Source organism: Phoxinus phoxinus (genome assembly GCF_949152265.1).
Source record: "Phoxinus phoxinus genome assembly, chromosome: 20".
Classification (NCBI taxonomy): Eukaryota; Metazoa; Chordata; class Actinopteri; order Cypriniformes; family Leuciscidae; genus Phoxinus; species Phoxinus phoxinus.
The window spans coordinates 12,502,760-12,623,188 of NC_136895.1; the positions used below are offsets into that span (position 1 = coordinate 12,502,760).

At 38.1% G+C, this 120,429-nt stretch overlaps 7 protein-coding genes and 1 long non-coding RNA gene across 13 annotated transcripts; 1 reads left to right on the forward strand and 7 right to left on the reverse strand.

The window, feature by feature from the left end:
* Positions 1-2,273: 2,273 nt before the first annotated feature.
* vasna (vasorin a) lies at positions 2,274-22,996 on the reverse strand. 2 transcript variants are annotated; one of them, XM_079593099.1, is made up of 2 exons: positions 22,780-22,996; positions 2,274-5,724 (listed from the first exon to the last, which is right to left on the reverse strand). In XM_079593099.1, exon 2 carries the CDS (start codon positions 5,689-5,691, stop codon positions 3,634-3,636), a length of 2,058 nt encoding a protein of 685 aa, XP_079449225.1. In that variant the 5' UTR covers positions 5,692-5,724; positions 22,780-22,996; the 3' UTR covers positions 2,274-3,633. The 2 variants fall into 2 exon arrangements, with proteins under 2 accessions (XP_079449225.1, XP_079449226.1); XM_079593100.1 differs by having other exon boundaries at positions 22,921-22,948.
* A 10,519-nt stretch (positions 22,997-33,515) lies between these two features.
* LOC306987822 (uncharacterized protein) lies at positions 33,516-39,141 on the reverse strand. Of its 3 annotated transcripts, XM_079592409.1 has the most exons (4): positions 35,723-35,774; positions 35,381-35,610; positions 35,237-35,299; positions 33,521-34,775 (listed from the first exon to the last, which is right to left on the reverse strand). In XM_079592409.1, the coding sequence occupies exons 2-4, from the start codon at positions 35,442-35,444 to the stop codon at positions 34,507-34,509; spliced, it is 396 nt and encodes a 131-aa protein (XP_079448535.1). In that variant the 5' UTR covers positions 35,445-35,610; positions 35,723-35,774; the 3' UTR covers positions 33,521-34,506. The 3 variants fall into 3 exon arrangements, 2 of the variants coding, with proteins under 2 accessions (XP_079448535.1, XP_079448534.1); XR_013795250.1 differs by lacking the exons at positions 35,237-35,299; positions 35,381-35,610; positions 35,723-35,774 and adding exons at positions 36,640-36,961; positions 38,944-39,141 and having other exon boundaries at positions 33,516-34,775; XM_079592408.1 differs by having other exon boundaries at positions 35,381-35,775.
* A 2,165-nt stretch (positions 39,142-41,306) lies between these two features.
* On the reverse strand, positions 41,307-49,916 carry LOC306987810 (beta-1,3-galactosyltransferase 2-like). 2 transcript variants are annotated; one of them, XM_079592390.1, is made up of 2 exons: positions 49,776-49,916; positions 41,307-46,265 (listed from the first exon to the last, which is right to left on the reverse strand). In XM_079592390.1, the coding sequence occupies exons 1-2, from the start codon at positions 49,799-49,801 to the stop codon at positions 45,179-45,181; spliced, it is 1,113 nt and encodes a 370-aa protein (XP_079448516.1). In that variant the 5' UTR covers positions 49,802-49,916; the 3' UTR covers positions 41,307-45,178. The 2 variants fall into 2 exon arrangements, with proteins under 2 accessions (XP_079448516.1, XP_079448517.1); XM_079592391.1 differs by lacking the exon at positions 49,776-49,916 and adding an exon at positions 49,152-49,299 and having other exon boundaries at positions 44,304-46,265.
* On the forward strand, positions 49,161-84,247 carry LOC306987829. Of its 2 annotated transcripts, XR_013795258.1 has the most exons (4): positions 49,161-49,291; positions 51,459-51,581; positions 74,537-74,596; positions 83,217-84,247. It is a non-coding gene; the product is annotated as an uncharacterized lncRNA (long non-coding RNA). The 2 variants fall into 2 exon arrangements; XR_013795259.1 differs by lacking the exons at positions 74,537-74,596; positions 83,217-84,247 and adding an exon at positions 66,350-66,841 and having other exon boundaries at positions 49,172-49,291; positions 51,459-51,560.
* On the reverse strand, positions 63,802-69,923 carry LOC306987808 (beta-1,3-galactosyltransferase 1-like). The gene is made up of 2 exons (XM_079592388.1): positions 69,707-69,923; positions 63,802-66,839 (listed from the first exon to the last, which is right to left on the reverse strand). The coding sequence occupies exons 1-2, from the start codon at positions 69,790-69,792 to the stop codon at positions 65,759-65,761; spliced, it is 1,167 nt and encodes a 388-aa protein (XP_079448514.1). The 5' UTR covers positions 69,793-69,923; the 3' UTR covers positions 63,802-65,758.
* On the reverse strand, positions 82,482-85,832 carry LOC306987809 (beta-1,3-galactosyltransferase 5-like). The gene is made up of 2 exons (XM_079592389.1): positions 85,764-85,832; positions 82,482-83,721 (listed from the first exon to the last, which is right to left on the reverse strand). The coding sequence occupies exons 1-2, from the start codon at positions 85,811-85,813 to the stop codon at positions 82,608-82,610; spliced, it is 1,164 nt and encodes a 387-aa protein (XP_079448515.1). The 5' UTR covers positions 85,814-85,832; the 3' UTR covers positions 82,482-82,607.
* Positions 85,833-89,823: 3,991 nt separating this feature from the next.
* Positions 89,824-102,146, reverse strand: aars2 (alanyl-tRNA synthetase 2, mitochondrial (putative)). Its single transcript, XM_079592323.1, has 22 exons — positions 101,849-102,146; positions 101,339-101,527; positions 100,740-100,885; positions 100,468-100,659; positions 99,629-99,773; positions 99,393-99,538; positions 99,211-99,319; positions 99,090-99,128; positions 97,699-97,813; positions 97,370-97,497; positions 97,125-97,269; positions 95,903-96,072; positions 95,702-95,815; positions 95,475-95,615; positions 95,259-95,396; positions 92,559-92,662; positions 91,949-92,057; positions 91,753-91,878; positions 91,553-91,663; positions 91,386-91,469; positions 90,399-90,512; positions 89,824-90,317 (listed from the first exon to the last, which is right to left on the reverse strand). The coding sequence occupies exons 1-22, from the start codon at positions 102,104-102,106 to the stop codon at positions 90,135-90,137; spliced, it is 3,006 nt and encodes a 1,001-aa protein (XP_079448449.1). The 5' UTR covers positions 102,107-102,146; the 3' UTR covers positions 89,824-90,134.
* An 846-nt stretch (positions 102,147-102,992) lies between these two features.
* On the reverse strand, positions 102,993-116,994 carry rrbp1b (ribosome binding protein 1b). Its single transcript, XM_079593668.1, has 28 exons — positions 116,895-116,994; positions 114,113-114,818; positions 113,862-114,010; positions 113,645-113,767; positions 113,131-113,283; positions 112,914-113,032; positions 111,983-112,136; positions 111,266-111,404; positions 110,934-111,085; positions 110,746-110,783; positions 110,320-110,427; positions 110,136-110,198; positions 109,992-110,052; positions 109,877-109,911; positions 109,689-109,776; positions 108,429-108,521; positions 108,157-108,249; positions 107,920-108,024; positions 107,746-107,835; positions 106,696-106,788; positions 106,552-106,614; positions 106,289-106,381; positions 105,718-105,801; positions 105,580-105,645; positions 105,190-105,273; positions 104,060-104,140; positions 103,855-103,965; positions 102,993-103,412 (listed from the first exon to the last, which is right to left on the reverse strand). The coding sequence occupies exons 2-28, from the start codon at positions 114,789-114,791 to the stop codon at positions 103,377-103,379; spliced, it is 3,153 nt and encodes a 1,050-aa protein (XP_079449794.1). The 5' UTR covers positions 114,792-114,818; positions 116,895-116,994; the 3' UTR covers positions 102,993-103,376.
* Between the last annotated feature and the right edge of the window lie 3,435 nt (positions 116,995-120,429).

The window sequence follows — 120,429 nt, forward strand, 5'->3', positions numbered from 1 at the left end:
GTACTGCATTTGGTTTCAAACCAACATGGCTGCAACATCATTATCATGTGACCTACGTTGCGTCGCTTCACCTCCATTCGTAAATCCCCGTCCCGTGGCCTCATGGGATAGTAAAGTATCCATTGAATGCACACTTCAGAATCTCACCAGAAGTAGTTGGTCATTCTGAACTTTTCGCCTACTGTTCGGAAATACTACTCTGTTGGCGTATGTATTGTATTTTTTCTAGTAGGAAGTATTTCATTTCGAACGTAGTGACTACTCACAGAAATCTCCAGTTTATTGCTGGGGTGTTCTGTAAAGTTTGTTAGCAACAGTAACCAAGGTAGGCAGGGCTTAGCAAAGGATCAATTCCAAACTTTTACTTTCTTACATATTTAAACTTCAGCATTGCTGGTCTTTGGAAAAGCTTTGCTAAAGCTGTTCTTCATCTGCTGTTGTTGTGTCTGTAATAGTTGCTGGCAATTTAGCAATTAAGTCCACTTTATCTTATCTGTGTTTACAGTTAACGGTCCACGTAACCTGATTCATTCTCTTTTTATTTGCCGTTTTCATCTTCCTCACCGTTTCCCCCTCCAACCTCAGATCTGTTCTGAGAAGTGAGGAGTTTGATGTGGTGCTGTATATCTGCCAGCGCTGACCTGTGTATGAGTGCAGGAGGGGGCCGCTGACCGAGGGGCCCGTTTGAGCCATTATCAGACCCAACCATCAGTCTCAACTCAAGTTTCAGCCATCCCCCACCTCCCAATACCTCTTTACACTCCTTTTTTCTACCTTCCCTGCACGTTGTGAACCCCTGCAACCCTGACCCTGTATTATCAACGCCAGCTTTTTTTTTTTTAAATAAATAAAATTCCTCTTCGTCTTTTCCCGTTTCCCCCACTGAGCGCTCTATAATGGGAACCACATTAGACGTGCTGCTGCGTTTAGTTCTTAAGTGATTTAAGGCTCGCGTCCATTGGGACAGTTTCTGTGTTCTGTGACAGACATTCACACAAATGTGCTACGAATGAACTGCATGTTCAGCTCCAGAAACATTATTATCTTTGTCTTCATTTCATCTCAAACTCTTGCTTTTGGATTCGAGTAATTCTCTGGTGTTAGAGCTCTCGCTAAAGTCCTCATGTAAGCCTAGTCTAATGTCCTTCTGACACAAAATACAAATACTGCATTTCTGAAAGGAGCTCTAATCTGAAGGAGTGTCTATACAATTTCTCCATTCCTTCATTTTCAGGAATGAAGAAAACTATTTGCTTTTTGTCTCCTCTTGTTATGTAATCAGATCACTGTTTTCAAGTAACTAATGTAACGCATTACTTTTAAATTTACAACAAAATATCTTAGTTACTTTTTTAGATAAGTAATGCAAGTTACTTTGTTTTCCCATTTATTGACTGACATCTCTCCTGTCCACATGTTGAGAGAAATTGTGAGTAAAGGGCCTTTTACACTTTAGCGATTAAGCGTCGTGAATGTACGTCTCTGCGATTCTCTTGAATCGAACTAATAGATCCCTATGGATCAATCGCAGCACGACAAAGCAACGTTTTTACATACAGTACATGATAAAAATGTATTCTCGGTCAGGGACACCTATCGTGCAGGCTTGAATTATTCGCAATTAATCGTTTTTCCATTTAGTGTGAAAGCCCAGCGGGGAATAAGTCACAGAAGAGTGTTTTTTTGTTTCATTTTATTTTCTCAACAGACGTCACATTTTTCTTCCAAAGAGTACACATTTTAACATCCAAAAAAAAACAAAAAACAGAAGACTTGGCTTTGCACACAACAAAAGATAGCAACAACAAGCATCCCAAAGTAAGCATGGGACTTGAAAGCGGTTTTGAAAATGTTTCAAATATTTGAAGCCCCTCATGCTGTGTAAAGCTGTTCCTCTTTCCAGTTCAAATGTTTGGATGGGCTAGACGCTGACATCTTCAGCGCACATACTGCATACGTTCACAAATATCTGAGGCGCAGGGCTAAAAAGAGGCTGCTGAGAGTGGGGAGAATTTGACAATTGACCTTTCCTCACTTTGGATTAGAGTACTGGCTCCAAATTCCCTTAACACAACTTTACTGCGCTGATAATGCTCATAAATATGCAATTCCACAATGACACATTTGGCTTGAACACTTTCATGCTTTCACAGAAAAAAAACAATCAATCTCCTAGCACATAGTTTTTTTAAAAAATATTTATTTCTAAATTAAAAGGTTATTGAAGATTCAGGTAAAAGCTGAAGCAACTCATTTTGCACAACAAATCAAAGTTTTTTGTTTTTGTTGTTTTTTTATTCAGTACCCTAGTATTCATCAAAGTACCATCGTATTACCACATGATACCATCACTGTAATATAGTACACTTTTGTAAGTTTTCATAGTCTGGAATAAACTGTGTTCAGCTCAGCAACATGTACAAAAAAACACCTGGCTTTGAAGCCTTGCCCTAGTTTGTCTGTGTTTGGGGCCCATGCAGTCTGAATTATGACTAGAGGACATTTTTAGAAAGCTGGCGCGTCAAAAAACAGCTTTGTTAAAAGCGTTTGTTATCCATCTCCTTATATAGTACTAGTCTATTTGTTAATGTGTGGAATTTGTTTGAGGTCAAAAATGGCTACGGGTGTTTATAGTCTTGCAAAGTGTTTCTTTGTCAAACGATTGCAGGACTGAGACTTCACGCATGTAAAGTGAATTTGTTTGAATTCAGATTTTAACTTGTTGCACTTAAGTGAGAGTAGAAATAAGGCTTGCTACAGTTTCATGTTTAAAAGTCAATACAAACACAACAACTAAACACAAAAAGGGACAGAAATGGCACTTAAAGGAAAAGGAAAATTCTGTCATTTACGAACCCTAATGTCTTTCAAAGCCTGTGTAACATTCTTTCTGCAAACGGTACTTTTGTCTTCCATGGAAGAAAATCACACAGGTTTGGAACGGCATATGGGTGAGTAAATAGCATAAAAGAATTTACAATTTTGGTGAAATATTCCTTTAAAAATACAAAAATATAATAACATAACTTTAACAATACAGCGTAAACTAGACAAAGTAAGAAAATGTCTCTTCATTATGTTTTTTTTCACAGCAAATCTCCTGTACAGGACAGATGGGGTAGAGGGACAGAGGGATGCTTTGATGCATCTTTTAAGAGGCTGATCACTTTCAGCTTCTTTAGGCACCTCACCTTTCTGATCAGTGCAATTTTTTTTCTGGACAAAAAAAAAAGTCCAGGCGTCCAGGCAAGATCTTTTGACTCCTGTCTACCACTTCCAGAGCCAGCGACACAATTATTGAGCTACCTCTAAGGCGACCTGTTTTCCAGCCTCGCAATACTGTGCTCATGCATGTCTGCCAGAGTGAAATTCTCATTAGAGGCTGATATTTATGGTTATAAAAGGCACTTAAATTGTATCTGTAAAAAAATGTAAATTGCATCTGTAAAAAAAATGTAAATTGCAAATGCACCTGGTTTAAATAATGGCAGTCAGTTTAAGTGTTTGGCTGGGATGCGCTAAAATGTTCACCAACCCACCAGAATCTATCTAGTGTCTGCATCGCACCTGCCTGCAGGAGTCATGGAGCACATTGCCCTCTGTGGGCTGGAGGTCTGAATCCTAATATGGCTTTTACACATACAAAGGTTTTGTACAAGCTACATTGTTGTTGGCTGGACACTGTCCTTGTATTAAAGGTGCCTCATATTCCAGGCTGTTTTGTATTAAAGATGGGCAAGGGGTGATGTCGGGTTGTTTTGGATGCGTCAGCCCATTCTCTGGACTGGTTTTCACTCCCTCCAACTCCAGAGGAGATGTCTCATGTAAGTCCATATCTACTGGAGCCTTGGATTTCCTCCTGCGGCGGGTGACCACAACAGTAGCTACGATGGCAGCAATCATCACCACTGCTACAGCTACTACAATGGGTATGAGAGAGGAAGAAGGTTCGGTCCTGTCAACGCTGGGCTCATGGGAAGAGGGCGGGATTCCTGCTGTGCGAGCCTCCAAGCAGGCACTAACTGAGACATGGACTTGCTCTCCCAGGGGGCTAGCACATACAGAATAGGTGCTATTTGGCTGTAGCCCTCTAAGCGTGTACTCTGGGTATGATGGAGGCACATTCAGCTGTAGTGGCCGCTGGTCAGGTCCTGACAAGTTTCGGTAAGTCAGACGAATTCCACGGATGTGTGGTCTTGTGTGGATGTAACGGTGAAGGTCTAATGAAATGGAAGTGCTGGTTATGTGAAGAGAGCTGATTGTATTGGGCTGGACTGTAGCAATGGTCTCAATAGAAACTCTAGGTGAAGACGGGGGAAGCAGAACTTCATTTTTAATCTCACAGTAGAGACCTGACATTGAAGGCGGACACAGGCAAACCACCCCATTTGAGTCAAATATGCATGTTCCCCCATTTAGACAGATAGTGGGGGGGCACATAATGTCCTCTTCTTCAGAATCTTCTATTATTCTTCTGGGCAAGGCAGTGGTCTGGGAAAGAGGAAAGCTGTCTATGTCTACTGACGGCATCTCACTTGGTGGTGCCGGGGGAATGGCATGTGTTGTGCCTAACGGTGTTGTGGAGTTTGTGGGCTTGCTCGTAGTACTACTTGTCCCTGCGCTTGTTAACTCAATAGTTGTTGTTGGACAGCCAAAATCTTTATGTTCCAACTTTGCCAAAACCTTTCCTGAGTTTATTAGTGGAAAGTGGCAACGCGTCTCCTCCATCCTCAACAGCTCTACATTTGAATCCTTTAGCCATACTGGGAACCAGGCCAGTGGGCAGAGGCAGTTGAAGGGGTTTTCAGCTGCGGTGAGCTTCTCAAGTTTGGGGAAAAAGTTGAAGAAGCCTTCGGGGAAGCCTTGCAAATAAAGGTTGCTCAAGTCAAGCTCTAGCAAGTTAACCATATTTTGGAAGTCTTCTTGTTTAAGGGATCCCAAGGGATTCCCAGTTAAATTGAGATTTCTTAGACCTCCCATTGCCTTCAGTGTAGGTTGTATCTCTACAAGCAGGTTCTGTGAAACATCCAGAACATGTAGGTTTGTCAGGCTCCTTAGCAGCTCCTCATCCAGACTGGTCAGCTTCAATCCAGCTATTTTAAGAGACTCAAGGTGTGGTGTCTGTAAATCTTCAGGTCCAAGGGGTGGGATACTATTATAACTAAGGTCCAAGTGGAGCAGCCCTGGCAGTCGCAGAGCTGGCAACACACTAATCTTATTGCCCTGAAGCTTCAGCTCCAGTAGGTTCTCCAGTCCCTCAAAAGCAGCTGGGTGAATGCTTTGGATGAGGTTGCTGTAGAGATACAGCCTTTCCAGGTTGACCAGTCCAGTGAAACTATCTTTGGAAATTTGAGTAATGCGGTTTGAGGAGAGATCCAGGTTGAGTAGAGAGGAGAGTGGGCTGAACACCCTATCAGGGATTTCACTGAGGGCATTCTGACTCAAGTCCAGCATTACAAGCTCGCTAAGCTCTACAAAGTCCTGCTGTTGTAATGTGTTGATGTTGTTCTGAAAGACATAAAGGTTCTTTGTGGAGGACGGGAGGCCACGAGGCATGTAGATCAAGTACTGCTGGACACAGAAGATGGCGCTAACGGAGATGCAAGAGCAGTTTTGAGGACAACTGCTGCTCAGAGATCCACACAGTAAGTTAAACAAAATGAGATGAGACAGGGGAGATAATGGCCGCATTTTCGGTCAGCGTCTGGCCTTTGTGATTGAAACCTGCAATAGAAAAAACAGAATGTCAAAACTATAGTCTTTGTACTGTATATACTGTGTGAGTTTGTACATTGTTGGGCCTTTCACAGGGGTGTCCGATCCTGCTCCTTGAGGGTCACTGTCCTGCAAAGTTTAGCTCCAACCCAAATAAACACATCTGAAACAGCAAAGTTTTCGCGACCTCTAAGGCAAACTTTCAGTCTGGTGTGTTGGAGCAGTCTGAAGCTAAACACTGCAAGACGTGGAGCAGGATTGGACATCCCATGGCCGGCATATGCAGTTTATTGTAATATTAATACATTTCATTGTTTGATGTTCAGTCTTTTAAATACATTTTTGTTCGCTTCTGTCTGCTATACCATGTTGGTTCTTTTGTTGGGGTTGTATAAAATTACAAATTTTGGTCCTCAAGCAAAACCAGTTTTTAACAATTGCTTTGCATGACTTATACAAACAGAAACAGGCATGTTTTAAGCTTTTGTCAAAGTCTTTGAAACTTCATCCCGACACAAAGAAAACAAGAACCACAGTAGGGCACAGTAATGTTGACTTAACTAATTGTTGTGATGACCAGAATTGATCCAATCCAATTTTGATAATTACATTGCACAATTATTGTAGGTAATAGAAAACAAGTTGGGTCTGAAATGCTGTGGCAGAAATCACCTATTTACTACATTATTGTATTGCTCATTAATAACTAGAAATATTCAGTAAACGTGTTCTGAATGAGTCAGAATGGACAGTCACTAGTGCCTTCTCAGTAAAAAATGAATAAAAGGGTACATGACTTTGTGCACTATACTGGAACCTTGTTTCGTGGTCTGGCTGATTAACTTTTATCATTATTTTCATGCATTTTCTGAGATCATCCTACAATGGCTGTGGTATATGGCCCAGATGACCGAATGTCTGTTGACCTGCCTTGCATTTAGTTTCACTCTTTCCACTGTTTGCTTAATGAGTTCATCCCAGAGAGTTTAGACCTCATCCCCGAATGTGTCCTTAGAGGAGCCCACCCAATTTCTCAAATCTTCACTGACACAACTAAGCATGTCTTAATATAAGTAGCTATTTAATAGTGAAAAAAATAAATAATTACTTGCTTAAGTGGCAGAAGGCCTTGTAGAGATTTTAAGCCTCTTAATTTTCAATAAAAGTCCTTGTGTAATTTTTTGTCTAATTGTTCAATAATCTCTCAGATGTCTTTGATTTGGTGAACAAAGGGATAACCAAGCCTCCCACCTTCTCCTCCGCTGAGGTAACAATGTGTATGTTTGTGAGTACAAAGAATAGTTTACTGTTCCAACAAGAGTCCTGATCACTAAAAGGGCCAGTCTATTGAGGGAGATGAACAACCATTCGTTTGCTAGGTACACTCACTCTTTTCATTCTTTTTTTCCCCTGTACGAGTTCCCTTTTGTGAGCCCCTTTTTCTCGCATCAACCATTTCTCTTTTTTCTCTGCCCTTTCTTTCTCTCTTCCCCTTGAAGGACAAAGTCTTCGCTATTAGAAAGGCTTGTGATTATATTTGCTCATAGTCTTGTGATTATATGCTCACTCTGTTTGTTTTAATCTAATCTGATAATGTTTCCGGTGAAGAAGACTGTTTGACTCAGTTGCGTCACTGTGGAACATGATACAGTATCTACTTATTAGCTGGTTCAAGCTATAGTCATTGGCTGGTCAGCCAGGCATCACTTTCCAAACATCAGCTTTCTGTAGCTGGTAAAATAAGTATCTACTAGTAAATTGACAACTGGGGCCAGCTAGAAACCAGCTACCATGTTTCTAAAAGTGAACACCTACTTTGCCTTGTGTTTAGCTGGCGTGGCATTCAAATTGGCTTAATTAGTTGAATCATAATTATTCAACCATTTCATCTTAGTCTGATAATCCTTTGATTTCCCTCTCCGTCTTATTTGATGTATATTTAGTTTTGATATTTTACCAACTGTGTTTTAGCTGGTGGTTTTCCACATTTATTGTATGTGTAGCTTTGTCCTTAACTTTTTTTCCTTTTTTTTTGGCTCTCCGTTCCATCTTCCCTCTTGCTAAACACCGTGTTTGGACTCTGTAGGTTGCTTGACATTTGACAGAAACTAGAGCTATTTCATTAAAGTGGGTTGATACCTTTCATTTTGCCCTCCTTCCATTCTCCCTTTTTTTCTCTGGGATATGCACAATCCCACCGGCACGGCAGGAATTTTGCAATAACCCTACAAATCCATCTTCATCACAGGGAGCTATGAGGCTTCCAGAGGGTTTGACATTTCTCTCTCTCACTCTCGCTTTATTTGTTTCAGGGTTCATGCACTTGTCTGCCAAACTTCTGTCACAACTGATTGCGTGAAAACAGGTTTGACGAGGGTGGCATGAGGAGCAGAAGGAGGTTACAGGTGAAGCCGAGCTGAATGCCACCAAAACACCTTTTGTTCCCTTCATTGCTCACACATCAAACTAAAGTGATTAAATCTTAATTATTGATTACCGGTAATAATAATTGGCTATAATTTACAGCATGCTTTTTATAAAGGGAGCGTTGGGGATGTGCACTTAAAAGAACAGTTCACCCAAAAATGAAAATTATGTCATCAGAATTTTCCCTTCACTTTTCTTCACAAAATGAAGAAATATTGAAAATAGTCAATGAAAATCGTTTTGGACCCCACTTAATTGCATTGTATAGACAAAACATTTCAAACCTTCTTGATGACATGAGGGTCAGTAAATGATAACTGGACTTTCATTTTTGGGTGAACTATCTCTTTAACAAAGTCATTCTGATTATGACACTCTTTTAATCTTACACAAAAACGGCATGCTTACACACACCCAAAAATGAACACACAGGTATGACTCCAACACACACAAACACACACTCCCTCTGGGTTTGGCTCAGCTTCATTTTATTTATAAGCCATGAATGATGAATAAATGCCAAGCCGAATGAGAAACCAAAAAAAACATCCGTTTGCATTATTATTAGATTTTTCATTACTTCTTCATTATGTATTTTTTAAATATTAGTCCGCGATGAAAGAGACTAGAGAGGGCTTGGAGAGGGGGATAAAACAAGATTTAGAAAGTGGAGAGACACAATGGGCCCTATTTTAACGATCTGAAACGCAAGTGTCAAAGTGCAAAGCGCAAGTAACTTTGTGGGCGGATCCCGGCGCTGTTGCTATTTTCCCAGCGGGATAAATGACTCTTGCGCCCGACGCAAATGTAAAAGGGGTTGGTCTGAAGTAGCTTCATTATTCATAGGTGTGGTTTGGGCGTAACGTGAAATAAACCAATCAGAGCGCCATCTCACATTCCCTTTAAGAGCAGGTGCGCTTGTTCCATGGCGGATTGCTATTATAACGGCGGATTTGCCAGCGCACGACAGGAGCAGTTCACAGCCGAGGAAACCGACGTTCTCGTCAGGGCTGTAAAACACAGAGAAGTGACATTGGGGATGATGGGAGAAACCCACCCAAATTAGGTTCGGTTAAACAGGCGTATAATTTGGGTAAATGTGTAGCCTAATCTAGATTTTTTTTTTTTTTTATCTAGATAGATCTTTTTCACATCTTCACGGACACAACAATGATTTCCCTCGTGTGTTAATATTTTTCCTTGTAATAATGTATGATTTGCAAAAATGAAAACTGCTGCATCTGTTTATATTAGAGAATCAAAGTGGATGCGCGTTAACATTATGGCCAAGCACGCGCCCTTAAAATACCATAACACTAACGCGCAACGCGCCACTGTCTTTAGACTGTTTTTTTCCTGATCAATGGCGCAATTGCTTTCTAAAACTGGAAAATAGCACCATGGAAGTTTTGCGCCGGAACACGCCTTCTCTTTGCGCTGAACCGCCCCCGCGAGCGCAAGTTCATTTCCTAATTTACCGACGTGCGTCTGTGGAGGGAAAAGTCCGCTGTGCGCGGGTGCAAAATAGGAATGATACATGCGTCGGTGTTCAAAGTCAATTGCGCTGGGTGCAAGATAGGGCCCAATATGAGACACCTTGAATGACCCCGTTTACGCAGAATTTTGTTTGGGTTTTGTTTTTCACTCATTCTTTTTTATCCTTTATCCTTCCTTTAAAAACTTCTTTTGAATGGCAAAGTACTCAATAAATACAGCCGAAACGGAAGGCTTTGCCTAAATCCTGCATAGAGACTGTTCAGCTGTTCATCAGGGTTTTTTTTTTAATTAATTGAAATTAGGTTTTGGTACTTTTATGACTTGTATTGATATATGTAGCCTCTTTGATTAAAACAGGAAAATAGTCAATATAGATAGTTATGTTTTCAAAGATATTGCCCCTTTTTAATTTTGTATGTATTTAGTAACTCATGTTCGTAGACTGTAGTGTAGACAACTAGTAATGTTAATAGATATTTATCTACACCAAAGGCTACATTTAGCAAAAGTTTTTGTTAGCTTGTAGTGTAGCTAACTATTATTGTTAGATAATTAGCTACACCACATGCTACTGATAAAAATATTTAGCTACAGCTTTTGATCTGTCTTTTAATTTTTGATAATAGCTTACAGTGTAGGTAATTATTTCAGTTATTCGATTGTAGTGTGGTTAAATAGTTGTGTTAATAGTGTAGGTAACTACTGTTAGTAGTCTGCAGTGTAATCAAATACTTAGTAGTTTGTAGTTTAGCTAACAGCTAATTTGAAGTGAAGCCAACTAATTGTTAATAGCTTAGTGTAGCTATTACTTCTTTTTAATATATTTTTGTTAACAGTGCAGCTAATTAAATTTTTCTAAATTGTAGCTTGACCGTTGCAGTTGACTTATTTTAAATGAGCTTTTCCTATGTGTGAAACACACGTAGTTTAACATTTACTAGTACAGACAGAGGTGTAAGTGTGTGTTTCTTTGAATAACAATAATACTGTCCTGAAATTACTCACAGCCACGCACACATATTGACACACACAGATAAATACACATTTCCGTCAGCAACTCCTGAGTACAGCTGGATTGTGTTACCCAGAATGCATTGGGCCGGTCTCTCCGGGTGACAGCGAGATCCCATTAAGTAACTGTTTTGCGATTAGGGTAGGGGGAGGATTTCAGAGAGGAAGCCAAAAGAGAAACAGGCATCTGCACTTAAATGTGGATTCAATGTGGAGTGTGTACATGCCCGTAAGCGACTGTTTGTGTTTACGCATGCTTGAATCAAGCTCATGAGCATGTGGCTGATTTAAAATATGAAACAGATTCATCTGGGTAACTGTGATTTACCTCATGCTTCACTTCAACCACAACAGAAGCTTTCAAAACAGAGCCAGAGCCAATTCGACTAGCACTAAAATCACAAATAAGACAGCTCCAGTATCTTCATTGTTTCTCCCTTGGACATCGGTCAGATTAAATGAGCAAATGGAGACTTTTTTGGAAAACACAATAGGAATTTCACCTCACCAAACAAACAATATCCCTGTGCTCAGATTAGTCAGGATTTCTGCAGAGATCTCAATATGAGTATTTCTATCCAGTTCTTCAGAGACTAAATTATCTGAGCGGTGCTATCCACATTCATGCTACATGCTATACTAACTGTGTGTACAATTTTCAGCATTTGCAACAAATTTTTTTTTGGTAAAGTTGCTGAAATCAGGAAATAAACTGTGACTCTTTTTTTCCTACTTCATAAATTACTCAATAAATGCTGTCATGTTATCTTGGCTCCCTGGTGTTTGTGAATGCAATCATGTGAATCGCTTCTGGAAGGGAATTAAACCAAATCATTCTGACGACAGACTTTTAAGAACAAACACACCCAACATTTGAGATGCTGTGTGATGAAATGAGTCCGCTGGTTATTCCAATTATCCAATCACATCCACTGTTGAGGCAAAAGCCACATGAGTTTTTGTTGCGCATCGAGGGATTTGTTCGGAAAATGTATTTCCATTGTAGTTTATGTGCATGTCTTCATATTGGATACAAATATATTTGCCTCAATTGAGCGCGTAGGTTTTTTAATACGCAAATTGTATGCACACTTTGGCATTCTATTTTTCTAATATCTCAGAGAAGCCATAAATCAATATGCCTAAATATGGTTTAAGAACCAACCCAAATACACTATACAGCTAGAAATGTTCCTTAAAAAGGAGAGGGTTAGAAGAGGGAAAACTTAAACTTCTGCAAAAAACAAGTAAATAAAAACAGAAAAGATCCTTCATTTTTCAAATAGTGTACTTAATCAATGCTACAATGACAAGAACCCACATTTTAGGTTCGGATTTCTTTGGATTATTATTAACCATAATTATGTCCTCCAGACAAACACACTCTCAAAAAGAACAGAAAAGACACTAAAAAGGTGGCGAATGTCTTAAACCAGACTAGGTGCAATAAAGGTATAACGTCCTCCCCCAGCTTTGCCCAGGGGCTCAGGCAGTTCAAGTTACAATCTACTCCGCGTGCGTGTGCACACCTGCTAGCCAAGCACATCGCTGGAGACACCGCATTTCTGTGTGAAACACGAGAAACTTAACAAGACAAAAGACCAAAGTAGACCAACTTACACATGCCTCTGACACACGCCAGCCTGTCATATACTGTTACAAATCTATCTATCTATCTATCTATCTATCTATCTATCTATCTATCTATCGATCTTTGGAACGAGAAGCATTTTACGATGGGTGTGTGTAAGACAGGCGTCATTTTGATGTTCTTAGCATCCTTTTGTGCAGGACATATTTTTCTGAAGGTCTGCATTTGAAACAAAAGTGTGTTTGTGACCGGATTAGCCGTAATATGCTGCTGCTATGACTAGTATGTTGCCAAGTGGCATAATCTGCAGCCATGGCATTGTGTGTGCATTATTCATTCACTTTTAAAGTGCATACGATTACAAAAAAATACAGTTGCCCAATAAAAAAATATCTAGACATCCATAAAACAAGATGAAGTGAATTCCAATACGTTAATAGATGGCATATTAGATCAGTAAATATCTGTTAAAGAGCGCAGCATTTGAGTCGCACGTAAGTGTAGAACACAAAACTGACGGTAGCAGTTCGGGTGGACAACAGTGACTGGATGTAAAACCTTCAGACGACGACACGCAGCTCTGTCGCCGTAAACGTTACATAAACTCGGTAGACGGCTCTCTCACACTGCATGACGTGACAGACAACTAATTGTGTCCGGTTACAGCGTTGGTTTTCTGAGAATGCGGTAGTGAGTCCTGAAAATTTACGGATGTGAGTTTGGTTTTAAAATACGGTTGTCAGTTACTGAACTATGTGTGAACGTAACCGTATTAAAGGGATACTTCAGGATTTAGCATTAAGCTTTGCATCAGTAGAAAACCTGTAGTATTTTCGAATTACCATGCTTTCCTCCCTCATATCCCCCTGAGACGCGCGATTAATGTATTTTTTTGTCTGGAAAAAATCCTCCATTGACGCAAAAATCGTCATTTTGAGTCATCTGAGGATTTTTTGGCCAGAGGCTAAAAACTACAGCCAGTAGAAGGCGCTAGATCCGCATATTTTCAACCCGCCAATAGAGGGTGGGATCTCACTCACAGAATGTACAAATAGTGTCAGCCATCTTATATTTGGAAGCTAAGCTAACGGGTTCTTATTCTGTGGAGAAAGCTGAATAATAGGGGTTACCATACATCTTTTTTCCGGACATGTCCGGCCGTCGAGATCGTCCAAAATGTCCGGGATTCGTCTTTTGCTTTCTGCAGTCGCCATTCATTGTTTACACGCACACCTTTTGTTTCAATCTAACTGAATTCATTCCGATTGGTGAATTTGAATGTAGTGTTTACATGAACGCTAAACAAGTGATCGGTTGATGTGCGTTTTAACATTGCTAAGAAAATTCCTGCTCCTCCGTGAGAGATACGAGACCGGTGCGTCTCACAGGTGTCGCTCATCAGTAATCACGTCACCGGCCTCGCACCGTTCTCCCGCGGCCCTCAGTCTCGTACTGCTCGCCACAGTAAACATAATGAATGGCGACTTAACGCAAAAGCCGAATCCTGGACATTTTGGGTGATCGCAAAATCCCGGGCAGACTTGTCACGGAGACTAGCTAGTAGCCTAGCCTTGTTGTTTAACTGCACTCTCTTACTGATAGGCGAGGCTTGGGAGTGGCCTCCTAGGGCAGCGAAGCAAGTGCATTCTGGGAGTTGTTGTCTTTCATCCACATAAGCCAAAAATACATTTTCTGGCTTTTCTCAGTCTAGAAGGCTCCAAACAAAAAAATATTTTCACATTTCTACTACATAAATGACCCATTTTAAATACACATTCATCTTTCCAGAGGTGAAGTATCCCTTCACTCAAATACAGAACTGACAACCGTATCCTGTTGCTATGTGAACGTTACCTTAGATTTCTCGCTAATTTTGTACCAATAAAATGTGCAATTAGTCATTTATCCGTTTACTATAAAGGGAAACTGCACTTGCATTGTTTTGTGATTAATGAAGAGAGAGGCAAAGAACTGTTTGCTCTTGTCTATACATGTCTCCCTCTCTGCAGGTTTAGTTGGTTCAGGTTCCTAGTATTTTAAGGTCTGTTTTTTTGGCTTACTTTCAGACCAAATCGGTGTGTAATAGAGTGAAACATAGCTAACAGCTTTCACGTCTATCAAAGAAAACAAACACACACACGCACACCATAACATATTCATCTGGCTATGGTGAACAGTCATACACCTGTTGAAGCAGCAAGTTATTCAAGTTAGCACGTTCTTTTGTTATTCGCTGTGCTACGTAACTCATAATGGGTGTCAAAAAATTGAAAAACGTTGTTGGCCTGATGCCATAGATCTTAATTCCATGACTCATACGCAAGTACACAGATTTTAGGCGCAAGTGTCAGTGTTTAAAACTGGTTTGCAGTCAAAAACTTCAGCAGACCTTATCACACGTTTACTCACACTTGCATATAGCAACAACCAAAAACTGATGATTGGAAAAACATACCATACTTTGCTAGCATACATCAAATTAATTTCAATCTAAATATGAATTGAATCTAAACCTGAAGTCAAACGTGAATTGAATTGAACCCATGGAGAGAAAAGCAAAAAAATAAATTAGAGTAAACCATAAAAAACAACTGCATGGAAATCATTTGAATATGAAACTTGATGTCAATGAGAAGTGAACTGAATTGAATTAATTGACGTGAAAAATTGCATGAAAACAATTAAATTAATTGGAATTTGAATATGAATTGAACTGAGTGAGAGAACTTGTTTGGAAAACTCTTGCATGGAAAACAGTCATGTCAATTAAATAAGTACATTTTAATTCATTTTAATTTGCATAAGAATTAAATGTGAATCAGAGTAAACCATAACAAATATTGCATGGAAAACATTCATTTGAATGTAAATGAGAAGTGGAATCGAACTGAATTAAGTGATTAAAAACTACTGCATTAAAAACACGAGGAAATTAAATTAATTTGAATTTGAATTGGATCTGAACATGAATTGAATGGAGCAAGTGGGAGAAAAAATATTTTCGATGAGCAATTGAGCGAAATTAAAGTGTTTTAATTAAAATATAATGAATGTAAATGACAAGTGAATTGAACGCTCTTAAAAATAAAGGTTCTTTATTGGGAAGGTTTTTTGGGAAACTGCAATGGCATCACTGCAAAAAACACCCATTTAGGAACCTTTATTTTTATGAGTGAGCTAAATTTAATGGAGTCAAAAAAGAGAAGCAAATTAGTCATGCAAAAGAAGTACATTTTGAATTAATCTGAATTTTAACATGAAATAAATATGCATGAAGTTTAAAGTGATTTAAATTGAATGGAGCGCGCGAGAGAGAGAACTCGCGGCTGGGACATGCTGGAACAACTCGCCCCGCCGCCCCCTTCTTGCCCCGCAGGGGGTGTCCTGTCTTCTGACCAGCTGTGTCAGCTTGAGTGTTTTCTGTGTCAGGAACTCTAAAGACTTCAGTCTGTCAGACCAGACCAAATCTCAAAGCACTTTTAGTGCAATTCCTTGCCCATTAATCAAATAATCACATTTGTGATACTGAGCATGTGATCTCCTTTGTTGAAAAGGTCAGATATTCATGCAACTCAAGCGAGGCTGTCTTTAAAGCAGACTAAAAATCGAAATACTCCAAAAACCGTGTGTGGAGCGCTGTTCAGAGCTCGACACCTCAGTCCTGAATAACGTAGCAGATCTATTTGCAACCGACAGCCCATTAAAACAAATAAACGAAAGTCGGTTCACCTCCAGTGATGACGAGGTATGCTGGAACAAGGCCAAATCGGTTTCTTCGCCTGCCTGTCCCGGCCTGTTTTGTACCGCGTTGACATTGAGGCCCTCTTGGAGTACGTTTACCTCCTCCGAGTGACGTAGCTCTTGTTTGTAATGTGTAGACATGGTTTAAGCGTGGCTGAAGTAACTAAATACTAGGGAAGTTCTCCATCAATCTCCAGCATACTACTCTGTTTGTGTACTGTTGCAGCTCACTGAAAAGCAATGAAAGACAGTGTGCACAATGTGTATGTGTGTGTGTGTGTTTTAGAGGCTTATCTGATCCCATCCGGCAGTCTGCTGATGAATTTGCTCCGAGACAGTTCAATTGTGTCACTGATTGATTTAAAGTGTGCGCAGCCAGAATTAATGTATTAGTGACCTCAGTGTAACTCTTTCAAGTTGCTTCTATTACTTTGCTGTGTGAATATGCACATCGATTAGCTAATCATCATAACAGATGTAATTTACATATTAAATGGATAGTTCACCCTAAAATTTACATTCTGTAATTTCTGTCAATCTAAAAAAACTAATTTTTATTTAATTTTTTCCATTCAATGAAAGTCAATGGGGTCCAATTTTGTTCGGACCTTATTGTCTTTTATCGTATGGATTAAAAATATATATTTTTGTGCTCCACAGATGACTGACATTCTTAAAAATAAGAACTGTCTCTTTAAAGCTAAAAACAGCCTGTTTATTTTAAGTGGAAACCAATATACAGTATGTATATATATACAAATGAAGTCTCTTATGCTCACAAAGGCTGCATTTATTTAAACAAAAATACAGTAAAAACAGTAATATTGTGAAATATTTATTACTATTAAAAGTAAATATTTTCGATTTAAATATAGTGTGAAATGTAATTTATTCCTGGGATCAAAGCTGAATTTTCAGCATCATTACTCCAGTCTTCAGTGTCACATGATCCTTCAGAAATCATTCTAATATGCTGATTTTCTGCTCAAGAAACATTTCTGTTTATTATCAGTGTTGAAAACAGTTGATATTTTCCTTAATCTTAAATATTAAACATAATATTTTTTGTGAAAAAACATAATACATTTTGTTTTCAGGATTCTTTGATGAAGTTCAAAAAGAAGTCCAAAAGAACAGTATTTATTTGTAATAGAAATCTTTTGTAACGTTGTAAGTGTTCGATTTAATGCATAATAAATCTTACTGACTTTTTGAATCTTTGAATAGTATAGTATGTATATATATATAGTTATTTAGCATAATAAGAGAATAACTGTAGGATAATGGCCTATATAAAAGATAAATTTTTCTGACCTGTCAGTGACATGTGCATGTTTTGTAAGAGCTTAAAGTTACAGCCTTAATATAACTCATGTATCAGCCAAAGTAATCAGAGAAGCAGATCCCTCAGATCAAACACTGCTCTCCTGAGCGCCTGCATTTGAAGGAAGGTAGACGGATGTTTGCTGTTCTTGACTTGTGAAAAACTGAACACCACCCAACAGACGCAGCCAAAGGACATAACTCTCTGTCCTCAAGCAAATATCATTAGGTTACAGCTCACATTCAGAAAAAAAGAGAAGATTTTAAAGAGAGTGGAAGAGATGCTCTAGTGATTTTCTTATGCAGTTTCTATCCTTAAAGTTGAAGAGTATAAGCTAAATAATGATTGTTTCCAAACAGGTTTCCTGAGCACATATCTACTCTTCTATTGGCTGGATAAACGGATAGCCCCGCCTCAAACTCACACTATTGGTTGAGCTAGTGTTGCTATGTGCTGCTGGTCGGATTAATGTTTTGAAAGCGCTCGAGTGTTTATACTTTTCAGGGGATTCAACCAACGAATGCCTTGCGTATAGTTGTCTCTGCTGCATATTAAGCTAGGATGGGAGTACGTTTTATGTTATTATGTATATTAGTGTAGCATACAATCTTCTTCTTGCTTATTTCTAACATTTTCTGACCTCTGTTATGATTTATATGCGTTTATATTTCTTTGTTGCTCTTGGCATTGGTTCTTGCCTTCACTCCGCTCATGATCATTCAAACAGCAGGGTTGCAATCTAAACTGTGTTTTTACAAGTGGACACCACAAAAGAACATACATAAAATAAATCCTAAAAGCCACAATATGAGATAATACAGTATTTGAGCTTTTCTTCACCAGCCTTCCTTATCTCTTGTCAGCAGTTTTGGGGAAAGCTATTTTGAAACTATAGCTCATAATTCAAAGTAGTTAAACTACACTCATAGTGATGTAGTTGCATTGTACTTACTCAAATAAGTAGGCTACTGTGTATTATTAATTAACAACATGTACTTGTACGTAGCATAGAGTTACGGCTAGGGTTTAGGGTTAGTTATTTGTAATTATGCATGATTTACTGTTATTTCAATAGTAAGTTCATGTAGTAAGTAATGTGTGTAACCACGTCACCTTAAAATAAAGTGTTAAAAGTAGTTAGCTAGCATTAAAGTACTTTTGGAATTACTTAAAAGGGGGCAGTATCTTTCAAAATATAATTACCTGATTATATAATTTATAATATTTGTATTAGGTTCAGGCACCCACATAAAAAAAATATAAATTAAACATCAAATCAAGGTTTGTAAATACATTTATACTAGATGCATACAACTAAAAAACAGAATACCTCAAAAACATAGTAATGAACAGCAACATTTAACTGAATGTTTTAGTATATTGCCTCTCTGACAAAAAGGTAGTTAGGTTAGTAGCATTGTTAGTTTTAGTTTTAGTTCATCCATTCAACTTCATAAGTCAATCCTAAAAAATATTACATTTTCATCCTACAGATTATGGAGATTCTCTCCCATATGGATTCCAACATGGACATTTAAACATTCCTGAACTGGATGTTTATATATAATTATTATTTTTCATTCCTGTTTCTGGTTGTGTTCCAGAAAAATGAATCATCCTATAGTTGTAATCAAAATTATTCAACCCCCATTGCAAATCAGGTTTATTGGCAAAATTAACTGACTTCCAGCAGTTTGCAATAAACAAAATCAAACAGAAGTAATTGAAATAGCTCAACACAACAAATGTTTCATGTCGTTTCCCCAAATTCGACTGAAAATGCCACTTTTAGTGACTTCTACAGTCTCAAAATGATTCAACCCCACTGGCCTGAATAGATTCCCTCACTACAGCACAACTCTTCAAAGCTTGTTGTCTCAAGCACACCTGATGCAATTATTCAAGGGCTTCATTAGTTGGACCAGGTGTGCTTGAGCTAGAACACATGAAATATCCGAACTCGCTGGGTTTGTTGAGTGTGACGTTTGACTGCATAAAAAAACAGATTTCTGGGAAGGCAGGTTCAGAAAAACCCTTGAGTGACTGCAAAAGACCTGCAGCAAGACTTGCTGGCAACAAGCACTGAGGTTTCAGCTTGCACAGTAAGAGCTTGAATAATTTCGATTACAACTGTAATTTTGATACGATTTTTTTAACATACATAAATATTTAAACTGATTTTTAGGGTAAAATTTGCTGAATTTATTTAAAACAGTAGCTGAAAGCATAATACAATTAGCCAAAATATTTGATAAAAGAACATAAGGTGCAGAAAATATCGTACTTTTGAATGACAGGCGTTTAAATTGTTCTGAGCTCTCTGACACTAATAAGGTTGCATGTTGTTTCATTGTGTCAACTTTAATGCTCCTGTATTGCAATCCTTTGTTTAGCCAACACTTCAAGGAGGAAGAAACCAAAAGAAAATCAAATCCCATCTTTTAGGAGAAGATGGCTCATGCTTTGGCAGTCACTCCAGCAACAGATTTTAGTGATTTTGAGTGATCAGTGTAATCCAAACAACAAGCAAAGCGTTTCTAGAGTTTCCATCTGACCTTTAACAACAGCCAGAGTCGTAGTCAAGACACAAAAGCCCCAATCTTTACAATCAAAGTGCTTCTAACTAAATAATCTTCAGATGTCAGACACTTGACTCTACCTCTCAGCCCATAAGGCTGTTCTTCACTCAGCATCTGCACACACTTATTCCTGCTCACTGTGTCTTAACGTCCATCATGCCGTTATTAACTGTGACTGGGAAGCTCTATCTGAGAGACTCCCCTATTTAGTTGTCATGGTGGCATGACCCGAGCACTTATTAGCTGACCCTTGGGATTAGTCCAAGCCTGGCCAGGGGGGTTAAGCCTTCACCTCAGAATGCCCACTCTAACGTCCCACTAGTCCCTTTAATTAAATTGCTGAGACACCGCGTCAGGAATGTTTGCTTGTGCTTTTTGCTTTCTCTCCTTCTGTATCTCTGTCTTTGCTTTTCTCATACGCTCGAACCCTTGGTGCCCCCTCTGTATTTACCTCTCCTGAACGATGACTGGAAGACTTCCAGCTAATCTCTAACTCTGACCGAAACAAAGCGAGAAGAACGTGTTAACATGCTTACTACAGATATTATCTCAAACTATATAAGGAATGCGGCCCAGATTACTAATGACGGGTCGGATTTAACTCGCAGCTGGGTTCTTGGTCTGCTCTGACATCATTCATAAACAATATTTTACTAAACAAACAGATAACTTGGGTTTGCTGCTCAAAGGGTCAGTTGGGTGCAGAATGAATATGTGGTTGTGCAATCTGTTAAACTATTGAAACTTCATCATTACCAACAATAAAGTTTCTTTAAAGCGGTCTCAACCTCTCAGGTTCTCCTGAAGAGTATGGAGGGTTCATGAGATGCTTATATAGTTCTTTAAAGATTAAACATGATTAAACTTCAGAGCAGCATATTGATTTCTGGGTTCTTGCCAATATGGTTTCTAAAGGACTTACTGTAAAGAATGAAAAGCGAAAGTCCTGTACACTCTAAATAATTAAAGGTTATATATTGGTTTATGTGGTAAAACGTTTAAAATGAGTGACATGCTTGAAAGTGGTAGTTGCGTAGACTGTCAATGGAGGGATTTGTGTTTTAAAGATGATGAAAGTCTGACATGTTTGGAACAACAAGAAGGGGAGTAATTAATGACAGAATTTTCTTTTTCTTTTTTGGTGAACTATCTCTTTAACATCTCCGGAACCTTCCCATAGCACAATATTATGGAAAAAGGTTCTTCAGATAATTAAAATGTTCTTCACAATATGAAACAAAGTGGTTATTTTAAGAACTGTCCACTGAAAGGTTCTTTGAAGTACCCAAAATGTTCTTCTATGGAATCGCTACCTTATTTTTAAGAGTTTTAAAACCTGAATAACTTCACAGATGCTACACCACCTCATATGTTGTGATAATCTAGTGGGTATTTAAAGGTTGTGACCGTTTTAACATCTCTCTCAGACCTCTAACCAACCACTGAGCAAAGGATAGAGGCGTACAGCTGAGGAGGATTTGCAAACCTATTCAGAATCACTCAAACGAATGGCCAAAATCTCAGCATGTCACTCAACCCTTGATCCAAAGTACTTCTTAATAGAGTCCTCCACAAAAACGTTCTCCTCAACTCGTGAGATTGCTTTGAAGCAATGAAAATAATGGGTTTAAAAGCTGGAATAACTGGGCATAATCTTCTTTACACCCTGTGCAACTAAACTAATTACTACTCATCCGTTTAGATGCCAGCAGCTTGGGTGAGGAAGGGGATGGAGGTTTAATGGCATTGCAGGGACAATATTAGGAGCTTAATTAAACAGGCTTCACATTGACAGCATGTATGTTTATCACAAGCGAGTCACCATAATTTAGCAATAATGTTAATGTACAAACGATTTTTTTAACCCTCATATAGTTTAAATTAACCCTATACAACAGTGGTGGAAATTATCAACTTGCAATAATAACAAAAAAGGCGGTAGCCATAGGCCTACTTTTAAAAGAAAAGTAGCGTGCGTGTGTGTGTGTGTGTGTGTGTGTGTGTGTGTGTGTGTGTGTGTGTGTGTGTGTGTGTGTGTGTGTGTGTGTGTGTGAGAGAGAGAGAGAGAGAGAGAGAGAGAGAGAGAGAGAGAGAGAGAGAGAGAGAGAGAGAGAGAGAGAGAGAGGTTACGATACTGAAATCTCCTCAGGCGAACGCGACTAAGTTTTAATCTACCTTTGTGGTTAAAAGCACTCAGTGGTGGTTTTGACACATGCATATGATATGGGTAAAAAAATAACAACTTTAAAACCGTAATTAGTGATGTCAGCCCCACCAAAACCCACCACCATATTCGCACAGATAATGTAAAATAAAACAATATCTACGACTAATAATAATATAATAGAATAGCCTATAAACGTGTTATTGTGCTGTAAGATTCACATCCTAATATGAAACTCGCTGTTATGATGTATCTTATTCGTTACATTTTGTTTTGTGTGTTCTATTGTAGCCTACCGGCTGCCGCGGGATAGTGAGATAAACAGAATAATATTCACAACCAATCATCACCGACTTGCACGATGGTATTGACTTGGGTTGGCACCAGTAAAAAACTCATAAAAATAATTTATTGAATGTACTAGGCTCACGAGACCAGCAAAAAGCAAGTAGCCTAGATTAAAGTTCAGACATTTTAACAGCTCACTGGCAAAATTGTTTTCCTAGCAAAAGTAAACAAAAGTTCCAAAAATAAAACGAATTCCTAATTATTAATTTACTTGTCTTTAGACATGTAACGATTTTCAATGTGGCGATCTGAAACGTTTTGTGCAACCCACACTCCGTCTTTTAAAGTTTTTTTTTATATTTTTTTTTATATATATATATATGTTTACATTCTGGCACATTTAGCCAGTAGCAATCTACAAATCATTTATTGCACTGCTTACCTGTAAAACTTGGAAACGTGAAGCACGCGAGTGTTGTTTTATCCACAAGACCGCGGAATAAAAGAATGAAGCTCAAAACTCTTGTATGGTCATTCCCGTAAGCAGGAATAATTTCTCCTGAAGGCAAGCTTTGACACACACCATATGCAGCGATCCGTGCAGGTTGCGTCCGGCCAGACGTCTGAACTTTAGGAACACGGTGGTGTTTTTACTGAATGGCAGAAGCGCAACACCTCCAGAGTTTTAGGAAGGAGGAGCAAAACTCTTCAGGCTTGACACAACTCTCCGTCGCCGGGCTGTGGCAACAAGGGGTATGTATGTACCGACAACCCTACTCACAACAAATGTAGGCTAGTATGCAGTATGGTGCCATACAGTTTGAAATGGAATAGAATAAAATTAGAATATTCTATACGAAATACCATAGTTTAAGAGTTTCTTCACCCCAAAAATATCCCATAATTTACTCACCCTCAAGCCATATGACTTTCTTCTTCCAGCCAAACACATTTGGAGTTATATTAAAAGATATCCTGGCTTTTACAAGCTTTATGATCGGAGGGAATGGTACCTGAGATTTTGAAGCTCCCAAAAGTGTATCCATCTTAAAAATAATACATGTGCGGCTCCAGTGGATTAATAAAGGAATTCTGAAGAAAAGTGATGCGTTTTTGGTAGAAAAATATCCATATTTATAACTTTATAAACTATAATCATTGGCTGTACGTGGTGAGTCGAGTTCCTGTGAAAGAGTGACCTCTGACCTCTGGTACTAAATGTGGCTGCACCTTTAGTGCAGTTATTAATAGTGATTTTACAGCAGTTACTATATGTAGCAGAAACTATTGTTACCATGGTAAATTGTTCTCGCTTAGTAGGTTTTTCGAGTATCAGTTTGCTTAAAGGAATAGTTATTGAAAATTATATCATAATTTACTCTCCCTCAAGTTGTTTTAAACCTGTAAGAGTTTATTTTTTCTGCTGAACACAAAAGAAGATATTTAGAAGAATGTTGTTAAACAAACAGTTGATGGACCCCATTGACTTCCATATTTTTCATGAAGTGTTACGAAATGTGCTGTGTTGTAATGTTACAGTGACAGTGTGTTGTTATTGGCAGCGCTTCTGGAAATGTCATGCACCTCTATAATTGCGAGTTCTTCACTAAATATGAATAAGGATGGCGTCAATTTCAAACCAATTCAAGCCTGATTCAGACCCTGACAATGTTAACGAACAAGAGGATCGTGCAGAACGGATTTCATTCATGGACTTTACAAGCACAGATTTCATAGGACGTTTCAGAGTGGTATGTTTTTTTATTTTTTTTTATTTTCTTAAACATCATAGATACAATGTTATCAGGGGCGGTATTTTCCCGCTGGGCTGACGTGCTTTTTTGGCCGACACATCTTATCCTTTTTTTTTTTTATCTGAATGGCCCATAAAACTTGTACATAGGCGACCCATTTTTTGTTTTGTTTAAGTCCTGGTAATTTTTGGGTGAACTATTCCTTGTAAGCGGCAGATGACAGGACGTTATCCTGCGTAGAGTTGACGTTAATGTAGGCCTATCTTTATAGTTCTTGGTGTAAACGGGTCATTATACTTGGAGGTTTAGGGTATACTTTAAGCTTGAAGATCTGCCACTTAGATGTATTAAGGTGAAAACGGGCTATTTCGAGCCGCTGTCTTGTGAAATCATCAATGGTGTCACATTACACTTCCGACATTCACCTAAAGTAGCACTGACACACTATTTAGTTGCGCCAATGCCAAATGCTCACCCAGAACTTGAACTTGTCAAATATTTTTAAATGCAACATCACAATGCTATATTTAGCAAACAGTGATGTAAGATTGTATAGCATATGATTGGTCAACACAGCAAAACGTTTTTAAGTTACTTCAAAAGGTGAAGTTCATGCTTCCTTTAGAATTTCCCCCTAAACTGAGCACTAAACCGTGGTAATTGATGTGGACAGTTTGGGTTTGTGAGTTTTAGACTTTGTACATGAAGCTATTCTTAGAGGGGATTTTTAGCTTTAGCCCTTTGAGTCAACAGTATTGCTCACTCTGTTTGTACCTCTGAGATATTTATGAGATGAGATGACATCTCGACCAAACATGAAACTCGGCTCTTATTCCTAGAGCAAGATTAGCCCGTGTATGAGTGTATTGTTAAGTGTTAAAAGCGGGTCTCCTGCGTGTGACTTAGTGAATAAGTGTGGTGAACTTTTCAACTACCCTTTGGCAAAAGGATGCAGTGATTATACATTTTCCTCACAGTTTATGCGTGCGTCATGAACCCGCTCACATGCAAGCGTGGAACACTCGCACACTCCAAGATATCCAAATCCCAGTTATTTTGAGTTTAGTTAGTTGTGGCAGAGTGGGAATGGATTGCATTACTGAGAGGTATTCCAGTCCCTGCACGGCAACCAGCAATTATACAACCAAACCACAGAACAAAGATCGGGCCATCATACCCTTAATATGATTGAAATTATTCAGAAAAGGCAAGATAAATAAGGCTTTCAGTAAAAGATAAACAGCAAGATAAACCTATAAGAACCAGTAAGTACGCTGCATTGCTTACTTGGCTGCAGTTTTTTTTAAAGAAGTCTCTTTTTTCCTCTTTTTTTTTTTACCAAAGCTGCATTTATTTGATTAAAAATACAGCAAAAATAGTAATATAATAGTAATATTTGTATTTTAATATATATTTTAAAATGTAATTTATTCCTGTGAATTTTCAGCATCATTACTCCAGTCTGTCACATGATCCTTCAGAAATCATTCTGTATTTTCTGCTCTAGAAACGTGTATTATTATTATTAATTAATTATTATTATTATCAATGTTGCAAACATTTGTGCTGCTTAATATTTTTGTGGAATTCTTTTTTTTCAGAATAATTTTGATGAATAGAAAGTTCAAAAGAACATAATTTATTTGGGATAGCGTTATGAATCTCTTTACGCGTGATGAATATAATGTGTCTGTTCTGGAATAAAGTATTATATGTAGGAAAATTTTATTCACGGGATGCAGCCGTTTTTAAAACTGTGTTTTTGGCGCCATCAGCTGATCAGATCTGATACGTGTGAGTGTGTGTGTATGAATTCATGAAATGTCTCAAACTGAAAACGTGGCTGTTTTTAGACACAATCTGTCTCCCTCTTTCTCTCTCTTTAGTGTGACTGTGGTATTAAAAGTTCAGGAACAGTGTTGAAGTCTTTGACCTCCACAGACTTCTCAGTGTACGGACATAACTTTACTCTCTGTGTAATCCCTCGCTCTCTCCTTTCCTCCAAACCTGACTCATCCAGCTAACATTTTCTGTCATCTCTTTAACATTTACAGTGTCAGTCCATGATTTGAAACTAGTTCATATATTAGGACCAACAGGACAAAAACTTGTCTCGTTTTTAGTATTCTAGCCACTGTGGTAAACATCGGTCGCTAATGCTAGTTAGCAATGTGTAAAGCTGGATAGTGTCAGTTGCTCTTAAAGTTTTTTCGCTCCACCAGCTTTTGTTTGGTTCTACAATGTTTTTCCTCATGGAAGAAGTGAAATTGCTGAATGGAATCTGGCCTACAGCATCCAGCTCTCTCTGTGTGTGTGTGTGTTGGTTCATATTCCTCAGGGGAGCCTGTTAAACAGCATCTGGTCCTTAGCCAAATTCCGCTTGTTAGAAACCAACTAGTCAGCTCACACACTTCCCCTCTCGCTGTTTTATTCCTTATTCATTCAATCTGAATTTTTTTTTTTTTTTACCTTTTCTATTTTAAATCTCGTTTATTGCCTTCATTCCTTTCCCACAATTTTCTTCAGCACCCCACAGCTTCCTTTCCACGTTCTTCTACTTCTCCTTCTCCTTTACATTTACTTTATTTATCAGATAGAAGAGAAAGACAAACAAACAAACAGCAAAAATGATGCACACACACACACACACAAACACACACACACACACACACACACACATAGGGCCCTATTTTAACGACACACACACACACACATTGTGTTTTCTATGGGAATTTCCATAGACCTACTGCTTTTTATAATGTACAAACTGTATTCTATCCCTTAACCCAAAACCTACCCATCACAGAAAAATGTCTGCATTTTTACATTTTCAAAACACATAATTTAGTTTGATTTATAAGCGGTTTTCCTCTGGGACCAAAAAATGTCCCGACACGGAAAAGGATTTTGGATATTGCCATCTTTGTGGGGACATTTTGTCCTCATAACATGGTTTACCTAAACCACACACACACACACACACACACACACACACACACACACACACACACACACACACACACACACACACACACACACACACACACACATACATACACACACACACACACACACACACACACACATATACACACACACACACACACACACACACAGAAAAAGAGACAGAAAGAGACTTTCTGCTTGTGCGTGCGTGCGTGCGTGCGTGCGTGCGTGCGTGCGTGCGTGCGTGCGTGTGTGTGTGTGTGTGTGTGTGTGAATTAATTATTTTACTTAGCACTTACAAATTATTGGTTGCACTTTATTTAACAGTGTCATTGTTACATGTAGGTACTGAAGTAATTACTATAAATTATGCATAATTAACCCTAAACCAAGCCCTCATCCTAACCCTGTGGTATTTACATGTAGTTAATTACTATTACTAAATGCTTAAATGTATAATTACACTGTAATACTGACACCTTAAAATAAAGTGTAACCAAATGATTTAATTACATGCATGAACAAACTTGTACTGACCTGACAAGGCAGTAAATTAGCAAATGTGATAAGAAAATAAGAGAACAAAACTTTTGAACAATACAGCTTTATTAATTATTCATAATTAATTATTAATTATTCATGTGTGCAAAATGAGGCTGAAAAATCAGTGTATGCAAAAATGAACTGGTAACACTTTACAATAAGGTTCATTAGTTGATGTATTAACTAACATGAACTAACCATGAGCAATACATTTGTTACTGTTTTTGTTAATCTTTGTTAACGTTAGTTAATAGAAATACCGCTGTTCATTGTTAGTTCATGTTAGTTCACAGTGCATTAACCAATGTGCACAAGATTTTAATAAAGTATTACTAAATGTTGAAATGAACATTAACAAAGATTATTAAATGCTGTATATGTGCAATTCATTATTAGTTCATGTTAGCTAATGTAGTTAACTAATGTTAACTAGCGAACCTTATTGTAAAGTGTTACCAATGAACTAAAAAATGCTTTATAAAAAATATGTTTTTCAGGATTATATACTTTTATTATTATTATTATTGGGATCTTTGAAATATCTCAAATGTCTCCCATTCCTGTTCTCGAAGTCATTTTCACTCTATCTTTCTGTTTGTGAACCCGTCTCACTCTCTCTGTTTACCCGTCTGTCTGCGTTCAGTTTTAATACATGTAGCTGTCTGAATGCAAACGTCTTCCCTCTGCTGTATTAATAGAAGAGCATGTGTAATGATAGAACCACCTGGCTAAAACAGCAAACGGATCTAACACATTCACATACTCTCTCTCTCTCTCTCTCTCTCTCTCTCTCTCTCTCTCTCTCTCTCTCTCTCTCTCTCTCTCTCATTTTATCACACTCGCATGCTTCTCACAAACTACTCAGTGCCTTATCTTCACACAAACACATGCACACACTTTCCCACGCATCTAAACACAGCTAGTTACATCTCTGGAGAGTTTCCCCCATTCCTGTTTTAACACCCGACCCAACATAATAATATCTCGCATCAGGAGCACATAAACTTTTATATCTGATAACCTTTAATGAGCCGCCTCACTTATAAATTATTATATGCAATCATAGTAATTAGATCGATGTGTTTTGGAATTTGTAAAATGTGCCTGGAGTAAATATATGATAAAGATATTGACCTGCCTAATAATATGTAATAATAAGAAGAATTTTATTAGCTTTGCAATTTTGTTACTTTTGAAGTTTCTGATTGAAATAAAGCCTATATTTTATTTTATTGAGGACTATATGTGTATTATGTTATATGAACGTGTGTGTGTGTGTGTGTGTGTGTGTGTGTGTGTGTGTGTGTGTGTGTGTGTGTGTGTGTGGACTTTACTGAGGCATCAGAGAACAGCTGTGTTTGTTCACACTCCTTCAGGGCTTGTGAGAGAGGCGCAGATGATTATCAATACAGCATTGTGTGTGTGTGATCCTGCTAAATGACTGTACGCACTGTCCATGAGCACACAGCTGATGATGATGACACTGCCAGCAGTACTACGGACCCCCTCCCACCCCCCAGCCTGCGACCTCAGGGTTACCTTCGTTCCCACAGCCCCAATGTACACGTCCTCATGGCTTGCCATGGGAACCCACAGGCTTTATGGACATCTCCAGCCCCTCCTGCTGCCTGTCAGCGGAGAGTGAAAAGGCCTCTTGGGTAAATATTTCATTTTCAGGTCTAAGATCAGTTTAGTTCTCTTCAATTGGGCTGCTCGTTCTCCTTTGATCAAATTTCATGTGTTTATATATATACGTGACGTCAAATATATACCATCAGATTAGGCATAAAAAGCCCTGAATAGCTAAATCACAACTCTGTAAAGGTCTCAGCAGGAAAAACACACATGATGTACAGTATATGAAATAGGTTTTGCAGGGATTTCACATTCAACCAGTAAGAGCGGAGTGTGAAGGTTGAATTAGCAGAGCAATGGCACAGCTGTACATAAAATATAGCAATCCGCACAACATAATGGGAGATACCTGGGTTCAAAAGTGGACAAATTGTTGGTGCGCGTCTCGCTGGCTCATACTGTGACCAGGACAGCAAGTCTTTGTGGTGTTTCCAGAGCTATAGTATCCAGGGTAATGTTGGCGGATCAGCATGATAATGCACCAATACACACAGCGAGACATGTGACAGAATGGTTTGATGAACAAAAGTCTTCCTGCACAGTCACCACCCAGACAGCAACTTAGTGTCGGCCCAGATCTGGGCCACATCTGGTACATGTGGATTCAGTGCGTACCAGATGTGGGACGTAGCGATCATCAATAATCAATTATTGTGGTTTCAGTTTCACTTTCCATTGTTTCCAACCCCTGTTGATGTTTTACACACTTGAACTTCAGTGTGCTCTTCACACCTTCTTTGAAGTCAGTCAGCGTGTTGTTTATGAAATAATAAATCACAATGCCTTTGTCCCGCGTGTATAGATGTAAAATGAAAAGTGACACCGGATTTCATCGAACGATGCTTTCACAGCTTGATTATCTTTTCCAACAATTGTTCTTGAACTCTCATATAAAAATAATCAATATGGTTATCAATATGGTTATTAAACGAAATGTGCATTTCAGATGCCGTCACGTATCATGACCTCATCATCTGCAGAGAGAAACTGCCACTCAGAATACACGCATACGTATTCAGCTAACCTCTGTTGTAAGAGCACTGTCGTTTTTGTCAATAAAAATGAAAAGTACCCAATTGACACAACATGCTGTTTTTTTTCATGTAAAAACCAAAAAGGGGCAACAAGATATAAGACAATGGCATATAGAGGGCTAAAAAAACAAAAACAATATGAATAAATAATCTATAAAGAATAATAGTAATATTAATATTATGAAGATGCTAATATACTAATATTCATGAAAATATATATAATTGAAAATGTTATTTATAACACAATTAAGGTCCTATATAGCACTTTCAAAGCATGGTTCTTTATGGAACCTTATAAAAAGAGTTCTATTTAGCACCAAAAAGGGTTCTGCTGTTGTTACAAGCCAAAGACGATTTGGTACTGTTTAGAACCATTTTTTCTTAAGAGTGCAACTTGTCATGAAAATGTTTCCGTTAAAACAATTAAAAGCTTCATATAATCAGTGCTCTATCTATGGCCCATTCGTATAATTAATTACAAAAACATTTATACTGCCTATAAACAGCTCTGGGGATTCAATGATATGACTTGCAGTAGTCCTAATTCACAATGTCACCAGCAGGGTGCAGCATTTAAACATGTATGTCTAACGATTTAGCATGATGACATTTTCTGTACAAAAAGTAAACATCTTTCAAACGGAAGTCGCTTCCTTGTAAATACCAACATTTGTCATGTACGTTTTCACTAACTGAGTGTGCAGGACAAATTCCTGTGTTAAATAATTTATAAACCACGCTGAAAAATCGTTATGCTGTTTCATATGAGGCCCATTTCATGTTGTTTTATTAATGTTTGTGACCACTTGGTGGAGCTATGTCTTAAGAAAAGGCTTAGGTAATGTTGAGGCAGTCTGGAGGAAACAGTCCTAAAACCGGAAATGTTTTTAAACTTTTTACTTCTGGCAATTGTGTTTAGGCTTCAAAGTTCATGAAAGTTGTGTTGGTTTGTGAAGATTCTCTTGATAAACAAAATGTGTAAGAATCACAAACTTTTGTTGGCCACAGAGCTTCTGGAACCAGGATGATGCCTAAGGAAGCATGCCGTTAGTTTTTACTGTTGTGCTGATGATACTCAGCTCTATATTTCTTGCACCCAATCACAAAATTAACACAATTCATAGATGATATAACAAATTGGATGACTAATTTCCTACAATTTGGCTTAAGTTTCTAAGAACAAAAACCTAAGCACGTAGAAACCTAGAATACTGTCTTTGGGCCCTATTTTAACGATCTAAGCGAATTGTCTAAAGTGCAGTGCGCAAGTTCACTTAGGGCGTGTCTGAATCGACTTTTGCTAGTTTAACGACGGGAAAAATGCGCCAGGCGTATGGTCTAAAAGGGTCTCTGTTCTCTTAATGAGTAATGGGTGTGTTTTGGGATTTACGTGCGTTAAACCAATCAGATTCTCATCTCCCATTCCCTTTAAATGCCAGTTGCGCTCGCGCCATGGTGGATTTGCTATTTACACGATGGAATTTAATAGTGGAAAGATCTAACGCATCTCTAGAGCGCAAACGGAACTTCTCATGCGCGAAGTAAAAGTGTGCAAGCAGACCATATGGGACAAGCCGGATTCCACCATGGTCCATATCTTTATGTATACAATAATAATCTTTTACATTGTAATCCTTTTATTTTAAATATTTGGCATGTTTGTTTGCTGCTGTGTGTCCCTGTGTGTTTAATAAGCAGAGTGTACATGCGTTGGTGACCCGGCAATGGGCGCACATTACTATTGCGCTCTTTAAATAACAAAACAAAAATATTGTGCCATTGACTTTAGACCAGGTTTCAGTTGGTCAATGGCGCAGTCTATTTCTGTTGCTTTAAACTAGCAACGCGCCAACAATGTGCCTGAACACACCGCGGTTTCAGAACAGCGCGCCCAATGGGCACACAAATGGGCGCACATGCATTTGCTATTTAAACAACGTGACGCAGGACATGAAAATGATAACTGTATCGGACTGAAACTAGCAAAAAACACTTGCGTCGCGCTTGGTGCTGCATTGCGATGGGTGTAAGATAGGGCCCTAACACTTGATGGATGTTCTGTCAAGTCTTCGTCGTCAGTTCGCTTGCTCTTTTGATACAAATCTTTCATTTGAAACATATGCCGACATTACGACATATGCTCTCAGCTCCAGCTGGTCCAAAACGCAGCAGCTAGAGTTCTTACTAGAACCAGGAAGTATCACCATAGCCCCGGTCTGTCAAACTGCATTTGCTCCCTATTAAACGTTGCATACATTTTTAATATCTTTACATACAAAGCACTAAATGGTTTAGCTCTCCAGTACATTCTGACCAACATTCATACCTATCAAAATACAGTCTTCTAAGCATTGTTCGGGAAGCAGGCACACTGTCAGTTTCAAAAACATATCTTTTAACCTGGCATACATATAGCACATTATCAATTTCTATAATTCAAATCATGTAAAATGATTGTTAGGCTGCATTAACTGGGTTAGCTGATGATCAGGTGTTATGGAAAGTGTTCTCGTCCTGATGTACTTGTTATATCAAAAGAAGAATGGCAACTACGCTAATATTAGTCTCTCTGTTTATCCTGAGTTTACCGTAGTCAGCCGGTTCGTATCCAGATCAGATGGAGGACCTGCGTCTAGACACACGACCACAGCGCATGACGTAGTCAACCGGATCCGGTCCGTATCCAGATCAGATGGAGGACCTGCGTCTAGACACGATGTGTTGTGCAATTGTGCAATTGTGCAATTCTGCAATTGCTTGTTGTGTATTGCACAACTTGTGCGAAAAGGAGAGGCAAATATTTTTACAACCAGGCCCTGAGCAGTACCACCAAAACCTATACCACAACCACCTCATCAGTCATCACCCAAATAAAGGTCCACCAAACGCAGAGGCAGCAGCTATCCGCCAAGCTCTACTTAGATATGTGGCAATTAGAGTCTGCCAGTAGTACAACAGCAAGCTATATAGTCTCAGTAAAGAAATACTTGATATCAACTTTAGATTTGTATGATTATGTATTCCCTCCAAATAATTGTTTTGCCTATTTTCTTTCTTGGGGGCGCTCTCATTTTATAGGTTTTTTCAATTTGTATAGTGTAGTGATTGTGCTCTAGAATGCAGACAATTGTATTGTCATCTGTAAGTGGCCAGGCCAGTCTAAACCTCAAGCCATTTTCAGTACAGTGGGGTAAAGCTACAGCACATTTTCAAAAACAGTTTAGCGTAGGAGTTTGTGACAACAAATGATGCAAGGGAATCTCTTTGCTTACAAACTAGTCTTTCAGCTTTATTGCATGTTTCTTATCGGGAAGCTGGCACAGAATGGCCACAATTGGCTGACAACAAAATCTTCTCAGTGCATTTTCAGTACAGTATTTCCATTGAAAAAATAAACAAATATATAATGCAAACTGTTCCACATTGTACAATTCAAAAGAAACACGCAATGCTCGATTACCGGTAATTGTTCTGTATTGTAAAATACTAAACAAAGACAATAACTCTTCTCCTAAACTGTGTTTAAGGCTTCAAAGATATAGTGGATCTTTGTTTTCATGTAATAGATACCAAAGTACTTACAACATTCCCCTACCCTCCTGTACAAACACACTAAAAGTGCCATTTAAAAATACAACTGAATAAAACGTTCAGTTACAAATTCTGGAACTTTATTCCCCTCACCCAATGATTTGGCTCTTAAAAAGGTGGAGTCAGTTCTGGAGAAAGCTTAATGTCAAAATAACTTTTTGTCAAAATCAGTGAATATCACCTCAAGATCCACTGCCTGTCTGTACTGTGTGTGCGCTGAACAAAAGTTCAGTGTTAATACATAACCTAGGCTCTGTAAATCAGCATGTTAGCAACGATGGCCCCTTTGTTTACATACCAGTTTACAGAGCCTAGGGTGTGCATTAACACCAAGTTTTTTTGCGCAATAAGTTTGAACAGATAGCGGATCGTGAGGAGATATTTACTGATGTTGACCACAAGCATTCTCCAGAATCGCTGACTCCACCTTTAACAACTTACTCTACTGTAAGTTAAGATAAGCAGTAAATGTCAAGTTAGGTTTCATGTGAGGAGATGAGTGTGCAGCATCAGATGTGGGTGGTTGGGGAGTGGGTGGGAGCGTGGTGGTAGGTAAATTGGTGTTGGCCTTGAAATGTATTGTATTTGCCCCTACTTTGTTGTTGGCTCATACCAGCTATGACTTGAGTGGCTTCTGCATGCCTCTCGGCTGCATTGGCACACCGCTCAAGAAACTGAAATGACTGTGGTGATGGACTCCAATGATTTTTGATCTTGTGCTGCCTGCTCACGTTGTTGATCGAGAAAGGACATGTAGATGGATCTCATCTCCCCTGCATCATTCTTTCTTGGGTCTCTCTTTGATTGGCGTTGCCATAATCTTGGTGGGGTACTCGGTGTGGCCGATTCTCCAATGGGCAAGGATTTGTCTTGTGCTTCCATAGTTGCAGACACGTTGGCATCACTCAAGCTGCATGTTCCATCTCCTGACTCTTCTGTAAAAAGAATAATGTTCTTAGTCAGAGTGAAGTTATCACAAATTACCCTTTTACTTTGATGTAGGGGAAGGTTTCATGAAAATATGGTTGGTTGAATTAGTCATACAACACATTATATCTACACAAGTTGTTTATTTAAGTTTACTTAAAATGTTTTGGTTGATTTGTTGATGGTTGATGGTGTTATTTGCAGTGCTATATGTCCTCATGTAGTTTGTTTTATTGCGTTTTATTGACAGCTGAACAGTCACTGTTGTTTCTAACTCAAGTCAGACTTTGCCTTCCCCTGTTCAGGGATACATAATGTGCAGCTTATGCATTCATTTATATGGTAAAACAATTTGAGCAACCCTAACCATAACCATACACAATGTAAAGCCCCAGTGTTGATTTCTTTTTAAACGTATATATGTGGGGTTTATTCACTAACACTTGAAACTATAAAATAATCTTCATACCCGTAGACTCTGTAACGTCTCCCTCATCATTGCTCTGTTTCTCATCAGTAATTGAAGTCTTGGCTAAAATGAACAAGATACAAACGTGAAATGACGTACAGTCCGGATCAAAGCTTAACGCGTTCCTCAAAGTAAATGAGTTACCTGAGCCGTTAATATTAGAAGCCAAGGAAGCTACGATGGGCCTTTGGCCGAGGATCTGATCCATCTCATCAAAAAGGTCGAACTTGCCTTTAATTTGTTTTATTCGCGGTACCGCTGCGAGACAACTCTCTTTTTTGACTCATGTATCGCTGTTTGAGCACCTTCTATTTACTTCGGAGGACGTCCCACGGCTTGTCGTAACCTTTGTTGGCCATTTCCTTCGCGAGTTCCTGATAAATTATGGCATTTCTTAGATTTTTGCTATCTAAAATAGCCAATATATTTTTCTGGTAAATTAAATTCAACAATTATCTCGTCTCCTCGTTTGTCCACTTACAGTACATCTGTCTATGTTGACACCCGCCATGTGTGCGCAAAAAGAGCGGAAATACTGGGCGGAAATTAACTAAAACTTCTTCTTTTATGTTTTGTGGCGGGTTGCAACCATAAAATGACCTAAAACTTAATCGCAATTCATTATTTATTCGGCAAATAATGTTCCCATCAGCGTTTATCGCATAAGCCATATATCAATCAAGATAAAATCCGATGAGACCGAACGCATTTCATTTGAGTCGATATTCATGAAATTCAATCGAATTTTACTGTTTCCATAAGGCATTTATCATTCGATATCACTTAATTCGGATAAAAACATGTGGATGGAAACATAGCTAGAGGCTATCCACACGATTGCAACTGTGACATTGATTTTATATAACAGTTCAACAAACAAAATATTAATATTAAGTGATGTTCATTTTCAACACAGTTGTAAGTATTTTTTACAACAAAATTATGTCAAAATAACTTTTTGTCAAAATCAGTGAATATCACCTCACGATCCACTACCTGTCTGTACTGTGTGTGCGCTGAACAAAAGTTCAGTGTTAATACATAACCTAGGCTCTGTAAATCAGCATGTTGCTAGCTACGATGGCCCCTTTGTTTACATACCAGTTTACAGAGCCTAGGGTGTGCATTAACACCAAGTTTTTTTTGCGCAATAAGTTTGGACAGATAGCGGATCGTGAGGAGATATTTATAGCATTCTCCAGAATCGCTGACTCAACCTTTAACAACTTACTCTACTGTAAGTTAAGATAAGCAGTGAATGGCAAGTTAGGTTTCATGTGAGGAGATGAGTGTGCAGCATCAGATGTGGGTGGTTGGGGAGTGGGTGGGAGCGTGGTGGTAGGTAAATTGGTGTTGGCCTTGAAATGTATTGTAATTGCCCCTACTTTGTTGTTGGCTCATACCAGCTATGACTTGAGTGGCTTCTGCATGCCTCTCGGCTGCATTGGCACACCGCTCAAGAAACTGAAATGACTGTGGTGATGGACTCCAGTGATTTTTGATCTTGTGCTGCCTGCTCACGTTGTTGATCGAGAAAGGACATGTAGATGGATCTCATCTCCCCTGCATCATTCTTTCTTGGGTCTCTCTTTGATTGGCGTTGCCATAATCTTGGTGGGGTACTCGGTGTGGCCGATTCTCCAATGGGCAAGGATTTGTCTTGTGCTTCCATAGTTGCAGACACGTTGGCATCACTCAAGCTGCATGTTCCATCTCCTGACTCTTCTGTAAAAAGAATAATGTTCTTAGTCAGAGTGAAGTTATCACAAATTACCCTTTTACTTTGATGTAGGGGAAGGTTTCATGAAAATATGGTTGGTTGAATTAGTCATACAACACATTATATCTACACAAGTTGTTTATTTAAGTTTACTTAAAATGTTTTGGTTGATTTGTTGATGGTTGATGGTGTTATTTGCAGTGCTATATGTCCTCATGTAGTTTGTTTTATTGCGTTTTATTGACAGCTGAACAGTCACTGTTGTTTCTAACTCAAGTCAGACTTTGCCTTCCCCTGTTCAGGGATACATAATGTGCAGCTTATGCATTCATTTATATGGTAAAACAATTTGAGCAACCCTAACCATAACCATACACAATGTAAAGCCCCAGTGTTGATTTCTTTTTAAACGTATATATGTGGGGTTTATTCACTAACACTTGAAACTATAAAATAATCTTCATACCCGTAGACTCTGTAACGTCTCCCTCATCATTGCTCTGTTTCTCATCAGTAATTGAAGTCTTGGCTAAAATGAACAAGATACAAACGTGAAATGACGTACAGTCCGGATCAAAGCTTAACGCGTTCCTCAAAGTAAATGAGTTACCTGAGCCGTTAATATTAGAAGCCAAGGAAGCTACGATGGGCCTTTGGCCGAGGATCTGATCCATCTCATCAAAAAGGTCGAACTTGCCTTTAATTTGTTTTATTCGCGGTACCGCTGCGAGACAACTCTCTTTTTTGACTCATGTATCGCTGTTTGAGCACCTTCTATTTACTTCGGAGGACGTCCCACGGCTTGTCGTAACCTTTGTTGGCCATTTCCTTCGCGAGTTCCTGATAAATTATGGCATTTCTTAGATTTTTGCTATCTAAAATAGCCAATATATTTTTCTGGTAAATTAAATTCAACAATTATCTCGTCTCCTCGTTTGTCCACTTACAGTACATCTGTCTATGTTGACACCCGCCATGTGTGCGCAAAAAGAGCGGAAATACTGGGCGGAAATTAACTAAAACTTCTTCTTTTATGTTTTGTGGCGGGTTGCAACCATAAAATGACCTAAAACTTAATCGCAATTCATTATTTATTCGGCAAATAATGTTCCCATCAGCGTTTATCGCATAAGCCATATATCAATCAAGATAAAATCCGATGAGACCGAACGCATTTCATTTGAGTCGATATTCATGAAATTCAATCGAATTTTACTGTTTCCATAAGGCATTTATCATTCGATATCACTTAATTCGGATAAAAACATGTGGATGGAAACATAGCTAGAGGCTATCCACACGATTGCAACTGTGACATTGATTTTATATAACAGTTCAACAAACAAAATATTAATATTAAGTGATGTTCATTTTCAACACAGTTGTAAGTATTTTTTACAACAAAATTATGTCAAAATAACTTTTTGTCAAAATCAGTGAATATCACCTCACGATCCACTACCTGTCTGTACTGTGTGTGCGCTGAACAAAAGTTCAGTGTTAATACATAACCTAGGCTCTGTAAATCAGCATGTTGCTAGCTACGATGGCCCCTTTGTTTACATACCAGTTTACAGAGCCTAGGGTGTGCATTAACACCAAGTTTTTTTTGCGCAATAAGTTTGGACAGATAGCGGATCGTGAGGAGATATTTATAGCATTCTCCAGAATCGCTGACTCAACCTTTAACAACTTACTCTACTGTAAGTTAAGATAAGCAGTGAATGGCAAGTTAGGTTTCATGTGAGGAGATGAGTGTGCAGCATCAGATGTGGGTGGTTGGGGAGTGGGTGGGAGCGTGGTGGTAGGTAAATTGGTGTTGGCCTTGAAATGTATTGTAATTGCCCCTACTTTGTTGTTGGCTCATACCAGCTATGACTTGAGTGGCTTCTGCATGCCTCTCGGCTGCATTGGCACACCGCTCAAGAAACTGAAATGACTGTGGTGATGGACTCCAGTGATTTTTGATCTTGTGCTGCCTGCTCACGTTGTTGATCGAGAAAGGACATGTAGATGGATCTCATCTCCCCTGCATCATTCTTTCTTGGGTCTCTCTTTGACTGGCGTTGCCATAATCTTGGTGGGGTACTCGGTGTGGCCGATTCTCCAATGGGCAAGGATTTGTCTTGTGCTTCCATAGTTGCAGACACGTCGGCATCACTCAAGCTGCATGTACCATCTCCTGACTCTTCTGTAAAAAGAATAATGTTCTTAGTCAGAGTGAAGTTATCACAAATTACCCTTTTACTTTGATGTAGGGGAAGGTTTCATGAAAATATGGTTGGTTGAATTAGTCATACAACACACACAAGTTGTTTATTTAAGTTTGCATAAAATGTTTTGGTTGATTTGTTGATGGTTGATGGTGTTATTTGCAGCGCTATATTTCCTCATGTAGTTTGTTTTATTGCGTTTTATTGAAAAACAGCTGAACAGTCACTGTTGTTTCTAACTCAAGTCAGGCTTTGCCTTCCCCTGTTCAGGGATACATAATGTGCAGCTTATGCATTCATTTATATGGTAAAACAATTTGAGCAACCCTAACCATAACCATACACAATGTAAAGCCCCAGTATTGATTTCTTTTTAAACGTATATATGTGGGGTTTATTCACTAACACTTGAAACTATAAAATAATCTTCATACCCGTAGACTCTGTAACGTCTCCCTCATCATTGCTCTGTTTCTCATCAGTAATTGAAGTCTTGGCTAAAATGAACAAGATACAAACGTGAAATGACGTACAGTCCGGATCAAAGCTTAACGCGTTCCTCAAAGTAAATGAGTTACCTGAGCCGTTAATATTAGAAGCCAAGGAAGCTACGATGGGCCTTTGGCCGAGGATCTGATCCATCTCATCAAAAAGGTCGAACTTGCCTTTAATTTGTTTTATTCGCGGTACCGCTGCGAGACAACTCTCTTTTTTGACTCATGTATCGCTGTTTGAGCACCTTCTATTTACTTCGGAGGACGTCCCACGGCTTGTCGTAACCTTTGTTGGCCATTTCCTTCGCGAGTTCCTGATAAATTATGGCATTTCTTAGATTTTTGCTATCTAAAATAGCCATTATATTTTTCTGGTAAATTAAATTCAACAAGTATCTCGTCTCCTCATTTGTCCACTTACATCAGGTCTATGTTGACACCCGCCATGTGTGCGCAAAAAGAGCGGAAATACTGGGCGGAAATTAACTAAAACTTCTTCTTTTATGTTTTGTGGCGGGTTGCAACCATAAAATGACCTAAAACTTAATCGCAATTCATTATTTATTCGGCAAATATAGGGATGGCTGACGCGAAACAGTCGTTCCGAAGCTTTGCGAGATCCCGAAGCGCAGATGATTCGAAACACTGATTCGAAGCGTGATTCAAAACACCCATGTCACGTGACTATGGCCAAACGAAGCCTCGAAGTGTTTCACTAAGTGTTTCATCAGGTGTGATCCGCCGAATCAGCGTTTGATTGACACGGTCGGAAACAGACCACACAAGCGCACATCTGTATAAAAGTGAAATTAACGCATATTGACCTCGTGGGTTTTTGTGAGAGTAGTTTGATTTTGAGATAGCGGATTTTTGGTGATATAGTGACATTTATAGTGCGATTTGTTTAGTTATATTTAGGCTTACATTTAAATTTACACAACACATTGACTGATAGGCTAGAGACACAGAGTATACATATAGTGACACATTAATAGATACATAGATATAAATATAGACAGCTAGATTAATAGATAGATAGATAGATAGATAGATAGATAGATAGATATATAGATAGATTAAAATAGGCTACATATATAAATACATAGATAGATTGTAGATACATATTATATATCTAAATACATAGATAGATTGTAGATACATATTATATATCTAATTACATAGATAGATTGTAGATACATATCTAGATAGATTTGGATAGATAGATAAAATGGAGGCTCCCCAGAAGAGATGCCGTACATCTGTGGTGTGGGAGCATTTCCATTTAGAAACCCCAAATAAAGTGAGATGTGTGTATTGTGATCGGCAGCTTGCCTACTGCAACAATACATCATCCATGATGCGCCATTTGAGGAGCTGATGCCACAGTGGAAGTGAAAAAATACATCAACGATGCGTATTTGCCCAGAACTCATGATCCACTAACTTACTGGAAAGAGAGAGCAGTAATCTTTCCTCATTTGTTTGTCCTGGCTAAAAAATGTCTTTGTATACCAGCAACAAGTGTCTCTTGTGAGGATTTTTTCAAAGGCTGGAGAAATTATCTGTAAAAAAAGAAGTAGGCTAAGTCCTTCCACAGCAGAGAAATTAATATTTTTGAAATATCTAAAAAAGTGAGACATTGTGGCTTGATTTATTTTATTAATATTCATTTTGCAGGACCAAAATAGCATTATGCACAGTGAGGAGCCTAGGTTACAAGCTTCACATATTAGAAAAATACAATAATAAAAAAACAACACATTTTTTTTAATGGCTCGTCAAGGTTGTTTCAGGATCAACACCTGCAAGTGACCACTAGGTGTCACCGTGGAGACGGGTGTCGGATTGATTCGAAGCCTCGAAACAATATGAACCATTTGGTTCAACTGTTTCATTGCTTCACGAAGCCTCGATCTGCCCATCACTAGGCAAATAATGTTCCCATCAGCGTTTATCGCATAAGCCATATATCAATCAAGATAAAATCCGATGAGACCGAACGCATTTCATTTGAGTCGATATTCATGAAATTCAATCGAATTTTACTGTTTCCATAAGGCATTTATCATTCGATATCACTTAATTCGGATAAAAACATGTGGATGGAAACATAGCTAGAGGCTATCCACACGATTGCAACTGTGACATTGATTTTATATAACAGTTCAACAAACAAAATATTAATATTAAGTGATGTTAATTTTCAACACAGTTGTAAGTATTTTTTACAACAAAATAATATCTCCACCGAAAGCCACAGCAGTGTTTGTGAACGAATCTGCATCTGCGGCTTTGAACGAATCATTAGAGTCAACGATTCAATGATTAATTCATAAATACAGCCACTTGCATCGGTACTGAATGAATGACTTGATGACTCGCCACCTACTGGCGGTTTTAAATTAATATTTAAAAGCATGACTTCGTTTTTACCATCATTGCATATTTCTCTATTGAATTTTTTATTTATTTAAACCATTATTTATTTTATAAAGGTATTTGTAAAGGAAATGAACTGGAACAATCTATTTAAGGGGGCAAATATTGTCCCTTACTGAAAAGGGTGTGACTGAAGAGTGGTACGCAGAAGGATGTTAAAAGCCTTATGGGGTACAACTCTAAAAAGTTTGAGAACCACTGGGACTGGGTTAAGGAATAGAACAAAATAAACACAGCACAATAAACACCAGAAAGTAGGCATAGGCCTAATATACAGAGGTCACTTACAAAGTTAGGTTAAAGATACAAACAAAGAGGGTTTCAAACTATCTAAGCATATCAATAACAATATAGAATTTACAGACTGAGCTGAAGAGTAATATTCAGATAAAAAATGTGTTTTTGAAGGAGAGAAGGGTGGATGTTTGACGGATGTCTTGAGGAAGAGCATTCCACAACCTCAGAGCCACTACGGACTACGCTAAAAGACTCCCATGGTTACCAGACTATTGAAACTGACTGAATATGACACAGCCCCACCTAATATATTTTTCACCAGCCGCCATGCACTGCCCCCAACTGAGCCTGGTTTCTCCCAAGGTTTTTTTCTCCATTCTGTCACCTGATGGAGTTTGGGTTCCTTGTCACTGTGGGTTCTGGTTTGCTATGACTGGGACACTTTAATGTTCAACAATATTATTGATCTGCCTGCATTGTCAGTTTGTCACCATAGTATGAGAACTGAACCAAGCTTGACGATGGCATCACTGTTTGCAGAACTGCTGTAGGCTATAAATTAACTAAACTAAACCGTATGTTTTTCTTTATCATCTCTTCCTCTTTACTAGTTAATACTAAATAAACATTAATGAACATGAAAAGGTATGTTGAAAGATCCCTAACAACTTACTGAAATGTTGGGTGAATGCAGAAAGAGAGAAAGGGCGCGTTTCATTTCGTGCACAGGCATATGAACGCATGTTAACGCGTGACGCGGTTATCTTTTCCGAGCTGCAGTTTATAATCAAACACCGTCGCCCTTTGTCGTTTATCAAACGTTATAAATAGTTGTATTTCACTCTCACTTTTTTTGTCAGGCACAAAGTAACACACAGAACACAGCCCTGAAAGTGGCTGGCATTAGCAAGCCACAGAAAGACCCAAATATACACTGGGTTAGACATACAGACAGACTAGATGCACATCAAATTAAGTTTACTGTTGTTTGCTGACATCAAACTTGGAGAGGAGAGAACACATGTCTGCCTGACTGCTGTTCCCGCAATTCAAATAAACTTTGATCGACACGCTTTGACACGAGTGGGAGGCGGGGCCTTGTAGCCTAATTTGCGTGGCCCTTCTTATTTCTCTAAACTCATCTGTATCATCTCATTTTTGCATAGACATCATGGCCGGTTGAATTCTGAAAACAATTCACTCTCTGACATCTCTTCTGCTCAAAAAAAATTCAAAGAGAGAGTTGTGGTGGCGATTTTATGATATTCATTGATCTTTAGTAAAATATAGATGATTCAAAGAATGTCACATGTGTGTCTCTCACTTGAAGTGAGAGAAGATTCTGTTTATGTACCTGGGGAGGCAGAAGGGGGAGACACTCCAGAGAACAGACGAACGAGGACCTCTGACCTAGATGTCAGAAGGCCATTTGGTGAAGGGGGGCTTAAACTAGTGACGAATCTAAACTAGAGTTATGGCTTCTTTGTCTATGAAAAAACTACTGGATGGAAAACTACTGGGAGGAAGGCTCTGGCAGGAAGAAGGCCTTGAAACTGAGATAAAAGCTGGTTCAGTCTGGGGGGGTGTCACTCTTCTGCACAGGGTAACAACTGTGTATTAGACTGCTCCTATTCTTGCAAGAATAAATACTTCTATTTTATAATTTGACTGTCTTTGAGTGTCTCCTACGCAGTGATGTTTGTTTGATGAATTTTTGCCACAACAGACTTTAGCTAGAGACATAAAGACAGCCTCATTTCAACTATAAGTTCTCATACATTTCAACCCCTGTTTAATAGCTTTTAAACCCTAACTTTTAAATACTTATACTTAATAGTAATCTTATTTCATATATGTATATATTATATGTTTTACTTATCAGCAATGCGTTTTATTTCTTTAAATTCAGTTGTGCCGTTTCATTCTCAAACAGACATTATGGGCTTTTGCAGTGCAATCTGAAAACCACGCCTCTGACATATTTCCTCTGCTCAGAAAAATTCAAAGAGCTGTGGACTTTAATCAGTTAGAGACAATAAAGACAGCCTGAGAAAAAAACATTCACTTCCTGATCACACAGCAAGCTGCATAACCACACAAAACGAGATTAAACCAGTTTAAAACGAGGTCGTTGTTTAAGGCCATGAATAACTTTACAGCTATGATTACACAGGTTATACAGCTCAATTTAAGTACATTGTTAAATATATTTTATTTGTTTCAGGAAATGCTCTTTTTAGACTCCCAGTCTGTTTTCAACATTGAACCTTGATATAAATGTGAGTTCTCCCTCTTATGTTGTTTTTCCACCAACACTTTTTAAAGAATAAAGCATTAATGACATCCACAAAACAGTAAAAATAAAAATAATTTATGTACCAAAATATAAACCCTTCTTCCGGCTAACATACATTATAATTAATTAATTGTATAAAACTACAAAATACATATATGACTTAGCAACCTTCCCCCACACACATTTATGAAAAATACCTGTGCTTTGTGAAAACAGTTTTCAGTTTAAATAGATATTCCCTGTATTTCTATATACATAATTCCATATAGCTATAGATGTTGCAGACTTTTGACACCTTGTGCATTAGAGTTGTAATTTTGAAACCCACTTCCTCAAGACCTCAAGTTCCTATTCAAGAACGTTTTATGTGTCAACTGCTCCTCAAACGATCTCCTTGCACCATCAGAACGTATTTTTGTGACCAGCTTTAAAATAATTCTTAAATAAACATCCGCCATGTTTCATGTCTTTGTAAACATAAATCTTTGTTTCTCATTTTTGTTTGTTTGTGCTCCCGTACCAGACACGGGTTTTGGGATACTTTTATGTGGACCTCTTTACGTCCTTCCAGATGTCTATTAGCTGCTGTGGGGATCCCAGGATTGTTGTAATGACCCTGAGGAAATCCTCTCGATTATATTGTCCCAGATATGCTCTAAACTGTGAAGGGTCTGGGGGGGATGAGGGTGAAATGCCCACAAGTTTCACACAAGCGCCCACATATGCGTCTTCTATGTTGAAGGCCTTTATTTCCTTGGAGGCCTCAACAATTTTTTCTGGCAGGTCATTGGAGAAAACATATCCCATTCCCAGCAGGTATGTGGGGTATTTCGGTTCGGGGTACAGCTCCTCCGACACGTACCATTTTGAGTTTTTGTCTCTGATGACAGGCCGGTCCCACATCACCATTCCAGTGATGTAGTTCTGTCTGGGTGTGTTGGGTGCCAGTAGGAGCGTCATCAAGTTGTCCATGTTTAAGTACATGTCAGAATCGACCTTCATACTGAAATTGGCTTGAGGGCAACGAGTGGCCAACCAGTCCATGATCACCATCGTCTTTATGGTCAGGTTGAAGTACGAGTCCACAAAGTTGCTCTGCACTAAGTCTCTGTGTTGTCGGCTCTCTTCCTCCAGCTGCTGTTGAGCTTTTTCAGAGTCGGATCCTCCAGTCAATCCCACCAAGAACAGAGTCATCACTGCTTTTCCCTGGACTGTGCTCTCATTCCCCCACGTGCTCCGGATGGCGTTACGAGCTTCTAACTGATGGGGCGCCACAGGGACCATCAAGACCAGGAACGGATTCTGCTGACATTTATCGGGTTCATCCAGAATGTAATGATAGTTGCTTGGATGAGCTATATGATAATAAATAGATGAACCTCTTTGTTGTATTTGCTGATTGGGCAAATGCACTAATGTATCTTTTCGATTATGATCGGCCCAAATCCTGTCAATTACCTTATAATGAGTCTGATTCATGATTTTAGTAAACCATGTATGAGGGAACGTAATCCTGTCGAAAGTGACATCAGTGGCGTAAGCAACGGAAAACAATAAGAAGGTCAATGTAAGCAGCAGAAAAAATGCCGTTTTAAATTGTTGTATAAATAAACATCTATCCTGAGTCAAACTGCAGAGAAAAAAAAAAGAGAAACAGTCAAAATTAGTCTCACAGTGAAACACATTTTTAATAAAAAAATATGATATATATATCCCAAAAATAAGGGTTGCAAATTTTTAACTAAGTTTGCACGTTACATCAGTTAGTTATGATAGTGATTTAAGTTTCATGAACTTTATGTACACATGGACATCACTTAAAGATAGCTTGCAGTAAGTTTGCATTCTTTGACTGATTCAGAGAACTTATTAATTGAATGATTCATCAGTCTGATTCAAATGGCATAGGATTTCCGAATCACGGGCTGGAGGACGGAGGGGCGAGAAAACGCAGAAGTGTAACGTGCGAAACAATTCTGAACGATTCAATAAACGAACTATCTCATAAGAGTCATTTGTTCATATTGTAGGCGAAAAACAATATGAGCCGTCTTGAGCCGTCTGTGCTCAAGACGGCTATAACGGCAGCCCTCGAGCACAGAGGTGCGCAAAAATGCACGTCAACTCGAAAGAAGTTCTCTCTTGGGCTATCCTAATTCTAATTTCATGACACAATTCAGTTATATTGGTCAGTGACACCTAGTCAATTGTTAATTTTACATACAGAAGGTTAAACTAAATCTTGATTTATATTGAAGTATTGTAAATTCTTTATTGTATGTAGTTGTACATATTTAGTTGTATGTATAACACGGCAGTTATTGAACACTGTTAATGTTAAATAAATCTGTTATTTAATTTTCAGTTTAATTTTTTTATTTTGTTCAAAATATCGTGATACATACTGTATCGTATCGTGAATCCAGTATCGTGATACGTGTCAAATCGTGAGCTGAGTGTATCGTTACTAAAAAGTACTTGTCCAAAAAAATACTTGAGAGTAAAAACGTAGTAGGCTACTCATAGCGAGTACTGAGCTGTGCATTCTACCCCCTTATAATAAACTCGAAAAAAAAACATTGTGCATACTGTAATTTACATTATCTTTTGTTCTTTTTCAGAAATATTGAATAATATCTATCACCCATCTTTTTAAATTGCATCAAAACAGTACACACATCACCATTTAAATAATATTGTTTGAAAAAAAAATGCATTTAAAATGAGGTGTAAGGCCACTGAGCCTGAGAAATAAATATTAATGTTCATAAATATAAAATATCAGTGTTCATAACTGTGCTAAGAATTCAAAACCTTTAGAAACTCACACGATAGTTCAGCATCACACACCATGAGATGGGTTAAATAGAGAGGTTCAAAAATACCCAATTTCTCTCCCAAAGGGTTTGTGGTTTGATAATGAGAATCACTAATATTATCAGTTTACCTCACCTAATAAACTGAAATAGGCTAAGACAGTGAGCTATAATTACACTGTAATTCCATGCCATTAAATATGTTACAATTTAAACGTAAATGCACATTGTTCAAGAAGGGTGGCATCCTACCTTACATTTTACACCGCTACATTTACTCACATTGTAATGCTGATAATATAGCCTAATGTGTAAGGAAAATTGAACATTATATAGGGAACTTTTACAAAAGAAACACACAAACAAATGCATGTATCTTTGTACTTTGTACACTGTTTTATATATACATGGAACAACAAAAGCAGAAGTGGCTGCCAAACTTACGAATGCTGTGGTTAAAATTAGTGAATGGTTAAACCACTGTAGCCTGCAGTTAAATCTTTCCAAAACAGTTGGTATGTTTTTTAGTAAAACCACCAACTCTGCAGTCGATCCGGACATTTTTATTACTGGTGAAAAAATTCAAATTGTCTCAGAATTTAAATATCTTGGCATTATCATTGACTCCAAACTTAAGTTTAATTCTCATATTTCAAATACTGTTAAGAAAATAAAATGTTCGATATATCAGGAATTCAATGTCTACCCAAGCGGCCAAAATGTTTATGCACTCTATGATATTTTCGCATTTGAATTATTGTCTAACTACTTGGTCTCAGGCCAACCACTCCGCCTTGCTCCCAATACAGACTATATATAAACAAACGCTAAAATTTTTTGATAAGAAACCACGTCATTTTCATCATTGTAAGATTTTATCAAAATATAATTTGTTGAGTTGGGAAAACTTTGTTAAGTTCTCAAATGGCTGTTTAGCATATAAAATTCTCAATGGCCTGGCTCCACCACCTCTTAGTGAGTTTCTGAGTTTAAGATCAGAAAACAGTCGTCTCACTAGAGGTACATTTAGAAGGGACTGTGTGATTCATTTCAGGAAAACTGCTTTTAGTCAGTCTGCTTTCTCCATTAAAGCCTCAAAAGAATGGAATGACATCCCAACGTCAGTTAGAGAAGTAAATAGTTATTATGGATTTCGTTCTTCTTTTAAAATTTGGCTTTTTAGTATGCAAATATGTCAACATTGAATGATTTTTCTCTCTTTCTTTTTTTCTCTTCTTCTCTCTGCTGATTTTAGAATTTGTAGGGTTTGTTGTATTTCTGTATAATCTATGTTTTGCTTAAATTGTTGTATTGACATTGTATTTTTAGGTTGCCTATTATACATCTGGCCTAGGACTGCAGATGAAAACTAGCCTTTTGGCTAACTCTGGCATATTTTGACTTGTCATGTTAATATGCATTGTCCTTGTAATAAACTAAACTAAACTAAAACTTTGTAGTTCAACAACAAATGTTGAACTTGGAAATAAAAATTGCGCAGGTGCACTTGCTAAATGAAGGCGGATTGTGTGAAAAGTATCAATCAAAAAACGTTGTTTATTAACTAGCTGTAGACACGCACTGACAGAAACGCAGTTCAAGTTAACGCCATGGTTTATGCTGCACTGCATACTGAATCTGCTCCTCCAATTGCAGCACAGAAGGTGCTTTCCCACCGTTTTAGAGTGTCCCCAACACACCTTCACAGCGCGCACCACGCGCAGAGCTGCCGACTTCTCCAAGTGATGCTGCATGTCGAGACGCAGCAGTGAACAGATCGCAACGCGCGTCTCTCTTTATGAAGTAAATGGGAGCACTTCCACAGCAGTCACGAGTAACAGTAAGTCTAGCGGATAAAGTTTTCTATGCAGAATTTGATTTGACGATAGTCACGAGACCGGTTACTCGATCCAATCACGATGATGGATAAAAAAATACAATTTTAAAACAAGCATGTAACGAGCAATGATCCACAAACGGAAGGAAAACGGAGTAAAAGTACCGATAGCCTACATTACTTAAAAATGTACTCAAGTAAAATTACACAAAACTACTCAAAAAAAGTTACATTAAAAAATAAAAATAATAATAAACCGACTTAATTACAGTAACGTGAGTATTTGTTATTAGTTACTTCACACTCCTGGATAGCCTACATGTTTTTGGTTTCTAAATAAAAATTCAAGCTAATGTTTAAATGTAAAATGAATTCATTTTATTTCAAGTCTCTGCTCTAGTTTATAAAAAGATGTTGTATGTAAACAACACAAATAACATTATAAAATATCTAATAAAACAAATAATAAAAGGATGGGTGAGCTTACCTGTGCCAAATATTCTTAATAGCCATTCTAGAGTGTTCAACTAGTAACCCTACTACTTCACGTATTCCTTCCTGTAAAGTCTAGACCTAATAAGTTAACAGAGGCGGGGATGAGGAAGCAGTTTTTCTCTCTTGCGTCTATGAACAAACCCACAACTGAAACGTGTCCATCTTCAATGAAAATGCTAATTTTTGAATGCATAGCCTATAGTTAATACATAGTTTTAGTGATATATATATATATATATATAGAGAGAGAGAGAGAGAGAAATATATATATATATATATATATATATATATATATATATATATATATGTATATGTATATATAGAGAGATACTGTATATGTATATATATATATATAGAGAGAGAGAGAGAGAGAGAGAGAGAGAGAGAGAGAGAGAGAAGCTACATGGGAACATCCTCTCTAAGGTATTGTTCTGATTATGGGATTAGGTTTGTTGCTGTGAGTAACATAATAGCTACACCTTTACCATGAGCATGTTATTGTCAGAATGAATTTGATTCTTAGAGGAAGTGAGGTGAAAAGTTGCTTTAAACTTTGAAGAGGAATAAATGCACTGGACGGAATAACACTTCCTTGCAAAATGTGCTTCAACAGACACTCCTAAATTTCTAGGAAATGTTGTATTTCCAATTTGTTTACCTGGATGATTAGGACCTTATTTACGGTTTTTGTTTGGTCATGTAGGCCTAACTGTCTACTTACAAATGGATGAGCAGCAACAAATGTGGTGTAACCAGTATTTCTGGTTTTTTTTTTTCTTTTGTTTTATTAATCTAGCCTACTGTTTGCAATAAAACCTTTTTTATACAGTTTCTGTGTTGCAGCAGCGCTGCTGACTAATGTCTCATACAGATAAAAAACAAGTAAAGTAAAACAAATGAAGTCAAATCCACTTAAGTAAGTTAAGTCCACTTGACTAAGGGAATGAGTACAGACTTTTTTATTTAAAAAATGTTTTTTAAGGCAAGCTTTTATTCAATATTAATTTATATCCCTGCTAGACCTGTTACTGTAATGACATTAGCACAAGTATGTTCTTGCATTAAACGCTGTAGTTTTAACCATCGTACACTCTCAGAAAAACAGGTAGCCTACAAAGGCTGTGACGGTACCATTTAAAGAGGTTCTAATATCTTTGATGTACAATTACACTCTCTTTAGGTACAAAGGTGTAGCTAATGAAAAGATACAACCCCAGTAATTGCTTTTGTACCTTTTTTTATGAGAGTGTACAACCATAAGTTACAGCATTAATATTATCAAGTTTATAAAAAAAAATATAAAAAAATTATGTTTACCAAAACATCACAATAACTCATGAACATTTGTCCATACTACTCTTTTTAATCATTTAACATTTTGTTTTTAGAAGTACAAATTACAAATCTTGACCTTTAGGAGACACTAGCTAAAAAAAAAAAAAAAAAGGTAACATCACCAAAGTCCATAGAATTAATCTCCTGGGGACCATTTGTATCTGTAGCATGGCAAAAACGTACACACACTGAAAAGCAAAACAGGCCTGAAAATAATAAAATACATTAAAAGTCAGTTTGTGTTGTTACATTTCAGTAATTTTGCCAGTCAAAGTTGACAAGCTCTCTGATGAGAAACACTGAGGGGTTCAGGCTAATGCTTTTCTTTGGAACTTTCCAGATTTCCATCTGATCTGTGCGTTTGGTGTTTGGTGCCATCAGGGTTGATTCTCAGGATGAACCTGCAAGCACACTTGTCTGCAGCTTCAAATTCAGAATACAGGTTTGTGACTATTGTCTGCGAGTGCAAATTTCAACATTCAACATTCAACTTCAGATTTTTATTTTACAGGTTTTCACATTGGAGCTGTGAGTGTAAATGTTCACGCACAAGTACGAATATTTATTGTAAAAGTTCTCAAATTCACATCTACGTGCTCTTGAGTTTGGCTACTCATTTACCTTCATGATAATCCATTACATTCAAATCATTAAAGCTTCATTCTTTTGCAATACATTCCTGTAGCTTAGATTTCCAGGGAATGGATAACTTATTAAAAATGAATTAAATAAATTAAACTTAAATACAATGTAAGTTACTTTGGATAAAAGTGTCTGCCAAATGCATGAATGTAAATGTAATGTAAAAAAATATATATATTTTGGTTTACCTAATTCTGCATTCGACAAAATGGACAGCTAATGCTGAAGAACTGGATGATGATACTGCCCTTTATAGTCAGCATCCATGTTTTTGCTTAGAGAACAGACTCTAAGTCTGTTCTAAAGTCACAGCAGCCTTTTAGTGTTTTACAGAAAAAACTCAAATACAATAACAGAACTTATTATTATAACAACAATGACATGAGGGGGTGAAGATGAGGTAAGGTATGATGTTGTATGTTGTATAACGTCAACCCGTTCTGTGTATTGGTGGAGAGCTGTTTAATATGGTGTTTAATATGGATACTGTAAATACAGGTTGATGTCCAATTACAGACAATGACTCCAAAACATGTGAGTTTCAAAAATATATACAACTGATATTTTATATTATTTCATTTCTGGCAAAGATGTCCTAAGCTGGGCTAGAGTTAAAAGACAGTATAATAAAACTTTGTTAAACGTTTTTGAAAATGCAGTGTACACGTCCTGAGTGCCTCTCGGCCCTATCATACACCCGGCGCAATGCGGCGCCAAGCAAGTGTTGTTTGCTAGTTTCAGCCCAACTGACTTATCATTTAATGTCCTGCGCCATGTTGTTTAAATTGCAAATGCATTTGGGCCTATCTGTGCGCCCATGGGCGTCCTGGTCTAAAACCGAGGTGTGTTCAGGCGCATTGTTGGTGCGTTACTATTTTGAGGCAACAGAAATAGACTGCGCCATTGACTAACTGAAACCTGGTCTAAAGTCAATGGCGCAGTATTTTTATTTTTTATTTAAAGGGCACATTAGTAATATGAGCCTATAGGCGGGTCAACAACACGCGTACACTCTGCTTATTACACACACAGGGACTCGCACCAGCACACAAACATGCCAAATATTAAAAATAAAAGGATTACAATGTAAAAGATTAATATTGTGTACATAAAGATATGGTGGAATCTGGCTTGTCCCGGTAGATGTTCTGCTTACGCTTTAACCTCGCGCACGAGCATATCCGGAAAATCCGCCATGGCTCGATCGCAACTTGCTTTTAAAGGGAATGGGAGATGAGACTCTGTTTGGTTTATTGCGCGTTACGTCCACAAACACACCCATTACTCATTAAGAGACCATGCGCTGGCCGTGACAACCATTTTTCCCGTCGTTAAACTAGTAAAAGTGGATTTGGACACGTCCTAAGTGAACTTGCGCCCTGCGCTTTAGACCATGCGGTTAGATCGTTAAAATAGGGCCCTCAGAGTCTCTCTCTCATTTAAAGTCAGCTAAAAGCTGCTATCTGAGCCTGTGTCATAAGTGATAATTCCTATTTATAGTAAAGCACAGTGTTTCGGTTGAAAATCATAGACACAGAGATGATGAAAGATTATTATATTTTTGATAGAAGAAATTACGGAACCAGATGTGGCCTCCATCATTGATGAATTAAATAATTCCAAAGCTAAGGATGAGTTTGGATCGGACACAAATTTCATTAAATTGCACAAAGAGTCTTTAATATGCCCTATTACACATATGATTAATCTATCAATTAAACAGTCTGTTGTTCCACCAGATTGGAAGGTGGACACAATTACACCAATTTTTAAATCGGGGAGGAGATTAGATATCAATAATTATAGACCAATCAGTATTCTGCCTGTTATATCTAAAATTATTGAAAAATGGATAGCAAAACAATTAATAAAGCATCTAAATATATGTATTAAAGGTAGGGTAGGTCAGAATTGTCTAAAAAAATGTTTTATTCAAATTTGTTTAAACTGTCTTTATATACCAATGCATAATTAAAATGCAAGTACTCTGAAATAGAGAGTAAAAAAAACGAGTGACTCTAGTGTATTTAATCTTCAATAAACACAGCTCATTAATTCCATTCACTCCCACCTAAAAACGGGTGCGCGACTGCGCGCACGTGGGCAGAGCCAGTAATAGCGGCGGTAGTCATGGCGACGGAGAGTGACAGTCGCGCAAGCCAATCCTGTGATTCGTCCCGAATGGAAATAATGAGCTGTGTTTAATGAAGATTAAACGGTCTAGAGTCACTCGATTTTTATACTCTTTTTATCAGAGTACTAACATTTTAATTATGCATTGATATATATAGAAAGTTTAATCAAATTTGGTAAAAAGTTTTTATATAAATCCTACCTACCCTACCTTTAATGTCTTTATTGAAAAGGTTAAACATTCGTTAGACACTCATTCTGTTGTTGGTGCTGTTTTCCTGGATCTGAAAAGGGCTTTTGATACGGTCAATCATCAAATACTCCTATCTAGATTATCAAACTTAAATTTTTCCGAACAAGCCATCAGCTGGATGAACTCGTACTTAACCAACCGAATGCACTGTGTCTCTGTTGACAATATTAAATCTCCTCCCCTCGAATGTCCAGTAGGAGTCCCTCAAGGCTCCATATTGCACCAATTCTATTCTCCTTATACATCAACGACCTGCCTACAGTATGCCAAAACATCAATATTTTAATGTATGCAGATGACGCAGTAATTTTTACACATGCAAAAACAAGAAGCGCCTCATTCGCTTACATTTGCATTGACTCGTGTACAGGAGTGGCTCACAAAATCATGTCTACTATTGAATCCTAAAAAACCTGTTTGTATAATGTTTTCTAAGCGGCCGATTGAAATGACACGCTCAAATATATTCTTAAAACAACAAGAACTACAGATTGTAAACAAATTCAAATATCTTGGCATTGTATTAGATCCCACACTGACTGTCCTTTTTCAAAATCATATCAAAAGCCTTTCAAAAACTGTTCAATTTAATCTTGCTATAACTTTAGATATATCAGACCATCACTTTCATGTAAAGCGGCCAGAATGTTTCTTCATTCTATGATCCTTTCTCATATTGAATACTGTTTTACAAACTGGTCACTCACAAACGCCACAACACTCAAGCCAATGGAGTCACTTTTCAAACGAGCTTTAAAAATCTTTGATAGAAAACTGCTCTCATATCATCACTGCTTAATACTACAGAAATATAATCTGCTAAGTTTTGAAAATTTTCTAAAGTTCAAATATGCCTGTGCTATATATAAGATCCTACATTAAAACTAAATTCACTGAGTATAATCTCAGCACTGATATTTTGCTGGTTTAACAGGTTTTAGTGATTAAATACTGTTGCTATTAACCTGTCAGGCAACCTGATGCCTCTGGTGTCTCTCAAATGGCCCTTCCTATATTCTCCAGAAAACGCTTGATTCTGTTGAAGAAAACTGTCAAAGGTGTCATAATGGAAAAGAGCGGTTACCAGTGTGCACAATGTGATTTCTCAATGACAAAAGCCAGCTGAGACCATGAGGGGATTGTCATTATTTGTTGTGGAGACAGTAACAGAACATATTAGTTTATATTAGGAATAATTTGTCTCTATCATAGTTTTCTTATTTCATTTGTAAATGATCAAAGGTTAAGAGGCTGTTGAAAAGATCATTTGTGTGTCTAGTGAGAGAGACTGTTTGAGTGGAGGCAGGGATGGTGTTATGACTGACTATTAATTGTTATCTCATATTCATGTGTGTCTGGTATGAGTGTGTGTGATAGTGACTATGTTCTCTATGTGTTTGTTTGGGGTACTATTTTTTCCCAAATTTGTGGATATTGTGTCAACCTCTGGAATGAGTGTTTTTATCATTACAGATGGGTTAAGTGCAACGTCAAACTTTGGCACATCATGTTCTTTTTACATTCCAGACTATAGTGACAACATAACCAATATCATTGAGCACATGCAGAATTGCTGTAAAAGAGAAGTGCCAACCCAGAAGTGCCAACTCATGGTCTGAAGCTGAAGGGTTCACCAACCTCTGGGGACCGACCTATTGAATATGTCATACAGTACCGCCATTGATAGCTTTATATTTCCATAATAGGCTGTTTTTTATTTATTTATAAAAGCACACTTAACGCCAACTGTAATTTCCTCCAATGCTGCTGCAGATAAAAAACAGGTCCAACAGGCCTGATAAGCAAGCTTTCATGTTAATGTTCAATAAAAGGTACAAAATTAAATGGCCAATCATGGAAGATTTCCTTGAGCGAGAAATGCAAGCAAGTTAATGTGCACAGGAATAACTTGACGGGACTCTTTGTTAACCAAACAATGGTCCAGGAAACACCCCACACCCCACAGGAATGCTCAGAACATTATGAACATTAAACTGTGAATTCTGTAAGACTGCAGAAACCAGAAAATGCCAGGCCGTTTGGTTGAGAAACGACTATTCTACGAGAAGACGTAGGACGTTTCTGGAAATTAACTTTTGAACTCTCTCTTGCGAAATTAGCATCCCCATCCGAGACGCAAGTCTCACCTCAGTGTCGCCTTAATCTACATCTCTTTCCCTTCACCCCCTCTTCCTCCATCTCTTCTCTCTCATGCTGAGATTACCTACAATTCACACAAAAATCTATATGATTTAATGTGAACAATTATCATACAACATACATGGTATCATATTAAATGTATTAGTGTGACAGGTACAAAGGTCTCGTCTCCACAGAAGTAAACCAAAAGCTAATAAAGGTTCTAAGAGTTTAGAGATATTTTGCTTACTGTGGTGGGCAGGTAATGCAAATTATCCTCTGTCCTCAGTAAGGTGTAAACTGCCCAGGACTGCGACTTTGATTAATGCAGATTCCCATTGTTAGCTCATGTTTCCATTTGAAACGCGGTCTGGGTCCATTTCTTGGTCTGAGTATTTAAAGAAATGTTTCAAGAGCCTCAGGGTGATTTGTAACCAAGTCAGCCCGTAAATAATGCTGACTGTCTTTCAAACACTCAGAATTATGTATACTATCAAGTCGGGTGCATCTTTTACTCTTTACTCTTTATGTATTGATTATATTTGAATTGATTCTGTAATTGGCATGAAACATTTACCTGACTAATAATAAATATTTACATTTGATTACAGTTACATTTGATTTTCTTCTGACTTACTCTGAAATTATTGATTGTAGTAGATTCCATTGTATCCATTGTTACCACAAATCTGCGTCAGGTTAGTATAGGACTGAAGTCCAGTTTTGAGTTGAGCATAGGGCACACCAACTGCGATTTTAGAGATCTGGCTAACACTTGGCACTAGGTCAAGTGTACTTAGACTGTAAAGGCTAACAAAGGGAATTTCCGTTTAGGACAACAAAATGTTGATCGACCAACCTAAATAGGGTCAGCCCAACTCTCCTGTGGAGTGATGCAGGGATCTATTCTTTTCTCGCACCCATTCTTTTTTCCCTGTATTTACTTCCTCTGGGCTCCATTTTCAGAAAGCATAGTGTATCATTTCACTGCTACGCAGGTGATAGCCTACACACATTTATTTGCCTTTGAAACGCAACAAAGGTACTGCTCTGAAATCAGTTTTTGCATGCCTAGCCCTTGTGCATTGTTCAAATTCACTACCCTTTCGCTATGTTCGAGGCAAATGACTTATTTTCAATATAAAATGTGATTGTCCATGTCAATGTTTTTGCCCCATTGACTTCCATTATAACCACATTTGTTTTATTGCAAAGCCATGACACCATATAATCAAGCATTTTTGATTGTTGGTTTTCCCTGTTGGGAAGAAGTACATTTTTTAATTTTTACTGTTGATAACCAGGTGGCACCATTAACCCTTTAGATAGGCCTGTGCAAAAAAAGCTTAGTTTCTGAACCTTTACAAAATGCATGATTATATGGTGTCATGGGTTTGCAATAAAAAAAAGTGGTTATAATGGAAGTCAATGGGGCAAAAACAGCCACGAACAGTAAATGAGGGAGAAAAAGTTCAAATCTCATGCTGCACAAAAACTAACAATGCATCAAAACCAATGTTGTTTCTAATCTTTGACATGTCCAGTCCACAATCACATTTTGTGTTTGTTTTTCCCCAAATCAGTGACATCATTTATGAATTTGGCAATTAAAGAGTTAAAATCCTGAATTTTTTAAAAACATTAAGTAGTTTTGATCAGGACTGAGGTTGATTAATAGATTTATGCAAAAAAAAAAAATAGAACAAAATGTTTTATCTGATAAATGTTTACAGCAGTTTAAAGTGGCTGTTTTCAGCCACGAACATAACGAAAGGGTAGTGAATTTGCCCACAGTGTACAGTTGAGTTTTTGAAAATTTTCAAAGCATTTTCCCAAAATGTGTGTAAAAATAAGATTTGTCACCAAAAATCATTCCATTTGCTGAAACACGGAGAAAGTTATGGCCAAATTAAGACTCAAAAATACCCCATAGTGGATGAAAACATCCCCAACAGCACATAAGGGCTTGAAGTAAAAATGTGGTTCTCAAAATGTCTTATTTTTGAATGAATCCAAAGCCGAGGTTATAGTCTTTGGCCCCCATGACAACTATAATTGCAGTGACATTGATCTGGATTATCTTTATCCAACTTCATCCTGCATTAAGAACTTCAGAACCTCAAATTTGAAAAACAAATAAATGTGGTGATTAGTTCTTGTTTTTCCAGCTACGTCTTCTCTCTAAGATCAAATCCTCCCTTTCTGAGAAAACCTTAAGATTGCTGTCCATGCGCTCATTACATCACGGTTGGATTATTGCAACTCTCTTTACTTTGGCATACCCAAACACTATATTGCTCGTCTCCAATTAGTTCAGAATGCTGCTGCAAAGTTCCTCAAAAGAAAACGTAAATTTGATCATGTTTCACCTATCTTAAAATCACTGCATTTCCTGTGCATTTTAGAATTGATTTTAATATTTTTCATTTTTGTTTTTAAATCAGTAAATAATCTGGCACCGAGCTATTTGTCTGAGCTACTCTGTCCACACAATCCCACACGAAACCTGAGGTCTGGTGATCAGAGACTTTTGGCTGTCCCCAGATCACGATTAAAGAATAGAGGGGACAGAGCCTTTGCGATTGCTGGGCCTGTGGAACAGCCTTCCGGTTTACATCAGAGCGTCTCAATCTCAAACTGTTTTTAAATCCTCTCTTAAAACCTATTTTTTTTCTTTAGCTTTTAATTCACTCTGAGTGTCTGTCATTGATTGTGTGGTTTGTCCTTGTTCTTTATTTTGTGTATTGTTCAGCACTTTGGTCAGCCCTGGTTGCTGTTCTTAAATGTGCTATATAAATAAATACAAACTTTGAAACTTGAAACTTCAAAGCTACTACCAGAGAAGTAACGTTGGTCTGCTTATATCTGTAGTAGTGGTCATGACCTCTGACCTCTTACTTTAATTCAAGTGTGTACAGATCTATGGGGACTAAACAAAACAAAAACAAAAAACGGAATGGACGGAACCGAATGAACGTGTACAATAAAAGTAAAGAGTTAAATAGAATAATCATATGTCTAGATAAATTATCATATAAATGGTCAATAATAAATTGGCATTCTAACCTAAATTCGAGGTTGAGATCAAAATTAAGTCAAACAAAAGTTTAATTAGAATTAAATTACTTAAAGACTGAACACGCAGAAACCTTCACCCACCATTAGAAACCATCGTTGGGCTATTTGGGTAGGCCTTACTATTCCAAATTCGATTTGATTACTGGGTGAGGGGTTACATTGGTGCCGTGACCCGGATGGGACTGAGGTTTAGGGAAGTGAGTGTAACGATGCCAGCAAATAGTCGCTGTGCGAGTAAAACCTCACGGCCCCGGGTCCATATTTATCAAGCATCTGAGAATTACTCTCACGAATTCTAAGAATTTACTTAAGAGTAAAACAATTCTTGGCTCAAAGCTGAGCTTAAAAGTTACTTATCAAGCATCTCAGTCGTAATTTAAGTGAAGTGTAAGACTAAATCTTAAGTGTCAGTCTTAGAGATGATTAACAACACTTTGCTGTGCCACAAACGGGATTTTGGATGACGACATATGGACCAATCACTGAATAGATTTCCTTATTTAAGGATATTCTCAGATAAATTCACATTGAATTGTGAAATTCCTAATGATTTGCGCATATCTCTGTCTCCTCAGTGCCATCACAAGGCCCTACGGGCAACTCCTAACCGCTTGAAAGACCTCTCGAGCTGTCTTAAATAACTAGGAGAGTACGAGTGATTCTTAGCTTCAAGAAATGTGATATCTTGCTTTTATACTAAAGTTCGAATGTAGGAGTAAATTTCATGAATTCTCAGCACTTAAAGGGCACCTATTATGGAATTTTGAAATTTACCTTTCATGTAGTGTGTAACATAGATCTAAGTGAACAAAAACATCCTGCAAAGTTTGAAATATGAAAGTGCACCGTATTTAAAGTTATTGTCTTTCAAAAGTAAGAGTCGACTCAGAGTCATTTTTATGAATCGTTAGAAGACCGAAGCTTTTTCTCTGACTAGATGACGTCAACTTGTCAAGTTATTTGAATACGATACGCCCACTTATTGCGCTCCAAGGCCAGCAGGGAAAACATCAGGGCGACGAGACGCTGTGTTCTGAAGTGCGACTCAAAAGCAAACTTTTTCCATCTGCCCAAGGAGGAGCATTTGAAGACTGAGTGGCTGCAATTCATATAACTATACCACAGAAGTAGTCCGAGCCTTGTGCTTTGTTCGCGCCATTTTGAAGACGATTGCTTTTTAAATGCAATCAAACTTGGATTCGCGAGCCGGCTGATATTGAAGGAAGGTTCAGTTCCAAGTGTATTTGCATCAGCTTCCTCCTCCGTATCACAACCTGTAAGTGTTATTAATAATTGTTGCTTTAATGTTTTATGTAGCATGCTTAATAATTATTTTGTTTGTTGTGTAAGCACCGTTTAGCTTCTAGGTCTTCAATGGCAATTGTATTGAGATGTGAAGTGTTTGTCGTTGTTTTCGGAGTTGTCTTAAAGAATAGAATATAATACCTCGTAGTAACGTAACTACATTTTTTTTTTTTTTTTTTTTTACGTTATGTTTATGCATCGGGCTAACGCAAACAAAGACTGATTGTGCTTTTACAATATGAACTCTGGGCTATGCTTGCTAACATAACATTAAATTCTTTATCTTATTTTTAGTTTTTTACTACAAACTACAAAGCAGTGGACTATAATCATTATTATAACACGATTTAATTGATAAAAGCATCATTGTTCTCCGTGTTAAACAATAAGTATTATCTCTGTAAATCGCAGATCTGATCATCTGACCAATCGCAGATTAGCGTCACGCAAAGGAGGGGTTTTGAAAAGTGAGTCGTTGAACGAATCATTTGGGAGTCGGTGAGCAAATCAGGAAAAAATAAATGCATATTATACGAAAACAAAAGTGTTTTTTTACATTGCATGCACGTAAAACTGCTGTTGGGGACTCCCTAAACAACATTAGGAACATTTTAAATGTCATAATAGGTGCCCTTCAAGACTAAAATGGCACTTTGAGAAGTTTGATAAATACAGGCCCTGATCTCAAAATGTGCATTACAGGTTGCAGTCTTCAGCCTCCTTGTTAGAGCGCCCGACTTCAATGCCGGAGACCAGCAAAGCCAAGTTCCCCTTTTCATTGTCTATTGAAATATAGTAGCCTCATACCGGACACTGATGCAAGATCAGATTTCTGTCTTTTGTGGTTTCGAGGCCCCTGGGGGGGAAGTACAGATTGCCACATTGTCTGGACTATATGTGACAGTAAATTGTTAGTCTTAATACATCTAAAAGTAGCTGTTATTATTCCCTTTCCTCTACATGCTATGTTTCTTCTGCAGACATGATATCGTCACCTTCCTAAAATAATTGCCTTAGTCATTTGAAAATTAAAATGACGTGGGCAATTATTTTAGGAAGGTGACGATATTTAAAGGGGTTATATAATGGTACATGCACTTTTACAAGTTGATTGTACTGAAATGTGTTGGCAGTGCCTGTACACAACCATCATATTATATAATGATAAGTTATACGTTTTTTGTTTAAATCTCCTTATATGTTTTCCCCTGTCTCAAATCGAGCTGTTCCCACGCCCCTCCCACGATTGTTAATAGACAGCAGCGTTTCAACACAGACCTGCCCTGAGCGAGCTGTCATCATAGTCCGCCATTGTTGATACGCTGGAGCAGAATGGCGTCTAAGCGATTGTGGTGTTCTGTTCTTGGTTCTGTCATTTTGATGTTCCTAAATCCGAACCGCTGAAGACGCAGTGGCTGAGTTTTGTTTTCGAAGGGAATATTCCCCACGATCAACGTCAATGCTTTCATGTTTGCGCGAATCATTTCTCACCAGACTGCTTTATAAGCGAGGGTCAGTTTAAAGGGCACCTATTATGACATTTAAAATGTTCCTAATGTTGTTTAGGGAGTCCCCAACAACAGTTTTACATGCATGCAATGACAAAAAAAACACTTTTGTTGTCGTGTAATATGCATTTATTTTTACCTGATTTGCTCACCGACTCCCAAATGAATCGTTCAATGACTCATTTTCCAAACCCCTCCTCTGCGCGACGCTAATCTGCGTTGATTGGTCAGATGACCCAGCAGTGTTTACATAGATAATACTTATTGTTTAACACGGAGTACAATATGAATTGTAGCCACTTAGTCTTCAAATGCTCCTCCTTGGGCAGATGAAAAAAGTTGGCTTTTGAGTCGCACTTCAGAACACAGCGTCTCGTCGCCATATTTTCCCTGGCCTTGGAGCGCAATAAGTGGGCGTATCGTATTCAAATAACTTGACAAGTTGACGTCATCTAGTCAGAGAAAAAGCTTCGGTCTTCTAACGATTCATAAAAATTACTCCGAGTCGACTCTTACTTTTGAAAGACAATAACTTTATATACGGTGCACTTTCATATTTCAAACTTTGCAGGATGTTTTTGTTCACTTAGATCTATGTTACACACTACATGAAAGGTAAATTTCAAAATTCCATAATAGGTGCCCTTTAAAGCTGGTTTTGCAAAGACGCTGCTCCTGAAAAAAGAATCGGTACCAACTATTCGTGTTCCTGCTGCACCTCCAGAAGAAGAGAGTGTAAAGTTTTATTCATCACTGACAAGCCTACATTTACCGGAAAAAAAAACTTTTTCATGACCATTAGCTGTAACATCAATCTGTCAATGAACTATACATCAGTAAACGCATAGCGTTCGTATCTCACTACTCTACCCTGCCTACATACAAAGATAGATCAAAGTGACATTACGTTAACCAACCATTCAGAAACGTCCTGTTCGAGCCTTAATTGACCGTTCGTAAAGACCCGCCCCCTGTAATTACTGTTGCTATGTCCGACAAGCTATGCCACTCTCACACACACACCATGTTCTCACGCAGTAAAAAATACATCGCGGAGCAGAGAGGAGACTGATAATACGCTGTTACTTTTGATATTAAACAAAGTCTCACCATTCAAATTTGGTCATTTTGTCAAAGAAATGTAAACAATAAATACCGTTTTGTGGCTCTTTAATGTGTCTGACAGATCACTGTAGAGCCTCAGTTAAAGCTGCTCGTGAACCGATCATCGCTTCCTTCTAGTTCATTTATAGCATCAAATAAACATGAATGAACATAAGAAGGAATGTTGTTTTAACCGCGGAAAGACGTCAGTACACTCTGTTTTTCAAGTTCAAATCCTCCCATGTTAATCTACTAACTCTCCTGACTGCTTTGTCGGACAAAATGGCAGATGGCGAAGTATGATTGGGCAGATCGCCTGTCAATCAAGCTCCTTGCGAAGGGTCAATTGTCGAACTTCTTCGGGGCCGTCATCTTGTTCTGGGTCCGACTCCGGTTCAAATTGATACGGTTGCACAGATGTGTCCTCAGAGACTCCCGCTGCCATTCTTTCTCCAAAATATACCCTAAACTATTGTCAAGGCAACACTCCACTTGTGTTGTTCACTCCACAGAACAGAGGGGCGGGGTGAGCAAAGCTCATTATCATTTAAAGACACATGCACTTAAATGGCGTGCTGAAAACAGAGTTGTTTTTGACCAGGTAAAATTAGTGTTTTCTTACAATACTAATGAGAATTTTTAATTTAAGTATATTACAAACTTTTAATTTAGACCTTAAAGAATCATAATACACTTTTACAAAAATTGCATTATATGACCCCTTTAAAATAAACATTTGTTCCACTGTGGTCTAAGACAACAACAAAAAACAGAAACCACAGAACACCTTCAGGTATTTTTGAAAAGAACTGGCTCATTTGTTTCAGGAATTATGATACATACACTGCATATTTTTGATACACCGAAAATAAATGCTTCATAACATTCATTTGTTTGAGAATCATATTGCTTTGTTTGAGTATCATCATCGGGTAGATTTCCATGTTTCCATGGCACTTCAGTACAAGGAAGCTTTGTACATAACTAACATATCAATCAACAATAGGGTTCCTAAGGTAACATTTCATGTGAGTTAAGTACAGCAGAACGCCGTGACTCATGAGTGCAACTGTATAACATATTTTTTAGACAGCCACTGACAACAAGTATGAAGTTAATTTGGGGATTTTAAGAATCGATATTCGGATCCTTTGAATAAGGTCATAAAGGATTGTTACTGTTCATTCTCTATTGACTCATCTATGACATGCTGTCATTTACCACAAAAATAACTAAACATTTTGACTTAACCCACAATTTATTAAAACAAACAAACATTTTTTTTTACAATAAATGCACTTTCAGTGGATGAAGCAGGCATTGCACCAGAACATTTTAATATCAAAAGTATAGCCACAAGACTTAAACATTGTACTTGTTTACAAGAGACAGATGTAAAAGATTTGGTTACCAACCATGGACATGACTTGAGTATCTGCAAACTAGAAAGTTCAACTATCTCAAACAGAAATTTGTTCAATGAACAAAAGATGACCAAAAAAAAAGAAGACCTTCACATTTCAGCTTTTAATCCCTTCACAATGGCTCGCCCTATTGATTTAGAATAGAATGAGGCATTTATATACCGCTTTCATACTACTGTACACCCAAAGCCCTTTACAATTATGTTGGGGTCTCTCCTCAACCACCACCAGTGTGAGCATCCACTTGGATAATGCGACGGCAGCCACAGTACAACGGCGCCAGTGTGCTCACCACACACCAGCTATAGGTGGAGAGGAGAGAGAGTGATAGAGCCAATTCAGTGGATGGGGATTATTAGGAGGTCATGATTAGTAAGGGCCAATGGGTGGAATGTGGCCAACAAGACGAACAGAAACTTGTGACTGCCTTTTTTTAAATAGCAGCTAATCGAGCTAATAGCAGCTCGATTGTAATCTCCGTCTATGCAAGTTAAGTCATGGTTCGCAAAGCCATGAGCACGCAACGACTGCCATTGTTGATGTAAGGCTTGTTTGAGATGCTTCGAAGCGGCACGGACCGATCGGAGCTGCGGGAGTGTTTGGAGAGCATACGACTCCTTGTGCTTTTGGATCACTTTCGCAGTGCTTTGATGTCATGCGTCGATCGGTCTGCGAGAAGCGGAATCATCTCGAACAAGCCTGGTGTGTTTGGGCAACATGAGATGTATACAGTGACGTAAGATCTGGCTCTGTTGTGACTCTCTAGCCTGTGGAAAGGCAAACCGGTTCTTAGAAGGCCCGTCAGTCGAACGAACTCCGAACCGGCTATAGCTCTAGCTCTGAACCAGCACCTGGTTCTTGCTGGCGGAAAAGGGGTAAGGGTGATATGGCTGCTGGCATTGTAAGTGCATTACTGTACATTTTTGGAACCGCAGGAAGGAATCAAAATAATTTTCTGTGGTAATCAACAGGAAAATGTAGACAATGAACTTTATTTTTATTTTTTTTGTCGAATCTGTATTTTTCATTTTTGTTTGTTTCTGGTCATATCCTTTTATCTGGAACTCTTTACGTCCTTCCAGACATCCATTATCTGCTGTGGGGATCCCACGACTGTTGAAATGATCCTAAGAAAAACTTTTCGATTATATTGTCCCTTATGCATTCTAAACTGTGAAGGGACTGGGGGGGATGAGGGTGCAATGCCCAAATGTTTCAGACAAGCGCCCACATATGCGTCTTCTATGTTGAAGGCCTTTATTACCTTGGAAATTTCCACAATTTTTTCTGGCAGGTCATTAGAGAAGACATATCCTGTTCCCAGCAGGTAAGTGGGGTATTTCGGTTCGGGGTACAGCTCCTCCGACACATACCATTTTGAGTTTTTGTTTCTGATAACGGATCGGTCCCGCATCACCACTCCAGTGATGTAGTTATCTCTGGGTGTGTTGGGTGCCAATAGGAGAGTCATCAGATTTCCCAGGTTTAGGTACATGTCAGTATCGATCTTCATAACATAAGTCGCTTGAGGGCAACGAGTGACCAACCAGTCCATGATCACCATCGTCTTTATGGTCAGGTTGAAGTACGAGTCCACAAAGTTGCTCTGCACTAAGTCTCTGTGTTGTCGGCTCTCTTCCTCCAGCTGCTGTTGAGCTTTTTCAGAGTCGGATCCTCCAGTCAATCCCACCAAGAACAGAGTCATCACTGCTTTTCCTTTGACTGTGATCTCATTCCCCCACGTGCTCCGGATGGCGTTACGAGCTTCTAACTGATGGGGCGCCACAGGGACCATCAAGACCAGGAACGGATCCCACTGACTACATTTATCGGGTTCGTCCAGGATGAAATGATAGTTGAGTGGATGAGCTACATGATAATGCAGTGAGATGCGTTTGGTCACAGTGGGTGCTGCAGTGGCTGTTGTTTGTTTAGCTGTATTTTGATTGCCATTGCCAGAATGACCACAAGCCGTTATATAATAGGAGCGCATCTGATTTACAACAGCATCAAACATGTTTTCAGGAGGCATAGAGGGTTTGAAAGAGAAATGGAAGATGTAAAGGATGGCAGAAAATAATAATGCCATTGTAAGCAGGAGAATGAGCTCTCTTTTAATCTGAGCCAGATTGTGTCTAAGAAAGAAAAAGAAACAGAAAATATTTTCAATGAAAGACCAAATCAGCATGGAATCATGTCACGATTATAATCATAATATGTACTTAATGTATTTATTTGGAAATTATAAAGTATAACTTCAGTCACACTTGTGTGTCATTCCGTGTCAAATCAACCAAACTTCAGAAACTTCCCCAGCTCAATATTTTGATTTTGTTCATATTTTTTTCTGTACTAAGACAAACATAAATAGTGATGAAAGCCAAAATATTAAAGGTCACAGATGTATATTTACTGTGTAATCCACTATATTCACTCAAGAAGTATTAAAGATATCTTAATATCCTTTTAGATTCTGATTCTTAAAGGGATACTCTACCGTTTTTTCATATTAAACTATGTTATTCCCTTAACTAAGACGAGTTGATACATACCTCTCTCGTCTCAGTGCGTGCACTTAATCGCTCTGGCGCGCCGCGAAACTTTGATAGCACAGTTCATTCAATATGGGCCAAGCAGAAAAGCTACCAAACACCTCCACGTTTTCCCTATTTAAATACAGTTACTCGAGTAGTGTAATTCGACCTAGGACGTTGACACAAAACAAAACGTTGTGCTTTTTTAAGCGTGTAAAGTGGATAACTATATTGTATGGCGGAATACCATAGCAAGTGCTTGGGAGCACTTCGACTCGGCGCAGTGAGGCCGGTGAGAGGATTTTTTCACGAGTGAAGATATTACTGCGTTTTGTTTTGCGTCACCGTCCTAGGTCGAATTACACTACTCGAGTAACTGTATTTAAATAGGGAAAACGTGGAGGTGTTTGGTAGCTTCTCTGCTTGGCCCCTATTACATGAACTGTGCTATCAAAGTTTCGCGGCGCGCCAGAGCGATTAAGTGCACGCACTGAGACGAGAGAGGTATGTATCAACTCGTCTTAGTTAAGGGAATAACATAGTTTAATATGAAAAAACGGTAGAGTATCCCTTTAACAAACTTCCCCTTTGGTATCTTCATTTTAAAGGCCCTCGTTGGTTCAATCCCAGAGATATGGAGATCTTAATGCGGTTTTGTGAGCAAATTAGTAAATTGTACACAATTTCAGTGGCCAAAAACCAATATCTTGGGTCACTTTGCATACAAACCAAGCTCTTTGTCAGCTACAACTTGCTTTTGATACTGTACAACGCACCTTGTTTGATTTAAAACTTGTTTTGAATGACAACAAAACAAAACTTATGTTGTTCTCCAGTGCAAAATCAAAGTCACGGAACCTTCTACCTATCACTACTTTTCAGGGCTCCGAGATTGAGTTTGTATCTCAATACAAGTATCTAGGTATCCTAATTGATGATTCGCTCTCTTTTAAACCTCACATTCAACAGTTGGTAAAAAAACTAAAGCTGAAATTGGGTTTTTACTTTAGAAACAAGTCATGTTTTTCCTTTGAGGCCAAAAGGAGGCTTGTTGCTGCCACTTTCTTGTCGGTGCTGGACTATGGCAATGTTATATACATGCATGCATCCAGCACAAGCTTGAAACTGTTGGATACTGTCTATCATGGAGCTCTTAGGTTTATCACAAACTTTAAAGCGCTTACTCATCACTGTTCCTTGTATGATCGGGTTGGTTGGTGTGCATTGTCCACTTAATCATTGGTACATTCTTATCTACAAGGCAATTCTTGGTCTGCTTCCCCCATACCTCCAATCTTACATCGAAAAGAAAAGTACAGGAAGATATTGTCTTCGTTCTGATGACTTATTATTATTATCTGTCCCTAAAGTCCGGACCGAATTGGGAAAAGGGGCGTTCAAGTATGCGGCCCCCTGCGCTCGGAATCAGCTGCAAAATGTCCTGAATCTTCAGGTGCCTGTTTCATTGATTGATTTTAAATTACTTTTAAAAAACATGGAGGCGACACAAGCTGGCTGTAGATGTTATGACTGATTATTCGGACGATCCTTGCTGTTGTTATTTCTTGTGATAATGTATATGAAACTGATTTTTTTATTTTTGTTATGATCTTATAACTATTTATTACTGGCACAAATTGTTATATGTTGATCTTATATGTTTTATGTCTGTAATCTTGTTAATTGTGCTGCTGCCTGTCTTGGCCAGGACGCTCTTGGAAAAGAGATTTTTAATCTCAATGAGTCTTTTCTGGTTAAATAAAGGTAATAATAATAATAATACAGCTGATAACTTTTTCTTTTGAAAAGTAACTGAAGAACAAATAATGTTGAAACTAGAAATGTATATCGTGTTTTTCTATCAGCTCAACTGCATATATAGAACATGGTGCCATAAATATTCCTTTTCCAAAGTTGTCAAGACTGTAACTCTAAAAGTATTCAAGATATCTTAAAATCCTTCTACATTCTCAAACGTTCCTTTTGTAATCTTCATTTTCAAGGTCCTTGAGTTGATTTGACACGGAATGACCCTTGTATTTCTATTATAATCTTGAATGTTTTATTTTGAGTTGTACTGCTGCTACAATCCATTTAAATACGTTTTACATTATAATTAATTGTCATAATAATATTACATCTGTATTAAAATCATATACATTCTGCTCTCAAAGAGCAATTTAAAGCAAGAATGCAATGTATGATATCGGTTCATTAAAAACGTCAAAACTTGAACTCGTTATCTTTACAAAATAAAATGTAATGGCAGTAATTTTAAAATGACTTCCAAAACCATTTTTTTAACTAAACTGAGCTAACTCAAAGCATTTTTCATGACAACTCCATCTAATGAAGGTGTGATTGTTCAACATTCAGTGTGGTTGCACCGATACTAAAGTAATAAATATATAAATATAAATAAATATTCTGCATTAAAAGCATAAAAATAATCATAGGAGTGAACTTACAGTATCTTCCATGCTGTTTTTCTCACCATGGTTATTTTATGAGCTACCATATTGTAAGCCCGACTCGGTCGGTCCAATGGAGGCATCCAATCAGCGAGTGAAGGAATGCGGGTGTTACTGTCTCTCCTCTTTGTGGCAAAATTTGATTAAAGGAAATACATTTCCTCATGTATTCAGTTGTTATTTCATCTGACTCCACAAATGAAAAAGGTTTTAATGATATCTGAGCAGGCTAAGTCAAATTAGCCTGTGATGCAGAGTCACATCATGTATTGTATAATGTCAGGTTCAGATCTTCTCTCCTTATAGCATTTGATGTTTTGAATTTATTATCTTTGAACTGATTATGAAATTGGCATGATACATTTACCTGACATAAAAAAAAGTTCTCACATTTAATTGTTGTTGCATTTCATTATATAGACAGAAACTTCTTTCACAAGGCTAACAATGGGAATTTGCATTCAGAGCTTACACCTTTTGAGAGCAGGAGGCCATTTGCCTGGAAGACACACCACCTGTGTGCAAGATATTTCTAAACTCTTAAGGACTTTATTACCTTTTGGTTTACTTCTATGGGAATGAGACATTTGTACCAGTCGCATTGAGACATTTCAAATGATACCAAACATGTATAAAACTGTATGATAATTGTTCACATTCAAACCAGATAGATGTTGGTGTGTATTTCAGATGATATTAGCATGAGAGAGAGGGAGTGGGGGAAGAGGGAAAGAGATCAAATGGTGATGCTTACTTCACGAGAGAGTTCAAATGTTAGTTTCAGGAAAGGTCCTTTGTCTTCTCAGGTAGTGGTCGCTCCTCAACCAGACTGCCCGGCGTTTTCTACTTTTCTCAAGTCTTACAATATTGTACCTGACAACTTTTCATGTAATACCTGATCAGACAGCTCCTCATTTAATATGGGTTTTTAGTGAACAAAATATTTGCATTTTGAGATGCAAAAATAACGCGGAGACATTGATCTAATCTAATTTACTTTAAAGGAGAACTCCGGTCAATTTTAACATTGAGCAAAATTTTTTGTAAATTTGGAGTGCTGTCAATACAGAGAACAACGACAAAAATCGGTGTTGCCTACACCGTGTTATCCTCTTTTTAAAATTTGCACCCTGTTGACTTCAATGGGGCAAGTTGTTTTAAACCTGCTTTTAGCCTCTTAACATCCTCAATGTTTCATTACAAGTGCCCAGCCATGTTAGATGATAACTTCAGAGTGAACACGAGTGAATCTGACTGCAGTAGATGTGAAAGATATGAATAAAAATGATGTTATTTCAGCCAGCGCACATATTTAGTTCCTGTTTTCGGTCGAAGTCCAAAGTAGTCGATTGTCGAGTTCACGCGCATAGGTTTAGTTACATATGATCACGCGCGTGAACTCGACAATCGACTACTTTGGACTTCGACCGAAAACAGGAACTAAATACAGGTCTGTGCGCTGGCTGAAATAACATCATTTTTATTCATATCTTTCACATCTACTGCAGTCAGATTCACTCGTGTTCACTCTGAAGTTATCATCTAACATGGCTGGGCACTTGTAATGAAACATTGAGGATGTTAAGAGGCTAAAAGCAGGTTTAAAACAACTTGCCCCATTGAAGTCAACAGGGTGCAAATTTTAAAAAGAGGATAACATGGTGTAGGCAACACCGATTTTTGTCGTTGTTCTCTGTATTGACAGCACTCAAAATTTACAAAAGAATTAGCTCAATGTTAAAATTGACCGGAGTTCTCCTTTAACAACATATCTTAAAGGAACCGTATGTAAGAAATGTATTTCAATTAATCATAAAATGGCCCTGATATGTCAGTAGACATTAAAAAATCATGTTCATTTCAAATACTTATATCACTGACAACAGTAATCCGGCCAGGATAGTGTCATTTAAAAGTGAAGTTGCAGCCCTCAACTGATGTTGATGTTGTCATGTTGTGTTTTGGCCGGATGTGCCACCCTCCACCTATCTACCAATCACGAAGTCAGTAGTGTTTCTTGTTGGGAGGTAGTACTTGTTGTTGGTTCCTGGAAAAAAATGTTCCATGGTACAAATTGTTCCAGGTAATCTCGGTGGAAACGCGGCTCAAGCTGCAGGCTCAACCATTCCATTCAAGCTCAAATTATTGTGAGAAACAAGAGTTCTTACATAATGGTATTTCAATATTTGTAAATGTAACAACCCATTTAGTTCCAAAACAGCTTGAAATAATTATTGAATAGAATTAAGCTCTTAAGTAAAATGAGCTAGGGCAGTTTTAATATTGACCATTAAGATTACGACCAATGGTTTCCTCTCCACGATCAACCAAATCAGAAACGCCCCCTCAGAAGTGACTGAATAACTTGACAAAAATAATACATTATCAACCAACAAATTACCCTCTCCCTTAACAAACTGGGCATGGTTCATGACTCACATTGTTCTTACTCAACCAGACCGTCCACTGCGCCCCGTCACACCCTCACTAGTATCCAGCTTTGTTCTCCTCAAACCCAGACTGTGGAAAAGATTGAGATCAGCAAAATCGCACCTATTCTTCAGGGACAATCTCAAAGGCATCAGATGTCACATAAACTACAATAACTCACGCAGAATTACACAATGGCTTTTAGGGGATCTACTGCACATTAACCGTATTATACCTGATTAAATCTACTTGAATATGCGTAGCCTATCTGTGGTGTTCAAATACCTTAATTTAACCAGTTACTTTAATCAATCACAATTCTAGACTGTTACAAATGAAAACATTTTCAAGCATTAACTAAAGCCATTTTTACACTGCGAAGAAGCTGCATCTGACATGGCATTTATGTGTATTTAAGAATAACAAATACAAAGAAGGTGTACACATCCCGAACACCCTGTGCACCTGAGCCCAGTTACAGTGTTTGGGAGGAATCTCTTGCATAAGGTAAATAGCCTAAACATGAAGTCATTATAGGAGTCATCATTAGAGTCATCATGAAATTGTAATGATGATTATTAAGTCGACAGTTTTTTGGGTGTGAAAAAAGGACATCACATTCAGGCTACATACAAAACAAGCTAAGACCTGTTCATTTATTTGTTTGTTTTACGGATTAGAAAAAAAACGTAACATTATAATGTTATTTTAGTAGCATGAAAAACAAAACGGTTATTCAAACTGGGAATAGAGCTATTACCCGCTTCGCGTTGGGGTCCTCGTCACCCTGTCGGGGCCCAGACAGCAACATAGTGTCGGCCCAGATCCGGCCCACTTCTGGAACGCATTGAATACACATGTCTGAATCGTTTGTTCATCTATTTAAAATTAAAGTCAAGGGGTCCTAACCATCATTAAAAGATGTACTTTGTTCTTAAAGGGGAGAGCGGGGTACAACGTGACGTGGGGTTAGTTGTAACACACTTGTTTTAAATACTTACACACTAGCATGACGAAACTAGTGTATTTACTTGCATGTTGTCACATTTCACTTCCATTCTTTCGGTGTATATCAAGAAAAAACATTGAAGTATACACTGTATTAATAAAACAAAACGACATAATTGTACTAGATGTGTGAAATGAATGTGGGGGGAAATAAATACTCTGAACCCTAAGTAGGTTTACACAAATTGAGAAAATCAAAAGGCGTCACGTTGTGCCCCGCTCACTCATCGTGCCATCGAACATTAAGTGCCAGATAGATTGCGAAATAGGGTTTCAGGTTATAACAGGGTGAAGCCACAACCAGTCAGGTGAAGTTTTTATAAAAGGAGAACGAAAGTATGTAAATCCAAAAATGATTCGTTGAAATAACACCCTGATAATGACTTTGGCAAGAAATAGGCGTAAAGGAGCTAGGCAGAAGAAGAACATCTGTGACGCAGGTAAAACAAAAGAAGAAGAAAAAAGTCCACAAACAAGGTTCAACCAGAGTCGTTAGAAATAAGATAGCCGACATTTCTAATCTGCTATTTACAAGATGTTATCAACATACAATGTATGTCATCATCATACATAAACTGGAACAAGGCGTCGGGATCCCGACACCAGGATATAGTCTAACAGTTTGTTTTAAACCTAATCTCTGAGTTGGTGTGTAATTCTAATGGTCTAGTTAGCATTACAAACAAGAGTAGAAATCGTGCGGCATATTGAGGAGGGGTGTGCTTTTATCTGTCTAAGCGATCAGAGAAGTAAACAATTGAATTGAGACATTTTCTATATTGTATTAAGGTCTTCAAACCTTTAAAGATTATGTTGGCATTAAAAACCTAGTTACGCTGAATGTTTAGTCACTTATTAAGAAAACTAAATGAAATGCTGCACAAAACAAACTCCCGTTCTAAATGGCACCAGTCACTCACATTTCCTGTTACTAATGGTAGGCCTGTATCGACAGTTACACACATGCCTCTCTCTAGTTGCTCAATGAATCTGGTAATGCTCTTAAAGTGACGACAGACAGATCATTGATACCTCTTATATACTGTCTATGATTGATACCAGCGTGCGGACAAAATGAACAGCGATTTATGAATTTCTTTAGAGGAAGAGGGACCAATGTAATTTGACAAAATTTGTATGAAAACCCTAACTGCAATCTATGACATGGTGTTGCCCTTTATCTTTTTTGACCTCACACACCGCCCCTTTAATTTTTTTAATATATATATTTTTTAAATATATAATATCACCTGACATGTCTGTTCATTGAAATGAGGGGCTGAAGTAAGTGTGAACTTTTGTGTAGCAGTCCTAAAAGTATTTTATAAATCTTACTTTATGATTATTAAAGAATGATACAATAATAAATATTTACCATGGGCGTACTAGCTTGAGACATGGGGAATAAGCCTCTCTCGGACTGTGATGGCCTTCGAACTCCACGCTGAGGTGTGAGAGAACACCTAGATCCTGAAAAAAAAAAAAAAAAAAAAAAACAGCGTTGAAGCTCATTGAAATCAAGGACTGCCAAGGATATTAATTCTCAATCTCGAACTTCACCAGCTAACAATGGGGCTTCGTGCTTGCTAGCTAGAAGAAAAAAACACAAAACGGACCACGTGGTGAATAACAGTTAAAATGTCTAAGCGCGATCAGATTAGTAAATTAAGACATCTTCTTTATTGTGTTACTTTCTTTCTTCAAACATTTAAAGATTATTTTGGCATTAAAAACCTAGTTACGCTGAATGTTTAGCCACTTACTTAGAAAACGAAAGGAAATGCTGCACAAAACAAACTCCCGTTCTAAATGGCACCAGTCACTCACATTTCTATCCTGTTACTAATGGTAGGCCTGTATCGACAGTTGGGCATTTCTCAGATTAAGGGCCAAATTGGGTTGCTGTAATTTTTTTACATAAAAAACAAAAACAAAAAAAACGTTATGAGCTTGGTTGAGACCATAAGATAAGGGAATTTATTTATTTTTTGCCATTATCTTAACTATGTCAAGTAAATGTGACATTACCATCACATCATCGAATATATGTAAAAAATAAAAACTTAAATGATAAATCAGTGCTTTTAAAACATTTTGTGGTTTCACATGGAATCTTTTTTATCTTGAACTTAATGGGATTGTTGATTTTTACTACGGTGATAGTATAAGTTTTGTATAAGTTATAGTATATAATTGTATAAGTTTTTAATACGGTGATCATTTAGACTGTCCAACATTGTCAGAACAATATAATTGTAGGATGTTTTTGTATTTTATACATCATTTATTGGCAAAAATATGTATGGTATGGTGATGATGATGGTGATGACGTTGCAGTTCTGGTAATGCATCATAACCTATTGTAATTTAAGAGCCTAAGTGACTTCAGACCAAAAAAAAAAAAAAAAAAAAAACACCAGCTAGTAATCTGTTCACTTATTCAACATAAATTCTTTAAAGAACAGTATGTTTAATGTATCTGCTGTCATCACCACCACAATGTCATTACCAGCACAAGCTGTAATGTGCTGGTAATGACTGTGTTGGTAATGACATTTTTGCCAAAAAAACTAGTCTTACTAGCAAAGATGATGACTAAGCAAGTGTAGCTAGCTTTCTACATGTAATGTACACCATTTTAACTATTAAAGTGATCAAAATAATCCCAAAATGTTTAAAAATACAGAAATACAACACGTGTGGTAATGACGCATAATAAGTGTAGATTTACTTCCTTTTCTGCACATCAAGGCATCAGTCTTGCAGCTTGAAATCCATGTGCTCCACTATGTTATTAGGTTACCATGGCTACCAAATAAACTTTTGATGAAAAAAAAAGTAGGAAAGTGCCTTTATGCAGAGCGTGTTGGTAATGATGGCTAAACCATGGGACAGGTAGAAATTAAGCAAAATAAAGTACAAAATTCATATATATGCTTAATCTTTGCATGTAGTTTATTAGTTCAGGTAACATTTAATTCATATGCATTTTTTTATTATTAATTTATGATACATAATGTTTGAGATATGGCACGACATGTGAAAACTCTGGTGGCGGACAACACCAAAACACAGATAGGCCTATTGTACCACAAAACACCAATAAAATGTGTTAAAATCATTAGTAAAAAAAGTATAGGCTTGTTTTTGTTTATACTAATTAGTGGTACTAAATGTATTAGATTGAATTCGTTTTTAATAGAATTACACCCTGTGGACAGAAATAGGCCCGAATTCTGGGAAAAACCCAGTTACACATGTGATGCCTCCCTCTAGTGGCTCAATCTGGTAATGCTCTTAAAGTGACGACAGCTCATTGATACCTCTTATACTGTCTATGATTGATACCAGCGTGCGGACAAAATGAACAGCGATTATGAATTTCTCTAGAGGAAGAGGGACCAATGTAATTTGACTAAATTTGCATGAAAACTCTAACTGCAATGACATGCTACTATGACATGGTGTTGCCATTTAACTTTTTTTTACCTCACACCGCCTCTTTAATTTTTTTAAATATATATTTTTAAATATATAATATCACCTGACATGTCTGTCAATGAAATGAGGGGCTGAAGTGAGTGTGACCTTTTGTAAGGATAGAGCAGTCCTTTCATGAAGCAAAGCCATGGGGTACGTTTGTTGCCTCAGGGCAACATTGTGCAGTTAGACCACTTTTGTTCAGGCAATATCATAGACCATATGGTGCATTCAAGTTCTCCGGGGAAGTTTGTTTGTACAAGTTCAGAAAACTCAAAGAATGTGCATTATATGTCATTTAGGTTTCATTATTATTGTTGTTTTTGTTTTCATTATTAGTATACTGCCACAGAGAATGACGAGAAATTGGTTCCTAAAATAAATCGTGAGGAGTCTGGGTGGTGGTGGAGGGGTGCAGGGACCTGTCGAGGTAGGCTAGTGAGTCGGCTGTTAGCAGAACACAGTTGTTTAATTAGTGACAGCCTTCATTTTAAGTCTTTATTTGAATTTGGCAATATAATACCTCGTTCTACAATATTTCTTTGATTAAAATCACTGACAGAGACCCTTTTCCACCATCAGCCACAGGTCCCAGACAGCAAAATGTATTTGGGCCAGATTTGGCCCAGGTCTTCATTAGCATTTGGCGCAGATCCGCTAAACGGACCTGGGCCGGGCTCATTCTTTCCAACGGCCCAATACCGGAACAGGTTGGAATTACGGATCAGAGACAGATCTGGGCCAGCACTGGCCCAGTACAGTTATTAATGCCATGAGGTGTGGTGCGGATCTGGCCCAGATCCGCGAGTCATATTTCACATCTGGGGCTCATCTGGCCCTGGTCTGTGATTCACTTAGGCTATCAGACAATTAAGGCTCAAAAACCACACAATTTGTAATTTTCAAAATAGTTTTTTTATTTAAAAAAGGCAAAAGAGAACACAGCATGAACAACCATCTGTAGACGTGAATCCAGATGCACAAAAACAAACAAACAATACATACCAATACAATCAAGTGAGATATGGTAATATGATAAATAATATGGTTAAAGATCAATGTTAACCAAGTAAAACCTAATGAGAACACTGCACATATTTACTGCTCATTAATTGGGTGCCACCCCGGCAGTCACAAGCCAGATTAAACCATCTGGGGCCGTATTCACAAAGAATTTTATCTTAACACTAGGAGTACTCCTAAATCGCACTAAAAGATTTTAGCTAGGAGTGTTCTCTTAAAAGTTATTCACAACGCCTTTCAGACCTACTCTTAGTAAGGAAAAATGACAACTCCTAAACTAAGAGTGAGTCTTCGTTGCTATGGATCACGTCAATTCTCATGCACGAGCTTCCTCGCAATGATCACGGTGATTGGCTGTTAGATGACAGGGCCATCATGCGAACCATAACACATTACGACATCTAAATATGTCTGTGTCCTACACAAAATAATAATAATAATGTCATCGAAATGCATGACATGTTTGTGCAGGCCCCAGTGAAGTGTAATTCTAAAAAGGCAGAGAGAGAGAGAGAAAAGTTGTGAATTCAATTAAATTAAATCTAGGTAGCCTAATGGTGCGTTCACACCGGACGCGAATAGCGCGTCAGGCGCGAGTGATTCCAATGTTAAGTCAATGCAAAGACGCGTTACGCGCGTAAAACGCGTGTTACGCGTCTTTGCATTGACTTAACATTGAAATCACTCGCGCCTGACGCGCTATTCGCGTCCGGTGTGAACGCACCATAATACCCTAATGAAAACCGCCACTTGCCTAATAATGAAAAACGACACTTGCATTAACACTTGCTTGGTTAATTGACATCCTATTAGCCTAAATAGACTACTTAAAGCAAGGAAATGTTGCTCCTATTGAAGTAATGTAATAGTTGAATGACGGTGGATTATGAACTCGCCAAAACGGAAAAGAAAGCCCAACTGGACGCAGGATCAGTCACTGCTGCTGGCCCAGTTGGTGCTGAAAAAAAAAAACGTAATAAAAGGGAAATTCGGCACTGGGATACGGATACAACATCGAGAATTGTGAAGTTTGCATCGAACACAATCTGGGTATTGAGTGGGTTTTCTTTCTATTCACAAACACGTCCTCATCCTGACGTGGTGCATTATTTTAATATGTGTCCCGTCTATAGCACCGACCACACCGGCAATATCCATAAAGCTGGCTTTGTTTCTTTGGAGTTGGCGAATGTCCAAAGGAAAACTTATGAACTGTCGAATAATATGGGGTCTACAGAGTGTATTACACAATTGCATTTTCCCCGTTGCCAGGTAGCGAAGTGTTATCATACATTTCAATTCGGCATTGATTGGGTTGTTGCGATTAGTTGGCGCTGTTATTGCATCCCTCACAAGATCCACAACAATCAGTATTCCCTCACGGTTAAGGCGGTATCTTTGTAATAACTCCGTGTCATTGAGTGTCTCCAACACACTGTGACGCGCGGCGATTTTAAGATCCTTTGTGAATAGGTCTTAGTGAGTTAGGAGTCCTCTCGACTTCTTTTAAGCTGTCCCAGACTTAGGTGCTACTTTTAGGGCTAAAATGCTTCGTGAATTACTCTTAGTGAAAAAAATTAGGAGTCCTAAAGTTAGGAGTGACACGCCCATTATTTTTAGGAGTTGCTCCTAAATTCTCCAGTTAGGAGCTACTTTTAGCCTTAAAATTCTTTGTGAATACGGCCCCTGATTGATTTAACAGCATCTCCGTCTCAGTGTCGGTGGCTTTGTCAGACATGCGATTCTTCCTCACTGCTCCTGTAAAACGTACAAAAAGCACACAAAGCAAAGAAACAAAGAGTAAAATATTAGATTTAATATTCAAAGATTACATTACTTTATTACATGACATAAAATGCTTCCACACATAAATAATAATAAATGTGATTATGTGACTAAAATGAATGAGAGAGTGGTGATATAGCCTAGGTAAAGACTGAGTGAGAGGCATACTTACGAGCCATTATGGCCTTGGTTGCCATCTCACTGAATTTTTTTATTATTTTTTTATTGTCCTTTATTGATTTGGCTATAGGCTACTGTCGGCAAAAAATCCAGCAATCAGGCGCTGTTTGACAGTGTGTCATGATCAGTGACAGTGATCACCGATTCAAACTTAAAGCCTCCTATTCACATTAGTTGTGGATGTTTAAAACTAAAAGAACATACTACCGGCTAACCGTAGCCTAACGTTAGCTAGCTTGTCTGACACGTTTTAGGTTGTCAGAATGTCAGTGTAAACTTTTGTCAACTTTTTGTTTAATATAAATATTTAACAGACTATAACATCAACACGAGTTTACTTTTATAATGCACTTACTACATTTTACTTGTAATAATAGACTTACCAATAATCACAAAGCCGGTGCAGCCTGCAGTCTTCCACTCGTATGCCTGTCAGATAGAGTTGCGGGTTTATGAAGGAAAAAAAGCGTTCCGTTAGTTGAGGCGCGTCCGGTCTGCGCAGCTCGCGCGAATCCGGCCCACACCCGCCGGACGGACTCAATTCAGATGTGGCGCGTCTGGTCTGCGCAGCTGCCCCGGATCGGCGCCGCACCCGCCGGACGGACTGTCACAGTCGAAGCTACAGACAAGTCTGGCGCAGAGTTGGTGCAGATCTGCATAGTGAGTGCGACTGCTACGCGAATCTGCTGATTCGAAAACGGATCTGGCACAGATGTAAATGCTGTCTGGGGTCCCTATAGCTGCACACCCAGATAGCAAACAGTCATTGAAACTATGTTAAATCAACATTCCGTTGTCAACGTTAAGTCATTGAATCAACGTCGAACTCTGATGGTGATTCTACATCATTTTGCACCCTGTTTTAATATTGAAACAACATTGAAATCCCATCCATATATCAACGTAATTTCAATGGTATTTCAATTATCAGGAATATTGAAACAATGTTGAAATTTCAACTGAACTAAGGATCAACGTGATTTCAATTGAATTTCAATCGTTATTAAGCCATAGAAAATGATTGCTATGCATACGAAATTAATGCCCTATATTAAATAGCCTATGAATATCCTGCTTTATCTACAACCAGGATGTTAAAAAGTGAGGAAACATTTGAAAGCTGCCTATAGCCTATAAAACACTGACCACACCACAACGTTTAAGGTAAAAACAAATTCATTTTATTAGCCTTATTTCATTATTTGTCCTCTTTAGCCAATTTACAGTTCATGGTCCTCTGACGTCTGAATGGTGTCGTCCACTCACTCCTGCTCGGTCTTGCGCTGAACAGCCACTTTTGCACAGCCAGTAAAGTTAAATTAGGTGACGCCGGCTGTCCCCATCTGCCGTAGAGCGTCTAAAACAGAAAATACAAGTACAATGCAAAAAATGAGCCTTTAAGTTAAACAGAGAACACCCACATATTTGCACACTTGGAAATAAATTCAGTTGCCGCTAGGCCTACGCGCTCAGAAAAAGTGCATGTCAGAACAAAACGCCAATTAAATGTATAACCGGCAAAGCTTTAAAGCACGAGCAAATAATACACTTTTGTGATTAAGTGCACGAATAAGTGCAGTGTTCTGTGAGTGTAACTGCCGCTGCGTTAACGTGTGATGTGAATGTATAGCTACGTCGATCGAGTTGTATGGTACGGAGGCGACAGAACTGAATGTGCGCTGTATATCATATTTCTTCAAAAGCAGATCGTGGAGACATTCTAATAAAATCTATTTCAATGTCTGCAGCACTGCGTCATGTTAACGAGTAAATAACCATGTTAACGAGTAACATTATTTGATTTAGTAGTACAATATCGAACATTAAGCAAGCTTACCTGATCGTCGTATCGGTCCGGGTCCAGAAATGAGCGGTGTCCGGAGCAGTTCGTTGGTCTACCACCCGTTGATCTCCCGGTCATCCAAAAATCGATGGATTTTCAATCATATTTCCCGGTCAACGATATGTCGATGACTTTTCAACCACAGGTCGTTTCCCGGTCAACTCTAAATCAATGACTTTTCAACACATTGGCAATCGCCCGGTAAACCAAATATCAATGCTTAATCAATCATAAAGATAACTATAGATCAATGTTGTTCCAATGTTGTTACCATCAACATTAATAACGTCAGGTTTCATCGATATATTAATGGTGATTCAACATTTATTTTGCATTGAAATTTCAATATCAACCATAATGATGATTCAGATGGAAAATCAATGTTTATTCAATGTTGGCTTGCTGTCTGGGCAATGAGTCCGAAATTTTTGTATGCGTTTTTTAGTTCAGAATGGTCAAAACACCTCTTAAAATGCATGCTAAGGAACAATGCAGACGCAAAAATTTCAGACAAGCATTTTGGCTTAAAAGGGCACACTGTCTGAAATTCTCGTCCAAAATGTTTGCACGGTAAAAAAAAAGAATTGCCTACGACTGTCAAAGCGGTCCTCCGAAACTTTCATCCGTCATAAAAAAAAAACGTATCGGGTTGAATTTTCTGCGTTTTTCGCATCCGTAGCAAGCATTTTGAGAGATGTTTTGACCATTCAGAGCCACAGTCAAAGCGAACGCCAAAATCCAGAACTGTTCAGGATCAATTGGTTCACGGAAATTGGTGGTCTTTTTAATATGTGGCTCTAGTATCGCTAGCAAAGCATCAAACTGAGCCACTGACATCCTGAAGTAAACTTTGAATCGCTTGGGAGGGACACAACATTCCACCCGGATTAATTAATAGGCATCGGACTCGGTGTGCAAGGTTTCTGTGCGTGACGAATTTTTAGGATGACGAATACGAAAAAACGCCCACGAAAATGTCGGACTCAGTGTGCAGGGCCCTTAGGGGTAAGATAAAATGTTTTGTAAATACGGCCCCTTTTGTGTACATTTATACAAAAATAAGTTGAAATTGCAACACATAATGATTTGAATTCACCACTTTAAATTGAGCATGTTTATAATTTGTAAATGAACATTTCTTAGGGGGTATCAAGACAAAAATGTCAGTGGGATATTTTTTGCAACACTTTGCCAGAACTCTATTATCTGCTTCGGTGACCTCGCAATTGTTGTAATGACCTTGGAAAGGTCGTGACTTTTAGAATCCTTCATAAAGGTCCGAAACTGAGAAGGATCTGGTGCGCGGGAGGGTTTAATGCCCAACCATTTCAGACAAGTGCCCACATATGCGTCCTCTATGTTAAAGGGCTTCACGTCCTTGGAAGCCTCAACTATTTTTTTGGGAAGGTCATTGGAGAAAACATATCCTACTCCCAGCACATATGTGGGGTATCTCGGTTCGGGGTACAGCTCCTCTGAGACGTAATATTTAGATATTTTGTTTCTGATGACATGCTGGTTCAACATCAAAAAACCAGTGATGTAGTTCTGTCTGGGTGTGTTGGGTGCCAGTAGGAGCGTCATCAAGTTGTCCATGTTTAAGTACATGTCAGAATCGACCTTCATACTGAAATTGGCTTGAGGGCAACGAGTGGCCAACCAGTCCATGATCACCATCGTCTTTATGGTCAGGTTGAAGTACGAGTCCACAAAGTTGCTCTGCACTAAGTCTCTGTGTTGTCGGCTCTCTTCCTCCAGCTGCTGTTGAGCTTTTTCAGAGTCGGATCCTCCAGTCAAACCCACCAAGAACAGAGTCATCACTGCTTTTCCCTGGACTGTGCTCTCATTCCCCCACGTGCTCCGGATGGCGTTACGAGCTTCTAACTGATGGGGCGCCACAGGGACCATCAAGACCAGGAACGGATTCTGCTGACATTTATCAGGTTCATCCAGAATGAAATGATAGTTGCTTGGATGAGCTACATGATAATGCACTGAAATGGGTTTGGTGATAACGGATAAAGTGGGTTTGTTCAGTGCTGTAGGTGTTTGCATGATTTTCCAGAACAAATGTTTGCCAGACAAGCCCTCAGTATAGGACTGAGTCTGATTTACAACATTAAACATTGTGTAATGGTGCGTAACTTGCTTGCAAGAGAAATAGATATAAGCCATGGTAGACAATGATAATGTAATTGTGAGCATCAGAACAAATCTTGTTTTAATGTGACGCATTAAAGCTCTATCCGGAGTCAAACCGCATCTGAAGAAGAAGGAGAAAGAGAAACATTCAAATATTCAATAATCTCCCTTGGATTAGTTTTTGCCACAATCAGTCCTAATTATTTCGAAAGATTGAGTAGCACTACTTTTTCCATGCAATGTTTTAGCGCCAGACAGACACACACAGCCAGTGACAATAACACCATTCTAATAAAATGTCAAATTGTTTGATATTGGAATTAATATCAAACACACACAAATTACCATTTGTCTGTGCAGTTTTTGTATGTATTTGACATTCAAATATGTTTTATGAAGCTGTACAAAAGTGAACATGCTGGTTTTCCCTGTCTGACCAGAGCCTCTTTCAGAATGTGTGCTGAATGTAATCGTAGTAATCTACATCATAACATACGTTTTAGAAATATGCATTTTTTGGGAAACATAGGTCATCTTTACCTTCATGCACTTTGGTCAGTTGTGTATAATTGATATAGACCCAGGCATCGTTTCCACTTGTTATTGTTAACTATGACTAAAACTATTAAAAATCATTTTTGTGATTGAATACTCATAATTGTTTTGGCTATTGGGACTAGTTACTGCATGTTGTTCATGAAAGTGTTGATTTTATAGCATGAATGAAAAGCACACAGCCAAAAAAAGCAGGCCATACCTCTTCCATGCTTCTAAATGTCATGACTGCATATAAATGAAGTACTGTAACATGCATCAGTTTTTTTTCTGCATAGTTCATCTTCTCATAGTGGAGCTGTGCATCGAAATGACTGCATTTGTGATGCAACACTCTGAATCTCCTTCCAATACTATGATAAGTGGAACTTTCCACAGATTCCATGTTTTTATGGTGACTATTTGCTGTTTGATTAACATAAAACTGCTAAATTACTCATACAGAATTGTTCTTTCATGCACTCAAACAATAGCTATTTGACTGAATATGATTCATTCATGGACAGTGGTTCCATGTGATTAAAACAAGTAATCTTAACAAAACAGGAACAAATGAAACCCAGTAAAATCAACCATGTAAAACCAACTACAACCAATGGTGTTCATTTAACTTGAAAGAATGGTTTTAGTTTAACTTGAATGGTTTTAGTTTAACTTGAATGTTTTTAGTTGGACTTGAATTAATGGGAAGACGATGGGGTTATTAAAATGTATGACTCATCACTAGAGCCAGACATTCTGCTTTAAAAAACAAAAGATCTGGAACCTGAACTATATTGATGGCAAAAACAAACAAACAAATGAAAAAAATGTTGCTCTGGCGCTATTCTTTCAACCAGTCTCTCCCTCACAGAGGTATGTGCTTCTAACTAAACTGCAAGATCAAGATTACACACGCACATACAACCCCAAATCAAGAATAAAAGTGCAATAACAAAAACTGTGATCTGTTCATTCTCTTTCAAGTTTATTTAACTGGCAGGAGTACAAAGAAAAGGATTCCAATGTTTTCACTGAACAACTTAATTTTATTTTGTATAAACACATTTTGATGGCTGCTACACACTAGTTTCACAGTTTACCACTGTCACATCACCTTTCCTTTTAATTGCATTTTATTTATTTTTATCATTTGGGAATTGAGGATAATTGTTGAAGTTTAGCAATTTCTGCCCAATCACGCCTATAAAAAATAGCCTATAACGTTTGCAATCGTGCTCATATTTGTGAAAACAGCTCCCTTGTGATATTGCTTAATTATATCTTGTTTTTATATAAAGTACTTTTTTGCAATCATTTCTTACATTTTGTGGGAATTAAGTAGCCTATTCATTTTGCTGGCATTTATCACACAATCCCCCGTTAATTTCTGATTTGACAAAAAAATAAATAAAAAAATAAGTTATTGATTTCATTTGAAGCAGTAAGTTTTACATCCAATCACATTATGGTAACAAATAAATCAGACAATGTCCAGACAGTCCTTAAGACTGAGACAATACCTTCAAAAATGGTTTTGAGTAGCCTATATGACAATTTACAACTATAGGCTATTTTGTGTCTAATATGCTATATAAAACGTACACAACCTTTTCTGAATACACATACCTCAGGTGGGTCATCTTGATGTTTTTCCAATTGGTAGAAACTAAAGACATTAAAATGTTAGTAGATAGGTAGCCCATAGGGTTGCCAACCGTTCCGTATAATACGGAATCGTCCCGTATTTGACACATAAAAGTCTTGTTCCGTATTGAACCGATACGGAACGCACTTTGTTCCGTATTTTTGAGAATCAATTCAGTGCAAATCCGTGACAGACACACACATAGCTTCTAATATATGTCAGACTATGAACGAAGACATTTGTAGGCTATGATAAGAAAAAAAACAGACGGTGCGTGCGGTAGATACTAATTTCTCCCCGTTTGTCTATGATCAGCGTCGCGTTTTTAACATCTTGGAACATCATCAGATAATGCCCTTTTAATTGGTCGTTTCCGTTTATATACTGTCTATGGTCGTTTCAGTCATTGTGAGTCATGTATCGTAGCAACGATGATGACAAGTGACAACAGCGGGAAATGTAAAAAATGACTAACGTTACTTCCAAGCAGCCGGCGAAAAAGAGCACAAAAATATAGAATTGAATGGGAAATAGCTGCACAATGTGCTTAGTCTGGAGGTTTATTTGTTTCTGTGAGATTTTCCTTGTGCATATATATATAATATTTGCTTCTCTTGAACCCTTCAACCTGCATAATTTCAACTTAATTGTGTTTAACAGCAGAATTTGTGGTGAAAAACTACATTAGCCATTTTCCTTGTGCATATACAGGTGTTGTATTGCTTGAATGCATTATTTGAGTGCAATATTTCCTTTCCAGTGCAAAACAATAATACATAAAAAAAAACAGGTAATATATATAAAATATATATTTTATATTTTCTTTATTAGCAGTTTTTTTATGTACTATTGTTTTGCACTGGAAAGAAAGTTAACTAAAAAGGAAGTATAATTATATAATATAAAGATATTTGCACTACACATCCTTAAAATGTTGTCAAATTAAATGTCACATGTCACCCCCCCCCCCATTATAATAATATAATTTATATTTATATTATATTAATATATTTATAAACTTTTCAAGTTTATATTGAAAATAAACTTTTATTTGGTTAACTATGTGTATATAGGCTATGTGTTTTTAATCATGGTCATATAATTGCATAGCGGTCTCGTGCGCCTTCCCGCGCACAGCCGTTCTGACTGGTGATGATGACGGTGGGACGCGCATTGCCGCGCAATGACAGTTGGGCGATCATCGCTCCACTTCATGTAAGCGATGTATCGATGTTCCCTTATTCCCTATGCCGTTCCCTTATTCTTACCTATGCCGTTCCCTTATTCTTACCTATGCCGTTCCCTTATTCTTCCCTATGCCGTGCGCAGTGCCCTTCGAACTGATGTTCGCTCCCTTCGGATTGGAATCTCATTTAAGCCGGAATACCCTGTGAAGTCCACTTCGCAGTCCACTTACGGTCGAATGGAACGCACCTGTTGTCTCTCGAGTTGTAAGTTAGTGCTGTTGTTTGTTAAACAAATGGTTGGCCTTGGGGAACCAATCAGAGCCGCAACCCATACTGTCTCTGACCGAAACACAACACGCCGCACACACAATCTCAGTAAATGGAATAACACCACATTCTTGAATAATTTCTAAATGATTACAAAGGAAAATGAATTAGCATTTTTGTGCATATAAATTCTTACGAAAATTAACCATGGTTTTAAATGGTTCTACAAATAATAATAAAAAAAATATTGTTTTTGTTGTAGTTAATAAATACAAATTAACCGTGGTTTTGCTACACTAACCAAAGTGTACTTGTAGTAAAACGGTGGTTATAAAAATGGCAATCAATCCGCAAAAAAAAAAAAAAAAAAAAAAAAAAACATAGGCCTACAACCAAAACATGGTTTCTACAGTTTTACTATAATAAAACTATGGTTAATTTCCGTAGGCTAAGTCATACACAGAATGAACATTAGATATAGCCTAGTCTCGCTCGTTCCGTGGGCGTGACGTCTGAGGCTGAGACTAGATATAGCTATCACACACGAGTCAATGAAAGCACAAGGGTAGAACCGGTAGAACTGCAAGCATCCGGGAAAACACTGACTGTCCACAAAGTGTAAGGAGACGGTTATTTCAAATAGGAATTTGAGGTAAGTTCAGTTTATTTCGACATCATTTTGTGGGTGAGTTCTTACAGTTTTTCTCAGTCGCTTTGGTGCATTTCTCACATCACTATTTACATTTGCACAACAGTTAGTTCAACCTCCACAACATTTAGTCATTTGTGCACATCATAGTAGCAGTTTCTCATTCCTTCCAACAAATTGCAAATGCTTTTGGACATGCATCAATTGCTTTCATACAACTCTGCTGTTTTCTAACATTATCATTTGCTTATGTCATGTCAGTCAAAATTAACTATACTTATAATGTGAATGCTGAATAGTCATTCCATATAAAACGAATAGTCCTCCTTTCATTGCTTGAGTCATTACATACAAAAATGTTGAACTAGTTGTCAAAATCTGTCAAGCAAATTTTACACATTTTTTTAAATCATTTTTGAAAATGTCTCCTAAATTGAACAATTTATCTTAGGTGAATCTCAACTTTCACTGATGCGAAGGGGTGTGTGAAGCATTAGTTGCAACCAATGATAAGCCACTTCTCTACAATCACTGTCAGAGCTGAATCCCATAAACCCCCACTTTACAAGCATATATGAACCAAGCAGGACATAGTGTGTACCATTTCTACAATACTGTGACACAGAAATGGAAGGCCAGCCTCGTGGAAGAGGGGTGAGGGTGAGGGTGAGGGTGAGGGTGCGGGTGAGGGTGCGGGTGCGGGTGCGGGTGAGGGTGAGGGTGAGGGTGCGGGTGAGGGTGAGGGTGCGGGTGAGGGTGCGGGTGAGGGTGCGGGTGAGGGTGAGGGTGAGGGTGCGAGTGCGGGTGCAGGACGGGGAAGGGGAAGGGGAAGGGGAAGAAGAGGCCAAGTACATAGGCGGATCCCTGATGAAATCAGGGGTACAATTGTGGATCAATTGTGGTACAAATGTTAGGGGTACAACAGGAGTAAAAAATGTTGTCAATCACGGCCTCACAACGGCTTAGGCTGGTCGAAGGGTGCAGCCAAATGTTGGGAGAACCACTGTAAATTCAATTATTCAAACATTTCATCGGGAGAACAGGTGTAAATGGCATATCCCCAGTCTTGCTCCATACAACACACAACATCTGCTGACTTTGTTAGACACTCTTTACAGGGACATAATCCCTGAGAATGAGAGGGGAATGAAATTATGTGGCCAGACAGAGAGGAACGTCTGGATGTGCATGAATGATTACAGTACTATGTATATTGTATGTTCAGTTCCAATATGTACTGCAATATTGTTTACAGTTGTGCAAAGCTCTACCCAAAGGGAGTTTATGTTTGTTGTAAATAAGGGTGTATTTTTTCTTTTGCAAAGAGCATATGCAGTAAAAATGTGAAACGTTCAGTGTCTTGTACTCAGTTACCTCACTAAATACAGTAATGTGTAACTTTACTGTATTTTTCAAATGGCTGTGCAAATAGTAATGCCGTCTTGAATATTTTCAGGTAGTGTCACCAATATCTGACTTTTTTGCATTAGAATACATTTACAGAGTAAACTGTCATAATGAAAACATGACACAGCCATTTGACTATCTTGTTCATAAGCAATGGTGTCAAGACTTTTCATCTTGATGACACTGACACTTTCATTGAAATGAATACTTGCTTTTGAGGAATGAGCTATCCGTTTTGAGCAAGTGACACGCTTTTGCAGGTTATCAACTAGGTTTTGCAGTTTGTACTAATTGTTTTGAGAACTGCATTAACTGTTGTGCAAATGTAAATAGTGATGTGAGAAATGCACCAAAGCGACTGAGAAAAACTGTAAAGCATTTTTTGTCTCCCTCTGGTGACTGAATACTGTGATTCTCAGACGAAGAATAATAGAAGATTCTAGCCAGCAGGGCGGCGCTCTAACACTAACACAGTGAACGATGCTTTTATCACATGCATTATTATATTACTGACACAACAATCAGACACATTAGATAAATTAATTATATATTCATTTTTTTGTATTTACAATTAAATATTTTACAGAGCAATGCCATTTCTTGAATTAAATTTTTTTTCTTGCACCAAACCTACTATACAAAGTGTACCCCAAAACAGAGGAATAACTTATTCAATATTAATCCGAATAATATACTTAATATCAAAACCAAACATATATAGTATATGCCCTACCCTTTTAAAACAAAGGAACGGGGTCATCAAAAAAAAGTACTAATTTTGAGGAAGCATGTCCATTGTGGTACGCTGGTACTGTGTTAATGATTATCCAAGATTAGTTTGTTCAGGATGCATTTCTGATTTTGTTGTGAGCAAATTCTTCAGCCAAATGCAGGACCTCTGTAACATCTGAGATTTTGGTTGCATTTCCCACACCTTTAGCAACCTCGTTTGAGCCATCTGCATTTCCTTCCAAGCGTGCGCACACATGAAGAGCCCATTCGATCGCTGAAACACTAGCAGTGCCCTAGGAAGACAGTATGAAAGCAATCTCACACCTGTGTGGTTATACTGTAGTTGTGTGATTTTTTGTGTGTGTGTGCTGTACCTTGGGTACTTGGCAGGCAAAAATCACCTTCCCTGACTGCTGCAGTTGAGCAAACAACATGACCAGGGAATCTGGACTGCTCTTGCTCAGCTTGAGCACAGTCTTCATCAGCACCTAAACATGATAACATGTATACCTATTATATACATTTGATACAAATATAGGGCCCTATGAAATCCGTTAAATTTTTTCCCAAATTCCGTTTTATTTTTTCCCAAATTCCGTTTTTTCCGTTTAAATTTTTGCCAATTCCATTCTTTCCGTTTAAATTTTTGGGAATTCATTTTTATTAACCCATTACTGTTATTTTAGTCGTCAAAAGTGTGCTTTTAATGTTAATGATTAAAATGTACACAAATAAAATAGGAATGACCTTAAATTTATTGAGGTAATTAGGGATGTCACTATACCAAAATTACAGTAGTCGGTACCGATACCTTTTACGGTTCTCGGTACCAATTTCGGTACCACAGCAAAATCTGTTGCAACTATTTTTCTATTTTATTTAACTATTTGAAAAAAACATTTTTTAATTCAATTCAATGACTTTATTATTTATGACGGTAATCATAAGTAAATAATAGATATAAGCATTGAAGGCTACATGCTGTTTAAACTTATATTGCTTATAAAAAGATCAAGTGAAAAATAAGCAACCTTCTCTATGCACACATTACTACTGTACAACATGCAGTAGCCTAATATTATTATTTCTGTCAAACTTTTATTTTGACGGGTTGCCGAGAATATCTTTGAGTTTCTGTTTCTGTGTCGGTGTATGATATGACGATAGTTTTTCTCGAATTAAACAGTAAAGTTTGCATGGTTACCGGTACTACAGAATTTCATTCCAAATATGTAAATTCTGCGAAATTCCGCGTTAACACTAGATTCCGCGCCAATTCCGCGATTCCGTCCGCAATTCTGTGATCGCGGAAATTATAGGGCCCTACAAATATAATCGTCAAAGTTCATCCCAAAACATACCGATATCGAGTCCGTCTGGATCAAGTCCACCAGCACAGTTGTATTAGAGTGTTTGTCCAGCAGCTCTTTGGCTTTCAAAGCAGCCTGAAGCAGAAGAAACAATAAGCCATATGCCTAAACAACATATAATATGAACAACTAGCAAGACAACCTGTAGACGTTTCTACCTCTGTGATCTCCAATTTTCTGATGGCGGTGTTGCTGCTCTTCTGCATCGCTTTCAAGCGAGTCTGCAACTCTCGTCTCTGCCATTGTGGGATTGGTGTGTTATCAACCACCTAAAACACATAACACGATATAGACGATTGAAATTCATACATCATTAACAGACTTTCCAATGAAGACGAGAGGTTATGGAGTTACGTACATTCATTAGGAGGCCGATCTCTTTGGAGAGTTTCTGAGCTGCTGGTATAGACGGGACGCTTGCAACCTCTACGCGTGCCACCAAAGACCCCAACTCCTCCTGCATGGCTTGGCCAGCCTCACGAGCCTGGGTCACAGGAACAGTTAGCATCACAGAAACTGAACTGCGGCCCAATGGTAGATTTCGTTTTTCGAACCTTTTTGGCTTCATCTCCAGTAACAGCAATGATACGGCTAATGCCTTTCACCATCTGTCGCTCAGACACAATGACGAAGTCTCCAATTGCTCCCGTCCTCAATAAATGCCTGATAAAAGCAACAACATATTGGTGAGCTTGGCTTAGGGGTGGGTGATATGGCAAAATATCATATCACAATTCTTTTCAGACTTTGTAGACACGATATTGTTGGATTCTAAGACCATTTTTTTCAAGTTACTTAGCAACAGTCAAACTAATTTCTGCATTTAAAACATTTAGCCCTACAAGATGAAAGAACATGACAGAATAAGATATATTACATAAAGGCCCAGTTCCCCAAACAGGGCTTAGATTAAGCCAGATATCAGATGTATAAGTGGTTCGCCCAAAGCAGCGATAACCAACCCTGATCCTGGAGGGCTATCCTGCAGAGTTTAGTGCCAATCCTAGACATCTGAACCAGCCAATCAAGGTGTTCAAGATTATTTAAAAAAATAACATGCAGGTGAAAAGTTGGAATTGAAGTCTGCAGGAAGTAGCAGCCCTCCAGGAGCAGGGATGTCTAGCCCTGGTCCAAATAGTTCCAGCAGTTTCAAAAGAACCTTACGTGCCACAGCAAAGCTCCACTGAAGCTTGTCCAGTGTTGTCTGAGGTAAGCAGATCCGAAATGGGCATAGCCACGGACACCACTCGCACTGGATCCGGATACACCTGAAACAAACAACATGGTCAATACCTTATGGCACTTTTCCACTGCATGGTACAGCTCGGTACGGCGCGGCGCGGCACGGCGCGGTCCGGCTCGCTTTTCCACTACGTGGTACGACATGGCACGGCACGGCTCAGTTCGCTTTAGCTCGGTTTGCTTTTCCACTGCAGTTAGTACCGCTTCAAAGTGGGTGGGATTATAGACTGATCGTTATAGTTTATCCGCTCCTCAGCAACCACCGTCTGCACTTCGTCCACTGACCATGATTCAGCCATTTCTTTTTTTGGAAGTTTTTTTTTCTTCAAGCAAGTAGTTTAAACACAGGTGCTACAGCGGTGGCTGTTACTGGCTATTTAAATCTAGCGGGTTTGGTGTCTCGTGTCGCGCAAATACAATGGCGCTGCTGGTAGTGACGATTCTGTCTGACCAATCAGTGATCTGCAGTGTTTTCACGTCACATTTTAGTACCAGTACGTTACGCTTTGAACCTCAACAGAGGTGGTACCATTTAAAGCGAGCCGTACCTTACCGTACCATGCAGTGGAAAAGCGCCAAAGCGTGACATACCTGCAAACTAGTCGCTTTTCGGCGAAAATCGCCGTTTTGAATGGGAAAATGTCATCCTCGTGAGCTTTCCCGCGGATGAATTCATGCTTTGGACACTGATTACTTTTGAGTTAAGTCCTGTTATCTGTCAACAATATAATTGTTTTCTCTAACGTTGTTGTTAGTTAACATGTTTAACATTAACGTTATATTGGTAAGTAAGTAAGCTTGTCGGCTAGTCAGCTAACGTGAGATCAGCAAATTGTGTTGTTACTGTTAGCCTACAATGTTAGTTCAATGTGAAGAATTGGCAAGGCTATCTCCTCCACTGCATTAGTGTTAATTTCGTTGACGAATAATTTTCATAATTTTCATCAACGACATTTTTCACAGACGAAAACGAGACGATGAAGTAAATTATAAAAACTAGTTTAGAATGACGAAAATCTATTGACATTTTCGGCAACAAATAAACTAGACGAAAATGTTAGATATTGACGATTTGGGAAGCGATCCATTCAGAACTGATGTCCTGCGTTGGTGGTAGATGCGCACAAACTGTAACGATGTCTCATCATCATGTCTCATCTTTTTATGCGCATGCACGCACACACCCGACCCGAAGCGTGCAGCCATAGACACCTATACAGCGCGCGAGTACTGAATTGAGCTCTGTTTCGTGTCTGAATGGACAAATACACACAACATTATGTCTAAATGTCGGTTTTGGAGAGTATTCAGGTAAATTATGTCGGTTATATCTTAAACAGTTGTGAGTGTGTAGGCCTGTCGGATGTGCAATTCTGGATCCGCATGTCATTGGAAATGATCCGATGTCTTAAAGTGACAGTGGGTAATACGTTAAACCTAATGCGGTCTGTGTCCTTACTATTGATCAAGCAACAAAAGAAAAAGAAAAGCATTCACTGCTCGTTAATAGCTTTAAGGATTAATTATATTTAATTCATTTAAATATGTCTGCTTGAAAGAATAAAAAATGATGTATGCAAGTAGTTATAAAGAATGCATATATCATTAATTGAAAAGAAGACTGTGTTCTACTTTAGGAAAAGTGGTTTTATTTATTTTAAGAATTTTTAAGTCACAGTAGTTAAATCTGTATCTGTACATATGTTCAAACTTTAAAATCAATATATTTACAGCCTACAGGTTAATAGATGTTTTATCCGGGACGGAGTATATGGGTTTGGAAATTTTAGAGACATTCTAAAGTAAAACGGGCCCTTGAAAGGCTTGCCCAGGCCAAAAGACAAAAAAAATTATATTATTAACACTAGATCAGCTTTATTAAGGTTGTTTTATGTTCAGTGAAGAAGTTTTTGAAGAAAATAATTCAAAAACACAACATTTTCTTGAGGTAAAACAACTATACATTTATTAACACAATAAATGTAATGTGTCACTTTTTTTCAGACCTTCTGAGTTTGCAGGTATGAGTGGAAAAGCGCCATTACATACACCCCCGTTTCCACCAACATGGTGTGGGGCCAAAGTTCTGGCCCCGTTCCCCCCAAAGAATAGGAAGTTCTGGGGTGGAAAGTCATAATCCTTTTATCTTACATCTGGGCTGTCCAATCCTGCTCCTAGAGGGCCACTATGCTTCGCCGTTTATCTCCAATCCTACTTAAACACACCTGAACCAGCTAATCAAGGTCTTCAGGATCACTAGGAGCCTCCAGACAAGTGTGTTGAGGCAGGATGTTGCTCTCCAGGAGCAGAATCAGACACCGCTGTCTTACACCTTCAAAATACATTTGTTACCTCTAGGGATGTGCTAATCTGTTACTTTGTCAGATAGGTTAAGGTCAAATGGGACTGGTTGAAATCTGATACTGTGCATTATGGTTGTTACTGTAAAGCTCGAAAAAAGTATTATGAAAGCACCATAAACATTTCCATGCACTATATTGGAGCAAAAATAGTTTTGCGCAATAAAATATAATTTTATACTGGTATTGGACTGACATCGGCATTGACTCAAGGTTCCAGTATCGGAAATAAAAAAGTGGGAATCAAGCCATCCTTATTTACCTCATCTATAGTTCTCAGACCTGGAATCTGTTTAGCTCTGGACAGAGGGACCTCTTCTATGTACACCTCTGCATTTCGACGGATGATGTCCTGGACCAACTCCTCAACTTGCTGTAGCTCAGATATACTCAGGGAGCCCTTTATACAAGCGCATAACACGTATTAGCCATTTTGGAAATCATTAAATCCCTGAAGGCAGCCACACAGCCATTGTACCTTCACACTGAAGTCGAATCGGAGGCGGCTGGCAGTGCAGTGTGACCCTCGCTGTCTAACAGAGGGACCTAGCAGCTCTCGCAGGGCGAAGTTCAACACGTGTGTGGCAGTGTGCTTCACCATGCAGCCCAGACGCCGAGCCTACAGTTGGAAATGCAACACTTACCAAAAGGTATCTGCATGATGCATAACATGACTGATGGTACTTTAATTCCTACTACTCCCACCTCATCCACATGAAGATGCACTTGGTCCCCAGTTCTCAAAGTCTCTGCTGCCGTGACTTGATGTACCACGTAACCCCCAGTCAGACGGACACAATTCACAGGGAACAGCACATCCTGAAAAGCATAACCGCAATTAGTTACTTAATCCTGTCTGCTTATCAAATACATAACAATAAGACGAGATGGGATGTGATCAATAACCTGTAATCCATCCTTGGTGAAGTAACCCTGGTCGTGCGCCTGCCCTCCCTGCTCTGCATAAAAGCTGGTCCGGTCCAGAATCACACCACAGCGCTGACCCTCTCGCACCTCTGAAACCAAAGACCCCTCACAGTAGAGCGCCAGGACTGACGCTCTATAAGGCTCAAACACTGAGAGAGGAGAAGAGTCAGAATCATTGTTCAGTCTTTTACCGTGTCCCCAACCTGGTGTGATGTAATAAAGCGACAGGCAATAAATCCAATTACTTCCATAATAACTCAAGTTTTTGTCCTAATCAACTGAAATGCATTGAAATGTTATACCAGCCAACACTGAAATCTCACTGGTAGCTATGCAGAGTGTATTCTAGCATGTTGCTATGTGGTTGATATTGTGTTCTGATTGTTTTTTAACATGTTGCTATGCAGTTGTTTAGGTGTTAAGTGATGCTCAAGTGTTTTTAGAATGTTGATATTCGGTTGTTAGTGTTCAGTATTCAAATGTGTGTTGTTTTTAGAATGTTGCTATGCAGTTGCTATGGTGTTTTAACAGTTTTTAGTGTTTTGCTGTGTGGTTATTGAAGTGTTCTTTGTTTAGAATGTTGCTATGCAGTTGCTGAGGTGTTCTGAGTGTTTTTTCAGAATGTTGCTATGCAGTTGCTGAGGTGTTCTGAGTGTTTTTTCAGAATGTTGGTATGCAGTTGCTGAGGTGTTCTGAGTGTTTTTAGAAAGTTGCTATGCAGTTGCTAAGGTATTTTAAGTGTTTTGCTCTGTGGTTATTGAGGTGATGTGTGTATTTTCTGTGTGTTGCTTTGCGGTTACTACGGTGTTCTGAGCGTGTTTTAGAATGTTGCTATGCAGTTGATATTCGGTCTTTTGACAGTTGTAGTGTGTTGTTGTGTGGTTACTGAGGTGTTCTGAGTGTTTTAAGAATGTTACTTTGGGGTTGCTAAGGTCTTTTAACCGATTTTAGTGGATGCTGTGTGGTTATTGGGGTGTTAAACATGTTACTATGCAGTTCTTAAGGTGTTTTGTGTGTTTTTGGTGTTCTGAGTGTTCTTTAGAATGTTGCTATGTGGTTGCTAATGTATTCTGAGTCATTTTTGTGTTCTTTAGTGTGTTGCTTTCTTCATGATATACATTTTTAGTGTCAAGTCTGGTCAGGACACAGTTTTAATGATTTAACTGCCTTACAAACTCCAATGATCTTTTCACTCAAGTACCATATTGTCCATCAGACCCCAGACTGTAACAGTATTTCATCGAGCCGTCTGTGTGAGGAACTCCTCGGCTTTGTAGCTCCGCCAGGCTATGAATATCCAGCTGGTCCGCCCTATCTCCATCATCCTCCTCCGATTGAAACCTCAACTGAGAACAAAAAACCCAAGTTAATCCATAAATCCACTATAACGGATAAATCAATAAATCAGATGCTGGATTAAAGAAAGCCACATGCTAATACAAGTACCTTCTCATATTCATCTTCAAGCACCTCCATTTCTTTTTTATCAACCATCTTGCCCCTCTCCTCCAGCATCAAACCAATGAGATCGAGAGGGAAGCCTAGGTTACGATGTAGCGACCAGGCAACCGAGGCTGGTTAATAGATACAACAACAAATCAAATACACAGAAATTAGAAAAGAAGAGTTTAAATCTTACAAGAGACATTGCAACTATCATTATGCCCTTGAACAAGTTGCTTGGGATAAAAGTGCCAATGAAATACACTAAATATTACAGAGCCTGCACAGATAATAAAGGGAATAAAGCGAATTACACCGCTTTGTGGGTTTACCTGGAAAAACAGCAGAGTCTTCGTTCATATTGCTGAGAGTCCTGTCAATCATCCTCCTGCCCTGCTTCAGCGACGACAGGAACTGGGCTTCATTTTGATTAATGAGATCCATGATCTACAGAGGAAGAACGTATGTTTTACAAATTTATCAAGGGTAGAAAACAAAATTCAGTTCCTGCACTTGGCACGGCAGGTTTTCTAGGTAAAAAAAAAAAATGCCACGATACACTGATATATATACATTAACCTCAGAATTACGGTTTCGCCAATATAAAAATGTAGGCTAATGCAGATAAACCATTAACTATTTTCATATTATGGCCGATAAATGATAATGGCTGATATTAAAATGATTGTTTCAAATGCTACAAATAAATGTAAGCATCATTTTGAGATTTGCTTAATATTACATTTAACAGTGTTATTAAAGCGGCACTCTGTAACTCTAGCCACCGCTTTGCTGATTTTCTCAACGAGCTCCCCCTACAGCTGCGGTGCATATATTTTTCACATCACTGTCGTAAAGTCACTTGCGGCGCGCCAGCACACTCCTCCCCATTTCTACCCCTGCTCATGTGCTTTTGTTATGGTCGGAGGCGGTGTGGTGAACAAATGAGTCCCAGACGCACCAACTTTATCGTGTGGAGCTATGTCTACCGAGGTGGGTAATACATCATACACAGAATCATTTAACATTGACATATACATTTTGTATTCCGTAAAGCAGTTTGTGTTTCTCGCTCGTTCTCGCTTCTCACGAGACTTCCTATTTTCAACTTACCGGGACGTTAGTCCCAATGTTGCAAGGCTGGTTTTCCACCTGGGAACGCTGGGGGGAGCGGGGAAAGAAACCATTCTCACCAGAACAGATTAACCATCCAAATGATTTCTAAACGGATTTATTAAGTTGAAAAAGTTACCAAGTGCACCTTTAAATTATTAGTGTTTTTAAAGATTCACTTGAATTGCTTTTTAGAACATGGTAATACCCTACCGTTCACCAAGGCTGCATTTATTTGATAAAAATACAGCAAAAACAGTAATATTGTGAAATATTATTACAGATACTGTCATAATATATTTTCATATATTTTAGAATGCAAGTTATTTTTGCGATGTAAAGCTAAATTTTCAGCATTATTCCAGTCTTCAGAGTCACATGATCTTTCAGAAATCAGTCTAATACGCGGATTTTGAAACATTTCTTATTTACATTTATGTTGGAAACAATTTTGTGGAAACTGTGATGCATTTTTTCAGGATAGAAAGTTATTTCTGTCAATTTTGAACAATTTAATTCATCCTTGCTAAAAAAAAACTAAAAAAAAGTATCACAGTAGTGTATCGTTTTGCAAGAAACGTAATACTAAGGTGTTTTGTAACATGCTTACCCTCTCAGACTCTGTGTTCAGCTCAGGATAAGCATCACCCTAAGAAAAAGAGAAGAGAGCGGGAATATAAAACTTAAGACACAATGCAGTGATGACCGTAATAAACTGACGGACATCTCACCAGTGTATGAGCTACAGTGGGCACCAGGCTTGCCAGCGTACCCTCGGGGGCCTGCAGCACTTCTGTAGAAAACCTTACGGCACGTCTCAAGATACGTCTTAACACCAGCCTTTCACAAAGACGGCATATTTCAGAAATTGCATGTTAAATTACCCTGCATACTTCGATGAAGTGAAACTCACTCAGCGCCCGTCATGCCTGGATAAACTCCGTCAGCGATACACACGCAGATCGTTCGAATGTGGTCCGCCACGACCCGATAGGCCATGTCCACCTGACCCGCATCGGCCTCTCCAGTCCTGCCCTGATATGCAGGAGCCTTAGAGCACTACATGCACAAACAATAGAGATAATGTGGCTTCATTTATACTGAACCTGGAATATTATTCTTTTAAAAGGTTCAATGAAGGTTAGAGACCTGGTGGATGGCGGACAATAGAGGCGTGAAAAGATCTGTGTCATAGTTGGAGCGTTTTCCCTGCAGTACGGTCACCAGTCGCTCTAAACCCATCCCAGTATCCACGCTGCACTGGGGCAGAGCTCGCAGGCTACCATTGCCCTCCCTGTAATATAAAGAGTGTCCATTTTCAAATCCTCACAATGTGTGTTAACTTACTAACACATTATTCCACAAATAAATGGAGACACCAGGATGGAACCAATGTTTTTATTGTTAACTAAATCTATTTAAAATATTCTTGTTAATTGAAATAGAGCTGAAATGAATGATAAATATTAGATGAAAACAATCCACTTGGAAATGTTGCCTTGGCAACTAACTAACTGAAATAACTTGACGCTGAAGGAAACACTAAAATTACTAACTGGAAGTAAATAAAAACTAAAACTGAAATAAAAATAAACTAAACCTATATTTTTTTTTAAAGTCTTTTTATTATAATTTTGATCATATCTTCAGAGTGAACCATCCTATCCCCACAGAACAAGCCTTCACTGCACATTTTTTATTATTATTATTAATATATATAAATAATTTTTTTTATATATATTTTGTAATTTAATTAAATATCATGTTCAGATATATATATATATATATATATATATATATGAACATGATATTTAATTAAATTACAAAATATATATAAAAAAAATTATATAGAAGTAAAAGCTAATTAAAAGTATTAATAAAAAATACAATTATATACAACTATAGCATATATATATATATATATATATATATATATATATATATATATATATATATATGTAAAATAACACTGGAAGTGAAATTCTAACCTGTTATACTGCATAAAAACTAGATTCCAGATTTCCACCACATCGGGACTGTCTGCATTGACCAGCGAGGCGGCGTTCCGATTCCCAACATGATCATAGTGAATCTCCGTGCAGGGGCCACACGGACCCGTCTCGCCCATTTCCCAGAAATTATCCTTCATTCCAAACGGCAACACGTGATCCGGCTGCACTCTGCACGGGAATGTCACAACAACCCAGTGAATCTCCAACAGAAAACTCGTCAGTTTTGCTTTGCACTGCTTTGAACGTACCCTATGCTGAGCCAGATTCGCCGTGTTTCCTCGTCGGCAGGGAGACCATTGGCCACGTCCCCAGAGAAGTACGAGACATACAAGCGCTCCGCAGGAATGCCGTACTCTTCCGTTAAAAGACGCCAGGCCATTGCACAGGCTTCCACCTGGATAGTGAATCATTAATTTATTCAAAAATACATGAAGATGCTACAGAGCCCATAACTGGATATAGTGATGGGGAAAAAATGGTGTGAGGGAAAAAATATCAGGCTTTTTCTTTTTCTCTGGGATTGTGATGCTTTTGAGAAAGAACACAACGTTTTTCAGGGGAACACAATATTTTTGCGCAAGAACGCAACGTTTTTTCAGGCACCAATACTTTTGCAAGAAAATGCAATTTTTTTGAGAGAGAATGCCAAGTTTTTCCCCTATCTCGTATTTTTTCCATCACTACTTCCCTTTGGGGCTCTGTAAAATGCAATTCACATAACATCTTAAATAAACCTCTTGCATAATAAACATATTCATGAAATATTCATGATTTTTTTTAGGGTTTATATATATATATATATATATATATATATATATATATATAAAAGCGAAATTATTGACCAAACCTTGAAGTAATCACCAAACGACCAGTTCCCCAGCATCTCGAAGAAGGTGTGATGGTACATGTCCTTCCCCACATCCTCCAGGTCGTTGTGTTTGCCTCCGGCGCGGACACACTTCTGACTGTTCACCACCCGGCTGTATGATGCCATCTCACTGCGGGGGTCCGCACAGCCCAGGAGAATTGGCTTGAACTATGGGACAACACAACAGTCACAGACCATGATAACCTCATATCAAAATGATTACAGAAGACAGGGCCCCCAAAAACACTTAAACACACTTTAAAAATCAAATGCACTTTAAAAAATATTATATAAAATAAATGAGAATATATAACTTTAAAGTTTATATTATTCATCTAGTTTTTTGCTTTATTTTTATTTTTTAAGGAGTAAGCTCTACATTTTCCAAAAAAACGTGTCAAAAAACATAGCCGTGCCATTGCAATTTGACATGGCTATTCGGTGTTATATTTTTAATATCTTGCATGAGTCACTATTGATTTTGAGTACCTGGTTCATTCCTGCATTGACGAACAGAAGACTCGGGTCTCCTCTCGGACGCACTGAGGAGGACGGCACCACTCGGTGTTCATAACCTTCCTTGAAAAAGTCGATAAACTTCCGCCGTACTCTTTTAGATGTGAATTCTTCATGAGCTCTTGAGTAGGAAAGGGCCGAGCATGTTCTTATTCCCGTCAATAAAGTGCATAATTTTGCATTTAAAAGTGCACAGTGGAGCTGTTTCCCCAACACCATGCGCGCAGCCATCTTGCCGAGTCACAGCGTCAAACAGCAGCGTCCAATCAGCGACGAGAATGAAACGAAACTGAAGCTAAACATGACAATAAAGAAATATATTCAAATTATATTTCTATATAAATATATTATTATTATAATTTGCAGAAAAATATCTACACAATATTCATCTTAACCATGAGATTTGTGTAATATGTTATACTTTAATACTTTAGCTGGAAAATAACATTATTCAAGAACCGCTATAAAAGCCAAAACACTGTTACCTTAAATTATACGTTTATCACTGTAAAGCAGCTTTGAAACAATCTACATTGTTAAAAAAAGCGCTATATAAATGAAGATGACTAATATTTTAAATGTATAAAACAAATATATTTACTAATTCAGTGTGTACAGATTATATACAGTCAAAACAAAAATGATTCAGACACTTTGACCTGACCATTGCTTAAGTTTTTTTTTTTCTTTAATTGTTCATGTGACATTTTTACACCACAGACTGAACAAAATTAAGCATTGCTTGCAATTGGTTGACCTAAATTGGTATTATCTAATTGTGAACTTAAATTGAACAGTTAAATGACAGCTATCAAACCTAATTCATTTGTGAGACAGTCCAACAGGAGGATGGCCAAAACCAGTGAAATATCAACTGTCATTTCTTAAACTATAGCAAATAAACTGTGATAATGTGAGAAATGTTGAAGGTGTCTGAATATATTTTGGTTTGACTGTAAATAACAGAAAACAGACGGGGATAATTTTAAATCAGACAAATAATGTATTCATAAACTCACATAGCAAAGTGTTTAAAGTCCCCCTGTGGTGAAAATCAAGCTTTTGAACAGTAGTCTACTTGATATTTTTATTTGTAAGTAAAGACCAACACACAACTTAAAGTACTGTATTTTATTTATCATCACATTTGTTAACAGCCATCTACAAAAGTGTAGTAGCTTGTTCTGCATTGCTGCAGCATGAAATGTTCCTTCCTATGACTCTCATGAGAACATGCAAACAAAAGATAAAAAGAGCAATTGCACAAATCTTCCTGTCCTGTATCTTTCACTCAAGCTCCTCCCTTTCAACACTGAGCGGTTTTGAAATAACTTTAGGAGGCGTTCAGTCACTTTAATAACAGCTCCAATAAAACAAATATATTATGCTTCCTCCCTTAACGATCCTCACTGGCTAATAACAGTCGGCACATTTAGCAGAGAATACAAAAGTAAATAATGCATAAGAATAATTAAGGCACAAGGTTGTTGGATTTGTTCTGTCAAACAGACGTTCCTTCTTTTGACTCTTCAGTTTCCTGTAGAGAAAATAAAACGAGTTAGACATCACAAAATCAACCTCCATTTAGTCACCATCAGATTAATAAAAAATAAAAAAAATTATAGAATCTTGCGGTATTTATTTATTATGAATAATTTATCCGTGCGCATTGTTTACTGGCGTGAGGGCGGGACAACCTGTCACTCGCATGAGATCGACCAATAGCAAACTACAACCATCCAATCGAATCCTGATGGACAAAAATCAAGCCCAGCCCTACATTTGTTCTTGTTCGACAAGCTGTTTCTCTCGGATATACGTCACAATAGGGAAGAACAGACTAATAGCAGCTCCCGTTTCATGCTGACTTTAAATGTTACTGGTATATTACATACAATATATAGGTTTAGCATAGATTGAAGGCCTTACATTTTGTGTGCTTTCCTCTTGTGAATGTATGGAGAGTGTTGATAATGTACCTGTTCCTGCAGGTTCTTCACGCTCTCGCTCTCTTTGTCCAGCTCTTCCTCAGAGCCCTTCAGGAGCTGGCCAAGGTCTTGAGTCAGCTTCTTCTCTTTCTCCAGTCTCTCCTGGCATAGACACACACAAAACACACACCATCAGAGAGCGGAGGTCTTCTAAATGCTGTCTACACCTGAGATTTTGAAGAGGTGTCGTAGGAACCTTTAGCTCTTCAGTTGGTCCTTCTCCAGCAGCTTTCAGCTCTTCTAACTGAGCCTCGAGATCCCTGACGCACTTCTGCGCCTGAGTGGGAATATACATGTGTGAACACACCAAGAATTTTAAATTCTATATAACAGTTTAAATAATATTCTAATTAAAACTTATTTAAAATAAATTGTATAAAATTAATATTAAATAAAAAAATATATATTAAATTAATAAAAATTAAATAAAAAATAACATAAAATTCAAATACTTGTAATTTAAAATAAAATGAGTCCCAAATAAATTGTATTTGTGTAAATGAAAGTCAAAAATATCAAAATAGAATTACAATAGTTCATTTAAATTAAAATAACTAAATGAATCAAACCAAATTAAAATGAAAAACAAACCCAAATAAAATCAACCCAAATGAAATTAATTAAATATTAAAACAAATTTTATTTAAAACAAAATCAATTCAAACTGAATTCAAACCAAATCTAAATAAATAAATAAAGTAAAAAATGTATAATTATAATTTATTAAAAGTAATTAAATTCATTTAAATAAAAAGCAAATCCATAATCAAACAATACAATACTAAATTTAAGTGTAATTAAGTGAATTAAGTGTAAATGGAAATTCAATTAATTTAAGAAAATCTCAAAACATTACAAACATTTACATAAAAAAAGTTAAAATGAAAATAAACCAAATAAAAAATATATTAAAAAACATGCAAAAACCAAATTGATTAAATTTAATTTAATTTGAATTTAAAATGAAATTAATAAATGCAAATCAATAAGAAAATAGTCAAAAGGGGCTAAATCTCAGTCCACAATACTAATTGAAATGTAGTTATAAACATAACATAGATAACAGATATAAACAACAACAACAACAACAAAAATATGAATATTTAATAATAATAAAAAAATACTATTTTAAAATCAAATTACAAAATATAAATTAAAATCATTTTAAATATTAAAACATTTAAAAAAAATGTATCAAATTTTATTCTCTAAATAACAATAATATATATATATATATTTTATATTAAATTATTTAATGTAAATAAAAAGCAAATCAATAGGAAGAAAAAAAAGTCAAAGAATCTAAATAGCCCTCTTAAGTGTCACCTGTTCATAGTTGTTCGCAACCTGCTGTCGAATGTCCTCTTCTGTCTGCAGTTCATTTGTTGCCTCCTCCAGCTGCGTTTTCACCTGTAATTAGACATTGAGGAGTAGAGATTCAAGTTTAGTCACAGTTACAATACCTACAGACAGCATATGTATACATGTACACATTATGTGCATGTACTTGAACTGCTAAACACAAAAAAGCATGCCAGAAAACGGACGTCAAGCTATGCAGAACAATACATAACAGACATGCTACACCCTCCTTCACCAAGAACCTTTTATCAATGACAAAGAACACAGGATGCACAAAAAACACAATGAAATGAAAAAAAGACTGACAGCCACTGCAGCAGATACAGTTAATACACACACACAAGCAGTATTGACCTGAGTGGACTGTGCGCTCTTCTCGTTCTCTGCCTGCCGACTCACTTCCTGTAGCTCCTGCTTGACCTGTAATGCACAGCCGTCACTCAAAGTAGAAAGCCGCATGTGCAACATAAGACAAACCGATGTTAAACATACCAATGAAAGTTCTGCTCTCTGTTCCTGAGCCTCTGCTTTGGCTGATACCAGCTGGACCTGAGTTTCTGATAACAATGCCTTCAGCTGAGAAGAATATAAAGAAGGATATGACATTTTTGGATATTTGACATATTCAAACATGTTAACTAAACGTCAGCGAGTCGTTTAGGGTACGATTACACGACAACGATGGACTAAAAACAGAAGAAGAAAAAAAATCCTTTGCATTTTTCACGTACAGACGACAATGTTATCAAAACGATCCCCGTTCACACATATGCGCAAAAACGACTAAAACGCGTTATTATTCATGCCAGGCCAGTAGATGGCAATGTCACTTTGTAAGAGACTGAACACGAAACACTTTCATGAATTCACATTTTGTCGTTTACACAGTGATGATAACAGTTTCCGCTTTTTAGTTGTCATGTAAACGGTCCCCTAGACATATCTTCTCTTTTTAAACTCATTTAAACTTAAAAACTATTATAAACACTGAAAAAAAAGATTTACACTTCCGTTCAAAATGGGAAAACTATACAGGAAGCTCAGAGTCGGCGAGTCGTTTCACCTGAGACATTTCTTCTGTGTACGTCTGACTGATGGTTATGGATTCCAGTTGTTTCTCCAGCTGGGCTTCCAAAAGCATCACCTGGCCCTTCAGCTACAGAGGACAGAGGAACAGTACGTTTCTACAAGAGCAGCGTGAACATACATCAAAGCTTCTCCTTTTGCATGTCACAGAAAGAAAACAAACTAATACGGGTTTAGAGCAATGCGAGACAGAAACCCAGTCCCCAAAACCAAAGAACAATGGCAAATGTAAGCATGAACCTGATTGGTCTCCTGTCTTTCCACATTTATCGTCTCCTCCAGGACCTTCACCTGATCCAGAGCCTGTGGGAGATCCAGACTTCAGCACAACTGAAGTGTAGCAAACAGTCACGTAAATCCGGGGTCAGTGAAGGATGTTCTTACCGTCTGCTTTTGCTGCTCAGCATCTGAAACCTTTGACTTCCACACGAGCTCGCCGTCCTCCACACTCCTCTGCAGAACTTTCAGCGTGCTCTCCTGTACAAAACACACAACGCTCAGCCAAAAACCTTTTTAAAAAGTCTTTTTAGGTCAAGACTGAAATCCGCAGACCGTAATGTTTTTTTTTTTTGCAATAATAAATGTAACATTTACAGACTTTGATATCATTATGGTTTCATTCTCCTTCCTAAAAATAAACATCATGACATTAATAATGTGAATAAAGAAGTGAAGTGAATAAAGAAATCAAATGTAAAATAACACTGGATACTCTTCACTGTATAAATGAAACAGATGAATCCTTATTCAATTTACAAAAGTTATTCAGTCAAGAGCAGTGAATGATTTTTCTTTGTCCTTTGTTGCTTGATTAACATTAAAAACACAGACGGCAGCAGGAATATTGGGCTGCCGTCACTTTAAGACCCAATATACACATCTAACTATGTTTACCAGGATACTGGCCAAAACGGCAATTTTTGGTGAATTTGTCCATTCAAGTGCACGAAGACCTGAAAGACAGCTCAATTCTGTGTTTGTCTCTGTCTGAGACGCAGATTTCTGGGCCCGTGCTTCGGAAACTTCCCACACAGTAACGAATTGAGTTCCCTTTTGCGTCTATTTGTGCTTGCATATTTAAATTGCCAATTCAGGCTTAAACCCTTGTGACCATGCAGCACTGGCGCGTCAACTGTCCCAAACGTCCTTCACGTTTGTTTACGTTCATGTTCTTACAACACTGAATAGAATTCATAAAAATATTACTGGCCAACTGGAGATTGACACAGTTTCATATAATCGCTTACATCATGAGGTTACTCATTTGGCGCTAGGTGAGTGTTAATTTTAGGCCCTGCTGACACCTACAGGCTTGGATGTATTAAGGTTTTGGTTTTAATTCCAACATGGCAGTATTGTAAATGTAAATTTCTTAGAAAAAGTCAGCTTTAAAATAAAGTGTGATCCATGATAAATGTGTGCGTGCCACTGTACCGTTTCACTGAGAGTTGATCTGTACTTCTCACACTCAGCCTGAAGTGACCTCTGTCTCTCTTCTGATTGGGCGAGTTTCTGCTGCAGATCCTGACACATAATCAGATGAACATGAGACACGAGAAGAGAACAAGCGTGCATTGCAGGTGTGTGTCCATAGAGATGATCTCTCACCGTGACATCTGAGCTGGACATTATGTGCTGCTGTTCTGCTGGACTCTGCTGATTTTCTGTCAGGTTCTTCTGTGCTTCATGCGTGAATGCTTCCAGCCAGTTTGTCTACAACATACATACATGTTCATTGCAAATGAAAATACTATTTAATATTAAATTACATGTGCTTTAAACATTTTCACATATTTAATAAATGTATTCACAGGTTGACTTTACATTAAAAAAAGGAATTCGAACCTGATCCATTTCTATGCTGATGTGAGGGAAGAGCGTCTGGAAAGCGTTGCTGGTGTCTTTCTGGAATGAGCTCAGTTGCTGCTCAACTTCACTCTACACACACATAAGCCTTTGATCACTAAATTAAATTACACCACACACAATGTTTAATAGTTATAGCCAAATACAGCCTTTTGATGATAATGAACACCTCATCCATCATGGTTTGTGTGTATTGTGTAGATATACAAGTGCGCGCATGTTTATACTGTACGTGTTTATATCAGGGTTACCTGTGCGGCCTTGACTTGGCTCAGTCTTTCTTCACTCAGACTCTCAGCAGCAGATAGGGCTTCCACCGCGGCATAGTTTTTATCTCGCAGTTCCTGAACACACACAGATGGATGGGTAATTAGAGATTGATAAATGAACAGTTAAGAGATGATGAGGGAGGGATAGATAGACAGGTATTAAACATGAACTGAGAGGTAATCAATATGGACGGACGAGCAGGTTAGATATGGACAAATGGGAAAGGCAGATATACATGGATGGGCAAGTAGGCATGGATGAATGAGTGGGGGTATATATGGACAGATGGGTTGAGTAGATAGTAGTTAGATAAGGATGGATGGATAGATAAATGCAGGTGTACCAGTAGGTATATATGGACAGGTTGGGTAGATGGACATAAAGGTAGGCTAGATTTGGTCAGACAGGGTGTGGGTATGGATGGACAAGTAGGAATATTTGAATGGGTTGGGTAGATATGGTCAGACAAGCTGGGTAGATATGTAGGTAGGCATGGACAGACAGGTAGATATAGACAGACGATATGGATGGATATGCTGGGTAGATATGATGGACAAACATGTAGGCATAAATGAACAGGTTGGGTAGATATGGACACAGCTTGGGTTAGCTATGGTCAGACAGGCTTGGTAGATATGGACGGACACATAGGAAGATCTGGACCAATGGGTTAGGTAGATATGAAAAGGTAGTTAAATATAGATGGATAGATATATTTCGACAAGTTTGGTAAATATGGATAGACGGTAGGTATAAACGGACACATATTTAGGTAGATATAGATGGACGAGTTGGTATATAGGAAGAGGTGGGGTAGATATGGACACAGCTTGGGTTAGCTATGGTCAGACAGGCTGGGTAGATATGGACACAGCTTGGGTTAGCTATGGTCAGACAGGCTGGGTAGATACGGACGGACACATAGGAAGACCTGGACCAATGGGTTAGGTAGATATGAAAAGGTAGTTAAATATAGATGGATAGATCGTTATAGACATATGAGTAGGGTAGATATCGACAAGTTTGGTAAATATGGATGGACGGTAGGTATATATATATATATATATGAACAAGTTGGGTAGATATGGTCAGACAGGCTGGGTAGATATGAAAGAACCGATAGGAAAGCGTGGACCAACAGTTTGGCTAGATATGAACAGATGTAGATAGACAGGTATGTAGATACAGTGTGGACAGGTTGAATACATATGGATGGACGTGTAGGGTAAAGATGAACTCACATTGCTCTTGGCCTTCACTCGCTCCATCTCTTCTTTAAGCTGTTGAAGTTCCTCCTCCAGCGAGATCATGCGTGCGTCCTTCTCCAGACTGACAGACACAAAAACAAAAGTCAGTAATTATCAGAAGCATCCAGGAAAGAAAAAAAGAAGACAAATATCTGGAGGAATTGACTAAAGAAATTGCTTACTTCTCAAATGGCGGTTCAGCTTCAACAGTATCAGCCTGTGGATATAAAATTATATACCAATTCACATGTATTACACACATGCAAATATTAACAAATTATCATATGCTCAACTCACGCTTTCCATCTTCTCCAGCTGAGCCTGTAGAGATGCCACAGAATCTTCCTTTTCTTTCAGACTGAGGGATAGTGAGAAAGAAATGTATTTAATCCATATTGTCCACAAAATATAATTGAAGAAAGCATCAGCTGTATTGTATACCTAGCTTTCAGTTGGTCGATCTCAGCTGTGTATTCCCTTCGTTCCGTGTCCGCCTCATTAACCCTGAAAAACGAGTCCATGTTTAGATCAGACCAGAGAGTAGCACATTCACTGAGGTCTTAGAAACTACTGGTGTCAATGAAGATAAATGAAATTCATCAAGTTTAAATAACAAAGACAGTACCTATTCTGAGTCTCCTCAGACTGAGCTCTTTTTAATTTGTCAAGCTCCTCCCTCATCTGATTAAGCTCCGCCTCCATTGATGTCAGCTTTTCTTCCCTCTCTTTCAGACTATACACAATATATCAAAACATGGTGAATGTGATTTCATATATGATATTTCATAAATAAGTTCCTGGATCAACATCTTTGTTGATCCTAGAACAACATTACACTTAGCCAATCAGATTTGAGGGACAAGTTTACAGTTTATGTCAAGTTTAGTCTTACAACCAGGGTAAGGTGTTTCTACATCAGTGTTATTCACCTATCATTTCCCTTTGATTTTAGGGATAACTTATGGGTAGGGTAAGGGTTAGGGAAAAAATGTTCGGGCAGCAAAATGTGTAAATGTAGTGACTCAAATGAATTGTGAACAGTTCACAATACCTGCTCCTCAACTGTTCAACCTCCTCACAGTTGATCTTCTAAACAGAATCAAAATAGGAATGAGAATAGTATTATCCCAAAAATGACATGCAGTCCCGTACCTGATATTAAAATCTCAATGATCATGTCAAAAACCTGGTTTTGCTGCATTGCATTGGCAACTAGATCACAGTGCCAAATATTTGTACCTGGATCTCAGCCTGTACTGGTGCTTCTGTTTCCACAGAGGGCTTTTCCTCAGTAACCTGTGGTGCCTGAGACAGCTGTGCTCTCAATATCTCCAGCTCTTCACATCTGTCTTTCAGCTCTTTTTCTGTAACACGCATACGCTCCTGGAGTTCTGTAGACAAAAGTTATTTCCATCTTTAAAGGTACAAAAACATAAAACCCTACAACTAGAATATGCCCCCTTTAAACGTGTTTTTTTTTTTTTTTTTTTTTTTTACTCACTGTTTCCATTTGGAAACAGAGCCAAGGGAATGTATAATAAGTGAAACAAGATGTGTTTGAGTGTACTGACCGGTAAGGGCTTTGGTTTGCTCTTTTGATGCATCTACTTGAGTCTGTAGGGTGGTGCTTCCGTGCTGAGCCTCATGGAGTTCTTTACAGACTCGATCCAACTTCTGCTGCAAAGCCATCTCTGCCTCCACACGGGACGCCTAACACAGACACAGAGGATTGTCAAAGGAAGGGTTCACCCCAAAAACAGCAACCAATATAGCCATACAAAACTTTGTGTAAGAAACCAAAATTGAAGTCAATTGCAAAGCTATTGTACAGATTTAGATTTGGAACCTGATAGCCTCTGTTCACCATCTACTTTCATTGCATATGGTTTGGAACAACAAATGTAAATAAACGGAGCGATTCCAATAGGGTCCTCACGCCATCAGTGCTCGGGCCCTAATGATGACTTTTGGCGAACTGTCTCTTTAGTATCAAAGAATGTATTATTGCTAAACATCCAACATTGGAGACTTAGCAATAGGGGTTTACATTTCTTGCACAGCTAAGCTGGGCGAAAAAAACTCAAATAAATACCCACCCACACACACATGAACAGACAAAATGTCCTGAAAGAAATACAAGTCATCACAAAGACAGATATGAATTGCTTTTAAAGTTAATGTATATGGTGAAATTCCTACCTAGGGGAACATAATTGTCATGGTACAAAGACCACAATCACCTAAGAGAGATGAGATAAAAGGAAAAAAGGTCAGGGGTCAGGGCTCACTTGTGTTTGTGCTAGCTGTTCTTCAGCAGTGGACATCTTGGTTTCAAGAGTCTTCCTGCGCTCTTCCTCAGCATGCTGAGCAGCCGTGCGCTCATTCAGCTCTCGGTTTAGACGCACACAATCCTGACGCAGCTTTGCCAACTCTGCATTCTGCCTGTGCATGTGAAAGAGTCACACATTTACAAAAAGGAAATGGTTAGATAATACATTTTATAGCTGAAGGCAGGTTTAGTGTTTGCTTGCGTTGTGTAGCTTTTATTTTATGGCTTTTGCCAGGAAATTACAAGGGGAGAAAGAGGGGGAATGGGATCAGTACATGACAGGTTAGATTTGAACCTGCGTCTTCAAAAATGAGCTCTAAGGATAATAAATGGGCTTTCTGTGCCAATTAAATGAATTTGCACAATTCGATTGTTATATTTTCTAAAGAAAAACCTGTGATGCTTGCCTTGCTTGGGCAAAATGATGGGGCATGGTTTGCCAATGCGTTGCTATGTGATTGCTAAGGTCTTCTGAGTGTGTTTTAGCAATATGGATGTTATAAGGTGATCTGGGCAATTGCTTACTGGCCCAAAAAAAAAAAACATGCTCAAATCTCTGGTCTCTAGAAATGGATGAGGTCCCTTCCACCCGTTTTGGTTAATAATAGTTCTTATTCTATGAGAATAGGGAAGCACACACCACAGCTATAAACGATATAATGACACAGAGGAACTGTGACTCAGATATAATGACTCAATAAGAATTCTCTCTAATTTAAAGATCTCAAGCATTTAAAGCATCATAAGTGTGCGCTTATAATAAACAACGTTATCATCCATTGGTGTTGTGTTGGTATTCATGTCCGTAGAGAGGCGTAAAGAATTACCCCAACATTTTTATACTTCATCGGTAACACTGTCAGGGTTTATAAAGCGACTGTGTTCAATACCTGCTTTCAGCCTGGCTAGTGGCTTGATTCAGGGCATCTCTGAGAATAGAGTTCTCTTGCTGCAGACGGGCCAGCTGAGCATTCGGTCCATTCTCTAACTGCTCTTGCAGGCTTTGGATCTGTGAAAACACACATAAACAACGCATTTAATAATCTAACAACACACTACACAGCATAGCGAGAGGGAAAGAAGCATGAGAGGCTGTTGACTTGTGACCTTGCCGTTGAGCTGTTGTGTCTCGTTGGTGTGCTCCTGGTAGGAAGTCTGCATGCGAGCCTGTAGAGCTGCGATCTCCTGGCCACGGGCGCTCAGCTCAGAGCTCATACGGGTCTCTACGGATGTCATCTTGCCCTTTGCAGAACTCAGCTCCTATTGGCCAGAGCAATGAGAGTCAGAGATACGGTTAATGACCAAGACCCTCAGGGTTAATATCCCTGATCAACGTATTTATCCATCAATCACATTTTTGAGATCAGGGAAAAGGTTAGAATTAGGTGCTTAGGGTGGTATGTTATCAACCAATCATATTTCTGATTTTAAGGTAGTAAATGGTTATGGTTGGGGCACAGACAGGGATTTGGTTAAGACTAGTTTTCAACAGGAATTATACAGGAACAGGAACATTGCTCCATCCATTCTCCAAACTGCTTGTTCTTTGTAGCTTCGCAGGGATGCTGGAGTGCATCTCAGCATCTCAGGCGTATGCAGGGAAATACCATGGATGGATTACCTTGGTAAGCTCTCGAACACGGTTTTTGGCTGCAGCTACGTTGCCCTGCTCAGCGGTCAACTGCTTTTCCTTCTCCTCCAGCTGCTTCTTCAATGGGGCCAAGGGGTCACCCTTCTGAGATGCCTGCCAATGAGAGAAGGAAAGAGACATGAGTGCTAATAGAAGGACACAAGTAATGGCAGTTTGAAGAAGGATTTATTAGGTGTTGACTTAGTACCAGTTGGCAGGAGTCCTTTCCTGCCTTCTTGCTGATGATCTCAAAGAGTTTCTGGGTCTCGGATTCACTGAACGATGCACTATTCAGACTGGAGACCAGAGTTTTATATGGTGACGGCTGGGGGACATCAACCGTTTCCACAGAAACCACTTTAAAAAAAAATCTAAATTAGTATAGACTGATGCGAGCACTGCAAGTTTAAACCCCCACCATTACATCCGTCCTAGATGGATATGACCAACGAGACTCACCTGGCTCAGCCTTCTTCTTAGACTTCTTCTTGGTTGGAGCTTCAGTTTTGGGTTCTTCAGCTTTAGGGGGAGTAGCAACCTCAGGAGCAACTATTTCTTTCACCACCACCTCTGCAACCACTGGTTCCACCTTAACTACAACTTCAGGAACCTCCACAGGCTTGACGGGGGCCGGTTCCACCTTGGCCACCTTCTTCTTTTTCTTCTCTTTTGGGGAAGGAGCAAGTGGGGGCACCACAGCACTTACAGTAGGAGGGGCAGCACACTCAACAATCTTAGGAGCTGGATCAGGTACAACTGGCTTGGGCTTAACTTCAGGTTCAGGCTTGGGAACAAGCACAGGTTCAGGTTGGGGTTCTGCTTCAACTTGGGGTAATGCGTTGGGTTCACTGTTTTCTACCACAGGTTCAGGGATGGACTCGGGCTCAGATTCTGGAAGGTTCCCATTTGGCTTCTCCTCCTTCTTCTTGGTCTTGTTTTTCTTTTCAGACACCTTTTTCTTCTTGTCAGAGCGCTGGGGTTGGATCTTGCCTGAGTCTTGCCGTTGTTTGGCCAGGGCTTCTTCGTAAGATGTCTCCTTCATGGAAAAAGTTGAAACGAGCGTAATGCCAATGGCGGAGAACACCATGAAGCCACCAAACACCACAATTCCCAGAGTTTGAGGGTCGTACACATCCATCTTTGCTCAGTCCTGTCACTCCTAATCCTACAAAAAGTACAAAAGCCATCAGCACCTTCTAAGAAAAAGGCTATGTTCTGTTGACACACTCAAATGTACAAACAAGGACTACTTAATGTTAATGGACAACAACATCCTCGGAGCATTTCACACAAGAAGTCGTAGAACAGACAAAAGAACCACAAAGTATATACTGTAAAGTAATATTTTGAAAAATTTCTCACAGATAAATGCCCCAATAAATAACTCTTGTCCAGTTGTAGATGTCTTTAATAAAAGTTTTGGAAGATTTTCTTTTTTAGAATGTTTTCACTAAAGTTTTGTTAATGTTTCGTTGGCTAATACGACTGTGGTCTATGACTTCATACTGCCACCTATATGCGTGGCTGCATCATTGAGAAAAAGCAAAAGCTTTCGGTTAAAGTTTCTTTAACTAGCATTTCTGTTACCTACAAGTCATTTATACTGCTTGGTCACGTATTTGGCTTCCACGTGGGGGCAAAAAACGATAAATAAATAATAAAAAGACCCTTCATTGCAGAGTACTGAGTGGATGTTAGATTTAGTTTTTTGCCTGGAGACAATGTGAAAAATCTCTCCCTCTTGCAAAGTTTGAAAAAAAAGAAAAAAGTTATTTTCACTGAAAACAGCACCTCCATATCTTTTGCCCACTAGAGTTCATGTTATGCAACACCCCGCTGAGACCACACTCTTCAACATTCCCTCACACAAACAGAGAGGGGCATACAAACAGTTTCCAGGGGACAGGTCTGTGTGCAGCAGACCACAATATCCTTCCCCCAACCTCACGTTTTAACTAGCATCCAGTGCAACTCTTGCGTGGAAGTTCTAGAGAGGGGTCTCTAAATATCTGACTCAGGCACTCTGGTAAGGGGGAGAATACTGACTGGTCTTGACTCTTGAATGAAATAGGCTACTCTTAACAGCATATAACTTATGCATTATAATCTATTCACTGCTTTGCTTTTATTACAAAAAAAAGCAATGTGGCTGTAGTGATTCCACACTACTTCTACGGAACTATTACCATGCTATTTATGAAGTACTATAATGGTGCATGTTCAAAATCATAGTAACGTTCCAGGTGATCATGAAAGCCTCAGATCTAGCTGGCATCAAAAACAAGCAAATACTTCTTATTTTTTACCATTTTATATGTCTTGTTTTAATCACATAAGCCTATTTCTTGCAATTATTTTCCTAGAATAATTGATGTGGGCATATGGCTATCCTAAAATGGATCCATGTGACTCAGAAGAGAGAGGACTCAGACACAGGAAATGCAAAGTTCCTACATGCAGGACACATACTCCTCATCTCAGTGAAAGGGGGCTGCTTTCATATGTCGGACATTAACCCTTTCAGCAACATTGCTGAGTCGCTGACGTTACATAATAATGGCTGAAAGAATTTGGATTTAAAAAAGCAGGCCTATTTATGGGAACTTTGCCATAGGGTTATTTCCCCCCAATTGTCCTCCTAATGATACTTATTTGCTTTGACCAAGTTTTTTTTTTTTTTTTTTTTACAAATTTTCATGATGATTTAAAAAAAAGAGCAAATGTAAAGTTTGTAAAAAAGAAAGAAAGAAAGAAAATAGAAATGTTTGATAATTATTAACATGATTCATTCATTAGAATTTTAAGAAGATACAATTAACTTTTGGCTAATTTTACAATTGTTAAATCCTAAAAATGAACTTGCTCTTATGCTTGATGAAATACCTCCAAACTCGAATAGCATGTTAAATCAAATGTAAAAGACACACAAAAAACAAAACCGCTACTCAGAACGGTACAAAGCCAGTAAGCGCAGCAAGACATTATATAAAGAAAGACTAAAACTATAAAGTGACCAAGTGAATGAAAGCATCAGTAAGGACACGTACGCTCGAGCAGAAGAAAGATGCTTTGAATTAGATTATCACAATGCACAAGTTCGAACTATCTGAGAATACAAATTACTTTCAAATACAACCTAAACATCAATATCAAAACCGTTTGTCAGACTGACAAACTTTAGCTTTTTCACTGGTAGTGAAAAAACACATAAGGGTGATAAAAAAAAAAAGCATGCGCTTACCTGCGTCCAAATTTACAGTGATAAAGAATCGCCGCTGACTTTTGGAGTCGTGGCACTTTTTGCGAGTTGGCGCAGCGCCCGCCTCTGAACCTAATAACTGACATCGGATTGGATTAACGCCTGTCAATCAACGCCCTTTAAACCAACCGCGTCACGCGTAGTATCCAAAAGCGTACGGTGGGAAGCGCAGAGGGCTGTGAGTATTCAGTGGCACGTCGAATGATAGCCTGAAAGTTTTTAAAATATAAACATAAAACAGAGAATGTAATAATTTAAAAGTATTACTTATGCATTAACGTAATCAATTTTATAATACCACCCTTACAAATGTACTTTAGTGGTATCATAGTACAGTTACAGCTTTGATGTCAGGAAGACCACGGTTATGTCACACTTGAGACTCTTTATTTGCAGATATAAACACACACTTACTTAAAAAAGTGAAGTGCCTAAGTTTAATACTTAATGTTGGAGGTTTGTTTAAATTCTTTCCTTAAAAACAACATTGTCAGTCTTGACTGAACAAGAAGGGGAGAAAAGTGTGAGCTAGCAATTGCAAAACCCATTATATTTTCCCTATCAGCTTGAATAAAGCTTAAATGACAATATGTCCCCCTCAAACATGTGTAGGTAATGTAATTATTAGCTCTGGAAAGACTTCCAGTAATCTGAGATAAAGTTTACACTGAGTGCAAAGAGATGTCACAGAGTAACTGAAAATCAATAGGCTGCTACTATTATATTATACTAACGTTAAGTATTACGGTGTTGTGCTACTGTTTGTTAAGATGTAGGTTGTGTAGGCCTTGATATTAAGATGATAAATAATTGACTGAAACTCTTCCCAAAAAGCATGTTTTACCCCAGTCATTCATTACATAAACAAGCATAGGGCCCTTGGCTGCCGTCTGTTTGCTAAGGATTAAAGTCTTTGCTAACAAACTTCTACTGTAGTTGTAATGTTTGTATGATTATTATAAGTGGTGTTTTCTAAAGTGCCACTATTATTCCACGTATACCGGTACTTAAGGTTAAAGATCTGAACAATTCGGCAAGATTGAGTTTTAAACTTAAGTGCGCAGCTCTGTGTGTGCTAGTGTAAATGACACCAACATGCTTGCTTATGAGACGTGCAATTACTTTTTAAGTGGTCAGACTTACAAGGCAAGTTTGGAACAGGAAAGAAAGAAAATGTTGCTTCAGAAAAGGTGAAAATCTAATTTTGTCATCTAAAGCACGTTTTCGCCTTATAGATACTGTGAGATATAAATGCAAATGCGAAATTTACGCAAAATAGTTGCAAAATAAAGTCACACTTATGGGAAGTAAAAACACAATTGTTTGAGATATATTTGTACTTGTGAGATTTAAAGCCACATTATGAGAAAAAATTTCGCAATTGCAAGATATAAATTCTCATTGTGAGAAATAAAGTTGCAATTATGAGAAATAAAGTTGCAATTATGAGAAATAAAGGCACAATTGTTTGAGATAAATTTGCCATCACAGAATATAGTCACACTTTGAGAAATAAAGTAACATTTGCAAGATATAAAGTCACATTCACTGTAAAAAGTGATCAGTTGACTTAGCTTTAAAAAAGTGAGGAAACCCGTGGCTTTAAAATTAAGTAAGAAAACAATGCGTAATTGAAAAAAAAATAAGTCATGTGCAATTGTCAATTTTACATAACTTATTTTTTCCAATACATTAAGTTTATATACTTAATATTTTTAATGCAACGGGTCTCCTCACTTTTTTAAGTTAAGTCAACTAATCAGTTTTTACAGTGAACGAGATATAAAGTCACAATTACAAGAAACAATGCAAAGTCTCATTGTGAGATATAAAGTAGCGATTATGAGAAACAGTCAAATTTCAAAATATAAATTCAGAGATATAAAGTCACATTGTGAGACAATTTGTTTTCCCTCACAATTATGAGATATAAAATTGCAATGACCTTCTATTTTACTAATAAAATAGTGTTCATGTTCACCCAAAGCATTGCTCCAAAGTTCATTGAATGTTTGAAGATATAAATCTAAAACACTGCTAACACATCCACCCACCCGCACTAAAACACAGAATGTTTCTTTTTCTCAGAAACGGGTTAAAGTGAGGCAAGGTAAAACACCGTAGCTCATGGAGGGAGGCGGTTCACATCATTTCCAGACCTGATAAAGAAAAGGATAGTCTACAGATCAACAAACAGCCAGCGAATCTGTTTACTTAGTACCAAGACATCCATTCCCATGCTGATTTCTTACAGGATGCAGCTGAGTAGCACCCTGCTGATAAGTCTATTCACTTTAAAGGTGGTGTTCTTGTTGTTGGCAGCACATCAGACGGACCGAAAAAAATGCGGAGTCACTTATTATCGTGTTTCTGTGTGGCAAAAGACACAACAACAGCATTTCCGAGATAAAATTCCCTATGTTCAACACAAAAAAAATCGACAAAATTTAAAGTGTCGAGGCAACATATTTGCTCAGGGTTCCCTACTTCCAAAATCAAGGCAGTTTACGGCCTTTGGGAACAACCAAGCTCACAATTACAGCCGTGGAGGTGAGGGGGTGGAGTGGTGTTTGGGAAAGCTGATGTTTGCTTTAGCTGTCACTGAGGGCTTTATGGCAGATACAGCTGAGGAACTCTGAGCACCAGATGTGCATGTTCATCCTTCTGACTCAGGCTTTGACTCGCAGATGCATATATATTTTACACATGCAGTGAAACGATTACACTCTTAATATAAAATAAAGGTTCTTTATTGGCATCTGTGGTTCCACGAAGAACCTTTGGCATCCATGGGACATTTCAACTGCAAAAGATTCTTTGTGATGGTTTGTTAAGATTTTAAATATATTCTTCAAAGTAAGAAAATTATTAATTGGGGAACCAAATATGGTTATTTTATGGCACTTTATGGGCATGTCTTCATATCGAATAAAAAAAATGATGCGGCTCAATTGGGTGCATACGTTTTTTATGTGCATTTTTAGAATTTATGCACATCTTTGCGTTTCCAAACAGCGTGTTTTAATGTGATATCCCAAAATGTGCATAAAAATAGGTGGATGGAAACTGCTGTGGTCGGGCATGTGAAATGTACTTAATTATTTTGCAACAAAAAGATTGCAACGAATTTCGAGTAATTATTTATTTCCTATTTATTTCCAGTAAAATACATGTTTTCTCAAAGTATTACACATATTTCTATAAACTGAGTTTAATTAACAATACTGTTAATGTCAAAATAATAAACTCATCCACCAGATTTTAACTACACATCAATATTGTTTTCAGAAAAAGGTTTTGGTTTTTAAAATTTAGTGTAAGTTAACATTTGAATATTGATTTTGAATACAAACTGATGTTTTGAAATCCATTTTTAAGACATTTAAAGTGGTAAATAAAAGCATAAGATGTTTCTTTACACCCTGATTATATAAAATATATACATTAGTGCTATCAAACCAATTAATCACATAACATTTTGTCTATATTGTCTATATACATATATATATATATATAT

Bases quoted from the DNA above. Each gene is read 5' to 3' on its own strand.
- vasna (XM_079593099.1), bottom strand. From the start codon at position 5,691: ATGCGGCCATTATCTCCCCTGTCTCATCTCATTTTGTTTAACTTACTG.
- LOC306987822 (XM_079592408.1), bottom strand. From the start codon at position 35,444: ATGGATCAGATCCTCGGCCAAAGGCCCATCGTAGCTTCCTTGGCTTCT. The intron at 35,300-35,380 runs GTAACTCATTTA...TGTTCATTTTAG, and splicing joins TTCTAATATTAACGGCTCAG to CCAAGACTTCAATTACTGAT. The intron at 34,776-35,236 runs GTATGAAGATTA...TTCTTTTTACAG, and splicing joins AGACGTTACAGAGTCTACGG to AAGAGTCAGGAGATGGAACA.
- LOC306987810 (XM_079592390.1), bottom strand. From the start codon at position 49,801: ATGGCTATTAAGAATATTTGGCACAG. The intron at 46,266-49,775 runs GTAAGCTCACCC...TTTTCTCTGCAG, and splicing joins ATTAAGAATATTTGGCACAG to TTTGACTCAGGATAGATGTT.
- LOC306987808 (XM_079592388.1), bottom strand. From the start codon at position 69,792: ATGCCTCCATTGGACCGACCGAGTCGGGCTTACAATATGGTAGCTCAT. The intron at 66,840-69,706 runs GTAAGTTCACTC...TTTCTTTCTTAG, and splicing joins AAAACAGCATGGAAGATACT to ACACAATCTGGCTCAGATTA.
- LOC306987809 (XM_079592389.1), bottom strand. From the start codon at position 85,813: ATGTCTTTAGTTTCTACCAATTGGAAAAACATCAAGATGACCCACCTG. The intron at 83,722-85,763 runs GTATGTGTATTC...CTTCTTCTTCAG, and splicing joins ATCAAGATGACCCACCTGAG to ATGCGGTTTGACTCCGGATA.
- aars2 (XM_079592323.1), bottom strand. From the start codon at position 102,106: ATGGCTGCGCGCATGGTGTTGGGGAAACAGCTCCACTGTGCACTTTTA. The intron at 95,816-95,902 runs GTTATTGATCAC...TATGCTTTTCAG, and splicing joins TCACCAAGGATGGATTACAG to GATGTGCTGTTCCCTGTGAA. The intron at 91,879-91,948 runs GTTCGAAAAACG...CCTGTGACCCAG, and splicing joins CTGGAGATGAAGCCAAAAAG to GCTCGTGAGGCTGGCCAAGC.
- rrbp1b (XM_079593668.1), bottom strand. From the start codon at position 114,791: ATGGATGTGTACGACCCTCAAACTCTGGGAATTGTGGTGTTTGGTGGC. The intron at 113,768-113,861 runs GTACTAAGTCAA...TCTCATTGGCAG, and splicing joins GAAAGGACTCCTGCCAACTG to GCATCTCAGAAGGGTGACCC. The intron at 105,802-106,288 runs GTGAAACGACTC...TATTCTTCTCAG, and splicing joins ACACAGAAGAAATGTCTCAG to CTGAAGGCATTGTTATCAGA.